This window comes from Caretta caretta, chromosome 9 (assembly GCF_965140235.1).
Source record: "Caretta caretta isolate rCarCar2 chromosome 9, rCarCar1.hap1, whole genome shotgun sequence".
NCBI classification, from domain to species: Eukaryota; Metazoa; Chordata; order Testudines; family Cheloniidae; genus Caretta; species Caretta caretta.
The window spans coordinates 29,630,858-29,775,036 of record NC_134214.1 but is presented as its reverse complement, the minus strand read 5'-3'; the positions used below and the strand labels follow the sequence as shown (position 1 = coordinate 29,775,036).

The following is a 144,179-nucleotide window of genomic DNA, read 5'->3' as shown; positions in this document are numbered from 1 at the left end:
TCTGACTGTAATGAAACAGGTGATCTTTCTACAATTGCTATTGTTTATCTCATTTAGAATTTCTTTGCTTTTTTTTTTTTTTTTTTTTACGCTAATGGATGACTACATGACTGCAGACTCCTTTTGTTAGGGCACAGTTTCCTCAACTTTTGAAAGCTGAGCCACTTTCAGGAAAATGTAACAAATCCTGGCCATTTTAACCATACTGTATGTTGGTAAAGATCTCTCTTAGTTTTGGTGTAGATCTTTATGGTATGATACTGCCTCCCTCTCCTTTCTGACATGACTTCAGGAGCAGTGAAATAGTTAACACTACTGACATTTAAAATAGCATCAGTGGCATTTGAGTTAGCACCCTTTGAAATGGATGGGAGATGTTCACACCTCAGACCTATTGTTTCAGGCTCTTAGCAGACTCAGGTGGACCTTGCTGCATCAGTTACAGTTGGATCAAGCTGGGTGTGGTAATATCTTTTATTGGACCAACTTCTGTTGGTGAAAGAGACAAGTTTCAGAGCTACAAAAAGCTCTTCTTCAGGTCACATCTTTCTGTTTTTCTTCACAATCATAAACTAATTTGTTTATGGAAGTTGAATTTCTCGAGCACAATTTTAAGAATATTCTGTATGTCTTTACTGCAGAGTTAACCTGGGTTCCTTAACCTGTCTCTCATCCATACACAATAACTTCTGACTCTAGTTTGGTGGTACTTTCACCTGAGCTAGCTGGCTCATTTGGGGCTAATGGCTAAAGTCCAAGTGCTGCTTTCCTTCTGGCTGGTGAACCCACCCACTTTGCAGTTGGGATTCAAGCAAAACCACTCAAGTGCTGATAGTCCTCCAATGCTTTCCCACAATTCTCACATTTGTCCTTCTAGGCATACAAGTTCTCCCATAATTCACTGGAAAAAAATCAGTGAGCAGCTCTGATTTCAGAAGTCCAGAAGTCCTAGCACCCAACCATACCATACCATGCCATCCTTGAGACCTCCTCCCCCACAACTCCTTTTTGGGTAAGGGCCCCTACAATTACAACACTGTGAAATTTCAGATTTAAATATCTGAAATCATGAAGTTTATGATTTTTAAATCCTATGACCATGAAATTGACCAAAATTGACCCTGAATTTGGTAGGACCCTACTCATTGGCTAGTAGTTCTTCATGCCTCCCTTTTCCCGCACATCCTATAAGGGCATGCTCCCATTTTGAGGAAATGCTGAGTTAAGGAGACCTAATAATGGAGATGTGCTTGTGTTTTCTCCACATATGACAGGGAAGCCTGTCATTTTAGAAAGCCCCAATCCAAAAACATTAAGTGAGTATCTAATGACTGACCATTCCCTCTAGAGGTTTATAACAGAGACTGTATCTTTATATTTGAGGCCCTGGTATGGAAAATTAGTGTCAATTTGCTAGAAAAGAGACTAAGAGCAAAGGAATAACATTCTGACCGGCAACACAAAACTGGAGGGATGCTCAGTACTGCAGCTAGTGTTGAAGGGACTAACTATCTCCACCAAAAACTTCCTCACGTTTGAGAAAAATGTCTTTCTGCAGAGATAATTAGTATGTGGAACAGAAAACTAAGAGCACCAAAGGCATATTCTTTCTAAAGAGTTAGACAAATACTAGAGAAAAGGTCTGTTGACCCAAATTCAGTCCTAACATACACCTTGTGCAGCCTCATTGACTTCCCTGAGCTTAGTAGTGGGGTTGGACTGGGGAGTTATGGTTAATTACTAGAGCTTATGGCCTGTTGTGTTTGAAAACTAACCTCACCAGTTTGAGGCCTGCATGTTCTGCCTATAATTAAATCTGAATACCATAAATATGTGTAATGTTGGGAAATAATAACAAACTTTTTTAAAAAGGAAAATATCTACAAGGTGCTTTCCTCTTGTGATGCCAAATTTCTAAAAAAAAAAAAAAAAAAAACCTACCCTGTTCTTAACACACATAAATAAACAAACATGCAAAAGGCCAAAGGAATATTTTTGTCTATGATTTAGAAAAAAAACAAATTTTTACTTATAAAACCGTGAGCGAGCTATTAAAAATAAAGAATAAACCTAAGCAAACTGTGATAAAGACTATCCACATATCTTGGGGGGGTTGTAACATATCAAACCTACTAAAGGTATGCAAAGGAGAATCAGCACAGCAGGATGAGCATGGGAGCAGCAGCATCCCACTGAACAACAAAGTTAGTATGAGTAAGCTGGGGGATCCCTACAATTTTTATTTAAGTAAAACAAATTATGGGAAGGCTGGGACCCTGCACTCCTTACAGAGCTCAAGAATTGTCCTAGTTTTCTCACATCTCTGTAATCCTGGGAAAGGGAAAGGAAGTGGACATATTCTGATATCATTTATACTGGTGTAAATCAGGTAGAACTCCACTAAAGACAATGGAGTTGCACCAGAATAAGACCAGTGAAAGGAGATCAGCATCATGTCCAGATGGCCTGATTCTTCTCTCGGTGACACAAGTGTAAATCAAAAGTTCACTGAAGCCAGTGGGGTTCCACCAGTATAAAAGTGATGTGAGAGGAGAGGGAGCGCAAAAGAGAAAGAGAAAGAGAAATGAAACATCTATTCAGTTTTAGGGGCCCGAGGAATTTCTAATTCTTTGGGCCTGGATATTTCTCCTAGTGCTCCTGTATGCAATCTTGTTCTGAAGGAAGGAAAGCACAGCAACAAGACGCATTGAATGTAATTACTGATATGCCAACTATGTTCCAGAACTGGATATGTAACATAAATGTATTTGTAATTGGAAACAAATACTAACCGTATCAAATCCACTGCCCAATTCTAGCAAAGAAATCTGACCTAAGGGTACATCAAATAATTATTACCCAGTGACCACAAAGCAGAAGGATCAATTTCTCCCCTGGAAGAAGAAACCAAGGCAGGGGCCAAAAAACAAACAGTTAAGAATGAGCCTCACAAAAATACAGTGAATGGGACATTCAGTGTACACGAAAGGAATTCCTGATGAAATTCCCTACAAGGGATTTCCTTATTTGGAAATGTCCTTTCACCTTGTGTTTACTGCACCCTGGAATAAGAAACGGACCTGCCGTGGTCAACCACAGCAGCCAGAAAGGGATACAAGGTAAGAGGCAATTGCTCAAGTACTTAAGTCCTAGATTATGAAGGTCTTCACTTTTTAACACTAAGATTTTGTATCCTTTGGTGTATTGGCAGCTAGTGCAAACCCTGGAGGAACTCACCAACTCCTCCAATCCTATCTGAATTAGCAGCAAACAGCCATTTTATCTTGGTACATATCATTTATTTTAAAATAAATGTTTGGTTTATCATCCTTATCTAAAGGACTTCACTGCCAGTGGAGTGCAACCCAAAGGTGAACTGCAAGAGGCACCTGCAGGGCATGTGTTAGTACCTAATTCTGCAGGAGTGAAAGCAGAGCAGAGCAGACAAGGAACAGCTCATGCTTTCCTGTTGCTGGTTCCTCTATTTTTCCCCTACCCACCCAGAGGATCTCTTCAGTGCCTCACTGTGCACAGAGCTCTCAGCTCAAGATGAAACAGCACCTGAATAAGCTGTGGAATTGGATACCTGTTGCACTTCCTCTAAGTCCAGCATCATGTGGGCAATAGCCCTACCCCAGCCCCATGACCAATATGAGCACTACCAATATGAACCCTTCATAATCAAGCATTATTGCCCCATCAGCATTTCAACCTAACCCTGATACCACCACCAAGTTCTCACACTACCTAGGACCCACCAGTACATATAAGCCACAGTTTTTTTCCCATTCTCAACAACCTCACTATCTCCCAGCACTTACACTACCCAGCACTCAAACATCCCAGTACCCAAAGAAAGAGTCACAGTTCCTTGCCATGACATGAGTCTAGTTCTGCATTCCTTCACAGCTGCAATCATGCTGCATACAGAGCTGAACAAATAATTCTCAGGAAATAAATTACTCAATTAATTTAGCCAGTCTTCCTGCTCACAGATTGTCTGAAAGTAGATCATGATATCCATGCATGTACTTTGTATTTGAAGGGTATTTGTAACTTTCTCTCTCTCTATGGCTTAACAGCAGAGAGTTCCCTATGAGTATTCAGTATTTGATAGTTGAAATTTATGCTATATTGACTAATATTGACTGGTCACCTAAGTTATTTGGTGTTCTTTCTTACCCCTGACTGGGTAACCCTTACAATCAGTAGGAGGGTCTAAAGAAGTCATTGGGTCTTTTAGTGTCCCCGGGAGAGGTAACAGATTAGCAGGATTGGGAAATTATTGATATTTTTATTTCTATTGTGGTTGTACCAAAGGGCCCCAGGGTGCAAACACAGAACAAAAAGATGGTCCCTGACCCCAAAGAGCTTACAACCTAGAAAATGTAAATCTTCCTCTTTCTGGGCTATGCATGCCTTGCCAAAACCATTTAAAAAAAATAGGCTTTCTTTAAAATTTGTGTGGAGTTTAAATTTAATTTTTCTCCTTTCACAGTCACATAAACTAAATTTGAAACATCCTAGCTGTGAAAAGTGTGGTCAGATAGTTTTCTAATTCAGTCAATTGCTTGTATGTCAGGGGTCTAGCCCAGAGTTTGGGGAGCACTTTCCTCTTGATATGAGGTGTTCCATATATACAAAAGCCATTTCCAGGGCTAATAATCACATATATTACTTTAACATTGGCTCTCCCTGAGTTGTACTTGAGCATGCCAGCTTAGCATCCACTTTCCATGATTATCTGTGCAAGTAAAATCCAATTCCAAGTATGTTGCACAGAAAGAAAGACAGGAGATTTCATGAATCACAAGAAACAATATTTTAATAAATTGGTGGGACATGAAAAGAAAACTGTCACCCCACATACTCCAGATCAGTGGTAATGATGTAAATGTGGTGAGCCTTAGCCATGAATTAGTTACATACCAATTAAATAAGTTTTCCATAAACTTTAGCCATCAAAGGAGCACATACGTTAAATATATATATACATATGAAGAGGAAACCTCAGAGTCTGCTAAAAGACTTTTCCCCCATATTCAAATAATTATGCTGTCATTGTGCCTCATGGGCTTCATATACCAAAGAGAATGAATGAGATGAAAAGCAGACATGCCCTACTCCTCCAAGCAAAATGTTCATTCAAGAAACACAAACCAAAACACATTTTTCAAGAATGTTAGTGCACCAAAGAGCAGCTGTAAGCTCTGCTCTAGCTGTTTACACTTGATTTAACTCAATTTTATATGACTTATTCAGTAAAAATGGGTGTCTGTCATGGTAATTGCTATATCACTCACATACCAGTATTTATCTTCTTTAAGCATATACAAGACAAGCCTTTAGAAGGGAGTTGCAGGTAAAAGTTTGTTCACAAGGCCCTGTGTACTCTGCAGCAGACAGTACCTACAATCTGCAGCAAGGTCCCTAGATCCTGCTGCATTCTGGTGGGACATCTGTGGCAGTTTCAGATAAAAACCTCAGTGTTTTTAGTTTTATTTCATTAAATCTGAAAATGGGCAACAGACAGACCAGTAGCCTGTCTGTTATTTATTTTGATAATAAATTTAAAGTACTTTGTTCTGTTCCCCCTCTTCTGGTTTTCAATAAGCTGTATATTGTCATCTGTAGGTTTCAGAGATAGACTCCATTAAGGTGCATGGGACAGTTCACACCTTCAGCTGTTGTTTCAGTCACATTACAAACTCAGGAAGGCATCAGTGCATCAGTTACACACAATTCATATTTTCCAAGTGACCTCAGTTACTCTGAGGGATAAAATTGTAATTTGTGTTTTAAATGAAAGCAGAAATGCTGAAGCAAAACTCTGCAACAAAAGAAGAGAGTAAGTCTATGGCAAATTCCACCAGCAACAACCCATAGAATATGTAGGGCTTTGTCCATATCCTGCTATTAGTTCCTAAGCAGAACCCCACAACTACTTCAACTGAGAATGCTGCTTAAAAACAAATGGCACTAGCTTTAAATTGTACAATATGTTAGCAAATTATTTCTATAAGCATGTCTAGAAAAGGAAGAATAAGCCCAAAACAAAGGAGAGAAGGAATAGGAGCCCCTCACCAAACAGCGTGCCCACCACTATAGATAGTGCCTTCAGAGTCATATGAGAAACAGAAAAGTTAGTATATGAATAAGGGCTTTATATTGTGGGGCAAATTTGTCTGATAATTTTTATTTTATGTGAGACAAAAGTTTTCTGTGACAACTAAATTCCAAGGACGAACACTGTATAGTTATGTTCTGGTTTCCGTTATAACCAGCTCTCCTTCCGGTCCTCATTTATAATTTCCTCCAATTACATTATTTTGTAGCTTAAATGTTCCATGTATGCTGGCTCCCAGCTCAAAGGTGAATAAACTGCTGTTCAGTCACTCTGAGTTTGTTACATAGGTGTTGAAGGGAGTTTTTAGATTTAATCATGTGCTTAAATGCTTTACTGCTTTGATTTCAATAGGGTAGGCACCCAAATACCTTTGAGTAGCTGGGCCCAAGTGCCTTGTACTATGAATATGGGGTGGGGGAAGAGACTCCTGTCTTAAGGAAATTGTTTCCATATTTTTAAAGTTTATGGAGGCTTAAAAGGAACATATTTTCACTGGCTGGTCAGAGCTTGTCTTGTGAGGTGTCCTCACCCTACAGTGATTTAGAAAAATGTGCAGAAAAAAATCGTCTGTAAAGGAAGTTGCTCCAGTTATGTCCCCCCACCTCCCTATTTAAAGTTGTTTGGGTTAAGAATGCCTTATCAAACATCTCCTGAACTAAGGACATATTTTTAAGGCATTCTTCGATCAGGGTTCGAGTTTAGGTTCTTTCTGCTGTTCTTAACTCTGCCACTATGGAACATACATAGTGTTTTCTATATAACTTGATTATGCTTGTCCTTTCCTATTTGTCACATTACATATTTATCAAAGTATATAGTATATCCAAATTGAGCAAATGTATTAGAATCCTTGAGCCTTGCCTACTCCCACCGAAATCAATAGGAGCTTTGACCTTGACTTAGATGCAGGACTGGGTCCCTTCACGTTTTGAACATACTGATTTTTGTGTGTTTGAATCACCGAACTTGAATTACATAAACACTACATTTAACACCTTTAATGTCTATATATCTGCATCCACAGCCTCATCCTGCAAGCCTTGAGCTCTCGAAAGTCCCATTTGATGCTACCAGTTTTTTGTATGTAGGATGAATACAGCCTAAATACATAGCTAGGGACCAGATCCTCAGCAGGTGTAAATTGGTAGAGCTCTATTTAAAAATCAAAGGTGCTAAATTGATTCACGCCATCCGAGATTCTAGATAGCCTTTTGTTATTTTGGGTTTCAGGGAAGCTGGGTGGTGTAGGGATGAGATGACACACGTCTAGTTGACCAGCTACCCAATAAGCAAATATTATCGGACCTCTGTTTCTGAAATGATAAATTTAAGGACCTTTAGAGATCTGTTTAATAATAATAATTCGCCTTCGTTTTCCATGTATTTGTAGATTCAAATGCCAGCCTATTTACATATAAATATCAAACAGGCTCATATAGGACTCCCTTTCTCCTCTGACAGTTTAGACTATGGGGGATTTCTTGAACTTGAAGTTTGGGAGAAAGGGGCCGGGGAATGACTCAGTTATGTCAGGGGACAAGCGCCTGCGTTCTTCAAAAGGTAGCATTTGTTGATCCATTTTAAAAGTAAAATCTTGTGTAAACTGCCTTTTAGCGGTTGATGCGCCACAGTTCCCTTAACTGATGAGAGCCGCGGCCCTTTTGGAGAAATGGATCGAATTCCAGGCGGGGAAACATATGGAAACCTTGTCTCTTTTATCTAGTCCCTCTTAATGCAAGTATTACCTTCCCTGTTACCCTCCACCACCACCATTGGAACTCGCATGCCCTAGATCTCTCGGAGTTCCAAAGGACATCAGCGGTGCAGTTCAAGCCGGTCTAATCAGCGCTATTAATGTCTGAGGGCGTCCTGCTCAGATAGGAAGCTTTAAAGGGCCTTAAATTGGCAAAGATGAATTCCAAGAAAAAGTGCGCCCCTCTCCTCCCTTACAAAAAAAAGTTGACATCAACTCAGCTGAAAAGTAGGTTAATTAAGAGCGTCTAGCAGAGCTCCCCAGCGGTGACTTACTTCAGGTGCTGTATATTAGCGCTACCCGGCTGAAAAAGGCTTTGTTTTCACCTAGCCCCATAGCCTGGAGTGTCTGAATATTGATTGGCTCTGGGTAGCTGATTTCTTTGAAATACACGTACATTGTTCCTGGAAGCGGCATCTTCTCTTCGGTTTGGTTGGTGGTGGTTGTTGTTTTTTTTCATTTGTAATTAAAATATTAACAACACTTGGGTATTGTAAATATTACCCTTGGAAATGAAGTGATTTCTTTGTATTACCGACACCTGTATTCCTCTAGGGCGGGGGGTGAGGGGAAGAATACTGAAGGTTGTTTGCAAAGCACTTTAAGGGGCGAGGTACTTGGCTTTCATCAAAATTAACTTCCAATAATTGAGCATCTGAATTTCTGACAGCTTGGAAAATATCACTCCAGCCCACATATTTCTGAGCATCTGCCTAAAGAGCGCAGAAAATCCTTCCACCTCACGATGAAATCTTCCTTCCACAAAGCTAGCTGAAGCTGCTCCTTGGCACTCTCTAAAAGCCCCAGACGTGTGCTAAAGAGTCCCCCCCTTATGACGCTGGACCTTGCCCTCAATGGCGCTGTCATTACTATATGTCCCTGACTGAGACTGGCTGGGAAGCTCTAGAGAAATAGCCTTGAAGGGGATAGACCCTCTTTCTCAGAAGCAGCGGCCACTGTAAGAGGATCACTCTGAAGCTGAGCTTGTCAGTCAGAAGTCAGGCTAGCAACAGAAAGCAAAAGTTCCTTCCTAATACAAACCCAGAGGCACGTTCAACTTTTAGAGAGCGTCTGGCACACTGTCTCTCTTTTTCTATTATTATTATTATTAATGGAATGAGGACACGCAGGGGAAAGGAGGCAGGGGTAATGATAATCATGGGATTAAGACTAGGAATAATAAAAAATGAATTGGTGTGCATTCATTCCTGCTGCTCAGGCGCTGCTGCACACAGCTATCCAAAACTAAAATGTCCTATGCAGCAACTTTCCCTCCACCCCTTTTTTTGAAAAATCTGCTGAAAACGAACCCTTCCTTTTGTGATAAACAATAATAAGAGGAACCCTGGCTCGGGATATCGCGTGTAATTTAATCTCCCATTCCTCCCCTAAAGGGCTTGGCAAAAGTGTTGGGTTCGGTTCGTTCTTGTAACAACACTTTGTAGCGCTCAGAACTGAGTTCATGTTGAAGTAGGAAATCTTGCCGCGAGATCTCTATATAGCAGATGGAATTACTATTTCATTGCAGCCAGACATTGACCAGAGCCTACGGAAATCCACAAAGAAAAGCAACCTTTGAAACTCCCCCGGTATGTAGGGTCCTGCTGTAGCTGAAGGATTAAATTTGGCTGGAACTCAGTGGCAATAATTATTCCTAGTTTGCCAAACAAATCAATATTCCTTAACTCGCTCGAATGCTGTCACACTGCAGAACAACTAAAATCAGAGATTAATTCTACCTGTATTTTCTACTTAGCGGACTTTACTTTTCTGGGGTTATTTTTAAAGAAGGGCGTGTCAAGAATCGCTTGCTGAATACATGCGCTTTCACCCTGACTCAGTTTCTTTTTCAAGTGTTCCTTATAAAGACGAGTAAAATCAAATCCGGTTGTTTATATCTGACCCAAAAATCAAACGACACAGAATTCAGCAGAAACGCCTTTGTTCCAATTTCCTCTTTAGTCTATTTCTTTTTCCTATAAGGCATGCAGCCGATCAGCCACCAGTTTAACGTTCTGGGTGAAGGAACACTAATGTCATCAGTGCTTTCATGTTCTCCAGGAAAGTTTTTTCTGAAAGTGTGTGAATGAGTCAGGTTTTAGCAATCTCACTCGTTTTAAAGGATTTGTAACGTATGCCAGGTCTGGTTAGTCCCACTATTTTGTAGAAGTTATTTAATAGAAAGTGATTTTAAAAATGAAAATATAACTTGAAGTGGCAGCGTTGTAAAAGTTATCCCTGAATGGGAAATTGCAAGTCTGAGATCGTATTATTGTTGAATGTGGGCACTCGCTTTATAGTGTTTCCTACCCGAAGCCATGCACTGTAATAATTCATGGAAGGAAAATGTTTTCTAATTTTCAGACAAACTTCTGGAACGTATTTGGTGAATGTACCTATTTGCTGTGACTCGCCATCAATTCATGAGAATAAAAGCAACATCATTCGTCTTAAAAAAAGTTAATTAAGTCGGTGCTTTAATGGGTATAGAATCTACAAACTGCCAGCATCAGTTCAGACACCAGCATCTGGTTTCATTGAAACTGCGTTGTTTATTTGCAGGCATGTCGGATTTGTAAACTATCCATGATTCCTTACATTTATCTATTAAAGATGAAGAATGGGTCAAAACTATCACCTTAAAGTTTAGCGTCACAGTTAAGAAAGCGTGTGCTCAAGGTGAAATGTGCATGGCACAAGAAAGCCCATTGGTCTTAAATGCAATCTAGATGCACTGTTAATGCACTTAAATTAAGCCCATGTTAATTCTGCTCAATAACAAAGGTACTGGTACTTTTGGGTCTGAATTCCATCACAGAAAACACAAGAAGTAAAGAAAGATTTGTTTTATGTTATTTAGGCAAAGGTGGAAGTAATAAAAGAAACTCCTGTACATATTTTCACGCTATCTAATTAACAACTGGAAAACAAAGCGCATTTACTGGATATCTGTATCCACCCTTGTAACAAGAAATAAGACTGTAAGGGATCATGTTGAAAACATTTGTCAAGGATTGTTTTTAAAACAGTTATAAACAGTCACGTGTTTTAAAAGACGTTTATGAAATAATGCGACAATACAACTCTATTAATCTTTTCTCAGATGATGAAATAATGTATTTAAAACAAATATTCTTCTTACATTATTACAGTGAGGAATTTGAAACGGAAAGCTGACAAAGAATTAACCAGCAAGATTAATTTTAGAAAAGGAAACATGAGTTAGATATCCTACATTTTATTTTCGATGGTGAAACAAGACAGTTCTAATAAGGCCACATGTGAGACGTAATTTTTCTATTATTATTTGCCCGATTTTTCAAGCTTAATCGCTCACTTGACTTCAACAGCATAAACAGATCAGAAAAGTTTATGCTTGGGGTCTACTTCAAAGGAAAAACAACAACTCCAATGACAGGCTATTTTGATTTCTCCCCTCTGATTTACAGATTGTTTAAGAGATTCTGTGTCAGTGTATTCGGAGATTCATATTCTATTGATAACAATAAAAATGACATTAACATGTTTCTCCCCAAAACCACAACTTTGATAAACAAGAGATGGGAGGCAAAACAGAGAGACAGACAGGCAGGAATCAGTCTCTCTTGAGACTAATCCACTGATTTAAAAGTTACACTGGAAATATTTTGACAATGTAAACAATATTACAGGACATTCGTTGTCTTTTAAAACGAAGCTTCATAATATATTGATGGTATGTTAGTGTCTTCCATTACATTTTCCTGTAAACTCGGAAATAACAAAAGTTGGAACCTAAGGAAGTTTCTCATTAAACTACAGCAGTGTGTTTTTAGGTGATATTCTTTATCTCTCTCGGTTGTTTGTTTTGTTTTTCCCCTCTGTCCCTCTTCCCTTCCCCCCCGCCCCCACCATAAACACACTTCATAAAGGGGCTGAATGGAAAAAGATAGGTGCAGAGCTGAACAGCAGTAAACGGTAACAGTGATGATGTATTGCATTAATAGTCAGCTGCATTTTAAATATAATAAAGGCTTGGTATTTAATTAGCTACCGCGATATAATGTAAAACCTGAGTTAATGATTGAACACAATTCGATAGATAGGTAGACAGGTTAGATAATAAGGAGAGGTTTACACAGTTCATTCTCTTAAGGTATGTAATTTTCCACCAACTTAACCCAATTTATATGCAAAGGATTCTTGATAGTTTTATTCCAAACATTTTTGGAGAGGAGTTTCCTTTCTTTTTGTGTTTGTACATTGGACACAATAGCTTGAACAGCAAGGCGTTTTTATTTATGTGCAGCTTTTTATTTATTTCACTGACGATCCGAACCTGCAACCCTTATGAAGGGGAAACTCACACAATGGGAGCTTTGACTGAGTAAGAAGTGCAGGATTCTTCTCGAAATTGGCATAACTTCCTTACGAATGAGGTGGGAAGGAGATAAGGGTTGTTTTTGATTAAGCAGTCCCTGATTCCCTGAAGACAAAGTTATAGGCTAATCCATATACAAATCGAGTGACTGTTTTCTCTAAATCTCAACCAAGCTGCTCTAATTCTAGGACTGATACCTAGCAAAGCGATCTTAGACCTAGGAATCCTGCCTAAAAAGATGTTTTCTTTTACTTAACACAGTGTTGCCGGCCTTGTTTCCTTCGCTTTAAGAAGGGGGGAGGTCTGAATTTTCCATCAAACCGCAACGAACAAAACATAGCATATCCCAAGTTTACTGTTGAGATACAAAGAAAGTCTGGTTAGCTCTTGGTACTTCTTTTGCCTGGAATTTTTGCCTTAAGACCAGAGAATTGTCCCCGCATTTGAAACCATTTACTAGGGGCTCTCGCTACCTTTTTCTTTATTTCTTTAAATGTGTGTAAGCTGCAGAATTTTCTGACCCATAAATAAGTCATCAAGGTTCTCGGAAGCTCATGAATCTTTGACTGAAGTATGTGTGGGGACTTACACACTTGCTCCGCGTCATGATACTTTAAAAACTTTCACAAAGACAACTCGGGACAAAAAGCACCTCTGTTTAACAAGATAATTCTTGCTTTCAGTTTTATTTCTATTTTCAACTTCCTATTCTTTTGTCCCGTGACATGGCTCTCCCCCCCCCCCCTTTGGGGACTCTTTTCTCCTCTTTCTCCCCCCTATTCTGAACTGTTTTACAGCCCTGCTTTGTTACTGGCAGGAAAAAATGTCTGGAGAGCCCGGTCTCTTAAAGAAGAAATAGAAAAGGGAAGACTGGGACTGCAATGTTGCCTATGCATGCAGAACATCCCAATCTGTTTTTGTGCATTGAGTTGGTGAGGGGGCAGCAGGGAGCTTGCACCCAGTCTTAGCTTGGACAATAGGAGGCTGGACAGCTGCACACCCTCAACAAAAGATTCACTCTTCTGTCAACTCTGTTTACTTAGGGTTGCTTCTGACCTCTGTGCTACACTTGTTGCTAATACATATGCTTATCAACCCATTTTAATTGGCTTTCTTCATAAACATTGGCCCCAGCACTTTTTCTGCATGTGTTTCCAAACAACTTAATTGACTTCAGTAATATTCATCTTCTTCGGTTCCACTGCCAAACAACGGGTTTATTTCAGCAGTCTGTGCACATGCCTCCTTGTCCCGTCAAGAACGGATTTGGCATGGAAAAGGAAGATTTCACCTTCGAAAATTGTTTGTCTTAATGTGATCGTTACCACACTGTGGGGCGGGGGAGGAGGGGATCCTGAAGGAATTAACAAGGGATCTGGATACATTGTGCAGATCGATTATCTATAGATACAGGCATAGATATAGAGAATATGCTATATATTGTGCCCGGGCAAATGTTTATGTGTGTGTGGGGGGGGGGGGTGTGACTGTTTACAGGTAAGGGGTGAGCATTTTAGTCCTGTTTTACGTGTGCTTTTCTTTGTTTGTTTATTAACTACCTAGGTTGGTGCCAACCAAGGAAGCCAGCCATCACCCTGTTGAGTCGATAAAGAGTGCATCTAATTTAGAAAAACAGATTGCGCAGCCACGCACAGCCACCATGGACTATCACAAACGGGGATCCATAGTTGCCAATCTCCAATGAAATGGAGAGTCGATGGTCCAAAAAGTCCAAAGAAGGGGATCCGAGTTCCTTCTCTTTCCCCCTCCCCCGGAAATGGTCAGATAGATCCAAGAAGGCTCATGCCAGATCTAAGGTTCCTCCAAAGGACCGTCTGAAAGCAGCGGAGTGCAACTCCCAATCCACCAGGGCGTTAGCCACCAGCGTCTGCCTAGGGACTGGCCTAGTAGGAAAGCCGCAGCCTACCTCCTCCCTGCCTCCCCCGGCTGCAGTCCCTCCCTTGCAGGCACAATAAAAAATGTATTGCCTAGTCCTAGCATGGTCCAGCCTTGGAAAGGCAGAGAAGGGCTGGATGTCCCCTGGCCTTCCTTGGTGTTAGCTATGGTTCCAAACATTCCTTACCACTGAGGGTCAGCCAGGCAATGCCAGCCCGTGGTTTGGATCAGAAGGGGAACCAGGCACTGCCAGCCCGTGGTTTGGATCAGAAGGGGAACCAGGCACTGCCAGCCCGTGGTTTGGATCAGAAGGGGAGCCAGGCAATGCCAGCCCGTGGTTTGGACCAGTGGGGCAGCTAGACACTGACAGCCCGTGGGTTAGATTCTAGGGGCTGCAAGGCAGTGCCAGCTTGTGGTTGGGAATAGAAGGCAACCCATGGAAAATTTACTGCGCTTAGCATGCATTTTATCAATTAATATTAATTATTCATATTAATAGGATTATTACTATTATTCTTCATTAATTATTGAAGTCAGGTTTGTGGGGGGAAAGCAGCCCTGGATTGTTGTTATGATTGTTTTCTCTGGCTTTTATCACCCTTTGCAGGCATTGTTCACGTTGATTGCCTCGCTTAGATATGATGTTGGGACAGCGCCTCCCTTGAAATGGAAACAGAGGCCCTGAATAAAGAAGGGTGGAAAAAAAAGTACTTTGTAGTCTGCATCGTCCATCTTTAATTCAGAGACGCATCTATACTCCTGGGAGCGCTGCCTTTGATCTCTTTGATTTTTACACCAGATCTGTTATGGACTAAAATTCCTAGGTTTTCCATAGAAACATCTCCATTCCTTCGGGATATTGATGTTTTCTTCTTCCTAGGGGTTATGATATGGTAAATCAGATTCAGAAAAGCATGGACAATGCCAGCATTCATGGGGCTGGGGCTGGGGGGCGGAAGGGGGGGGGCTGTAGCCTCTCTCTCTTCTCCCAATGAATCAAAATATTGTTTATTCTGTTGCTCTTTAAACCCAGTCACTTCAGCTGCCTTTCAGCGCCTTCAACTTTGGAAGAGGGGCAGCAGCTAGCAGCTAGCAGCAGCAGGTTGCGTTGCCATGGGGACCCTACTGTATGGCAGTAGCGCCAGGCCCAAAGACAATGCCTTGCAAGGGGCTTGAAAAGTGAGGTTTCTCCCTTTGCCACGCCGCCACTTCCGATGGAGCGAGCATTCTCCTGTCGGGACCCTCATCCTGTCACTAGGACAATGGCTGTTTTCGCCTGCCAATTTTTTTTCTCTCTCCTGCCTTTGATCTATTAAAAAATCAAAAGAACAAAGTCTGGGGAGAAAGGGGGCTTTTGTGTTGATGCACAAGAGAGGCTGTTATAGTGTTGGTCTATTTGTGAGTGTGTGTGTGTGTGTGTGTTGATGCACAAGAGAGACTGTTATAATGTTGGTCTCTGTGTTCGTGTATTGGGGTAAAGAGGTAGGGTAGTTCTCCTAGCGTGGGCTCTCCCAAGCCCCACCGACCCCGGGCGTGGCGTGTGCCAAACGTCCCCCTCCCTTTCTCCTCCTCCTCCTCCTCCCCAAGGCAGCCACGAATGAAGGGCAGCGTTGCCCAGCGTTTATCCTCTTTATTGTCCCATCACTCCCTTCATTGCCAAACTCACGTGGCCGGTGAGGCCAGCAGACGTGCAAGGCCGAGTCGGCCGCTAGATGGCGTTGAAGTGGACACCATCCAGCTCCAAGAGACAGGAAGGGGGGAGACGGGCTTATAAATTATTATTAATCATAATAATATAGCTGAACTGAACTAAATGTATATATCGGTAGAAATAATGGCATTCATGTGAGAGACATATTTTCTGGGTATTTGTAATGTGTGAGGCAGATTTATGAGCTTTTCTAATGATAAATCTGTGTAATCTTCACATGAATAACCATAAACAGAAGTTCCAGGAATCTAGTTTAGCTTTGAAAGCATGATGTTATGAGCTATATGAGCTCTTAAAATATAGATTTATTGGCTTTTGGGGTCTTTGAAGTGTGGTCAATAAAACAAAAAAAGTTGGAGTGTCAATAAAAAATGTGCACATAAATATTTTACATCTCTGTTCTTCTGAAGGGACAAGAGGCCATGCCAAATGAGGGACAGAGGTGAAGCAAACCCAGCTGGGGAACTGGGAGCTCTGGATCACTCTTGGTTTTCTCCAGAAACATGAAACCATTTAGGCCCTTTCCCTTTGCTTTATACACTGAAGAATAAGATCCTCTTGAAAATTAACAAGATCCTTGTTATTGTAATTACTAATTTCTTATATTGTAATTACTAATTTCAGCCAATTTACACCCTATTTAACCTTATGTATTGCTAGCATTGAAATGTATTATTTCCTTTTCATAAAAATGTCATAAACATCAAAGACGACTGGCAAACTCTTTATCCATTGATTAAAATGACTTTGGACCCTTAGCCATGTGGAAACGGATCCTAATTTGATCTCTCATTACTTTTGTCCTATGAAAACTGGTTTCTAACTTTCTGTGCTTATGAATACATTCCTGTGGGAAAAGAAATAATATACTGGGGACACCTCTGCAGAGGTGATGTACAAGAAATGTATATATATTACTGGTTTCAGAGTAGCAACCGTGTTAGTCTGTATCCGCAAAAAGAAAAGGAGTACTTGTGGCACCTTAGAGACTAACAAATGTATTGGAGCATAAGCTTTTGTGAGCTACAGCTCACTTCATTGGATATAGCTCAGGAAAGCTTATGCTCAAATACATCTGTTAGTCTCTAAGGTGCCACTAGTCCTCCTTTTCTTTTTATATATATTACTAAGTACGTTTATGTCTATGCTGTCTTTATGTTGCTGTGCAGTAAAATAAAGTATTTTAAAATGTCTTGTTAAAGCCCAAGCAGAATGTTAATAGGTGTGTTGGATCAATGAGCCAGGTTTGCTCTGCTTACTCTGGGTAAATGCCATTCGTTTGTGAACGGAGTTAAATACATTCTTCCTCTGTGTAGCTGCTGCAGGGGCCTCCTGCGCATGGTTTGTGCTGTTTGCGGGAGTCGCTGCAGCCGGCTCAGGACGCTCACAGCCCCAGCTCCTGACCCACATGAAGACCGCCTGAAAACTCCCCTCTTTGTGTGAGTGAAACGCCAAACGAGTATTTCACAATACCTGCGACATCAGGGCGATAGTCAGACCTTTTTCACAGCATATTCTCAAGCCAAAGGCCCAGGCGGTTTGACCAACATTAGAGGAAGCCAGCCTCGGCTTTGGCCAGACAAAGCGAGGGTCTGCACTCTGCAGCTATGAGCAGGTGAGCAATTGCAACCTGAAATGGCTTTATACTTAAGATCATAATAACCTGTTTAAACGATCAAAACACGAGAGAGGGCCCGAACCTTTGCGGTTCTGGGCACACAAGTACCCGGGGGAGGCCTGACTCTCTCTGAATGGATCTCTTTTGAGTATCCTTGTGCATCAATCTCAGTCTCCCTTCTACACGTGACCCAGCAAAATCCTCCCGTGGTGCCTCCCCTTCCCGGGATCCCACGCTCTGCGGTGTTGAGCTTTAGGTGCTGGGCTGCTTTGGACCCGATTCTGCCTGCCCCCTCCGCTCCTCACCCCGAAGCCATTGGGAGTTTTGCCACTGGCACCAAGGGGAGCAGGATCAGATCTTTTCTGAACGGCCTTGTGTTTGGGAGAGAAGCCTCGGGGTTGTGTGTGCCTCGCTGGCCCGGAGGACAGTGCCTCTCCGATCATCATCTTCCCGGTGGCCTGGGCTTGGCGGGCAGCAGAGGGAGCCCTGCGATAACCCTGGCAACATGCCCCGAGGGCGGGGGAGCCAGCAGATTTCCAGGGCACTGGCTACTGCACAGACTTCTCTCCTGCCCCCCAGCCCAGCCCCAGGAACCCTGGTCCCCCCTGCAAGCGCTCCCCAGTGGGATGAGGGCAGGGAAGCAGGACCAGTGCACAGGGTAAAGCCCCCTCCTCCTCCTTTTCCCCTCGGGCGGCTGGGCTTCCCCGCCCTGGGCTGCTGGATTTCCAAAAGTAATTGTTGGGCCGGGGTGGGGGGAGGGTTCGCCATTGTGGGAGGTTTCAAGTGTCAAACGCCCGCACAGGTCTGAGCGTGGGGCTGGGGGGTCTGGGGCTCGGGGCCTTTCAAGGCTCCCCTTACAGACACTCGGTCCCTATACGTAGTTTTAATGCCAGCGTTTGCAAAGCCGCAGCGGCTCGGTGCCTAGAGAAGCAGCAGCTCCTTGAGAACTTGGGGGGAGGGCTGCGCCCACTCCTCACCCCCAGTTATCCCCAGCTGAAGGTAAAATACGCCTCTCTCCTCCTCCTCCCCCACTCCCTCCCCCGCAGCAATCAGAAACAATGGTGCTAATCTCCTGGCATTTGCGATGGTACAGGGATTCCCACTAAAACAGACCTAGCAACAGAGGAAGAACCAATACAAGGCACGTGAGAGGCCAGGGACGTAATTAGAACTTCAGCTCTGCACCTTGTGAACAAACATGGCAGGGCGAGTAGCCCGGCCTGACCCGCCTTGCCGTTCCCCGGGGCCCAGAGCTGGTGGGGGGAATGAATGCTGCACCAGGACACAATCAGCAGCCTGCCACGGCACCAGCATGAACTGAAAACAGTGAGCTGAAATGTTCTTGGTGCATATTTTATCTGTATAATGAGGCTGACCAGAGGAAATCCATCTGGCTATAAATATAGCTTTAGATAACTTGTCATCAAAAGACATTTCATCTTCTCGCCAATGGTCAGGATACAGGTTGTATAGGTAGACGACATGACTACAGATGAGGAGTGGCCATAATAAAGACACCATGTTTTTTCACTCATCCAGGTGACATCATTACTTAATACTGTGTCCCATCATACCACTAAAATATAGGCAAATTGCATCAAATAGGGAATATTTCAAGATCACCAAAACATTTCCTGACGACCCTGAAACGTTTTCATCACATGGTATTGCTAAAGAAAATATTGCGGGGTGATGAGTCAGAGCTATTGTGTCCCATTGTGTGTGTTTCATACGCACACAGACCCAACAAACTGGAAGAAAGAAGAGCCATTGTAATTGGTGGATTCACTGACAGGTTATAGTAAAATATACCACAGATTTCTCTTTGCATTATTTTTAGAACACTTGCTTTGTTCTCATCCATGCTTCATTTATCCATCCATTTTGGCATTCAGTTTATTTCACCAGATGTAGTGTAAAGGGTGTTGAGAAGAAAACCTAAACACCTCCACATCTCAGTTTTTCTTGTCTAGACAGAGGGTGGGGGATCCCTATGTATCTAGTTTGCAAACTTCATTTATTACTTACAGACTGGACAAAGTATACTCAAGCTTCCATGACAACTTCTGGGACATAGCGACTGGACAATATTTCCCAAACATTACAAACTCTCTTTAACTACCAAAAAGAAATCAGCAGGTAATTATAGGCTCGGCTGTATAAGTAATAGGCGTGGAAAATCCTAGTTCAACTGTGTGATCAAAGAACCAAAAAGGAACCGTTCTAATGAAAACTTCCTGTACAATAACAACTAATTATAATTAGTGTCTTATTCTAATTAGAGTTACCTGCACATCATAACTTTGGTCTTTTCTGATACTAATGTGACCTGTGGACAGCAAATTCATTCTTTAAGAGATGAATAGCTAAAAACAAAAACATTTTGAACATTTATTTCATCCGCTAAAACTGGATAACACTAGGCACACTTCTCAAAAACACTTGTTTGTTAGGTAGAATGCACTATTTGGAAGAACTGACAAATTGTTTAGTGTTGCTGGCCAGGAAATAAACCTTACCTTTATCAAAATGGCTAGAAAATTATCTTTGATATTTAATTTTCTAGCCAAAAATGGTGGATTGTCTATCTTTATTACCTAATAAAGCAGTGTTTGTGAGAAGTATGCATGATGTAACTCAGTTTTATCAGGTGAAATGAATGGTTCAAGATAAAAAAAATTAATTCCGAAGATGATAAGACTACTATGAAATAAATACATGTCCTGTCCCATAAATATATGGCATAATATAAACGAATCTCCAGCTATCGCTAGACAAAACCGTCTATTATTTATGGGATAGGCCAGGTGTTTATTTCATACTAGTCTTATCTTCAGAATTCGTTTTCTTACCGTGTAAAAAAGTTGTAGTTATTTTTCTAGGCCCAAAAGAATATAAACATCTATTGCTGAAATAAACCTTTAGTTGATTCTTGGGTATCAAATGCAGTTATTTTAAAATAATAATTTGCCCCTAAGTTTACAGAACCATCCGTCTGTGCTTTAACCAGCAAATCCCTGTTCAGACTGATTCTAATATAAAATAAAATTCTTACATAACACTTTGCATAACTGTGTTGCTCGTAAATGACTTACCTTCCAATAAAAGGTTCACTCTAATGATTAAAGAAAAGGAGTACTTGTGGCACCTTAGAGACTAACCAATTTATTTGAGCATAAGCTTTCGTGAGCTACAGAAGTGAGCTGTAGCTCACGAAAGCTTATGCTCAAATAAATTGGTTAGTCTCTAAGGTGCCACAAATACTCCTTTTCTTTTTGAGAATACAGACTAACACGGCTGCTACTCTGAAACTCTAATGAATAGTTTTTCTTTCAGATACAATTCTACAAAAGAGCTAATCCGAAACAATTCTGGGTAGTTGCCCATCATGTAATTATATATGTTTTAACTCATTTCCTGGCTGATTTGTTTCTTAACCAAGACACTTTTCCTAATAACTGTTCTATTTTTATTATTAATTATTATTATTGTTATTATTTTGTTTATTTTGGTCTACTTGAATTCAGAGGATGAACGGTTTCCACTACAACATTGCTTTAAATATCAACTGGCTTTAAAATTCACTCTTTCCTCCTTTAGGGATACATGTTATGTTATTCTAGGTCACTACTGACCTATAAGCCTAAGTGAACATGTGTCCACATCAAAAACAGCCACATAAAAGCAAATAACCTAAGTACCATTTCAGCCTACAGGGAAGGTTGCTTCCTCCAGATGAAGTTGGAGTATTAGCAAGCAGAACATTCGACAGAAACTTAGTATTAGTCCTTATCTTCAAGATAAAGAGAGTCCTTAATAGTTATAGCCTTCAGTATTGAATGTAGGTACGCCTCAAGGGCAAAAATATCTTTCGGGATTGGAGCATGCACTCTAGAGACATCTGTGTGAATAGAACTGAGGTGATGCAATCTATCTAAATAGATTTTTTTTTTTATTTTTTTGCTTACAAATGACTGCTCCTGCACCCCGATGAATTATTTTTTTCAAATAGCATTACTACATTTCAGTAAAGGAGATCATACATACTTGTTGATAAAAAATAGTTACATACGAATTATAATACTGACAACCAGTAGCAGCTGAAAACTTCGTTCCTGTGTTTTGTAACCATACTTTTGCAAGTATGGCTTGTTTCAAAGTTATAATGCCCGCTTCTGCATCTCATTTTGTTTCAACTGCTAAATTAATGACAGATCAAAAATGGGGCTTACAGTATTTTTAATAAGCTGAACTTTTAAAAATGTTCCTAACTAACATGTAGCAGTAAAACAAACCATATTCACTATGCAGCATGTTCAAAAAGTTGAACATTCTTGAAAATCTATCAAAATGTTTGTAAATGCAGCTGGTAAGTGGCAAGTCAATGTACAGCAACTGTTTGCAATATGTTTTGTGCTGTTCATATTGGCCAGCACTGTATGTTATAGACTGGAAGTACAAGCAAGAATTCAGACATTAACGCACTTTGTAAAATGCAGCTGCGACAATACTCTAGTCCAGAGGACAGCTTTATCACACTCCTCCAAATAATAAGGCAGTCTTTCAGACAAAAGCGTACACCTCAGGTGGCACTTTATTAATGAATGACGCTCTGTCTGATAAATATCAACAATGAGTATTTTCTGCGGCTAGTCCCCCCTCCGCCCCAATTCCCACCCCCCGCCTCCGACCTAATCGTATTTACATCTGGTGGGGAGTTCTAAGGGTCTGGACATCACCTCGACAGTATTCTAATTTTAAAGAGTGTAACACGCACTCCTATAACTCTAGCCCAGATCCACAAGAAGTGTCATCTTTTTCAAACTTAAGGTCGATGCCTTGAACTTTGGCCTCCAATGATAAAATTCAAATAAAAAATGCCGGTTCTAACAGCAACATTTTTAGCTTTTATGTTGTTTCTTCCCTTTTAGGTAAAAAAAGGTTCAAAGCATGCAGAATTAACAGAAGTACATAGGTCGAAATAATTTTCAAATACATAGCACACAGCGTATGATCTGTGTTACCGATGTATTTCTCATGTGCACGATTGCATTCTCACATAATGTATTTGCAGTTTATTTATGCTTACAATCATCAATATTTGGAGCGTATTTTACCTCAGTCCTTTGAATATTTCTGTACGAAAAGTAAACTAATGTTGCAGTTAAAACAGTCACATTCTCTACACGATAGAGTAAGAATCTATTGATTGCCTTGACCACAAGATTTGTTTTCTGACCTTTTCGTAGATCTTTTTTTTTAAAAAAAAAAAACCCGTCTGTATTCTACATGTTAAACGGTCGTCTCTTTAACCAGCAACTAGCAATCATCAGACATTAATTTATACGGCTTTTACAAATACCTAAGCTATTTAAAATGCTGAACTGGGTTGTGTGTGGCAGGGAACATCTATCTATTGAATAGGCAGTGTCACACGGTAGCATGCTCTCTTGTCAAGGCTGATTGTGTTTTAGGCAAACATTTGAGCAAACATAAAGGCAAAGGTCAAGTACTGTTCAGTTGCAGTGTGTGCTAATTCACCTAGCTAACCAATGGGGCAAAAGTTGCATTTTATGCTCGTACCGCAGACCAAACCATTGAGAAGGGCATTATTACCGGTGAGGTCGCCTGTGATAAATTCCACGACGTTCGACCGAACTACAGTTTGCAACAAAAAGTTCCTCCAGGAGTGGAGTCCTGTGTTGAGGAGTTTAGATTGTCACGTGTACGCTACACTTTACTCTTTACTAGAAAGGACCTTGCAACATAATGGTATATTTCTTTTCTTTTCCTTTGCTTCTAAACCGGCCACTACCGGGTGTTAAATGCGTGGGGCACTAATATTACTTCGTCCGAATGAAATTATGCAGCCGCAGAATAGTAACAGGAATGTGCAATTTGACTCTGTATTGCACGTGTGTGTGTGTGAGCGTGAGCGTGAGCGAGAGAAACTGAGTGTCTTGCCTTTTGTACCCATTACTCTCCACGTTCTTTCAAGACTATAAATCGATATTTTAAATGTGGAATACTGACATGGTTATTTGAGGCTAATCTGCCTACATCATTTTCCAGCGACCCTCGTGATTTTGATATGGAAAATCAGACCCCCATGCAAGGAAATGCAGATGTATCCAAATATTGGTGATGGTTGTCAAACTAACAACACACAAGTCTCCCTCCCTCTCCCTCTCTCTCTTAAACCATTCCTGTCTCCTCAGTTCAGCCTCGAGGGCTCGCACTTTGAATCAATAGTCATTTGTTTGAACCAATGGCTGTGCTTCCATATAGGCAACACGTACAGTAGTTTTCATAATAAACCCGAGTTTCACAGTTGTGATCTTAAGCAGCGTCAGGTATGGTGTTTGCACGTGCAATAATCATCATCATCATCTTGGCAGTGAGTCTGCAAAAATTACTCCAGCTAAAATGATTATTAACCCTCCCGAAGGCTAGTGGTAGTCATTATTTGTTGCTTTGTGATATACAGTATATATCACACGACATTACAATCCCATCTTCTAGGGAGTCACTGATGCATTAATTTCGAGTGTAAATAATCTTGATTTTTTTAAATACAATTCCCAAACACAAGAGCAACAACAATTCGGTTAGAAACATAATTTTAAGCATGGAATTAGTTTGTTCTGTGTGAAACTAAATTAAAACTCCTTAGATATAATTTGTTTGCAGTGTAGACTTTCAACTAGCGCCCAGGCACACAACCATAAAACACGTTTAAAAAGTAAACTTACCTCAGCCTGCCAAAGCATTACATTTGGTGCGATTCTTCCTGAGTACTGTAAAAATTTGCTCCTTCAAGACGCTACAGTCAACACGGTGGATACAGTAACAAGAAAAAAGTAAAGAAAAAACAAAGGGCGAGAGATTTTCATATCTTTTAAAAAGTATAATCTGCCTCAAATGTCTCCTATTTCTTTACAACTCACTGACTACGGCCCTTTAAACACCACCTGGGCAGTTTCACAAGCTTTAAAGTTTTGTGTGTGTGCGTGTGTGTGCGTGTGTGTGTGTGTAAAAAGCATTCAGAGGTATAAAAGTGTTCCCCTGATCCTTGGTGTGGTGTTTTTTATATGCACCTCTCATTTCAGTTAACTTTTTAAAGATGAGAAAAGCTGGAAGCTTTCGTTTTCGAGAGACTGTTCTCGTTATTCATCTGTTTAGTCGCCTTAGCCGCACAAAAGCGTATCAGCTGCGTTATGAAAAATGGCCTAAGCCCAGAGAATGTCACAGTGGTCGACTTATTATTTTAGCCCGTCTTAAAAAAAACTCAGGGAAAGTTTGCTTTTGATGAATTCAATAAAAGCGGAGCTGCAACGGAAGAGATTTTAAGCTAAAATCATACAGCATGGGGGCAAAGCTTAAAACAGCCAGATGGCCAAAGGTAGATTGACGCTCCCCGTTTTCAAAACCAAGATGTAGAATTATGCCAGTTGAGCTTCTTAGCTGCATTAATCCCGATCTATCTTTATTTTTCCCCAGTTGAGGTGTTTTGCTTCTTTGTGGGGAGGGAGTTTAAGCTAGCAATATCAACTTATTTCCTACCAGACCCGGAGAATCTATGACTTTGTAAAAAGTCTCTTGGGTTTTGTGTGTTTGTTTGTTTGTTGCAAGGTGTTGCTTTTAATTTACCATCCATTCACCTTCACTTCGATAGAAAGAGCTTTCTTGATCATTAATAAAGATGAAAAGTTGAGAGAGCTGCACTAAGCGGAATCTGAGAACTTCCTTGTAACAACTTCTTATCCTTCTATAATTCTCTAGATACACAAGAAAAATGGCTCAGAGAATCTGTTATCACTCCTTGATTTATTTTTTTTAAATAAACACTCCTTCAGAATCAAAATGTAAAAATCAAATCCTGCCCTCCTTTACAGTGGAACCCCATTGATTTCAGTGGAACCGCAAGTTCATGATTAACTTCAAGAAAGTTGTACTGACTGTAAGTGATGGCGGAGTTTTGTCCCCTTGTATTTAAAATTGTGTCACCTGCTTTGATAACAGAATGAAGCTTTTGATGCCCTTCGTCTCCTGGAAATGCCTGCATCCAGGCGTTGTTTTTTGCAGAGATAGGAGAGTAATTGACTACACAACAAACAATGCAAGAATAAAACAAAGTTGTTCACAATTCTGTCTTTCTTTGTGATTTCTTTACCTCATGTCTATAATAAATGTATTCATGTTACTGAAAACAATTAATAGTGGTTCATAATAAGGGGAAACTAAGGAAACCTGCAGCAGGGTAACGTGGTAGGGAAGGCTAATGACCTTCACCTCTGCCCTCTTCTTCCAGTGACTCTACACTGAGTGAGTCTGCGAATCTCCACTCAATTGTTGCTGGTAATTTGGCGCAATCTGACACGTTTAGCCACCGGGAAGGACAGCTCAGAGCTAGGTGAAGATGTGAAACACTTCTCACCCAAGGTCAAGGACTCGGCATCGATAGGTCAGATTTAGCTAAGCCTGTGGCGAGGCACCTAACGCCCCTGAGGTTTCTGTTGAGAATACTCTGCCAATCACACTAAGTGCCACGTTGTAGTGTTTAGCTGAATAAATAGTTCACAAACGACACAAGTAAAACGGTGTCTAACATGCAACTATAATAACCCCAGCCTGTCTAGTAGGACATGTTACAACAAATGTTCCATTTCTTAACTACATTCAAGTTATAGTCACCTGTGTCTAGACGAATACAGTGTTTTCACCACCTCTAAACCAATTCCTGCAGATCCTGTTTGGCAGCATAAAGGACAGTGCAGTCATTTTAAATGATAACACAGAGGGTTTATGTTCCATAAAGAAAATCATGTGATTTGATTTCTTGTCAATATCTCCATCTACCCATTAATGCCACCTAAAGGATGCTTGCCCCACCCCGACAAAATTTGCAACACGTCTTTGCATTTTCGTTCAATCCATGTTTTGTTGGTTTGTTATCTTTTATCTGAGATGTCTGTTGGTATGTGTGTGTGTGATGCACACAATGTTTTCCTTTAAAAAAATAAAGCCTTTCAGTTTTATTAGTTATTCATTAAAGTGATCCATATCAGTCAGGTAGATATTATTGAAAAAGAAAAGTGAAGCTGGATAGTTTGACTGTTTCCATTAAATCGGATCTTCTCCTCTTCTAGTAATAGTTTTAATCTTACATTCACTTAACTTTGAAAACCATGAAACGAAAAAGAGTAAGAAATATCGGGGGTCGCGTTTGAAAGATTGGGATAAGTTAATGGGAAGGGGTGGGTGTCAGTTGCTCACTGTCACACAATCAATACGTGAGGAAGAAGGAACTCACTTTACGCTTTCCTAATGGCTAATACCCGGACTATGGGGGACTTGCTCCTTAATAGTTGTTCTAAATAATAATGAAAGTGATTATGATGGTCTGAAAGAGGAATCACTGTGCAATGATTATTCGTGAGGGTGTTTTACTAGAAAAAGTTTGGAACTCAGAGTGAATAAAAGTGTCTGGCGGGAAGGAACAAAATGTGAAAACTCATCTCCGGTGTAATCAGAACGTCCTGTCCCTTTGGAGCACACCTAGCCCAGCCCCCAGGTGAAATCCTGGAAACAAGTTGCCATTCGGAATAATAAGCATGCACGTTCGCTGTGATTAATGTTAAGTATATCTGGATGCTGCTACAAACACGTTTTCTTCCTTTACAGCCCGATGCTGAGTCTAATCATTGTTTTTCTTCATTCTGCAGCTGTACCTTATTTAATGATCTGTTGGTAAGAAATTCAGTGTAAACTTCGTTACCTATTGTACAGCCTAGTCCAGAAATGTTTGGGGAATCAGTATAACGAGAGACGCAACGATGCTGGGAATTCACTTTCCTTTGCTAATGGACTATGTTTTCCAAAAGCCGATTATATTTAACAAAAATTAATTGGAGTGAACAGAGAGGTCCATTTTCAGGTTCTCAGGAAACATCAGTTAGCTCAGATCGCGAGAAGTTTAGAAAACTTCGTAAGGTAGTTAAATAAATCCAAATGAATAGCTGTCTTCCCGAAAATAATATCTGTTTAATTCTGAATGGCATTCTAGAAAATGTGTATTTATAGAGAGCCCTCCAGGTGAATAAAGTCCTAACACACACACACATACACACAACTATTACAGACTCCCAGACATAGATACGTATGCACATTTATTAAGTAAAACTGCGACTTTCTTATGCAAACGATAAGTACAATAGTCTAGTAATGGAGTGGAAGTAAGGAGAGGAGGTTCCACCCCACACTCAGCCGCATATTACCTTGGTCAAGTCACCTAATTTCGCTGTGTCCCCATTTAATGATCTAGAACAGTGGGCTAATAATGCTACCAACTTGTGCATAGATCTTTGAGATCCTGTCTTGAGAGGTGCTGTAATAAAAGCAAAGTGCCAATACTGGATTGAAATCTGAATTGCTCGCTCAGTCCTTACTCAGTCGAAGTTCTCTTTATAGTCAGAAGGAGTCTTATCCAAGTAGCAACCAAAGGACTGCAGAATAATGAATTATTTTCATTGTGGTTCGAAGGGATTATTGATATCTTAAAGGCACAAGTTACTGATCCTTCTCAAAATCATGGTTTTGTATATAATTCCTTCATTTTCCCTGTTACTTTTAAAAAGAGTATCTTCTAACCGACAATATCAACAAGGCTTTTTCAACTTCTACAGTAAGTCAGACATATATGTTATTTTAGGGTTGCACATAATGCGTTATTTATATTTAAAGTCGTTTTCTTAGATGTCTTTAGGTACCTTAAGGTTCAGGAGTTACAGTATAGTTACAACTTCAGTATGGTTACTCTATCAAATTTGTTAATCTACACCTTTTTGGGGACGTCTGCTTACATGGGAACAAAGGCAAACAGAATTTGATCAAATTCACGCTTATGTAAAATAATAGAATGTAAAATAATAATCCTTGATCAATATTTGTCTTCTTTGTTTAAAAGTATGTTAAAAATATCCTCGCTCATTTAGCACGTCACCAACCTTAAAAGTGCTCAGATATCTTTTTTGTGATCTCTAGTGCTAAGGACTCACCATAATATTGGGCCCAATCCTATAATCTTTACGGAGTCAAAACTCCCTAGAGGAGTTTTTCTTTAGTCAGGACTGTAATAGTTAGTGTCCATTGTAATGATCTTTTCACCAAAGATTACATAGTGCCTGCGAGAGACTTATGGGGCTGGGGGGCGGCGGGGGATCCAAGCTCCGCTCCAGCTATGTGGAAGCTCTGACTTGTAGTTTTTATTCCCTATACTGCAAATGTCAGTAACATGCAACTTTAGTGCTCTGCAGTTAATATTTTTTGCCCGAGGTCTATTACTAGCATTAATTGTCCCAATAAATTGAGATATAGTGTGCATAATGCAATGTAACAATATGGTTATATTCCACGTGTATGACTTAATTAAGCTATCTGCAGCCTGATGCTGCAAGTCAACGGGTGTGCAAGTGGATTAACAATGTACTGTTCTTGTATCCTCAGGATGGTGCATAATTACTTTACTGACGGTACATATCAATTTTTGATGATTGCAGAACACATGCTCACTTTACCAACAAGCGCTTTAATAACTCTCCATTGTGTTTTTAAAAAGCGTTGTTTGGAAATATTTGGAAGTCTCTGCAAACAGTTTTATAGGTTCTTAGTGTGTACTTCAATGGGTCGAGGTTTATACCGGATGTACGTTTCATAAAGCGCAGTGACTAACACACAGTCCATGCCCCAGACTGAGAGTTTGGAGTTCCCTGATGCCATTAAACTCCCACCCCATCTTCGATCTGCAGAGCTGTCAACTCTGCTTGAGGGAGTGGATTTGATCCCGCTCACTATTTTTGACACAACGTATGTTCACGCAGGAAGATATGGGTCAGTTGAAGACCAATACGGAATTAATAATTGAATGGGGGAGGTGTTCACTGGATTTCAACCCAGTCAGTGAACTGAGATCTGGGCATCACACGAAGGAGAAGTGTCTGGGTCCAAGAAGGCCCCCTTGATCTCCCTGGTGGGTGGAATCCTGGAGTGGATATGGTGTCCAGACACATGCTCCTGAAATTTGCAAACTGAGTAATAGAAATTACAAAACTCGATTACGACAACTCTGACAGGACTCGTTGGCGAGTTCAATGTCTTTGTTAAAAGTAAGATGGCGCCAGAACCGACTCTCCCACCGTGCTGGCTCACAAAGTTTGCCTCTGTTAGGTATGATTTACTGTTTGCATCGGAAGCCAAAGGTAGACCCTGATGATCAAGTGACCTTTCTGCAGTGAACGTAATTTGTCATCCATAATTTTATTGGAAAGATAGGTAGTCATCCATCAGAATGTATTCAACTGCATTAAACGTTTACATAGGGAAGCTTGTTAAGGTCTTATGCTCAGAAGCTTCTGCAGTAATGCTAATGTTTTAGAGAATCAAAATCCATCTAGTTTAAAGAGCACCATTTTCTCATGCTAAGCCCATTAAATAAAATTATTCTAAATCTTTTCACCAGGTCCTTGGTTAGTATAGGAGCAGCAAGAGACTGAATAAGGTCAACTAAGTTTGGGTGAGTTCTACTTATTTGCCCGTCTCGGAGTCTATTAGAAGTGGAATCATTGTGGTTTCCGTAGTTCAGAAGGTTATTTAAAAACTTAGCTGAATAATGTTTTCTGGGAGTGGTTTTCCAAAACCCTCAACAAGTCGGATAGTTCTATTTATTAGAGTAGATTGTAGTTATAAATCACATTGCAATAACTGTAAATCATGCATGACAATGGCTGCCCAGGTAAAATGTTTTAAAGCCCTTTTAGGGTAGAGATCATGAAATAAATCAATAAAAAAATATGTCCCAGTCAGCTTTTCAACAGAACACTAAGTTCACTCTTAAAATGTAGAGATGATAGTGTTCCTGTTTAAAGTGTCCTGGAAAAAAAAGTCGATTTGTTCTTGTACCTGAAGCAGGTGATGTTTATGCAGAGACATCTGAATGACAGCAGGAGTGAAGGACAAATCTAATAAAGCCTAATAAACCGTGAGAGTCTAAATGTCATTAAACTTACAAAGATGAGACTCCAAATCACCAAAAAGGTAAATGTCTTCATTAGTCTGATCTCTGAAGACTGTCGAACATTTCATTAATTTATAATTTATGATTGTTTGACAAATATTGAAAAGTATGTAAATATGAGAGGGATAATGTCTTTTCTGCGGGAGATGAGGAAATGACCCAAACTGTACGTGCCTGCTAGATTACACACGAGGTTCCATCTATCTGTTATCAAACTGTGCTTTCCCTTAATACAACATATTGTGCAACTGACAAGTGAAATAGTGCAGATAAACCAATGGTTTAAAACGTAATAAAGACAACAGCCATTTGCATTTTTTACATTTTATTACAAAGGTAATTTACTATGACACATTTCTGAAAGTAATTTATGAAAACATTTTAAAGCAATTATATAATGTATACAGCACTTGGAGGCACAAAAAGTCAGATAAATAATAGCATTATGGATCTTCAGAGACTTTCTGTGGCTCGCACAGGAAAAAAATTATTTCGAAAAGAATATTTTACAGGGAAAAGGAGCAGCAGTAAAATATAAAAGCATAGAAATGAAATGCAGAATGATGTAATAAAGAGGAAATGTTACACTACTTCGGACTGGAAGTGCAGCATTATATATCCAAGGAAACAATTTCGTATTTTCCAGATGACTGAAATCAGCTAATAGCGGTTTTTCCTGAACGCTACAGGCAGGTTGGGTATTTTTTTAAGAGGAGAGGCTTTTTGTAATCAATTTTTAATATAAATCACATTTTGTGGGCCACAACTTACCCTGCATGACTTCAGCGGGACCACTGAAGTGAGTTAGGGAAGCAGGACTTGACCCAGTTAGTTCACTCCCTTTCTGTCCCTCTGAGGAAGACTGTAAACATAACTGTATTAATGGGGGAGGAGGAAGAATGTGGACCCCGTAATCCTTACTTGGGGATTATTCCCAGTAAAAATGTTCCCTCGTCTTGACAGGGCCTGTGTATGTGTATTAGGGATGAGAAGTGGAAATTTCAATGGGAATTGTGCTTGAGCAAGGACTGGATGATCCTACCACCACCATTTCACTCTTTCTATTACTTCATGAAAAATATTAGTGATATTTCCACATTCTACCCCTCCCCCTCTTCAATTAAAGGCTTATCCTGCCCCATTGAAGTCAATGGGAGTTTTGACATTGATTTCAAGAGGAGTAGAATTGGGCCTTCAGCCAGAATGCAGTAATATTCATTAATCGTGAAAGTAGTATATATTTTTTTCTGATTTGGCGTGTTAAATTATCTGTGTGATACTTTTATCATCGTTATTTTACAGTTTAGCAAACAATAGATTTTTGCTCGTTATCATTAAAAACAACAGAAGACACAGAAACATCGAAATATCGGGATCAAGGATTAATATTTTCTTCCAACAAACGTTATGGCTCCAGGCTTGGCTTTTTTCCCCAAAACCTTGAACAAGAAATTGTAACATTATCAGTAAAGATTTGAAAACATATCGCATGAAACTTTATGTCGTATATTCAAAGGCATCCAATAAACAATAATTTATGAAGCTAAATTTTGTAAAAGATTCCAGCATTCCACAGAACATCTTACGTGGGTTTTTTTCCCTTCTATTTGCATAAAGAGTGCCCTTTTGACAAATGCAGCTATAACAAGCTTGTAAAATAAAACAGAAATCTCAACTATTTCTCAGATCTATAAGGTTGTTTTATTCCAAAATCTTGCAAATATTTCAGTAGTGCGTGTTAGAAGTTTCACTGAAAGACCCCTGGCAGAGTTGATTACCAACTGTGAGACTCACTGCCACAAACCCTTTTCACCAGACATATTAAATCTCTTACCCTAAGAAAACAGGCACTTGTCACAATTGAAATCCGATTTATGGGATAGCAGTATGTAGCAGTTTAGGGAACCTTATATTTTACCTCTGAGTCCTTCTAACTGTAAATATCTAGCACGTCTTTCTCCCAGAGGTCTTATAAAAACTTTAATAACTGAAGTGATTTCAAAGTTTATAAGGGCTGCCTTCCAAAGAAGTATGTCTGCATGTTTGCACTGCTAAACTGCCATCCAACTTCAGAATTCCAGGAGGGGGGAAAAAAACTATTGACATTTCTTGTCCATTTTTCGTGAATTGATATTTCAAAGGAATAGTCAGCAGGTGATTCCACTTTTACCTCACTGTTGTACACTTTTCCTTATGGCAATATAAATATTAGAAATGAAGAAAGCTGGAATGGTCCCAATGCACATACACTCCGTTCCTCTGGGAAACTGGAGCATATCGGGGAAAAGATGAAGCTGGCATGTACTTTCAGTTATTTTAGCAACCCGACCCTAAACAAATTCCAGTTGAGGTTAGTTGTTTTTCTGTAGCCCAAAATTCGGAAGGGTCGATGCTGCTGTAGGAAGGCCAGGACTTGACCGTATTTATACAGAGGGACAGTTGTATCACTGACTGGTCCATCCTCTGAAAAATATATGGTTGCATTCAGACCAATATTTATTTATTTACTTTATTTGATGAACAACACCCCCACCGCCTTGAGGACCTCCTAGAAGAAACTTTACCTTAGGTTTCCTTAACATTTTGAAGTCATTTCAATAAACAAACAAACCTCACAAATCTCATCACAAAATTGGGTCGTTGTCTATAGCCTGATAAACAGTGCATTATTTTCAATCACAGCCTGGAGTGAGCCCTCACCTTTTCCTGTAATGGAATTCGTATGTAATGTTTATTCTCTCATATTACACACACATATTCTCATATTATCACCTAAAGGTCTTTTTGGGTGCAGTCCTTCAATGGCACATTTGTGAATTTGTGGGTTAACAGCTGTCAACAGTTGAAAAGTGGCAAAAAGTTGCATTTACTTTAAAGTCCTACGAAAGTGATGAAAGAAGAAAAGGGGAGGCAAGGAAGAAAAAATTCATTGTCATGACAATTGATAGTTTCTGAAATTCACAAGTTAGTAACGTCTAATTAAGGTTAAAAAAATGCTTCTGATGTGTCAACTCTAGTGGGCAAACCAATCGATTAGTAATAAATGGGGACAATGAAAGGGCTCCATTGTTTTCTGTTAAGCAATTCATAAGTGACCCCGTTTATATCTGAAGAGCCATGTTTTGATGACTTATAGTATATGCAAAAACAAACTTTCCCGCGGTGTTTTGGGGTTGGTGTGTGTGTGTGTGTGTGTGTGTGTGTGTGTGTGTGTGTGTGTGTGTGTGTGTGTGTGTGTGTGTGATGCTTTTCTTTCCAAATAGCCAGATGATTTTAAAAAGAAAAACACAGAGAAATGATAAATCGTGTCGCATAGCTAATGGCTGCAGGGCGCGTTTACCAATTCATAATCATTTATTCTTGGTGATGTATGACCCTTACTCTTAAATCTCAAAAGCTTCTATTTGAAGGTGTAAATAGCTTCCCCCCTCCTTGCAGTAAACCTTACTGCATTAGCAGTGATTGATCTGCTGTACAATTCGTCCCAGAGTGCTATTTTAGAGGGGGAACACTGGCTTTTGGAGATTAACTGGGGAGTCTGTTACATATTAATGAACCTAGGAGATATACTAACGTTTTGGTAATTTAGTTATTTGTGTCTATAGCTTTCGCCGTTATTTTCTCTTAGACCCCCGCGGTTGTTACACATCGAATTAAAAAGTGGTCCTTTAGCATCATTTTTTCAGTGGCAACTAAACGCCATTTAATGTGAAAAACAAATGTTGACTTGTCTCTTGAAGGAAGTGTGTTCTTGGCAAGACATCAAAGTGTTTTAAACTGTATTAGAAGATTTTGTTAGTTTGTTACCCGGAGCCCACGGTAATGTAATAAGATAACCTCTTGGTGTTTGAGAAAACCCATCGGAAAGGGGGGAAATGGTATTATGATGCGCTGGCTGCAAATATGCCTAAATTTACTTGGGATTATAGTTCTATCAGAAATGCGATGGCAGCTGTTGGCTAGGATTAAAAAGTTGATTAATGTGCTAATTAATAATAATCGATAGATGCACTAATACTCTCCCTGCAACTCATATGTTAGAATTAGGAGTGAAAAACTTCTAGCTCACCCTCTAAGGTATATCATACAAAGAAGTCAGTTTAATCTGAGTTCTGTTAAACCATTGCTTTTTATGAGGCACACAGATAAAATGCATCATCTTTCCTTGGGAATGTTTGACTGTGGTATATCAGATACAGAACACACTGCACGTGTTCAGGTTTAAATTGCACAAGGCTGAAGCTTTGGTTTGCTGTAGCAATATAGAAAGAACAAACGTGCAAGAAAAAATATTGTTAAGGTCCAGAAATTAACCCCGCCTATCCCTCAGGCCCCCTTCCCATTCTTAGTTCAATAGCAGAGCAATGTTCAACTCCTACGTGGAAAAATATGGGCTTCTAGAAAATTTGCTGGAATTTTAGAAATTACGAGGTTATGCTTCCCATCAACTTTTACAAAATAGAGTTAATTATATTCGAAGGCCATTAATAGAGACTGCTCCGATATTAATTAATTCCAACAAAAAACACCACTCTATAAAACAGGTTTTGCCCTGATGTGACTTATGAATACAAAAAAAGCCTGACGTTCCCGCAGTTATAACAGGTAGGTTAAAATACCGTGTATGCCTAATATGTACAAGATTGACACGTTTTATACCCCATTTATTGCTGATGCACAAATATTTAGACGCAGCTCCCCAGAGACGTCTGTTGAGAGCAGGGAACAGCTACAAAAGTCAAATACAAATGGCCTTATTTTTAATCGAAACAAATATGTTTATCTCCGAGTATTATGTCAAAAAGTTAAGCATTTGTTTAGAACAAACTCAAGAAGCAACAGTCTTCGCAAGAACATTTTCTGAAGAACAAGTGATCATGGGCTACTTGGCCAGTTGGCTAGGAAGGACCTTTTGTTTTCTTGGGCGATTTATGTTCTTTATAAATATGTGGTTTGGAAAATAAAAAGAGACTTGAAAACGTTGTTACAATGAAAAAGGACAAATTAGAAGACATTTTCCGTGATCAAAGGAGGAAGAGAAGCGAGTATGGGTATTCAAAAAGCTTGACTCATTCAGACAGCTCCTTTGGAACAGAAGGGCAACAAGCGTGTCTTACATTGAAAAGGCGCCTCCATTCAGAGTGCAGGTGCGAAGTGGTGTGGCACATTCTGCCACATTGTGTAAAGGGTGTCGGAGATTAGTGTTCAGACTTAATAACTAAAGCGCTTGGTTCACATTGGGGAAAAGCCTCCTCATCCGTGAAAGCAAAATAATTTAACGCGTGATCATTTCGAGTGCTGCTGATATCCTAATACTTGCATTGTTCTCTGCAAAGTACTAGAGGAGAGAGGGTTGGTTCTTTGGGAACCTGTCATTTACAGCCACTGAACTCTGCTCAGAACTGGAGGTCTGGAGGGAAGATAAAAGAGGGACATAAGAGGAAAGTTGCACATTTGAATAAAGAAAACACTATAAATGTGGCACACACACGCACACGCACGCACACACACACACAGACGCACACACACACTTTCTCCTTCTCCCTATCTGCACACAGTGTAATCTGTCAGGAAGGTTGGTGCTAGCAAGGATTTGGATTGAAATCCAGACTCTTAAGAAAAGAATCCTTCCACTCCAACTTAACAATTATTCATATTTATGTAAATGTCATTAGTTAATGCAACTTTCCATAAAAAGATAATCAGGCAAGAGCAGTGCATAGGTATTACCTTAAATGCATTGGCTGTTCGTTTCATTCATATGTTAATACACGTGATGCAGCAAACTCTGTGCCAGGGAGGGGGAGGGGGGAAGAAAATAAATTAAAAAAAACAAACAAACAAAAGAAAACCCCGAAAAACCACAAAGGTCTAAGTTTTTATTGTGACATCAAGTGTTGTTATACATATTGGTGGTTTGGATTTCCCTCTTAGTCTAGCAGCCAGTTAGCCTTGCTGGATTGTTATTCCACAAAGTTTTTCTTCTTGTAGGTATTAATTTTAAACATTAAAATCTTATGATCTGCCAAAAATTTCATGAATGTGACCCTTTGGTATACAAATATGCTGAACACCCATTTCAGAACTATCAGAGATAAAGTATCGTTTAATAGGGTACGTATCAATAATAATTGCAATACCTTCCCCGCCCCCCTTTAATATAAGCATTTTATGGGCATTTCCATAAATTCTATATAAGAATAAAGGCTATAATGGGAACAAGGTGAGAAAGCTGTTAACCATTGTTTCATGAAGAAAAGGTCGTAAGTCAGGCAATTGGTGTCTGACCTGTCAGGATAAGGTATAAAGGCTTTATTCATGCAGTCGCTCACAATTTTCTCAGCTCTCACAAAAGTGTTTTTATGATTCTGTTTTCTTACCTCGTTCCTTAATTAAAAAGCTGAATGATTAAAATAGCACCTGCATAATGTCTGGACGACTGCTGCATACTAATTCAAGAGTCTTTACATCTAGTAATTATAACATAAAATCAGAGATTGAATAAAACAGAAGGATTTTGCCCCCAAAGCCCTGCTAATCCCCTTTTAAAAGAGTCTGCTGAAATAATTCAGAACAGTTTCCGGAAGTTGGATTATCGACTCTTTTTTGACTATTTACAATGAAATGATATTTCACACTTAAAGGAGTCTCTGTATTTCTACAACATTTTTTTTAAGTTGTCCTGTTTTTTGGACAATAAAAATCAACTGACTCTTGGTTCTTTTCGTACCTAATGTTTTTTCAGCAATTTTTGCTAGTGAGCCTCAATTTTACCAACTATTTGAAAAAGACTGAAACAGCCTCAGATGTAGAGAACAAAAATTTCCTTTGTGAAACTCCAGATTTAACCATTTTATTTAACACTTCAGTACTCAAGCCTTCCCATAATTACATGATATAACACAATTCAAGTGGGTCACTCTATCTTTAAAAAATTAACAAAAAGCAACATTTGTGATAAAAGCTAACAAAAAACACGTTAAGAAGCTAGATGTTTTAATACAGAGAGTTTTCATTTCTTCTCTAATGCCTTTATAGTGAACATAGAAACATATAGTTCAAACAAATACTGAAACTGTATGACTGATCAAAAGTTGTAAAGTATTTTGACTTTCACAAACATTGTTTTTAACCTGTCAGAGCTGTCAGGTATATAAAATCGGATCTATAGGTTGTCATTTTATAAGGACTGGCACCTAGAAAGGCAGTCAAACGTCAGTGGAATGTTGGAATATAATCAGGATGTGTTGTTAACCACTAATTACTACATACACGGAAATTGTTGTTTAGAGATTGTGCTAAATTCTTACATGGCTTATTTTAGAAACAAATGTTTACCTAGCGAAGCATATATGATGGATTCAGTTTTTATATGTTACTAGACTGATCGCACTTTTTTTAGCTTTGCTAAGCCCATACTCCATAATTATAACTTTTAGAGTCAATGTACAGTGCACATTAGAAATAAAATGGTCCAAAACAATAATGTGACTTAATAATGGCATAATCTTGTTGGTAATAGTTGCATTAAAATAACCTGAAGTTGGTACATTTTTACTAAAAATGTTGCTTCATAAAAAGAGGAAATACACTAGAAATGTATTTTAATACAAGTAATGAGGATTGTCCCAATTAAAGTAAAACCTGTCTGAAGCTAATATTTACTTTTCCAATAGCTTACTCCAAATTTACAGTAGATAAATATTGCTGGCTAATACAAACAAGAGGTGCAAGATCACTTCCTGACACAGATTTAGCTTTAAACGTCTAAGAGATTGAAACAATTCAGTCATTCACCAAAACTGTTTCCATAAACTGTTGCCATAATGCATACACTCCTTAGGTAACGTGTTGTTATCACTGTGAATATTGTCTTTCTAGTTTAATTCCGCAAAGCTTTTAAACCATCCACAAGAAAAAACTACTAAAGTTTCATTCAACTATAGAAACTGGGACTTTTGACTAAAAGCTTTAATTGGTTAACAGGCCCCATTATCATCATGAGAACAATGTGCTTTTGTTGGGTCTTTAAATATGTTTAGACTTTAGAAACATATAGTCTTCTTTCTTGTTCATTTATTTTAATGCACTTTAATTTGTACCCCAGGTATACTATTCAGCGTGCAACATCCTAAAAAAGTTGTAGGGTGCAAATAAACCAACTTATGGCCCAGAGGTTCAGTAAAGCTGGTGCCTCTTCACAAGTCATGTGGGAGATATTGGGAACCCGACTCCCTTCCCACAGCAGCATAATAATAGATTTCTCATAATTTTTATTTTATGTTCTCACAACACTTCAGACTTCTGTCGTGATCCGCTTCGCAGCCTACCACGCGTTTTGCTGAACCATGTTGATTTTTTTTCAGCTTGCAAAATATAACGAGAACGGATTAGAGTGAAAGTGGGCTTCCGGCCATGTGGTATTCATAGCATTTGCTGCACTGACATACGTTCAAAGAATAACGTATGTGTAATGCATATAGATTTGATATGTTTCAGACACCTACTTCTGTATAATGTAGTGGACAATCATGCAACAGCGATCGCTTTACAAAATGCTGTCCAAAGATGATCCTGTGTCAGTAGGGAAAGTACTGACATATCTAAACTATTCTTCATAGGCTAGCAGCAATGAGAAACGATAGACACGTAAGAGGCAGGCATAAAGACTTCACTTAAATGCTTGACTGGATACCTGTGAGCTGAGGGTTAAGTAATTTGATGCGTAAACCTAACAGTTATACATACACTTAAAAACCATCTTTTTAATTGTAATACATTTAAGTGCGATGTTCCAAAGAAGCAAAATAATCAGCAAACCAATATTTATGGACAGCTCCGTGGGGTTAAATGAAGTGTATTTAACAGTATGCAGAGCCTAGTTTTCATGTCCCTTCATCTAAGTGATATAGGCGTGGAAACTGTGGTCTTAGTTTATTTAGTTTACTGATTCATATTTCTAATCTTCATTTCCTCGACATACAAACGTTCTTTTGTTAAATGAATGGTCTTTAATTAATGCACTTGCACAATGCAGGAGCTTGCATGGGGATCGATGATAGGAAGCAACAGGGGATGAATCCCTCCAAAATGGTTTGTCAGCACTGAGAAAGAAAAGGCAATGTCTATAAAAGGACCACTAATAATGCCCACACGTCTCTCACCATGTTGTCTAAGGGGACATTCCATCCCTTGTTGACTACAGTCAAGTGTAATAACTACATGTCTTCCCCCAATCATTATAGCCCACAGAATTGTATACTTTAATTAGCATGTACTGTTAGCCCTCTTTTTTCTTTTTGTGCCAATTTTGTCATCTTTTAAAATCAGTAAATTTTCTTTTTCTTTCTTTCTTTCTTTCTTTCTTTCTTTCTTTCTTTCTTTCTTTCTTTCTTTCTTTCTTTCTTTCTTTCTTTCTTTCTTTCTTTCTTTCTTTCTTTCTTTCTTTCTTTCTTTCTTCATATTCAAAGGTATTCTTTATTGGCAACATTCATACCACAAAAAGCCAACTGTATGTCATCTCTGTGTTAGGCAACTTTAAAGTTTTGGTTAAAAGATAAGCCAATGCGCATGCGCAACACTCAATAAGCGGCACGAGGACAGCTACAGTATGCGCATAGGAGTGATGCATCATTCATAACTGGAAGAATAGGATTTAAAATGTCAAGTTTAAAAAACTCCGAGAATCCTCAAGAGGTGCTAAACTCTGCAACGTACGAAATGCAGTTTATGGGATATGCATATCAAAACAACTTACCTTTACATTACTTTAAATGATTAACTAATTTCAACTCAGTAAAAAGTGATCCACGTACTCTTGAGGAAGCTTATAAAAAGTGCATGTGTAACAATGATTCCATGTTGTGCAGGGATTTCTCTGAATAAAAGAATGCATTCATCATCGATAGTTAGAAACAGCATTTTTTGTGGTAGGGCCCTAATTAGTAACTATTTGTTATTTTCAAGCATATTAATGAAATCCAAAATTAAGAAATCATTTTGAAGGAGTCTATGTGCAGTTGTAATGATAATCAGCGGAGATAAAGAAAAGAAGAGGAGTTTAATTATAAGGAACTCAATGACACAAGTTTTTGAATTTTCCCTCTGACCCTCTGTCAATATTTAAAGTACAATTTATTATAGCTAGTCTTGAAGTTTCAGGTGTAAAGAATACTATCTTGAGAGTCTAGTCAAAGAGTTTTTATAAAAACTAACCAGTATAATTTCCATTAAAACTAAAATAATTAGCATGAAGCTATATTAGAAACCAACAGAAACTAGGCGTCGCTGATCGATTATATACTAATTTAGTAGGATGTCTGCAATTACTATTTAACCCAAATTCATAATAGAAGGGAAAAAAGATGTATACATAGTGTCTTTTATAAATGACGCAGTATAACTGATACAAATATGTACTTAAAATGTTCTTTGTAAAAAAATGACAGAATTGATACTTTTATAAACATTGTAAAAATAATTCAATTACTTAACAAATTTAAAATAATATTTTCAAACACATAAAACAAAATTACTTCAGCACTAAACGTGTGCTGAAAGGCAAACATAGATGATAAAGAGTCTGGAAAGATATATAATATTCCAACATTTTAATTGTTTTGACGAGTTACATTTTACGATACATTTGTGATCATTATATTTTCCCTTAAACATATAAAAGAGAGGATCTTCACTGCAGTTTTACTCAGTCTTTACTTAGGCAAACTCCCATTGAAATCAGTGGGAATTATTAGAATTACAGGATTGGGCTCACAGCATTCTGTAGCAGCTAAAATAAAAGTACACTGTTGACTTACAACTTCAGGGGATTCTTTTTACAAAAAAAAAAGTATTTAATGATCTGAAAATTTAAAACTCCTAAATAAACCTTGATCAGGTCATTATATAATCGCACACTGTAATGTTTATAAAATGAAGATACAAAGAGATGCAGTTTGACTGTCTTTACACTTACTGACAATAAAACATGGAAACATATGGAAGCCATCGGTTTTAATGCGTAACAATTTCGGTACATTGCAGTATATACATGCTTAATAGGTATCCCGAATGTTAAAATTATCAAAGCCTTTACTCCTAAGTGTATGCTGTTGCATTCATTTTACTGGAAAGAAAACGCTTGCTGCTTACATACTAGTGTTAATGAAACACTGCATTTCTGCTTTTTCACAAGAATTGCATTCCGTGCAGCAAATGTGTAGGAATAATTTATTGGACAGAAAAGTTCAGGAGATAAAATGCAGAAATGGACATCGTTTAAAACTGAGAACTATAGAGCAGTCAGGACATACATACACCGATATATATATCTCTCTATATCTATACACAGATAGAGATACACATAGACACATACACATACATACGTCTGTATGCATATACATATGATGATATAGTTTGCCATTTTCTGTATCCTCCCTGCTCCTAGAGTTATCTTTAAAAGTTCGATTCTATCTCTTTAGAAACGGTTTAAAGCTAACGGGCAGGGTGAGTTTGACAGAAAGGAGAACAAATCGCTGACAAAGAACCTTTTACGTTTCATCAGCGTTGTTAGGACGACAAGCAGGAATTTCTCAGATAATAACTCCCACTTCAAAGATTTCTCAGCTCAATAGAAATTGGACCATCCTTTTTATTCAACCACAAGGGCTGGCACTAAAGACGACTCAACTGTTTGAATTTTTTCGTCGTGTTTATTTTTCCCCTATTCACTAGGGTACTTGGATAAAATAAACAACAAGACAATTACTGGAACAGGACTTCTAACTTTCCCGGGACCATAACCCATCGGCCATGGCCTCAGCCATGCGGATGTCAAGTTCTTCATCCCTTCAAGCACTTACCACTTTCCAAACCTGCCACTATCCGTGTCCCCTTGGGCTGGGACTTCCTCCACAACAGCTTCTAGTCAGGCCTTTTCCCTATTTATTTTTCAGGGAATATTGAGATGATCCAAAGGTTCTTATTTACCTTCCTAGATACACCTTACACCATTAGACTAAGAAACCCCAAGTGTCCCTTTACTTCCCCATCCTAACTTCACTGTCTGGGGACTGGAGAAGGGTGGGGAAGGAGGACACACAATGCATTTTTTTTACACTAGAGACATTTTTGAATGGGGATGTTTGATCGTTTGGATTCTGAAAAAAAATATGTCAGCTGGTTAAAAATGCTCATGTTCTGAAGAGAGTTAGCACTAACCCAGAATATGTACATGCCCTTTATTGGCAGTCCCTCCTTTTGGTATAATAACTTCAGTGCAAAAATGCCATACCAAACCCCACCTTAGGGTGAAAGCAAACAAAAACAGTCTGTTAAAGTGTATTAGGCGGAGGAAGTATATTTCTGACGAAGAGCAGATTGACTGTATTAAGCTAGCATGAAACCAAAGGTCAGTGCAAATGTATCTTAATAGACTGTCTCAAATGGAGTGTGCCTCCTTTGAAGGCCGCTTGCTATTGCTCTCCTCATTACCATAGCGATCCTAACGTGGCATGTTGATGCACCATAAAACTCACACTTTCAACCCCAAAATCAGACCCTTTGAACAACCCGAGCTTGATTAGACCTTTCTCCTTTTCTTTTCCCCCTTAAAAACCATTTCCTTGCCTTTAGAAACTCGCCATCAAATCCCAAACGCATTCTCTGACCAAGGCAGAAAGCAGAAACAAAAGTGAGCTGACGCGACGGTTCAAGCGGGCCTTTTCTTCCTGACATTCTTATCCATTTTTATTATGATCTGGAACAAGTGCCCATTCGCGTGGGTTTTGTTTACCGGAAATTAAATGAAAATGATTTAGTTCGCGTCAAACAAAAATATATACTTGTATACACAAGAAAAAGGGCCTGTTAGACGTAAATATTATGTCCTTAATGAAAAGTCTGGACGGGCTCCAGACTTTGCCTTTCACTATTTAAGTATGACTTGCCTATTGCCATAGAAATCCTAACTTACCATGAAGATTCACCCTTGCGAAGAAATACTTCTTTGTGCGAGCTTTCTTTGATGTCTAAGGCATAAGATTCAGGCTTTCAGCTGCGTCTGTCTAGATTACCTTGAGAGCAACGGGGTAGACATCTGTAACAAGCAAATGAAAAATTAAAGGTGATTAGCCTTCACATCCAAACACTTATGTAAATAAAGAAATAAAGAAATAAACAGATCTCAAGACAAGATGGAAACACCCTCTCCTTTCGCAGATGGCTTCCATACCTTTTAATTTCCACGGTATACGTTTCATGATTTGAATAGTCAGTTGGGAACAATCGTTTTATAGTTTATATTGTTGATAACTACAATAGTTTATTTTTTAATTTGCCTACCTAAATCATTAGGTATATGTGTATACGTATTCACGTATCGTGTTTCCATTGTTTGCAATGCTTGCTAAATTAACAAGCAGCATCCGAACAAAGTTGTGTAGGTTCAAATACGTAGACGTTAGTGGCTTTGGAAGAAAATAAAGACGCCCCAGAAGGATGATGATTAGGTTGATGATCCCTTTCAGAACTGTCCAGATTTTTTTTTCTCCGTGGGGCCACGTAACACTAACCCGTTACCTGACTCAACAGCTCGTAGGGGGGTTTGCGCAAAATTTGAAAAAGAATGATTAGATCCGCCACTCTGTCTGCATTGAGTACGTCATAGAAACCACTTTCGGGAAATCGTATTGTTTATTTGCCTAAGCTATGGGGTATTTTTAAACATAATGAATGAATGAATTAAAATTGTACCTGTAGGCAGTTTCAAGTTACTTTGTGCCAAAAAAATCAGTGTTGTTTTTATCCCTAGGAGTGACTCATGTAGGTTCGGGGAGATTATAGTTTTAGGTTCTTAGATACGATGAACATTCTAAAACCATTTTATTTTGTTTTTACAAAATTTATTATGATGATGATGATTATTACAAGACAAATGTTGTGCGTTCTAGACAAGACCAGCACTGATTTTACATGATTCATTCAGAGAAATTGACAACTCACAAGTCCTTTTGGACAGTCCCAGCTCCTCTGGATTCAGCACAATGACGTCACCCATAACAGTTCACCCCCACCCCCCGCGCAAGAACACGGATTTTGAAAACACAAAACCCCACAATTCAACAGGAATGACACTTTCAAGGGGTGGGGAGAGAGGGAAATATGTTTATGTATTAAAAGTCATGTCTAGTGTAAACTAAAATGGACAATTAATCATTAAGCCACCCTTGGCCCATTTTATTATTATTATTATAATTAGTGACAACTGGGAGTGGGAATATTTTCCTGCACCAGGAAAAAGTATTGAGATTCTTTACAGAAAAGTCCGCTGAATTGGTTACTTAATCAAAGAATTGAATTGATCGATTTCATACAATTCGGTAACAAATAATAGTGGTGTGTGTGTTTACACAGAGAGAGAGAGAGAGAATAGGGGGCTAACAAAACTGTCAGTAAACCTCTATCACAAGATACCATCGACAATAAAACCTGTACAGCTAGAAATCCGAATTAAAACACTTTGGTTCGTTAATACACAAGATGTTGAAAATCGATGAGTTTGTAAATATATTAGAACCAGACGACCAGAGGAGTGTGTAAAAGGATGCAAAAAGTAATGAGGACGAACTGAAGTTGCCTTCGCGTGTGCTTAGTACCATAAATACAGTTTGTAACAAAGACCTGTTTAATTTATTTTACAAGGTATCTTCTCTTCAGAGGCCATGTGCCAGGACAGCGCCTCTATCTCTTTTTATTCCCCATGTGTGGTGCGCACATTATCTATGATCCCCTCGCATAAGATTGTTCCCTCTACTGTGGCAGTCTTGTCTTGGTACAGTGTTTCTGCATCGCAAAGGTAGCAGAGTAACAAGAGGAGACCATTCGATGAGATCCAGACTGCAGACCGTGTGAGCGATCTGTTTATTGTTTTATTTCTAATAACTGGGCCTGGGCTCACAGTTCGTGTAAGAAGCCTCTCCTGGGTTAGGTGACGGAGAGTTACTGGGAGGAGTTGGGATGCCACTGCCCCCCGAGCTCTGACACACGTACCATTCGCTCAGGTTAGCTGCAGTTTGCGACGATGCTACTGGCTCTGCGTGAGAACAGGAAGCAGGAGGGTCCCGGCCGGAGTCCGAGGAGGGAGACACCAGGGAAGGTGTGGAGGACTCGTAGCCTGAACTCGGAGGAGGGGATTTGCAGTGCACTTTCATGTGTTTCCTCAAGGAACTGGGGTGGGTGTAGGACTTGTCGCAGCCTCTCACTTTGCAGTTGTAGGGTTTGTCACTGGTGTGCACGTGAGAGTGCTTCTTCCTGTCACTGCTGTTGGCAAATCGTCTGTCACAGCCTTCGAATTCACATTTGAATGGTTTTTCTCCTGAAAGAATGCAATTAACGAGTACATACATTAGTAAAATGGGTGGTAGTGTTGGGGGAGGAGAAAGGGGGTTCCTTAGGGTTTTAAAACATGAAATCCCTCAGCATGCTCCTGTGATTTAAACCTTCCAAATAGCCCCTCTACACTAATCTCCCATTTCATTGTACAGACAGATAAAGAGGTGTGCTTTAAAAAACGATCTGAGGACTATATTCGAATAGAATTTAGCATAGGTGCAAATATTTTTAAACCTGAACCTTACATTATTTTTTCAAGATTCCATTCTTTTTCGCACGCACACACACACACCATTTTCACTGAAACACCAATTCACAGTTCTCCTTTCCCCTTAGTCTAAATTGTTTGTTAAAGTGGGATTTGTGCAAACCACAAAGAAGTCGGGGAAGGTACAGCCCAAGTGCAGTTGCAGGCTACATGTAAACAATGTGTGCTCTGTCTGTCACAATTCAGTGTTGGGCACGGGAGTGGCCAGAAATTACATGAAGTTCATTTCTCACACTCCCAGAGGTGCATGTTGATATTTTGCTCATGGCCTTACTAAATCCCAGCTGCTACAGTATATTTTTATATTGACTACGATCATAGGTAGCGTTTATGACTGTAGATTGATTTTTTTTTTTACCGCATGTTATCTTGCCAGGTTTAAAGAACAGAGCCGTCTTAAAAGCAGGCTGACTGTGAGAGCCAATATGATGTAGCTTCAATGTTAAAGTGACTAGGCCAGTGCCAGTTGCTGTTGTTAGGGTAAAACTCTTTCACGGTACAAACATATGCAATAATGGAGGGAATTTAAATCAGGATTAAATCTGATGGCAATATCAGAAACATATACGTGTTTAGAAAAACAATCTTACTGGTTGAGTAGTGCCAGAGGTTAACTTAAGGTTTTCTATACAAAGTACAGTGTATGATATATGAGGCGTGCTTTCAAGGAAATGCGCCAAAGACAGTTTCAGCATTAAATTATATTACTTCCCCACAGATTATTCTACTTGATAATACACAACTGCAAAACATGTACGCAAAAGGAGCACGAACTTTCTATTATCAGAGGTATGGGAATATTGGTAGGTTTTTGAAAAAAATAACAGTAAATTATATTAGCTTGCAAAAGAAGCCCCAAAATATAACTCTGAATTTATTTGGATTGGATGCTCAAACAAAGCCACTGTGCACACCATCATGGCGTACTTGGTCAAGAGGATTTAGCATGTATCAATATTTTTGCACGTTGGAATTACTAATTTATGAGTGACGCAACCTTTATTATATTCCATTTTTGACACAAAATCGGCCTTTAATACATTAAATATCAGCATTGTAAATATTTAATGCAATTGCACTTTATAAGAGTGGGCGTAGGAAAGCTCCATATTTAAAGTAAGTCTCAGTGACTTTAAAAGCAATAATCAAGGACGATCTCTCACATACGTTAGCACTAATATTTGAATTGCAAACTAGTAAATATCTGGCATAATTACATACAAGTTCTAAAAAACATGATCACTGACGAAATGGTGCAACTCAGGCGCTGCAACAAAATATTTTCTCGCTCTACATATATGTATATATTCCAACTACAGTTTCACGTAAGGAAACAGTTTGACCTTCAGCATCTTGAGCTGCGACAACAAATCAAGGATATTAGTGTAGTACAAGCAAGCAGTAAGTTAGGAGACCCCAGGGAAAGCCATCCTCATAAACATCGTGAATGTGCAAAGTGAGTTACATTCAGGTAAAATTGGGCTGCTTCCTCATTTTTCAAGTGTTGAAAAATGTTTAACTTCGCTTAACCTCTCTGATATAGTAATTAAAAAGCCTTTTCATACAATCAGGTATCATCAACTCAGAGATTAAAAAGGGCAGCGTTTTCTCATCTGTCTGGTTTGCATTCTTTGAATGCCTCAGTAACTAGCAGCAATGCAAATATTTTTAAGTGTTCCTTTCTAAAGAGAAGATTTTTTCTGTGTGTAAACATTTATACTTCAGGAAAAGGCCATTTTTAAACGTCCTGCATTTGGAAGGCTACATGTAAAAAGTTCTAAAGGCTACCGAGAAGCCAAGAGTCTAGACCGCCATTTTAAAACCACACTTGTAGCTGTGCAAAACTGTTCAGTGACATTCAGCTTCTTGGAGATTTTGATATAATCCCCCAACTCTGAGAGTGGGTTAAGGTATTTACAAAATCCTCACGGGGGAGGGGAGTAGCATAAAATTGTGACTAGTAGCTCTATCAATTAAAAGTTAAAATGCATGTGTGCCGCTGGGAATAGAGTTTCCAACCTCCCACTTTTCACTAGTGTTCCTGGCCAGCTTAAAGGACAGGGAAATGAATTCCTCCCATCTCTACCTGTTCCCTGTTATTATAAATTAGATAATAAATATAATTTAATCGTGAAAATCCCCAAATCGCAAGAAATCCACCCAGTTTCCCAGACTCAGGGAAATGCAGTCATTAATATTTGAGAAGGCAATTATTTTCCTGTTGAATTCAGAACTGTCTTCATGAATAATTTGTACAAAGTTCTATTACGGTTTCAGAAACATTTTGTTTTTGACAACTTCTGGGTGTTGAATAGAAACGACTGAATCGTAAAGGCCCTGCAGGATTTTTCAGAATGCAGCAATTAGCCATTGGGAAAGTTAAAGTGAAAAGTATGTACGTACGAAATTACGTTTAATAAACCCAAATCTACGATTCCCTGAACCTAGGATACCCTGAACCTGCTTCTCTGATGTAGGTCAATTTCCCTAAGAATTTAACCATTTTCTGCTTCACAGACTTCAAACAGTGAGGCCGTTAAAGAGCAGTAAAAGTTTGTTTACTTAAGAAAAACACTGTCATTAAGGGATGAGCTATCCCATTTAATGGTTCTACCTGTTCTGAACTAACAAGAAGATGGCTCAGGGTATTATTTATATTATGTGGGGTCTTCTTTACTTAAAAAAATAAATTATCGAAAGACTATTAGACTAATAAAACGTTGGAATATAGATTTAAAATGAGCGGTGGAAAAATACTATGTTACTAGTGATGGCTACTGTAAAATTACTGCGCTATATTTAGAATACATTGATACAAAATTAGTATATTTCTCACGCATATTGTACCTTGTTGAGCTATAGCACAAAAATGCAACGGCACCAGGGTCAAGGCAAATACCGACCGTGGGGGAGGGGGAGTTTTATGAACTGGAGGGCGAAAAAAATCGTTTGGCTGTAAACAGATCTTACAATAGGATTATGTAGTTTCCCTACCAGTGCATAAGGCTGTACAGGAGGCGGTGGAAGATGGAAAACCCTATACTGGAACAGATTTAATTTTCCGAAAAGGGCTTATTTCTTATCTTCTTCTTCAGAAAAAAGCCAGCGCCAGAGACTACAAACACCGGCTGCTAAACTAATTAATACAACTTCACAGGCTGCTTCTGTAAGTGTGAAAACTTTCTACGTGCAATTTCATTAATTATAGATGCCTTTCTGGCCGGAAGAGTTCAAACGTCGCTTTGCAAAATCTTCCATCAAGTTACTTTCCTTTCTGTGAACTAGGACTAACAGATGTTTCTGACACATGTCCTAATTTCACTTAACAGTTCTGCGAATGACATTTCAAAATGTACAGGCCGAAATAATGCTATTTTTCCTCTCTAGAATAAAAATGTACAGCTCCCCACATTTGCAAATACACAGAGACGTTAGATGGTAATGGTCATTACAAATGTCACTGTTACTCAGATCAAACATTAAAAACTCCCTCTGACCAAAACAAAACTGTTGAACGAAAAGGTTGCAGCTGTGTTATTCTCACAATGTTAGAGGCAGCAGCATCTCACCGACATCAGTCAAAACTGACTAGACAAGCTGTAATTTCTATTGTTCACTTTTAATTTGTGAGCTTGCACAATTATTTCATTGCCCCCAACTACTTTAAACTGCCAGAGAAAAAAAATTCCCAGCCTGTGTTAATAGACGTGGAGTATTCATATCTCTCAGTATTTATAAAGATACAGATGAACAAACATTGTATCAGTCTATATAAGCTTTAGAATTTCTATACATAAATTCTGAGATTTATTCATTTTTGCAAATGGAGAAAAAAGCAAACAAATCTAAGAATGTAATTAAAATAATTATTTGGTGTGCATTCATTCTCCATAACGAAACACTACTTAAAGAGGACGCTGAACAAAATAAAGAAATTAATGATAGCTTTCAATACTGACCTGTGTGAGTTCTTTTGTGTATTTTGAGATTTTCTGATCTAGCAAACACTTTCCCACAGCCTGGGAAAGGGCAGGGGAAGGGTTTTTCACCTGTGTGGACTCTGATGTGATTTACAAGTTTATATTTGGCTTTGAAAGGTTTCCCCTCTCTTGGACACTCTTCCCAGAAACATATGTGATTGGATTGCTCGGGTCCTCCAACATGCTCCACTGTGACATGAGTCACCAGCTCGTGCATTGTGGTGAAAGTTTTCGAGCATAATTTTTTGGGAGTCTGGTTCAACTCAATCCATTTACAGATGAGTTCCTGTTTGATGGGCTGCCTCGTGTAACGAAAGAAAGCACCAGGGCCGTGGTGTGGAGCCAGATTCACGTTCAGATTCATGCCACCGTAGCTATGAAGCGAGGAAGCAGCAAAAGGATCGGTCCTGGAGGCTGGTACTTGAGTGAAATGTTCAGACCTGGCGTACATTTCTCCAGGTAACCCCAGTCTTATCTGTCCGTTTAGATGGCCACCTGGAGTTGCATGGGGAGGCTGCTCATGGAGTCCAGAGAACAGAGAATGATTCCCAGCTTCTGAGTGGTGGTGACCATGGTGTCCGGGGTAGCTACCTGTTGTTGAGACAAACATTCCGTGGTGAGAACTTGCAGCAGTGTGTTGCTCAGTTAGCCCTGGCATGACTGGAGCTGTCAGATCTCTGCGTATTAAGAAGTCCCTACCTGCTGGAATAGCCTGGGCTGTGCGAGACACTGGGTAAGGGACTGCTGTTGCCTGCGCCGGGCCAAACGTTCCTGTTTGACTAGAGACCACCTCAGCTTGGCCTGCCATATGGTGGTGGTGGTGGTGGTGGTGGTGGTGAGGATGAGGATGAGGATGAGGGGCAGGGCTGAGTTTAAGGGCCGCAGGGTGATGAGGAGGATGATGATGATGGTGGTGGTGGTGATGCCCCATGTGTTCAGGCCGGAATGGACTCGGCCCTAGGCGGGATTCCGCGGCGTACTCCCCAGGGTGCGTGGGAACCACTGAGTGGGGATGCCCGGCGAAGCCCGGGAAGCCTGTCATGCTCTGAGGGGGGTGGAGATGATGATGGTGGTGATGAGCCCCTGCCAAGTCTACTAATCTCAGCGCCGTGTTCCGTTTGGAGAGTGCAGCAGGGTCCATCACTGGGCTCCCCAAAGCATCCACGCTCATTAGCTTCTAATTCTAAAAAGTCACCTGACAGCGGGGAGGAGAGAGACAGAGACAGAGAGAGGCGAAACTTTTTTTTTTCTCCAAAGTTTTTTTTTTTTTTTTTTTTGAGGAGGAGGAAGGGGGCCGGGGCTGGTTTGGTTTTTGTTTTTGTTTTTTTGTTTTCCTGCTCTCTTCCCCCCCCCCCCCCCCCATCCCCTCTCCTCCCTCTTAATGCCTACGTGGAATCCTATACGCTTGAGAGGCAGCAGCAGGACGCTGGGAGGCTGCTGAATAGAAATTCATGGACCCGGCGCCAGCCCAGAGAGCGAAACAATCACCGCGTGCTCTCATTGGCCACAGCCTGCTCGCTGACGTCAGCGATGACGGGTCCTGCTTCAGACTGAAAAGCTTTATCTGGGGGTATGTGTAGGAAGGGGGGAGGGGCTGGAGGAAGCTACGCAGGCTCCAGCCTGGGGGCGCCCCCTTCTCCGCTAAAAGCCTCCCCCCGCCATGCGCCTCGCGAGCGAGCAATGCCCGGCGCTGGCTCCCCGCATTTTGTTTGCTAGCTGCGTTTCACGCAGAGCGCAGGGCAGGGCCGGCTGGCCAGGCAACCTCCCGGCCCAGCCCGGGCTCCTCGCTGGCGCTTAGCGGCAACGAGCGGCGGTAGCCGAAGGAGGAGCCAGTCCAAGGGGAAGCAGCTCCAGCCGCGCTGCCGCTCGCGCCCGGGGTGCCCGCTCCCTGCTTCCTCCTCCCCGCGCTCTGCCCTTCGCCCCGGGGAGGCCGACAGCGCCGCTCGGCCGCCGGAAGCCTCTGCACTCCGAAACCCGTCTGCTTCCTTGGCTAGCTCCGCCGCTCGCCCGGACCTTGCCTCCCCCCAAGCAGCCAAGCAGCCGCGCCCGCGCTCTCCCCGGAGCCCCGCCAGCCGCACGTAGCGCTGGCAAGCCGCGGCTGCCTTCGGAACAAGTCGCCTGATTGGCCGCTCGCGCGCCCGGTGCTTTGTTCAATCTCGGGGTGACTTAAAGTGCAGCTCGCAACTCTTCGCAGCAACAAAGACGGGCTGGGGCTTCCCCTAACTTCCGTGCTCCGGCCACACAAAAAGCCCGGGGAAATAGGGTGGGGGAGACAGGTCCTGAGCCTGCACCATCCACCCTCCCTCTCCCCCCCCCCCCCCCCCCCCCGCCACCCAACGCCAGGTCACTGTCTCGAGTTTTGAATAAAGAGCGGGGCTGCACTTTTGTCTTGGTTTGTGAAATCCTACTGAAGTCTCCATCTCCTGCCTGAAGGTCATTCCTGAAGGAAGAAGGGAAGCATGGGGCTGCTTCAGTCTCCCTCGAGTAGCATCCTTTGTGGGAGCAAGTTTTTATTGATGAAACTTAATGCTCAGATTCAGCTCTGATGCTTCGCTAGGATTCCCCCCCCCCCCCCCAATCATTTTGACTCCTGTTTATTTATAGCACACACAAATCTTTCCCATGTACGAGCATTTCAAGGGCCTTTTCTCAAACTGAAAGGAGGACAATGCGAGGGGACGAGTTCTGCATACAGAACACATCATGGGAAGCAGAGCTGGGCAACTCTTTAGGTTTCCGACACTTGTTGACAGCACAGATAACTGGTCTTTCTACTTGAGAAATAGTAGTTAAGCGACACTACAGTCTTACTTCCTAAGATTACACATTTTGGCTAGTTCTAGGAGTATTATATCTTTATACCAAATCTTAGAAAGGATTCTTGGAGGAATCCCACGCCACATATTTAAATGTCAACAGTTATTTTGTTAATGGCTGCTTCAGTAATATGATAAATCGTTACATTAAGAATGAAACAGTATTTAACCCAGAAAAGGGAATGATCTCCCTCTTTCTTTCTCTCTCTCTCTTTCCACTTACGGAATTGTGCAATCTAACCACCATACCTCGATTTTAACAAAAGTCCTTAAATACATATAAAAGTACTCTCCAATTTTTATACTCATTAGAAGAAAGAAAATACATTGCCTGTAGGATTTACATTGTTAGTGATGAAAGTATAGTCTAGGGTTTCTAGCTTTATGCACTGAGGCCTTATAGATTTAGTAAAGCTTAGAGCTTCAGCACAGGAGAAAGCCTCTACTTAATTTTTTAAAGAGCAGTATTGTGAGTTAAAAAAAAAATCCTGGAAAAAGATAGTGGAAACAGGGCGTCAGTTTTGGGAAAGAAAAACATAACAATAAATATCTTCCTATAAGGTCATCACAGAATTCAATAGTCATAAATGGTACTCGCTCAATAACAGAAAGACATTTTAAAAATAAAACAACAAATGAAAGTATATTTGCACATTGTTACAATTTTTATTTATTGACTTCCTATTACCTTGTCTATGGACACTTTATAATATTCACTCTACATCTGGAGTTAGAAACCCCCAATGCAATTTCCAAGTTAAGACGCATAATTTTGCATTTCCATACAAGTTTAACAATTGCTAACTACGTCTGTAAACGATCATCTTTATGTTAAGTAGTAAACCAAGATAACGGCTGGCATGTTAATACCTAAACCGCGCTATTCTCATAACACAGGCAACTCGCCAATGACTTGTAATCATAAGTTTAAAGTGTACGACATACGTAATTATATATAGGACATTTTTATTACTGCTTTGCATGGCGAGCGTTGGCTACGGTTACATATTTTTGGAATGAGCCTGGCTTTGACTCTTTTTTCTATAACACAAAGCTAGTATTTAGCTAGATAGTTGTATTTACATTATTGTGTACATATTTTTGACTTGAGATGATGAAAAATGACACATGATACAATTAGTTATCCATCCTTACATAACATGTTTACTCAGGCATTTTAAACCACACACCAGCAGTTAGTGCCACAACATCTTAACTTTCAAGTCTGTTTGCACTAAGTAATGCATTTGACATTCCTATTCCTGCCCATCTCAATACGAGTGCACAGAAGAGATAAAGGTTAGGAATTATTAATCTGCTACTTACAAATATACTGAGAGTGTGACTTCCAAATATAGCTGTTTCCTCATACCTCCTTAAAACACTTCATCTCTACATACTTGTTATCCATCAATTCTGACACTTCTCAGTCAAGGGAGAAAACATCTGGAACAGTTTATCAATTAAAAAATGTTATCACCAGTTTGCCTAGGCTATTTTAAAATATTGTGATGGTTTCCTGTCAGACACTATTGGCTCTGTTCGGCCCTTACTTAAATCCTGAAGTCTTTTTTTTTTTTCCTTCTTCTTCTTCTTCTTCTTCTTCTTCTTCATGAATCGAATGGAAAAAAAGTGCCACTCGGTGTCTCTCTCATTATATTAGGTGAAGTTAGTATTTTCACTCCTATAATTTGTTGTGTACCTTGGGAGTTCTACTAGTGTGTGTGGAGGAGAACGGGGGGGGAGGGGGGAGCCGCGCACATGACTAAGGGAAGGCGGAGAGATTAGAAAAGAGGAGGAGGACCTGGCCAAAATCGGCAAAATTACACATCTCTTGCAGAATGTTTTGAAAACTTGAGTGCTTGTTAATGCAGGTCTTTGGCAGCTTGACCTTGTCTGACCACCACTCACTCAACTGATTACTTAGGTGTCCTTAATCCCGTCTGCAATATGAGCCATGTTTTACCAGATAATCCATACTGTATGGGCTATGCCTCAAATATATGAAGCCTCCTATTTTCCTTTGCCACATTAGGTTTGCAGGGTTACTCCACCAATCTAGATTTTGAAACCAACATGGCAAATGCAGGGGAATTCCTCTTCTCTACTAATAGTGGAGTTCATGGACTCGGTACAAGGAGTCTTCAAGGATAACAATAATTGCACAGGTTTCAGAGTAGCAGCCGTGTTAGTCTGTATTCGCAAAAAGAAAAGGAGGACTTGTGGCACCTTAGAGACTAACAAATTTATTTGAGCATACGCTTTAAGTGAGCTGTAGCTCACGAAAGCTTATGCTCAAATAAACTTGTTAGTCTCTAAGGTGCCACAAGTCCTCCTTTTTTAAATAATTGCACAATACTGTTTTATGTCGTGGTACGGAGATATCGCAAGACGGCATACGGAACCCAAACATCAGGCAGTGTTATTGGAGGGTTGTTGTTGTTGTTATAGGGAACTGGCATGTGAAGAACTCCATTGTTCTTCTTGTCCCATCACCCGAGGGCCAATGCCACAAAGGGTGTTCAAGAGATAAAATTTGGAGCTTCAGACGTGGCAGCACCAGGAATCAGTGACTTGTAGACTGAGTAATCAGTTCCCCCCTATACATCTAAGCGGTTACTGTGTATCCCTTGGTGAATACTGCCTGGTTGTGGTAGAATGCTATATAAAGGGTACATGTTGACATAAGGTGTTCACGAATTCTTTCCCTAATAAAATCAGAGAATCAACATTTGATTTGCAGTACAGTAATTAAATGAATAAACTGTGAAACCAGGCCAGTAGGTCAGGAGACACAAGAAGCTAGGGGTGCTGGAACAATTTTTATAGTGGGGGTGGTGCTGAGAGCCATTGAACGAATGGGTAAATGCATATATATATGTATATATATGAAACCACTTTAAGCCAGGGCCGGGTGCGGCTGCAACCCCAGCACCCCTAGTTCTAGCACATATGTCAAAAGCTTCCCCTATCACAGAGTAGGCAGTAGGAATGATGCTTGGTTAACACAGATAAGAATCTAAATAAATAAACTGGAGCACAGCTTGGGGGAAAGACATCTATACTACATATTGAGTATAGTATATTGGGAATCAGCTGCAAAAGTTGAACAAAGCACTATTTTTTTCTTCTATAGCTGTACAAATATAAAAATAATTTCACACACATAAAAAGTGAATGTGTGGAGTATTTTGTGTGTTTCTCCCATCTGTGCCTGTCCCTCGCCACCTTTAGCAAAATCAGATATGGTGACGATTTCAAAGCCTAATTATCCCCCAGACTTTGGTTTACTGAATTTCTCTCTCAGGGTTTAGTTTAGCTTCCATGTTTCGTGCAATCAAGAGAATGAACAACCCCTTCCCCCCACACACACCCCATCCCCCCCCCACACACACACACACTAAATTGCTACAGTCCAACGGCTCTATTTTAGTTTTATTTCAGTATAAATATATACTCATAATAAGGCATTTTCTAGTAAATGTAGAGTTATTCATGATAAATGCCAAACACTCTTCTTGACGTGTATGTCAGCTTTACCACACACAAAGAGTGGACATTTGTAATATACTCTCTACCTTGGGGCCAAATTCTGCTCTCACATACACTAGTACTAACCGCGTTGGCTTTCTACTGTCCTCTTTAATGATGTTTGTACGGCCGTATCTGACCAGAGTCTGTCCTTTAGTTTTTTGTTAGGTCACCAAAACTTCTCTAGACAATCTACTGTTGAGGAACCTGAAACTTTTCAGTTAGTTCCATGGAATATATCTTACTGTCTGTTATATGGCAACCTTTCTGAAATGGGTACTATTAGCTAAAACTTCGATTTAACGTCATTAATTTTTTACCTTGAGATTTTAAAGCTCAGGCTTTATCTGTGAAAATAAGGATTAATCCCGATTTGAAAATCCTAATTGTAATATTTACTAAGGAAATAGAAAGGTCAAGAACAACTAGAAGAATTTATTGAAGAGTTATGTTAACTTATTCCTTGATTATTAAGATCGGATTTGAGGCTACAAATGTCATAAGTATGCTGAGTCTTAAGACGGAGTTGAAATAATAATCATTAAAACTAAGAGCTCATAGAAGGGATACACATAACTGCAGCAAAATAATATTTGGATACACTGTCAAAATGCTATCAAGAGATATTGTTTAGAGAGAAGTTGCTAAGGGAAATTTTCAAAGGGGAAAGAGAACATTTCATGAACTCCGAATATATTCCTCCTGTATTACTAATTCATTTTTCTTTTCTTTTAGTCAGATCAATTTGCTTCAGGATGTTCTAGAGTGTATGGAAAATCCAGAAGCCGAAGGGGTAAATGAAGGCACTTTGGTCGTACGTGTGTGTGTTTCCCACATTTTAGAAACTAGAGGTACCCAAGATAAACCAAATCATATGCTTAGTTTAAATAGAATATATCATTCAATACCTCAAGATTAAGGTATTCCTGTCAGATAAGATGTCAGTCACTAACTCCTGAAAGCTTGGTAGCCACCACATTGTGAAAGCCTGCTATCCCTAGTAAAGATGATACATATCATGTAAACCCCATCAGCAAGATCAAAGTCTTCTTCTTTAATAGGATCCAATACATGTCAAACCTCATTCCAATCAAATCGTCCGTAAATGAATTCAAGATGAATATGTCATAGAATAATGTGACAGTGCAATCACATAGGGTCAGGGGTTGTTGTTTCAATGAGAGAGTCGTCAAATATTAATTCTAGAACCTCCAAATGAATAGGCATTGAGCAGGATTAGGCAGCCGCTGGTGGGGCGTTGTGTCACTGATTTGTGTTTATGCTAGTACCTTAAACACTAAGCTGAAAAAAAATTGTCTCCTTTGAACTGCAAAAAAAGGCATATTTTGACTTACTTGACTTTTCCAGGATGTTTCTGTAAAGTCGTTTTCTTTTCCTCATTACCAGAGAAGTCTTGTGTCTCATTTCCGGACTTTGTTCCTGTTCGGTGAGAGGGGAGAAAAGTAACAAGTAAAAACATTTATATGTGTTATAAAATGACTATCTGGGTATATGATTCTAGAATCATGTAAAAAGAAACTTTTAAAAAGAAAAGGGCATCTAATACTCATGGAACTCAATCTTTCTTTGACCCTTCAGATATTCCAGAGGTAAAAATGGAGGCTTCCCCAAAATGCTCGCACGTTTTATAGAGTAATGAAGTTTCTATGGTTGATTTTTAAAAATCTATGAAAGGACATCTTTTCAACTCTGCTTTGATCTGGCATTCACCTTCTGACAGTGTATTTTTAAGGCGAGTTACTACCAACTTGAATATATTCTGTACTTTTCACTTCTGAAAATTTCGTCGTGTTTGCAAGACTCCTGCCCAAGTTGTTGTCTCCGTTTTTACTTGTGTCAATATACATTAATATTACAAAGTTGATACTTTTCACTGTATATAATTTTCGACTCCTCTCTGTGCAAAACAAACTACTGTCACTGCTCATGCCCTAACTTTTAGACAACTTTGTACCTATTTAATCTATCAGTGAGAAGTACGAATAATATGGAATGCTTACTTGATTTTTGGTGCAATATTTGAATCAGGATTTTAAACGTTTAAATGCAAGTTTGAATTTAAAGGTACTTTATGATGTTATCAACGAAGTAGGAAGCAGGAATCTGAAATCACTTCGATCATAAGAGCTTTCCTTTAGTATACCAGGATGGAAGTATAAAAAAAGCAATGCTAATAGAAATAACGGATCTCATTAATTACGGTTGCTCATGGGGCTATAATGGACATTCACAATCTTTTTAAAAATAATTTTACTTCCTCTTCAGCTTTTTTACCACTGGGATGAAAATTAGTGTGGGAATAAAGATAACCATAAAACCTATCCAGGAGCTTTAACATAAAACTTCCAAACTTTCACACAAGATTATTAAAATAGATCAATAAAGGCTGCTCTTTTACCGAGAGAACTTTTAAAACTTGTTCTTTACTGGTAAAGACATAGGATTGGAAATGTTGGGATAATTTAAAAGTCAAATAGGCAGGGGAAAAAAGAGTTTAACTTGTTGAAACCTGACCAAAAAAATGAAGTGTATGTATTTAGTATTTGAATGGTCTCCATATGACATTTTGTTTGAAAATAAATCTTAGTTAAAAACACTGGCTTCTATTTTTTCCCACCTTTCTCACGTGAGTAGTCCCTCTGTCTGAGTAAAGAGAGCAAGATTGTCCCATTATTTATGATGAATAATACTAACCTTTTTATAACTATAGATTCAAATGTATTCTTCCTAGTTAACAGTCATCAACAGGACATAAGTTAAGGCAAACTGTTAATCATGCCTATTCTATTAGATGCTCACCCTATGCCTTTTCTGCTTACAAAATTTTAACAATATTTATGTTCTTCTCTGAGGCTATTAATTTACTGAATAGCAATTGGTGCTTATATCTGTAGTGAAATGTGTAGTGTAGGTGTCTTATTTGACCGCTAGAAAACGTTGACTTCTGATACGGATCAAAGGTGCTGACCGGACACTTCCATATTAAAACTAATTAGTCTGTAAGCAAGTATTGTTTGAAACATGGCTCTGATTCAGCGGGCTACTACACCGGCAGTTTTATCAAAACTAGTAGGAGGCTCAGCGGCCCACAGCACACACAGCTCTGGAATTATTACAGTCTTAATACACACCCCGCAAATACTATCAGATGCAAAAATATGTCTTTCCATGCCCATTTACCATCCATGGAAATCTTTACTTACCCCACCTGTTAAGGAAATGGGATGAAGATTTAATGTTTGCCTTCAAGTTGTCAATGAAGCTTGTTCTTTTTTAATAAGTTAATATGAATGATTCTGGATAGCAACAAGCCTAAACTGTTCAAATAGAATCGCCCAAGGAGGAGAGATTCTCCTCTGGGGTTTGGCCCTGAACATATTTCATGGGTATTCAAGCTATTCTGGAAAACAAGGGGTGGAAAGAACAGTCAGGGCGGATAATTAAAAACAAAAGATGGAATTAAAGGCGGGGGAAGGGCGATCAGATATGATTAATCATTAAAATGAGAGGAAAGAGAAGAAACAGCAAACATTTGTCTATTTGTCCTGCCCCAGGTTAGACACTGAAACCACGCATTGTGCTGGATGCTCTGAGTTTGGCACATGTTGTTGGTCGCAGGTCAGAGGTCAAACTCTAGGGTATTTCCAAAGTCGGCGACTTCAAGAGCTTTAGCCTTCACCACTTAAGCAAACTGATTAACTACATTTCCAACACTAGGCAAGAAAATTAACGCCTAACGTCTATCGCGGTTTGGAGGCATTGTCAGACCTCAAGGGGGACTTATTTTACAGCTGAATGCGAGGGAGTTTGCAGGAACCACCTCTCCGCAAACTTGCCAGTTTCCTTTAATTCACGAAACCCCTAACGTTTCTCATCAATCAGTTACCAAACCACTCGCTTTGCGCGCGGGTGGGTAAGACGGGGAATCTGCAGGCGTTTCTTTTGATTTGAGTTGATTTGGAAGAGAAATGTTACTAGAAGGTTGCACTTTGTCAGTGCAAGCAAAACAAACGGGTCAATCAGCGAGGACCCGGGATGGGAGCCCTCCCCAAGGAAGGCTCTCAATTAGGGGTTTCTATTGTCAAAGCTCGGAAGTCTAGTAACTTGTCCACTAGACCTTTTCCAGGAGACAGTTAACCCTTTCACTGCTCAGAAAGGAAAGAAACTGCGACAGAAAAGCAGCACCATAGCAATGAATGTTCAACGGTCAAACCCAGGAGGAGAATCTGACTTCCTCTTGCCGTACCTCCCTCTGCTCTGTGGGAAAGGAGCAAATCCCCCCTCTGCACTCCATCCAGGGCTTACAATCCGGCAGCCCCCGAGTGCATCCGCCTGGAAATGTGTAGTCCCAGCCCTTCCAAGCAGCGAGTGTTCTGCTGTTTGTGGCTGCCCGGCGGCCACTGTCCTTAGCAAGCAGCCTTCCCCCTGGGGCTGATCTATCTATCCCTCTCCCCTAGGCTTGCCCGGCTCGGTCTCCTGCGCCTCAGCAGTGGGTGCAGAGAATCTCCTTTCCCTCCTGTCCAAGTGAGGGGGGAGAAATCCCTTCGCCATCCTCGTCGGGGGGGAGGGGAGGACAGGCGGGGGAAGCTACTTTCTCCTGTCCCGTTGGGTGCGTAGAATCCTTCCCCTCTCTGCCTCCTCGGAAGCTGGGTTTCTGTGGGGTCGGAGAATCACTTTCTTCTGTCCGAGCTGAAGCAGAGAAGTCCCCTTCCTCCTCTCCCAGTGGGTGCGAAAAAGCCCCTTTCCCGGTGCGTCTGGATCCCAGCTTATGGGGAGAAGAAGCCCCTTTGTACTGTGCAGAGAAGTCCCCTATCCAGCCCTGTGTGGGGGAAGAAGCCTCTTGCCCTTAGCCCAGTATCAAGCCCCCTTCCCAGTCCCAGTCGGTACCAGGCTATTTCCCCTTCCCGAGGTATGCCAAGCCTTTTCCCACGTGGGTGAGTAGATGCCAAGCCACTTCCTCAGTGGGTGAATGGGCGCCAGTCCCTTTTCTGAGTGGGTGCCAAACCACATCCCATGCGAGCGAGAGGTTGCCAAGCCCCTGTTGGTGAGTGGGTGTCTAGCCCGTTCCCTTGTGGGTGAGTGGGTGCCAAGAACTTTCCTTGCCCGCCCGTGCCTCCCCCCGAATTCACTTACCCCACTCCACCTGTTGAAGAGATTCCCTCATTTCTGCACATCATTTCTGGGCTGACAAAAAGGGGTGGGGGTGGAAAAGAGAGACAACAAAACAGCACCTCTTTGGCGGTTCCAGCGAGGCGGTCATCCTTCATTTCTTCTTTTCTTGCTTTCTGGAAGCAGTTAGGGAATGTATGATGAAACAGAAATGAGCCGTCAGGAGGATATTTTAATGGCTTATATGTCACGTTGGTGCATGTGGCTTTGAACTGGAGCAGCTTTCGTTTCCTGCAGAGAGCACGCCGCAAATCCCACTTGATAACTTCTACAACCCACAACTTTTTTTTTAAACATTCACTCTCACTCTGTATATTTAGACAAGGTTCCTAAAAATATCCCCTTGTCAGCCTTCCTGTTATATTTTATACGAACTTGAGATTATTTGGTTTTCTTTGCAATTTGGAGGTAGTCTAAAGAATGGACAATCTAGTTGATTGCTCTCCGAGTGTCACAGCCTTGTAGATTTCACATTATGGACTAAACCCAGCAGAGAACCTTGTAGTGTATGCAGGTGTTTTTAGCAGAAGACATACATGGTAATATCACATACATCTAAAGATATCAGAACACACACACACACACACACACAGTTGGTTTAGACCTGTTGCTATAAGTCATCGTAAATGTAATTTCTTCACATTTATTTCACAAAATAAGGGCAAAAACACAGCTCCAGCTAATAAAAGGAATTATTCAGACGTACTAGATCCAAAAGTAATTACCGGGTAAAAGTGCACTGAAAATCATCTTCATTGACTGAATCTCCGCAAACTACATATATTTCTAATGTAGAGCGAAGTATTTAGCACTGCGTTTCAAAGTTGCTTTTTAAAAAAACACTTCTCAGTTTTTATTGCTTTAAATGTGCAGCGCTGAGAAATATGAGAAATATGCATGTGATATCTATTTTTATCCGTTTCACCAGTACCTGCGGTGGTGATTGCTTCCTAACGCCTTTATATTTCAGCTGAAGAGTCAGAAGTTTCTTTGTTCAGGAATAAGAGTTTGAGGGGCTCAGATCTAGCTCCGAATAAGCCAAATGAAGTACTGAACAAAGGGTAAATTGAAGGATTCCGACTCTCAGCTAGCTTTTTGTGTTTTCGTTACTAGAAATAATTAGATCTAATGAATATGCAGGCGACTGAGTAAATAAATAATCTGCCATTTTAAAATATATATACGTTAAATATATATAATATATATATCTTCTCCGTAAAATGAAATCTGATATTCTATGCCCGAGCACCGTTTAAAATAATGTACAAATGTTGCTTAGCTTAATTGATTGAGTCACAAAGATTTTCTCCTTTTAAGTACCATACTTATACGTTTCAACAATCATTTTAATATATAGTCAATGACTCTTTGTAGCAAGAACAAAAAGGAACTATTCGCAGTTTTTCAATAGACTTTGCGCTGGGGAAAGACAGGTTAATCGAGGGTTGCATCTAGAAAACAACCAAGTGTTGTATGTTTGCACTGAATCCAAATGTCTGCATTTTCCTAACTAAATCAAAGGGAGTGTTATTTCTTTTTCTGCTCACTCATCTGAAGGTAAGTAAATTTTCTCTGGCGATCAAAAGCCTGGTCAGCAACAAAGACACCGCCTGCTTTTTCCACCGTCCTGGTGTGGCAAGTTGAGGAATTTCAATAACTATGACAAGGGTGACTGATTTGTGAACTAGAAAAGGTTTGAATGTCAGAAAATTTACATTGCTCCTATCTATCGAGGATTTTAAATAAATTAAAAAAAAAAAGTCTCCGAGAGCTTCATGCAGCACAGAAGAAACAATGTAGCTTTGGGAAATTTACAGTTTTACCTGAATGAAAGAGATCCCGCGGGGGGGGGGGGGGGGGGGGGGGAGGAAAGAATAACAAATAAGGGGGGGGGGGACAACAATAAAAAGTAGAAAGTTAAGCGTTCTCACCCACCTGCGTTCTGATGGGTGCAGAAAACAAGAGTTGTTTCAGAAAACTGATGGGCTTTTACCCAGAGAAATCACGCCTGTTGTTTAAAAACAAAATCGAATGCAATCGGCACAAACTCTGGAGAGCTTCAGTTACAAACAAGGAGAAAACACAACTTCAAAAGAAACAAGTCACAAAAGCGCTTCCCTTTTCAAACCCTAAAAAGTTGTTCAGTGCTGTTGAAAAAAAATCAGGAAATCATTGTGATCATCATTAGCGTTATTATGGAGGAGAGCAAGGGGAAAAAACAGCAGCAAGAAGAAGGACAATAATCAAGGCTAGGGTTATTTTAGCACCCATACACAAAGATCACGTTTGAAATATTTGTGTGCAAAAAATATTGGACTTGATAAAAAACAAAACAAAACAAAAACACACAAAAAGTTGCTACTCCTGGAAACCCTGTTTGTCAAAAGGGATGTCAAAGCGCTTCACAATACCTGGGATTGATGAGCCCGGCGAACCAATCAGGGAAGAGCAGAGGCTTTGCGCGCCCTTAGTTGGAGAAGAAGGGGGGAGTTGCAAGGGAAGGGGGGAGTCGCCAGGCACCAATGATCTCCCACGTCCGCCTTGACGTCGCTCCTCCCCTTCTCCCATTCATCAAGGGGGGGGACGGTGTCGTCTTTTCAATTCATTTATCTGCAGGAATGATTGCCGCTATCAGTCTCGCGTTCACCGCCCGGCTGAGGAGGTGAAAGTTTCTCCCCAGGAAGATAAACCGCAAAAGACAATATTGTGCATGATTTGCGCCTTTTTTTTTTGCAAAGCGGGAAAAAAAAAGGGGGCGAAAAAAAAGGAGAGAGAGAGAAAGAAAGAGGGAGAAGGAGAGAGTGTGGGGAGCTCGAAGAGAAGAGAAAAATCTCTCGGCCACTTTGCAACATTCCTATAGCTAAAAAATAACTGAAGGGAGTTGATTTTTTGTTTTGTTTTGTTTTTTTGTTTGTTTTTTGTTTGTTTTTTTTGCCGTGTGTGTTGGTCTCTCTCCATTACTGTTACTTGCAGCCAGTTTATTTTTTACCCCCTGGCCTCCCTCCCCACTTCAAACCTCCCCGAAAAGTCTCATCAGAGAGACAGTGGGGTTTTTTTGTGCATGTCTGTCTTATTCTAGCTTTCTTGCTTATTTGCAACTGCAAGATCGCCCCACTTTTTGTTTCCTTTCGGGGCGCTGATGCCGACGGGGGTGGTTTTGATGTGGTTGCGTTGGTGGTGATTGTCGCTGACTTTCCAGAGAGGGTGTTTTGCTGCTGCTGCTCCTCCGTGTTTTTGTTTTGTTTTTTTCCCCCTTTTTTTCTTTTTTTTTTCCTTTCCTTTCCCCGGGTTGCTGCACTGAGAGTGGGAAGATGCTTCTGGATGCTGGACCGCAGTATCCCGCTATAGGAGTCACTACCTTCGGATCGTCTCGCCACCACTCCACGGGCGATGTAACGGACAGAGAAGTGGGGCTGGGGATCAACCCCTTCGCCGACGGCATGGGCGCCTTTAAAATTAACCCCAGCACACACGAGCTGGCCTCGGCCGGCCAGACCGCCTTCACCTCGCAGGCACCCGGCTACGCGGCGGCGGCGCTGGGGCATCACCACCACCCGACCCATGTCAGCTCTTACTCCAGCGCAGCCTTCAACTCCACCCGGGACTTTCTCTTCCGCAACCGGGGCTTTGGCGAGGCGGCGGCGGCCAGCGCCCAGCACAGCCTCTTCGCTTCGGCCGCGGGCAGCTTCGCCGGACCCCACGGACACACTGATGCCGCAGGACACATACTTTTCCCGGGGCTTCACGAGCAAGCCGCGAGCCACGCTTCTCCCAACGTGGTGAACGGGCAGATGCGCCTGGGCTTCTCCGGAGACATGTACGGGAGGCCAGATCAGTACGGCCAGGTCACTAGCCCCCGGTCCGAGCACTATGCATCCACTCAGCTCCACGGCTACGGCCACATGAACATGAACATGGCAGCCCACCATGGGGCAGGGGCCTTCTTTCGCTACATGAGGCAGCCCATCAAGCAGGAACTCATCTGTAAGTGGATTGAGCCCGAGCAATTGTCAAACCCCAAAAAGTCCTGCAACAAAACTTTCAGCACAATGCATGAGCTGGTGACTCATGTCACAGTGGAGCACGTTGGAGGACCCGAGCAGTCCAATCATATATGTTTCTGGGAAGAGTGTCCAAGAGAGGGGAAACCTTTCAAGGCCAAATATAAACTTGTAAATCACATCAGAGTCCACACAGGTGAAAAACCCTTCCCCTGCCCTTTCCCAGGCTGTGGGAAAGTGTTTGCTAGATCAGAAAATCTCAAAATACACAAAAGAACTCACACAGGTACAGTACAGTAACCTTCTCTCTAGATTTCTTTCTGCAAATAAAAGAGTCAAGCTTTTCCAGTAAAATAAATGGTGGTGTGGATGGGGGAGGGAAGAGGAAAACATTGGACATGGTGACTTGTTTTCTGAAAAAATGTATGTAAAATGTACGATATTACTTTTTAAAAGAGGCAGCGTGAGAGGTTAATTTCAAAATCAGCTCATTAACAAAATTATTTCCTCCTAACCTTTATGAAAAAGAGAGAGAGAGAGCTCATTTGCTGCAGAAATACAGTAGTGAAAGAAAAATAGCAGCAACCTGACTTGTTAAATTTATAGGTTTTAATTAATTGGTAGTCGGCAGATTTGACTGTATTACAATGAGAAATTGTGCTAAACATACAGTCAGCCAATCCGTCTCCTCTTTGTAATTCATGTATTTGTAAATATTTAATTACATGGAGTAATATTAAGTAAACTGAACCTAAGGTGTTAATCTAGTATTGTAGTATTAGAAACCAGCTGGGATCAGTAAGAACGCCTCTAACCCCAATACATATATAAATAAATATATATGCACCTCTTCCTGCTTTTACTGTTGTACATTTTTTGAAATAATATGAAGCGTGATTTTAGTAAATTGTTCAAGACGATGTTGGTAGCCAATGTATAAGAATCACAAGCACCCGTCGTAATAATATCCAAGATTGTACGAAAATACAGGGGCTGGTTATGAGGTGGGTAGGTAAAATATCACGGGAATGAGCCGTAAAAGCAGAAACGAGGCACCAAGGCTTGTGTATAAGTGCTGTAACGACTGATGTGTTGCTGCCAGGATTACAACGAGCCAGATATGCCAGGAGCTGAGAAGTGAAAGTGAAGCTCTCGAGAAATAATTGAAATAGTTTGAAATGAAAACTCTTTAAAAATATGCCTTGTACAGCGAGTGAACGATTGTTTAAAAATGAAAGAGAACAGGGTTCTGAGATGCAGCATTTTTAAAGTTGGAAAGTTACAAGTCATTCAGTTTACCGCGATCCTTCGGTCTGGTAATTTAATAATAATAATAATAATTAATACTGATTAATCATAGAAAATACAGGGTCTCTAATCAGATCATTTTTTCTGTAATAGGTGAAAAACCATTTAAGTGTGAATTCGAGGGCTGTGACAGGCGCTTTGCAAATAGCAGCGACCGCAAAAAGCATATGCACGTGCATACTTCTGACAAACCCTATCTTTGCAAAATGTGCGATAAGTCCTACACTCACCCAAGTTCCCTCAGAAAACACATGAAGGTAAATTGATGTTGCATTATTTTACGTGATCTTACCTCGCCTGTATCTCTGACTTTTTATTGACGATTTACAACGCTTCTGCTTAAACAGGATGGGAGACTTAAAACGTGAAATGTGTTGACTATCTATGTGGCGGTGTTGTTGCGAAGAAGCATATTTTAAAGTGATCTGTGGACAGGAAATTGGAAAAGACAAGGGCAACCTGGCCAGTAATGTTTTTACTACAGAAAGGTTTAAACAACCACTGTTTATTTTGCTCAAGGGCAGATAGCGCTTCACTGCTGACTGTACATGATCTCAGTTATTTACGTTGTAAGCGTCTTACAGTGGAGTAACCCGGTTAGGGCTTTTCTGGGTGCATTGCTTTAGTGCAGACTTTCAGTAAAGGTCTCAGTGATGGGCAGATGGAAGGGACACAAGCAGGGGAAACTCATGGTTTCTTTTAAAGCCAGATCTAGCAGATCCCCTTCCTTTTGTGTACTAGGACCGCATTTGCCTTACAGGCTAGTGCCTGGCAAGATATTTGAACATGGACTGTTTAGGCATAGAGCTCGAGTCCTGCGTGTTTCTGTGATACCAGCAACCTGCGTTATGAGCAATGCAATGTTTCTCCTCAGACTTTGTCTTAAAAAACACGATCTGTAGCATTTCAAGGCTAACCTGTGAATTCAGCTCAGGGGTTCCCTGTGTGGAGGGAGGAGGGTCAGAGGGGCGAATGGGTTCTAGAGTTTGATATTATTATCGAACTAATAACTACACTTAAAAATCCCCTTTGTTATCTATTTATGTACGTATTTATTTTGCAGGTCCATGAGTCATCCTCCCAGGGGTCCCAGCCTTCTCCCGCCGCCAGCTCAGGCTATGAATCCTCAACGCCCCCAACAATCGTGTCTCCATCTACAGAAAACCAGACCACAAGCTCCTTATCCCCCTCCTCTTCAGCAGTCCATCACACGTCCAGCCACAGCACGCTTACATCAAATTTTAACGAATGGTACGTTTAAAACAAAAACAAACAACAAACAAACAAAAACCCTATTTAAAAGACTCCAAAATTAATGAACACTTCGAAAGCAAAATAAATACATAAATAAATCAAAAGCTGCCAGTAGACCCAGGACCGAATAAAATGAAGAATCATTTTCTGTTTTGTTTTGTTCAAAGGCTTGGTAGGCAAAGGGGTTAGTAGAATGCATGAGAGGACAAGGTTACCAGGCCAAATGCCAAATGTGTAGGGCTGGACTGGAACCACTGATTAGAGGTCTCAAACTGCATGTCTCCTTGGGCAGCGGCTTTTTTTTAAAATGTAAATACAGAATTATTAGCTTAAAATGTACTGTTTGATTTTGTAAATAGTCATATCGCAAGTTGAATAAGGGGATATGTGGAACTGTGGTCTTTGCATATATGTGAGGGGGGGCGAGGGTGGGTGAGACGGAGGGTGGGGGAGGTGGGGGGGGAAGAGGGAGGAGGTAGAAATTCAACTATTTGTACTGAATGGCAAGAATGTTCTAGTAAATGTGTACCAAAATGTGAATTACTTTGTATTATTACAGTCTAAACGTCGATCTAACAGAATATTATTGGTATTAATGTGCTTTTTTGTATAAAGTGCAAACATTTCGTCCCAAAGTCCAGTCTAAGTAGTGCAGTAAAATGTTGTTACAATGTCCTGTCAAGAAATTCGTATAGTGAAAGCCTGGATCTACGTGTCAAACTGTTACATTTGTTTATGTAAAGTGATATTAAAAAGATATAAACTATATCTGTCCGTTGCTTTTGGCAAAATACAGTAACATAATGTATATAAATCCTAATTTCCATATTTATCCGCATGTAAAGGTCCGGTTATACATGTTACAGATATTCAATATTTATGGCTAGAAGAATTGGTATGTAAAATTTAGTTTACAGAACTGTTTGGTAACATTTCGTACCTTATTAAAGATTCTTAAATCCCATGAATTGTGGTAGGAATTCTTATTCACTCAGTCAATCTGCTGCAACTTCAGCTAGCTTTAATATATTAGAATAAAACTATACCAGTTTTTTTCACTGCTTTCCATTATGTCATCAGTAAAGCAGCGACGGTGATATAAATGTGATAAATGAAAGGATCCCTGCTGGCATTAGTATAGTGTGTAATTAGTATTTATATCAAAATTTATGAAACAAATTTTCGGCCGCAGTATAATTTAAATGACCTTTGCAGACATAGAATAACAACCATAAAAATAACAGAAATAGATTGCATATGCTACATACATATTAATGTGGATGAATTGTACAAGGAAGTTCCTTTCCATACTACAACATTACAAATGAATCTGGATGTACTATGTCCCTAAATTAAATTAATTCGTATAACACATATTAGGAGATTTAAAAGAGGATTATTTTAGTTGCTATTTTAATTTCAAGCATTTGTGACCATAACTAATTCTCATGGTGTAGATTCATGGCTTTCCAAGGGCCTTTCCCCTACTAGAAATGTAACACTAGGTTCATAAAGACATTTTTACTGATATTTCTTAAAACGTGATGCTAATTTAAATCAATTACTTCTTATGCTCTGTTATTATTATTACTATAATTTTGCCAGTGTTAATAGCTTTCTAAAAAAATAAATCTAGGGGGTAAGAATTATTTTATGTAATTTGATTATCTTTCTATCTCTTTTATTTATTTCTCATTTACTTAAGAAATTCGTTCCATTGGCTGGCGTTGATACAGTAAATTTGTAAATGAGAAGACAATATAAAAAATCTAAATTACTTGTGCTTAATGACTGTAGCAGAACGCCTTTTCTCTAAATCAGATTGTCTTTCTTGCAGTTTAGTTTGATAGATTTGCAAGCTGTACTGCTTCCACTAACTTAGCTACGGTTGTTGGAACTGTTGGGCTTTGTTCCTTGTTGTAGCTTGCATGATCGCCCCATTAAGCAGACAACATATCAACAGACAACACAAATCATGAGCTTGGCTAAAGCTGCGAGTGCTTGTGATAAGTCATAGAGTGAATTGCACAAACTGACCTTCCAGTAGACCAAGATGACACTTTAACAGCTTCTTTAAAGAAATATTATGTGTATAGTAAGTCAATAGGCATATTAACTGCTAGAAGTGGGGGGGAGGGGAGATGGAAGTATGTGTTCATATTAAAGCATTCACATTTCTTTTATTGTATCCGTAAACTATCCATAGCATATTACTGATAGATTTTTAAAGTATTTTCATGTCCCCTTAATATTTTTATATCGCTATTTGTGACTTATCACAAAAATAACCCTTAATCGGTCAAAAGAAAGAAAGAAATCTTCGGCTAGTTCTGCATAGACTCATTTCCTCTAAAGGAACTGTGGGAAATGTTATAGTTTAACTTTACTTTGTCCAAAATGTTATTCTTATTATAAGTCTAATATCAGCTTTAAATGAAAAGAGCGCCACCTTGCAGGGGTATGCGAGATTTAAAGAAGTTCGAGACCACTTGGACCTAAATAGAAACTGTAGCAACTTGAAGACCTGTATTTAATAAGACAAAATAACGGGAAAAATGTTTAATGTGTCTAAAATATTATATCCTGGGAATGTTTGAAGTTTAATTTTTCCATCCGTGTAATGGGGAATGAGTTTTAAAATAATACAGGTGGGTTTAGAAATATATGGGGAAATGCAAATCCCTACCCTCACAAATTGGAGAAGAAACATAATTCAGGTAGGGATATTTAGTCTAAAAGATGAATATTGCAAGTTTGTTTGAGCTTGCATATTTAGTCCCTAGTGGTCACTTAATACAGACGTATTACTTACATATATCTGAACACATGGTTAATGATTATTCTTTTACGCTTTCTTACTGAGATCGCAAAACATCGAGATTTAATTTTGTTATTGTATATTTGTAATGCTTTTTTAAACACAGTGACATGAAATAATGAATGATCGCTATACCATATATGGTTTGAATTAGGGAATATTCCTAAACATAAAATTGTTAATACTGAATTCAAATCTACTTCATAATTGCAACGTTCTCCTTGGCTATCGAGACAAGGAATAGCGTTTTGAAATCACATGGTACAGAGATATATGTTGCAAAGATAGTGATTATTGTATCGGATGTTTAACTTGAGTTAGCTAGCAACGAAAACAACTTCAGAGTAGAAATTAACAGCTTGCCACGATCATTGAAAAGAGTAATGTTAAGGACAGAGGTTGCATACAATAGCTTTTCAAACTTAAATGTACTCTATTATTTTGTTCGTACCTTTAATGTCTGCTTCTTGAGATGTATTTTTCAAACTTTTCTTCATGGGCTATTAGGCTTCGAAATACATGAATGTTAGTAGCGAAATATATTGTTAGACTCTATTTAGCAGAAACGGAAGACTTTGCTGAAAATGACTTATTTCGTGTATAGTTGTGTATTTTGATTTAGCCAGTATGCTGTAGCTCAGACGATCACCGCTGCTTTACCCTGTTAGAGCATTTAGCATGCGACAAGTTATCGAAAAGTTCTATCGCGTCAATATGAAACATTTGAAGATATCCCACAACCCAACAATATTTGTCAAAGGTGAATGTGTGTGTGTGTGTACACACACGATTCTGTTTTTGTGATATATCTATGTGTACATATATACACACACACACACACCAGATATGTATGTGTGTGTTACATGCACACACATATGTAATTACATAACAATAATCAGTAGTTTCCATCTTTCTTAAAGATTCGTCTTTCCAATCGCTTTAATCGCTTGTGAATGATCATTTGCATTTTTAAAAAGCCGAGGCCAGCATTAAGAAGAGGTAAATAAATACGTATCCGAAAAAAATATACAAGCTTTGAATTGGCCTTGTCTGCTTATCGTTTTTTGCTTTAACTGTAAGTCAAATTAGTAGTCACACTACTGATGGATATGCAATTGGACTTCTTTTATTTGTTGATTTGCTGATCAGATTAGCAAATTGTCAGAACTTGGTAAGTTTTTGCCTCTAAAAATTACCTGTTCATTAAAAAGAACACTTCTTAACAGTTCAAAAAACCCTTCTTAAAATGAACGTATATATTCGTTGTGTAGAACAGTCCCTATAAAAATAATGAGAAGGAATATAGGCCGCCAGTCTGATCAGTCCAATTGCTATTAAACTAGTAAAATAACTATAATACAGGTTAAATATAAAATTTTCAAGAGGCAGCATTGAAAAAATTAAAATCCCTGTATAACAGATTGCTGATAGTAATGCAAGTGCATCTGGTCTACGTGGCTCGACGTGTATTTCACTGGTGGCTACTCGTGAGTAAACAATCAGAGAAACATATATGTATATATAATTATATCATATGCGTGTATACACATATAAGCACACGTCTAGATATAACACTTTTGCATATGTACGGGTTTATGTGTGCGTGACACGGACGCGTTTGCAGTATACTTAATCTTTAGAATACGTTATCGATCCTGCTGTATTAATTAACCAATCTCAAATAGTTTAACAAGGTATTTAGAGAGGACATTGTAACATTTGTATTAAAAAGCAGGAAAATATTGTTGTGAAATACTGATGAATAAATGAAACAAGTATTAAAATGCCCGGAAAACTTTCCAGATGTAGTTGCATACAAAACGTATACTTAGAAATATTGACATTTACAAAGATTTTTAAATAGGCAGAGAAAAGTCTTATTTAGAAAACGTGACTGAAGATTGATCAGTTCTGATTCCACGCAGACATTGGATGCACTATTTTATATAGCTAGATTTATCTATATTTTGTGTATGTGTCTGTGTACACACATATACATACAAAATTGTATATGTGACTAAAATTACAGTAGTTCTATACTGTGGGTGTGTGTATGTATACACACATTATATATGTTCTCTGTCTCTGTCCACACACACAGTTATATATACATATAGGCTCACTACAATTAGCACTTCCATTAGTAGTTTTATTTTTATTTTTTTAAAATATTTAGTTGTGTCTAGATTAGGATACCTGCACACGTGTGTTTAGGTAGGGCTCTTTTTCTCTAGAGGCAAATTATGTGTGTGTGTGTGTGTACACATATATAGAATGAAATTATCTAATGAGCTACTTAATTGTGGACAAGAAATAGTAAAGAGGATACACTAGTGTGTATTCTATTTTATCCCAGGTGTATTGTAACCGTAGTATGTACTATATACAAAATACAGCCAACGGTTTTTGTTTTGTTTTGTTTTTTCCCCTGCTAAACTCTATTAAGAAGATTTGATTCATCGTCGATAACAAGAAACACTATCATTTGAAACCAGGGGGCTATTTTTTCCATGCAGCTGGAAGCTGTCATCAATTCCTAACATTTATTTCGGCTTTAGAATGATAGTATAAAATAGCATGAAGTTTCCAGATGACGCCCGTACTGGAGACAGGATTTTTAAGAATAATAAATCAAATTAACTACCTTTGAGATATATACGACCATACTGCCTCTCGTCTTGTGTGTGTGTGTGTGCGTGTATAATATATATACACACACAATTTTCCGTATATGCATATGCGAGTGTATTTGGGTACCTCACATTACACACACACACACACACACACACACACACACACACACACACACACACTTATCTTCATAGCGATCAAAACAGACCACATTATCAGAAATACACATATACACATATGCATTTCGGTGTGTGTGTGTGTGTGTGTGTGTGTAGGGATTTTCATACAAATTTTTTAGCAAAACCTGGAAGTCCCGTTTTATCACATGTTAAGACTTGAAGCCAATTTTTGGATCTTTCTCCTATTCCAAGTCCTATTTAAAACTCAGAAGGCAGAGAGTGAAATAACAAACATTTTTTTTTTCCTAACTGCAAGAACATGTGTTTCCTTTTCGATATAGCCTCTTTCAGGAGGAAGGCTCTGGGAATTTGGAGATAGGTAATGGATATTACTTCACTAAGGATGTTTCCTAGAAAACAAGAAACTCTCCTATTTAGATTACTCTGTGTATTTGCCTGCTGCATCAGGCTGCCAATGTTTCTGAAAGAGTTGCTAATGCCACACATGAAACAGGCTGCTCTCTTTTTAAGTACACACAGTGCTTGGCTTTAGATGTGGACTCCTGCGCATGCGCTCTCTCAGGGCTTGCTTGGGCACTCTGGCTCCACGTGCTGTTGAATATTTATGACTCTCACCACCTCCTAACTGTCTAGAGAAGGTAACCACACAGAGCCTAAATCATCTGAAACCGCTGGCTTTGCTCCCAAAATAGTTTGATAGGGAATATGCACGTGTTTGTTTTCAGGCAGCGATGGTTTAAGTAAGATCATAATATAAGGCATAGTAGGATCATAAACCTTGACTATTAGACACAGGGATAAACAGACAATGTAGCAAGCCCAATCATTTTGTGCAGCAACAGAGTTTCTAATAAGCACTGTCTGGCTGCAGCAGCACTGCTGTAACTGCGGCTGAACAATAATTTGATTAGTTACTTATAATTATTTATGTAAAAGTCCTTCTTTCTCTAACCGAAAAGGCTTGGATATTATTCTAGTTTTATTTCTCATCGAGCATACTGGGTATTATTTTTTATTCAGAAACCAACTGAAAATCCCATTCACTTTCTTCCATATTTAATGGCATTTGATTTCCTTTTCTTGGAGACTCCACCTCTGTGCTCCATGCATCTGTCTGTCTGCTCACGAGGGTATTCTCTCCTCTTCCCCTAAGGCATGTTGGACTAATGCAACATATTTGATTTAACAGCTACTTTAGCAAGTCACCGGATCCTTCAATAATAATAATAATAATTAATAATAATTTTCAGATCAGATGTGTGCTGGATAAGTTGCTTTTCATGGTACTATGTGGCAAAATGTAACTGGTGGATCGACTAGAAATGTATATTCTTGTGGGAAGATAGGAGGGTTATTGTACTGGATTCCTGAATCTCTTCTGTTTGTAAAATCTCATTACTCGGTATGATCCATCAAATTGTATTGCTGATATATCGACATCACGTTATATATTACAGGAACAAACGTAAGCTAAATAGCTTTACTATTTATTCCATTTGCAGGGTTTTTTGTTTTATTTATGACAATTCCTTGTTCATGTACACAAAGTGATTTTAAGCCTTTTGTGTGATAGCAAAGTTACATACCAGGTTAACATAAATATGCTAGTTTAACATTACTAATGAGATTTTTCGAAATGCTCTGTGTCTGTAAGAAATGATTTCTGTAGGAAACAACCCACAAATATCATACAGTAGAACCTTCAGGTACACCTGTGCCTTGACACAGATTTCTCATTAAACGACTGTTTTCAGTCTTCAAGTGCGAAGAGGCAAATCCAGCTAGTGGCATCCAATGTCAAAGTTAGCAAAATGGCTATTATGGGTGGAGCAAGATTGTGTTGAAATTATCCAGTGACAATCCACTGCCTGAAGACTCTGTCTCTCTCGCTCTGTTTCCCCCACCACATATTCCAAGATATATTCTGAGACTCAGCCATTCAAACCAGACACCTACAAGGTGCTAAATAAGGCGGAAGAACTTAATTAATTGTATTAATTTTAATGCACATTAAGGGCCAAATCCCGTCCTCAGGTTACACCCATGCAATAGCATTGATTTCGGTGGGGATCTCACCGAGGGCAGAATTTAGCTCGAAGATAATTTTCAAATCAGGCTTCTTGCAGCCAAACCTAGCTACCACTGGTATTTTTAGTGGCACGAAGGGCTGTAATGACGTTTAAGAGGAAATACACGAATGAACGCCCACACACCTGAGTCACATGATTGTTAGATGTCTAGGAAAACACTTTGGGTTAATTTAACTCTGAAGAAAACTGTTGAGGTCCTCTTAATCTTGGGTCTCCATGTTTGTGCTTTGTAAAGACTATTGCAGTTTTGTCTCTTTCCTCATTCACATCTCGAGTTGATTTAGAATGGGTATTTCCTGTTAATCCCAAACTCCGCCTGGTCTCAGACAGTCACGTTTTTCAGAAACAGACTTGCCAAGTCGGGAAGAGTAAAATATTCGCCCGATTTTAGGGCAGAAGCAGGGAGAAAGTGGCTTCCACATGCAGACAAGTGGAACGATATTTTTATTAATGACTATTATTTTGCATGCTAAATTCCACTTTCAATCATTCGCCCCTTCGCTATTTGCAAGGCGCCCGAACCTTTACCTTCAGGCGTATTTGTTTACAAAATAACTTTGGCAGGGGCTAGCCTGACCCGCGGGAGAGTTAACCCTTTCCGCTAGCTGGAGTGAGTGAGCCGCTGCGGTTTGGCCCTCCGTTGATCTGTGTGTGTAGATCTGGCAGAGCCTTGCTCCCGGATCTTTGTTTTGGTGGCGGCCAGGGAGAGCAAGGAGCGCCGTGCTCGCGCTTCCCCCTGACTCTACTCACCGTGTCTCCCCCCCCCCCCCTCCGCAACCCGCCCGAAATCCCCTCTTCCAACTTTCGGCCTTTTGCGTTTCCTTTCAGTTTTTCACTTCTCATCCCTCCTGGCAGCGTTTGCCGAGCCCTAGAATCCAGCCCTGGTAAGTGATGCTTTTCTCCATTGCAAACTCGCACAGCTCGGCTCGCTGTTCCGTGTGTGTGTGTGTGGACGTTTTATTTGTTTTGAGCAGAATTGCCCGGCCCCAGTGGTTTCACGTCAAGCAGCACAGAGTAAAACTATTGTCGTGTATTAACTCTGAATGGGAGCAAACAGACCAAATAATCATCGCTGGCGTAGGCAGTAGCCATGGCACTAATACCATTCCCTGCCGTCTGCAAAGCAACTTTTTGTTATGGGGAGAGCCAGGCTGTGTTTTGAGTCTGATCTTTAAATTTTCAGTACACATCAGACCATAACAAGCGACACAAAGTATGCAGCTGCCACACGGGGACTTTTGAACATCCAATAATGATTCGGGGTTGATTTGTTCAATGAACGCTCCCAAGTGTTACACACACCCTGATGCCACTCTGTCCAGGTATCCGAGGAATCAAAACCATTTTTGCAAAAAAAGAAAAACCTGCGCTTTTAAAAAAAATCTGTCCTTTAAAATCATTCAGATACAGCAAAAATGCCACCTATACATTCATTTGTCAATTCTTTTTAAAAGCACAGCGCACAGCCCTGACCTAATACAATTCACCATTACTCAGATGAGGTTGGATTTGAATTACTCCCTCTCTCTTTAAATTAAGAAAATGAACATTAAGAGGATAGCTGCCCTTTGGCTGACATACCTTAGTAGGAAACGGGTTGTAAATGGGGATTGGATAAATTAGATCCTATCGTTATCTGAGTAAACTGATACCCAGCCTCGTGATTCCACTGACAGAGAAACAGTTATCCCTGTAGGTCTGAAAGTTTTACAAAGTTCAGGAGAGAAGAGCAGCAGGAGGAAAGGGGACTGAGAATCACAATGGAGAAGCCGATCTTTGTAGTTGTTTAGCACCCTCAAGTTCATGGCACTTTACGGTTCTCGAAAAGTTTTCACATTATCACTTCGTGCTGGTTATAAATACGTGCAATAATTGCATTCTAATGAATTCCGTTCTTAGAAGCCCTTGCACCGAATAAGTGTGTGAAACTAGTGTCCCAGTTACGCTAACAAGTGGTGTTATTTTCTTACTCTCTAGCAATGCTGGAAGTGTTACGCGCTGTGTACATCAAATGCAAAGCTCCAAAGACTTACAAGGGGTAACAAATAGGGTTACACTTTTAAAAATACAGATGGAATTTGCACATGGTTTAAGATAAGAGCAGAATGGGAGTGATGTGCTTTTACTTTCTCTACGCAAAATCCAACTGTGTATCTTTGATGTGGTTTCTTCTTATTTTAACATTTCCATAATTGCAAAATGTGTAACTCCCTTAATAAACGAGCCATCAGAAAGGCGCTGCACCATCAGGAGAAAATATCCAAACGCTATTCAAGACGTATCCTGCGCCTGGATTTTTTTGTGGGGGTGTCAATCTATTTATTACTAAATATTTGATATAGACATACATACATGAATTATGTATGCGTGTCTATATACATACCAACATTGGTATTACTTAAAGGGGTTTAACTGAAATTCTTTGACATGCTATAGTAATCTAAATCTCCCAACTGTCTGGGGGATGAAGCATACATTACAGCCAAGTTAAAGTCCTGCGTTAAAAGGAGAACGAAACTCCACACGGCTTTATGAGCTTGTCAAAGTTTATCTTGTGAAGTTGTGCAGGACTTTACTCAGATGACAAGGCACGGGCAACTTTTGAGACTTTTTTTGTTGTTTGTTGTTTTTAATTTGCTGTCAGAAGGAAGGGAAAACAACAGTTCATTTTTTAATAAATCATTTGTTGAACATGTGCTACCCAGCTCATAGAGAGCGGTGCATTTGTCAAGGTGCGCCATCCTGTAGTACACTGACTAAACAAATATAAGCAGACAATCCCTCTTCGCGGTATGGAGGAAAGGTGTGCAGAGCAGGTTGAGAAATGGGCCCAATTCTGCACTCGTCACTGGGGCAAAACGTCTATAGCTAGTCTGTCTCTGCTGAAGCCAAGGAGAGTTTGGCCACAGAGTTAAATGGGAACAGAATTTGACCTCTTATTTAAATATAGTTATTCCATTTGGAGTTGTAGCCAAATTTGCTTTAAGATCATAACTTTGTTAGTAAATTATTGGTCCTGAATGAATAATATTAACTTTGAAAAATGTGCACATTAGCAAAATATAGGCACGCCCACACACCCCTTTCCTTATTTACATGTATTTTACAAACAAGATTCCAGCTATACATTTAATAAATCTAAATCATCTGACCATTAATTTGAAGGGTAGCTGGCTGCTTTTCCCAAGCTGGATATAATTCCAAATAAAACTGACAGAAATGCAAAACCATGCCTTGCTGTCAGCTTTTTTTCCTCATCAGTTCAGTATTGAGCTATACCTTCAAAAGTCACTACCTAAATGCAAGACCAGGGTTCAGAAACTATGGGAATAGTTCATTTTATTCATAAAGTTCTTCAAGTTTGTGCAGAAGTGAACATGTATTCAAATCTGCACTTTCTAGGGCAAATGAATGATGTTTCAGAGGTTTAACATCCAGTCAGAAAATTTAAACTATGATGGTGTAAGGCCGAGATTTCCAACAACAGCAGAAGCATATGGATATTCACTTCTGATTTGAGAAAAAACACACAAACATTTCGGTATATCTCCTCCTTCATCTTATTTCAAGTAGATTTTGGGAACATTCACTGTTCACAGAAGCAAATGGAATGAGCCTGGTGACTGAACCCCCTCAGAGATTGTTGTCCAGTGGTAATCTCAAACTGGTCACATATTAGAAATACACTTGATTCATAATTCATATTTACAAGCCAGGGAAGTAGAACATGTGTCTGGACAGAGGTTTTCTGTGTAACAAGAAGTATTCTGCTTTAAAATACCATGTTTTGTTTGACATTTGAATGGCCTAAGTACAAGGATCAGGCACTAAGCTGCGTAAGGAAGGGTGGGCTTTTAGAGGAAAAAAATATTGCACATTTTGGAACAGTCTTAACAGAGCAGGTGTAGTTCCATTTATTATTTAAAATAATTATCATTTAATAAATATGTTAAAGCCAATCATACATGATATAAGGATTGCATATCAATATGTTTCCACCAACTTTACTGTACCAGTCAGATATAGGCATCACATACAAAACGTTATACCAGTAATTTATAAACACTCCATATTATGTACATCATATAATTTAAGATGCTATTTATATCTATATAATATTTATTTAATTAATCATGCTAAATTGTGTATCCTTGTCTTGAACTTACAGTTTGTGGAAAACTAAAGTATTCAAAAGACTGAAGGTTTTAGACTGGCATTTTGGTTTTAGCGCAGAGAGTTACAATACAAACTATTACCTATATCATTCTAGTGTCTCAATTTAAACAAAAGGGATCACCTTTTGTGTGAGTAAAGTATTGTTATATACTTAAAATGCTTTTACTGGCAGTCATAAAATCAGTCTGGATTTGTTTATTTATTTTTATTCACAACAGTCTGCTTGTAAAACTTTTACTATGCTGAATATCACTGGTATTATAATTCAGAACCTATCCAATTAATTTGCTTGCAATGCTTAGTTTAAATTTTGAAACAAAAATAAATCTGTCTTTCCAGAGTTGGACTATATTTTTTTCAAATATTTGTGGTAGTCACAAGGGTATATTTAATGTTTATGTAATGTGGTTTGTGCTTTCTCACATAATTATTCTTCTCAGCAAATTGTTGAATGCCTCCATGAGCAGCAATGGAAAAAAGATTTGCAAAGCATGTAACTGTATTAAGCTGGTAAAATGCATGAACTCTGAAATAAGAGCTTGATCCAGCTCCCATTGGAATCATCGGGGAGACTTCTGTTGACTTCAGTGGGAGTTGGATCAAGCCCTACATGAGTAGTAAATTACAGACCCAGTACAATTAACTGCACAGATACAGCATTTTTGTCTGTTTTTTTTTTTACTTACATAACATTATTTACATGCTACTTAAAATAGGTTAATTTCTTGTAATGGTTTTAAGTTTATTGATTCATCTTGCAAAAAATATATATCTTTGGCTCACAAAAGGTGTCTTTGAATATATACTAAATAAAAAGTGGCAGCCAACTAACAGTCATTTCCAGTATGATGCCCCGGTCAGCCATATGACTACAAGTTGAAAATTGACCAGATTTCCACACCTTTCATATTTGCCAAGGATTAGCACATGTGAGAAAAACATTCCTTTACGTATGTCTTTTACAAATAGAATGAAATAATTCCCTGATAATATTGGGAACCGTTTGTGCAGTTGGTGCTTTGTGTTATGAGATGTCACATTCAATAAAACTTTTATAGTAATTTGAATATTTCTATTGGGGTGTGCTGGGTATGGAGCTGATCCTGTTCCCATTGGAGTCACTGGAAGATTTCAGTGAGAGCAGGATCAGACTCTGTTTTTCCATGATAGTTCTCATACTGATGATATTTACTATCTGCAGTACATTAGTGCCCATTTTGGTTCATTTTTGTTTTAACAGAAGAACTTCACTATATGTAGAAGTTCACCATAACTGAAATTTTAATTTTCATATGCAGTGTATATTGAAAGTATTTAAGACTTTTAACCTACTCCTCTATAAATGGAGATTCATTATTTAGGTATTCGGTACAATTAGGTTCCACTATATATTTAAGAAGTCCAGTAGAACATTGAATTTTAAAACCATAACAACACAATATTGTACAGTGTTTTTAGTAGTCACATGGTGAGGGCCATATCCCTCATTCCAAACTCTGGCAAAACTTCCACTGACTCTTTAGAAAGCTTGGACACATATTAAAAAAAAGTCACACCAATTATAAGGAAAGTGTTTCACTGTTAGCCCAGTATTTGGATTCTAACTTATAACAACAGTCATAAGTATACATGCTCTTTGTGTTCCTGGTAGTACACTACAAAATATTGAGAGGCAAACACAACTGTACTAAAAGGTTGTAAACAACTCATTTCTGGTATGAAAGCTATTCAATGACAATTTGACTGGTTCACTGTCTTTTCTAAATATAACTTTTAGATATATTATCTATAGGCAAACTTCTGAAGTCCTTCCTCAGACCTTCATTGTTGTACTCTGATACTAGATTTCAATAATATTTTTACCTGTATAAGGGCAGAGCAAGGATTTCATAATTCAGTCCTGTATACATTCCTGAAATTCTAGTAAAGAAACATAATTTCATATCTGCCATCCCCAAACACCGATCTAGTTCCAAGTTCCACATGATAAGTGTGCTAAATGTAAAAGTATTTTGAGTAAATGCCATACAGCTGTTTGTAGCTTGCAATTACTGTTTTGTACTGTGCCTGCTTGTGTTTTGTGTCCTACTATAAATCCTGCAAGTGGACTCTGTATTCCTGACATATCGTGCTGGATTTTATATAAGTCTATAGATTTTATTCCAAGTAGTCCAAAATAATGAAACATTATAAATATTAGCTAGTTTTGCTCCAACACATGGTGATGTAGATTTGTAAAGATTTATGAAAGGCAATGACCAAATGAATACAATTATACATGACGCCATCTTATTAGTTAATTCTATAAATTAGTATCTCAGCATCGCATTGACAATCAATAATTTTACTCAGCAACTGTTTGAATGTCCCATAATACATGTATTATTTCTTCACCCCAAAATAAATTTCCACACCTAAAGGATTACATAAAGGCCAGATGCTGTTTCCTTTACACTGGAAAAACTCCCCTTGTCTTCAAGGGGAGTTTTGCCTGAGTAAGGAATGCAGGATAGGCCCATTTATGTCATGCGTCTGACTAAAATCCTCATAATTAAGGGGAATGGTGATATATTGTATATAACATACTCTACAGCGCCTGGGCATTGTTGCTTACATGGGGACTATAAAGCCTTTCCACAGACTTTAATGGGGGTTGGATCAAGCCCGCGAGTGCACATACACTATTCTAGAGTTGATGAAAAAGAAGCAATTCCTCTTTGGTACCTTAGCTCAACTGGTGACTTAAAGGTGAACTTTTCATTCTTTGTTGGGTAGAGATCAATCCTCAGTGTGGGTCTAAGCTGTTATTTGTAAGTATTTGCTTGTATCATATTAATTAAAAAGATAAGATCTACAAAACAAAACTCTATTTCAAGAGACAGAGAATTTGCAGAGTTGTTGACAGAAACTTTGGACTTGGCAGCTGTTATAGTCTATCATAAATATTTTAGGATTTAAAAAAATGTAAATATATTTAATAAATGACTCAAATGAGTATTTTTTAGACATGATATTTTGTTTAGCAGTGTTCTTTGTCTTTCATGTAAGTGAATCATTCGCAATCTCCTGATCTTAACCCAAGAGGACGTGACAACTATTTAATGATAACCCTTACATCTGTTCCAGTTTACTATGATTGCATATACACAGTAGCCAAGATTTTCAAAAATGGGAGCCAAAGTTTAGGCTCTTAGATACTCACCTAGGTACCTAAATAAATAGCCTGGTTTTTTTCTTTTTTTAAATACTCCCACTGACTTTAATGCAAGATACTAAAATATAAAATAGCTGCTAAAAATCCTTCAGTGATCTGGGCCTGTTTCTCATTTATAGTAAGGCCCATTTATGGGATCTCAGGAGTGCAAAGGCCATTTTACACCAACTTTGAGCCCCTTTGAACGGCAAGAATGGTGTAAATGGGTCTTGGTGCAAATGAGAATCAGGCCCTTTATTTATTTTTTCTGATTTTTTTTAAAGGGGTACTTATTGCTGGTGGAACACATGAGTTTGTCAGCACTGGAGACTACAGTATAGTATGATTTCACTAATAACTGGGATGCCTATTACAGATTACCACATTTTGCAAATTAGTGAGTAATCAAGTGAACACCATAAAAATCTGCATAACAAAATGTACTTTAATTTATTTTTACAACCATATGTTAGTTTTAATTATTTGTGTTAATAATTCATAGTGTGCTAGCAAATATACTGTAGAATATTTTTTTAAAGTAATTACATTTTAGTAACATGAGACCTTCATTGTAGTACTCTGATATTAAATCCTTTGTGAGAAGAGAGTGAGACTGCAGGTTTTGTTTGTTTTTTTTGGGAAAGTTATTGAGTTTGTGGATGAATACAGTGACACTTATCAGGTTTCTTGTGCACTCTGTAAGTGTCTTATTCAAAGCCCATTGAGGACACTGGGTCTTCGGATTGACTTTGTATCAGGCCTTATATACATAACAGCTCAGACAGTGAGAGCTTCTCCACTCTGCTAGTCTTAGCCCTGAACTGGAAGTCCTCTTTTAGGGATGGTAGTTCAATTCACATGCTCAGGTCACTGGTTTCTCTGTTAACGCTTCCAACCAAGCTACCAACTAGTGCTCATTGTTTTGATGGAGTTGGTGAGGTCTACTTTTCCACAGGTGATGTCTACTTGTCCACTTGGACAGGACCCACCATGCATTTCAAGCATGCCAACAAAGAGCCATCAGATGATAACTTTTTGTCACCTCTAACCTGGATTTGATCTTGTGATATAGAGGAAAACAGCCTTCTGGTTACTCACCCCTCCCCATCACTCCCCAAGGATTTAGTTAAAAGTTCACTGAAAATATATATAATCAGTGTGCAATGCTCACCTTTATGTCTTTCCCTCTTCCCCCACTTATTACTACATAGTCTGATGGCTTGTAAAGTTTACATTTTATAAAAAAATTACTCCACCACAATAAACATGTGTCATTTAGCTAGTCTAGAGCATATTAAATGCATGAGACACATGCAGTACTTATTAATATTTTCTATGGTCTTTTCTATGGCCTATTTTCTAGGATCTTAGAGTTTATCATGTTTACATCAGTCCTGGAAAACTGCCAATAAAACTGATCAGGATTTGTTGTATCTACAGATCTGGGAGGATACGCCGAAGGACTTTCTGGAAAAAAAAAATATATGTGGCTCTGGAGGACATTCACTGAGCTCATTATTATAAAAGATAATGGAGGGGTTGGATTATCCTGTCAGGAGCAGGAGTCAGAAGATCTAAATTCTACACTCTGTTCTGTTATAGACTTCCTCTCTGAGCTTGAGCAAGGCATTTTGGCCTCATTCTGCTAGCTGCTGAGCACCTTCTGAGATGTTGTGAGCATCCTCAACTGTCAATTGAGGGTGCTCAACCTCATACAGATTTTGGCCCCTAATTTTTCTGTTTCTTAGTTTCCTTATGTGGATGATGGGGATAATAACCAATTTGGCAAAGATGTGAGGACATGGAGCAGGTCCTCAAAGAATCAATCCTGAAGCACTTGCATGAGAGGAAAGTGATCAGGAACAGCCAGCATGGATTCACCAAGGGAAGGTCATGCCTGACTAATCTAATCGCCTTTTATGATGAGATTACTGGTTCTGTGGATGAAGGGAAAGCAGTGGATGTATTGTTTCTTGACTTTAGCAAAGCTTTTGACACGGTCTCCCACAGTATTCTTGTCAGCAAGTTAAGGAAGTATGGGCTGGAAGAATGCACTATAAGGTGGGTAGAAAGCTGGCTAGATTGTTGGGCTCAATGGGTAGTTATCAATGGCTCCATGTCTAGTTGGCAGCCGGTATCAAGTGGAGTGCCCCAAGGGTCGGTCCTGGGGCCGGTTTTGTTCAATATCTTCATAAATGATCTGGAGGATGGTGTGGATTGCACTCTCAGCAAATTTGCGGATGATACTAAACTGGGAGGAGTGGTAGATACGCTGGAGGGGAGGGATAGGATACAGAAGGACCTAGACAAATTGGAGGATTGGGCCAAAAGAAATCTGATGAGGTTCAATAAGGATAAGTGCAGGGTCCTGCACTTAGGACGGAAGAACCCAATGCACAGCTACAGACTAGGGACCGAATGGCTAGGCAGCAGTTCTGCGGAAAAGGACCTAGGGGTGACAGTGGACGAGAAGCTGGATATGAGTCAGCAGTGTGCCCTTGCTGCCAAGAAGGCCAATGGCATTTTGGGATGTATAAGTAGGGGCATAGCGAGCAGATCGAGGGACGTGATCGTTCCCCTCTATTCGACATTGGTGAGGCCTCATCTGGAGTACTGTGTCCAGTTTTGGGCCCCACACTTCAAGAAGGATGTGGATAAATTGGAGAGAGTCCAGCGAAGGGCAACAAAAATGATTAGGGGTCTGGAACACATGAGTTATGAGGAGAGGCTGAGGGAGCTGGGATTGTTTAGCCTGCAGAAGAGAAGAATGAGGGGGGATTTGATAGCTGCTTTCAACTACCTGAAAGGGGGTTCCAAAGAGGATGGCTCTAGACTGTTCTCAATGGTAGCAGATGACAGAACAAGGAGTAATGGTCTCAAGCTGCAGTGGGGGAGGTTTAGATTGGATATTAGGAAAAACTTTTTCACTAAGAGGGTGGTGAAACACTGGAATGCGTTACCTAGGGAGGTGGTAGAATCTCCTTCCTTAGAGGTTTTTAAGGTCAGGCTTGACAAAGCCCTGGCTGGGATGATTTAACTGGGAATTGGTCCTGCTTTGAGCAGGGGGTTGGACTAGATGACCTTCTGGGGTCCCTTCCAACCCTTATATTCTATGATTCTATGATTCTATGACAAACTAATGTGTGGAAAGCACATTGAAATCCTTAGTTCATCGGTGCAAAGTATTCTAATAGTATTTAATATATTATAATATAAAATGAACAGACAACCTTTATAATGTTCTCCTACCTTAATTCACAATGTAAGGCCACAGTGCATAATTCTTTACAAAGTTGTGTCCTTTAAAATATGCAGTAAACCAGATTTTCCTTTTTATTGGACTAATCCTGATAATATGAGATGTACTGGCAACTTGAGATAATGGATTATAATTAAGGTAATTATAGGTTTCTTAATGACATAGTGGCCACAATTTAGAGTAGACAGGAAAATGAGGTTTAGAAATGGACTTTGAATTTTTGATTCTCAGGTTGGTGTAGATTGAAGTTATCACACACAAATGCAAGAAGCCTGGGAAACAAGCAGGGAGAACTGGAAGTCCTGGCACAGTCAAGGAATTATGATGTGATTGGAATAACAGAGACTTGGTGGGATAACTCACATGACTGGAGTACTGTCATGGACGGATATAAACTCTTCCGGAAGGACAGGCAGGGCAGAAAAGGTAAGGGAGTTGCATTGTATGTAAGAGAGCAGTATGATTGCTCAGAGCTCCGGTATGAAACTGCAGAAAAACCTGAGAGTCTCTGGATTAAGTTTAGAAGTGTGAGCAACAAGGATGATGTTGTGGTGGGAGTCTGCTATAGACCACCGGACCAGGGGGATGAGGTGAATGAGGCTTTCTTCTGGCAACTAATGGAAGTTACTAGATCTCAGGCCCTAGTTCTCATGGGAGACTTCAATCACCCTGATATCTGCTGGGAGAGCAATACAGTGGTGCACAGACAATCCAGGAAGTTTTTGGAAAGTGTAGGGGACAATTTCCTGGTGCAAGTGCTGGAGCAACCAACTAGGGGCAGAGCTCTTCTTGAACTGTTGCTCACAAACCGGGAAGAATTAGTAGGGGAAGCAAAAGTGGATGGGAACCTGGGAGGCAGTGACCATGAGATGGTCGAGTTCAGGATCCTGACACAAGAAAGAAAGGAGAGCAGCAGAATACAGACCCTGGGCTTCAGAAAAGCAGACTTTGAGTCCCTCAGGGAACTGATGGGCAGGATCCCCTGGGAGAATAACATGAGGGGGAAAGGAGTCCAGGAGAGCTGGTTGTATTTTAAAGAATCCTTATTGAGGTGCGTAGAAAGAATAATAAATATGTCAGGCGACCAGCTTGGCTTAACAGTGAAATCCTTGGTGATCTTAAACACAAAAAAGAAGCTTACAAGAAGTGGAAGATTGGACAAATGACCAGGAAGAGTATAAAAATATTGCTCGGGCATGCAGGAGTGAAATCAGGAAGGCCAAATCACACCTGGAGTTGCAGCAAGCAAGAGATGTTAAGAGTAACAAGAAGGGTTTCTTCAGGTATGTTAGCAACAAGAAGAAAGTCAAGGAAAGTGTGGGCACCTTACTGAATGAGGGAGGCAACCTAGTGACAGAGGATGTGGAAAAAGCTAATGTACTCAATGCTTTTTTTGCCTCTGTCTTCACGAAAAAGGTCAGCTCCCAGACTACTGCACTGGGCAGGACAGCTTGGGGAGGAGGTGACCAGCCCTCTGTGGAGAAAGAAGTGGTTCTGGTCTATTTAGAAAAGCTGGATGAGCACAAGTCCATGGGGACAGATGCGCTGCATCTGAGAGTGCTAAAGGAGTTAGCGGATGTGATTGCAGAGCCATTGGCCATTATCTTTGAAAACTCATGGAGATCGGGGGAGGTCCCGGATGACTGGAAAAAGGCTAATGTAGTGCCCATTTTTAAAAAAGGGAAGAAGTAGGATCCTGGGAACTACAGGCCAGTCAGCCTCACCTCAATCCCTGGAAAAATCATGGAGCAGGTCCTCAAGGAATCAATTCTGAAGCACTAAGAGGAGAGGAAAGTGATCAGGAACAGTCAGCATGGATTCACCAATGGCAAGTCATGCCTGACTAATATAATTGCCTTCTATGACGAGATAACTGGCTCTATGGATGAGGGGAAAGCAGTGGATGTGTTGTTCCTTGACTTTAGCAAAGCTTTTGACACAGTTTCCCACAATATTCTTGCCAGCAAGTTAAAGAAATATGGGCTGGATGAATGGACTATAAGGTGGATAGAAAGTTGGCTAGATTGTCGGGCTCAATGGGTGGTGATCAATGGCTTCATGTCTAGTTGGCAGCCGGTATCAAGTGGAGCGCACCAGGGGTCGGTCCTGGGGCCGTTTTTATTCAATATCTTAATTAATGATCTGGATGATGGCGTGGATTGCACCCTCAGCAAGTTTCCAGATGACACTAAACTGGGAAGAGAGGTAGATATGCTGGAGGGTAGGGATAGGATACGGAGGGACCTAGACAAATTAGAAGATTGGGCCAAAAGAAATCTGATGAGGTTCAACAAGGACAAGTGCAGAGTCCTGCACTTAGGAAGGAAGAATCCCATGCACCGTTACAGACTAGGGATTGAATGGCTAGGAAGCAGTTCTTCAGAAAAGGACCTAGGGGTTACAGTGGATGAGAAGCTGGATATGAGTCAACAGTGTGCCCTTGTTGCCAAGAAGGCCAATGGCATTTTGGGCTGTATAAGTAGGGGTATTGCCAGCAGATCGAGGGACATGATCGTTCCCCTCTATTCGACATTGGTGAGGCCTCATCTGGAGTACTGTGTCCAGTTTTGGGCCCCACACTTCAAGAAAGATGTGGAAAAATTGGAAAACATCCAGTGGAGGGCAACAAAAATGATTAGGGGACTGGAACACATGACTTATGAGGAGAGGCTGAGGGAAATGGGATTGTTTAGTCTGCAGAAGAGAAGAATGAGGGGGGATTTGATAGCTGCTTTCAGCTACCTGAAAGGGGGTTCCAAAGAGGATGGATCTAGACTGTTCTCAGTGGTAGCAGATGACAGAACGAGGAGTAATGGTCTCAAGTTGCAGTGGGGAAGGTTTAGGTTGGATATTAGGAAAAACTTTTTCACTAGAAGGGTGGTGAAGCACTGGAATGCGTTACCTAGGGAGGCGGTGGAATCTCCTTCCTTAGAATTTTTTAAGGTCAGGCTTGGGATGATTTAGTTGGGGATTGGTCCTTCCTTGAGCAGGGGGTTGGACTAGATGACCTCCTGAGGTCCCTTCCAACCCTGATATTCTATGATTCTATGATCATAGAACTAATATGTCTCTGCTAACATTGGAGGAAGAAGTGAGGGGTAACTCACCCTCTCCTAGTTTATTGACTTGATCCTTGTTTAAAGGGAAGCAGCCTACTGGTCCTGGTGGAATGTAAAAAATAGAAAAGGAAAAAGTAATTGTGGGGAGAGAAACAGCAATATTTAGCGTAGTAGTTGTTGCTATCAAGCATTGCAATAAACAGTTACAGAGATTTCTTTAAACATGGTGTTAAACACGACTTTGCTGTCAGCATAGGTAGGGACAAGTTGGGTGAGCTGATTGAGGTTAACTGTATGGTTCAAATGTGATTTAGCCATTACATGATAAGTCCTAACTTGAGCTCTAATGGGGGGCTTAGACATTACATAGGCCTTGTGCTGGGCCTGTGAAGAGGAATGAATTACACCTTTTTGTACCTAACTGTTGGTCATAAATTTTTCCAGGCCATGAGTACATGTAAGAAGTTGACCATATTTTCAAATTAAGAAAACACTTATGTGCAACAACTTTCAGGGTCATAAAATATTTGAATAGTTTTTTGTAATGTGTGCTAGAGCTGCTACCTTCTGCTTCCAGCTCTACAGTGACACATGAATATTTCTCAAAATGGAAGATTTTCTCTTTGACACATGAATATTTCTCAAAGTGGAAGATAATGCTCTGATTTAGTATATCATGAAACACTGAACAATTGTTACTAATATTCATTTTAAGCAAAAGAACTATATTGATAGTGCCTATGTTTATTGAACTTTTTTTCTCTTTACTTGCAACACTTTTCATGAGACTGACCAATGTTCCACTGTGCTATTTGTTCTTGTTAAACACAAAGGAAATTTGTCTACCATCCCATATTATAAAAAGCCCAATGTTTAGACTGATGAAATGAAAAAGCAGATGTCCAGAGTTCCAGAAGAAATTCTTGGGAAACTGAGACCTCATATAAAAAACTGTGATTCTCCAAGTAAAATTGGAATATATAGTCTCTTTTAACATGAAAATCTGATTTGGTCACAATTTAAGGACGCATGTCTTCTCCTCATGAAGTCAATGGGAGCTTTGAGTGCACAGTGATGGCACAACCAATGGACAAAAAAAACAATGGCTCTCATTAAAGCTGCCACCATTTTATCATCTACATACTTTTTTAGTAATTTACATAATTTGGTAACCAATTCTTCTTGCACGATAGAGCATATATCATGTGGAAGACGTTTTTACAAGGTAGCATAGAACAGGGCTAATAACTTCACCATGTTTCAGGTTCTGACCTTATCATTTTTGTGCACTGAGGCTAAAAATTGGACATTTGCAACCATATCACATGAAAATATATTGGAAATGACATTTTATTCAATTAGAGTCTTAAGTGTGTTTCATTTATTGAAAATAAAGGACATTTGGCTTTTTATTTACTGTTCTTGTAAAACTGTAATTAAATAACAGCTGCATTGATATGGCACATTCTGTAAAAATAGAATGTCTTTGCTTGCCATGTAGGGTCTGATTCATGATTCTACAGCTGTTTCACACGTAGACCTCTTAGTGAAATCAATGGAAATTCAATCTGCAAAGCAATGGAAGAATATATCCTTAGTGTGTTGTCACTCCATTTAAAATGATAAATGACCTTTTGGCCTTTTAAAGGGACATACTTTCTTTTGAATCCTTTAATGTTATGCTCCCTTAAAAAAAGCCTAGAAGTACTGACCTTTTGCATGCAGCAATTTTAATGGCACAGTTCAGTCAAGAATGTTTTTAATAAAAAAGTGCCTAACAAGAAGAATGAAAACTAGAAATAAGCATCTAATAAAGTTTAGTAATGATACTAGAAAAGGAAACATTTAGTTAATGGAACCACTGTTATTTTTTAAGGGATATCTGTAGTATGTAGTGACCTAGTCTTTAATAATCTTTACTTGGGGATCTCCCGTTTCATTGATGTACTAAACCCCTCATTTCCTGCATAGATTGATGCCTACTAGTGTAGTAGCAAGAAAGTATACGCAAAAGAGACAAGCTCTTGTAGTTCTAATAACGGATCTTTCTTAAAGGAAAGTAGAAATGGTCCTTGAAAATTCAGAAAAGACAGAAAAGAAATTGGAAAAGAACATCTACTTGCAAAATGTTAGGCTGCAGATATAGATAAAGATGTGGTCTGAAGGGCAAATTGTCTATAACTCCTATTGCAAAATCATTTACACCAAACTTAACATCAGGCAGCCAAAAGCGATCCATACATGTTGGTAGCATGCAACATTATGGGAAGTCAGCAAGTTGTGTTTAGTTGAGCTCCATGGGCCCTAGTCTGTTGGGTATGCTATGCATTAGGGCCCCTGCTCCTGCACCACTGATGTCTATGGAAGTTTTGCCACTGAATACAATGTGGGTGGGATCAGGGCTTAGGGCTGATTGTTGCTGGTGGCCCACTCTTAAATCTGGCTAATCATGCTCTGATTATGGTTCAACAAGCTAATTTGGACCCTGACATGCGTATGACCCAACATCCTCAGGTAAAATGGCTAGGACTTACTAAGTGGATGTTACTTATTTTAACTCTTAATGCACCAAATAATTCTCTTCCCACAACTTCTGGGGCTCATCTTCCTGAATCCAAACCTGACTTCTGCCCATGGGCTGATTCCTTCCAATTTCCTACTTGTCTGCCAACTGCCAATGGCCTGATTTCACACTACTGCCCACTCTGACTCTGCAGTCAGATGGTCCAGGTGGTTGACCCACCACTTCCTTGCTCATTCATAGCCCAAGAGTTGGCTGGAGAACCAGAAGCAGAGATGAAAGTCATGTGGGGAGTTCAGGGTAAGGCATGAGGCTGATTTCCAGCAGTGGAGAAATGAAAAGGGTAAGAGTTGCTTTGGAAATAAATAAATGCCCAGTGTGTCCCCCTGCTGCTGGGAACCCTCCCCAAATTCTCACACCACTGCTTCTATCTTTCCCCTCAATATGCTTAGAAACAAGCAGGTCCCTGATGCTACTCACTTGAGAATTATCTTATTTGCACAGGACAAAGCTTCCCACAGCTCATACACAGCTGAGTAGGTTGGTCACCTAATACAGCTCCCCTTCAGATCACACTTGATCAGCTAGGAATATCTGCCACATAAGGGCCACAGTCTAGATTTTTTAAAAAGACATATATGTGACATTTATATGCATGGAATATATATGTAGTACATCGTAAAAGAGAATAACAGATATACAACACTGCAACCATTGAGTGAGACCAAGCTTTGCTTGCACTTCACTGTCGATGTTTTGACAGTGGTACTCATTACACCAAACATAATTATTTCACTTGTACCTTGTCCACCCATTTGTCTGCTTTGTCCACCCACGTGTCTCTCTCCACATGCAAAGACTGTAAGGTCTTTGGGGCAGGGACTGTTTTGTTTTTTATGTGCATGTACATGTCAAGTACAATGGGGCCGTGACTGGAGCCACAAGGTGCTACTATAATACATATAATTATAAAAAAAGTTTGGGTGGATATTGAACAAAGTTTTTTTCCCTCCCAGAACTTTCATTTTACTGTCCCTAATGCAACAAAATGGTGACCTGTAGGGCATGGTTCAGATCTCACTTACCTAGGTTTTACACTGGTTTAATTTCATTGGCTTCTCCTGATTCACACCAGTGCAAATGGGATGAGAATCAGGCACTTTGTTTTCAGCTGGACAAGCCTGACAATGCAACCAGTCCTCAAAAGAATAAAAGAAAAAAGAAAAGAAAAAGAAAAAGAAAAAAAAGAGGAGAGGTGTTTTTTCAAGCCCATGCTCTATTTCCATGCTTCAGTCCCTCTTTGTTTTAACTCTGCCCACATGCTGGTATGTGATGGTGTTAATTGGACATTTTGCCTTTTGAATCAGATACAGAATGTGAACCCAACTCATTTACAACAAAATAAAAAAGAAATTGGAGAGAGTGAATATATCCATTAAAGTTGTTGTGAATAATTTGCCTTAAATGAAAATATACTGAGAAAACAGAAAAACTGCTATACCTTGCCCTCTGCAGTAGAACACAAGACAGATTTGCAATGTTAATTATTTCCACCAGCTTTAAGCTTGAAATATGAATATGTCAGGTATTTAAATAGTAATTTACTTTAAAAAATCTCTACTTTATTAAAATATCATTATGCATATTTGAAAGTTAAAAGTCAAAGCTATGTAGCTGCAGAGGTAAAATTCACATTTATTGTCCACTGAATGTGATGGAAATTGAATTTGTCAGGAAGCTGATTGATATCTAGAAGTGTTTTGTTTTCAGTGACTGGCACTGCCGAGTTACAACCATCTATCATCTAACAGGTAATTAGTCAGATTTCTCATCATGAGCCTTCAGTCCTGCTGTTTTATTATTGAAATACCACAAACCAGTAGCATCTGAATGCAGATAATATTCTCTGTCATGGTCTTAAGGACAAAGACAACATTTTGCATCTCAACCATAGTAAGTCTGATTAAAAGTCACTGAAATGTAAGTCAGGACATTAATATTGAAGAAATGGGCATCCTGAAAAACTCTGTATTGCTCCAGTTTCCTGTTGTAAAGTAAAAGGTAATATTAAAGGCCTCAATCATGCAGTCCCCATTCAAACAATCGGTGTCAATTGGTTTGGGCAGAGGATGAATATGAAGGTCTTAGGAGTGTATGGGCCAAATTGTGGTCATGCAATCCCCTCACCTCTCCTCATGCTGTCTGTAGATTTAACCCTGAAGAGTTGTTGGACTTCAGCTTAATGGCTCCCATTGGGCCCAGTTTTGCTCCCTCTTAAGTTAGTGGTAATTTTCTAATGTATTTTAAGAGAAGCTAGATCTCATCCATTGTGCTTGGGCCCTGTACAGGGTGAACAAGCATAGGGTAGAGGATCCATGCCCTCTCTCACTCCCTTGTGCAACCATCAGTTGGCTGGCTCCATGTGCTTGTCTGTAAACCAAGACAATAATAACTTGGGGTGCAAATGTGGGTTTGCAGCATTATCATGTTTAATATCATTTAAAGTGCAACATTTTAAAAATTGCTAATACATAAGCTACCTGTCATGATTTTAATACAACTACAATTATTTTAACGTTACAAAATATCTGTCATCCTCCCCTATTCCACCACAGCTCTATGAAGTGTTGGTTGTATATGATATAACTGAAGTTAAACAAATCATAACTAGGAAAGGATATGAGAAAGGAAAAATAAACTGTTAATAGAGCTTCAGGAAAATGAGCAGGATGAACTGGTTACACTATTAAATGTTTTACGCTTCAAATTCCAGCTTCAGACTCAATATCTACAAGGAAATTGAAAATGTGTTGCTGTTTGCCCTTCGAATATTTATTTTGTAACAGAATTCAACTGTGTGAACTAATATTAGCAAAATCTTGTTTAATGTTCTGTTTGTGGGCTAATTGATCTAATCCAGCTGTAGGACTCATAACATTGGAATGCCAACAATGCTGGTAGCTTCATAAAGTCAAAAGCTATTTTGTTCAGTTAATTCTAAAATAAAATCATTTATGAACTTTCAAAGGAAGCTTGGGATCATAATATCCCAGTTTTCCATAAAATCTCAGGACGTAACAGTCATTAACTCTTAATGAGTTGTAAATGTAATGCCTATTCCTGGAAATTTCATTGTTGAACATGCATAATTTTACATGCTTTCATAATCCTGAGTTAAAATGATAATTCGCCATAGCTGATAAGGTATTATTCGTTTATACAGCATACCAGAAATCATATTAAAAACTCTAATTATACAAAGGAATGTTTCATGCAAGTGGTACTAATAATTTCCAAAGCAACTATGTTGTCCAAATGGATATATTTAATGATTTAAATAATTTAACAGAAGAAGGATTTAAATTGCAATATAAATTATTGGACAATATATATGTGACTATCGTGTTACCCTATTTAATTTCCATTTGTTTCTTAACATTGTTTAATATTATGAAACCAGATGATTTTCAGTTTCAAGGTTTCTGCATATGCCTGAAGTGACATTGTCACATGGAGAATGAGAGGTTGAGACATGACTAATAGTAAAAGAAATGCTGGAATAATAAGAGACAGTTAGCAAATACAGGAAGATGGTTCTTGCTCCATGAACTAAACTAAATTAGAAATGGACTTAACTCAAAACCCCAGACCAGAATACCCTCAAACTTTGTGAAAGTGTAGAACTGTATTCAAACTCTGTGGATCTGGCCTATCTATAAACTAAATGGTCCCTACACAGATGCTCAAATGCCCCCCTTGATGAATAATATTTGATGAAGCACCTTGGTGACACTGGAAATACAAACCCAACCAAGGGGCATGGCTTTTCTGTGCCCTCTCTAAAATTAAGAGGTCTATTTTACATGAAATCAGGCCAGCCTAGGTCCATGATCAAGTTTACGTTGTCCGGCTTTTTGTAAACAAGTGCCTTACCTCTTGAGCAACTGGGAAACAATTATTCTACACTCCATTTTTAGTCATATAACCCATATAACCCAGGAAGGGCTATCCACTATCCCAAGATAAATTTGTCAGCAAATTAAGTTCATGGGTCAAACCACAGTTATTAACAGGGATACTTGAGGAACATAATGTGGCTGTCTAGTCAGGACATGAGATATAAGCAGTAACAAACAACCCTGAAATCTCACTATATGGAAATAAACCAATGCAAGCATGGAAGACAGCCAAAAATGAACTCTAATTAGATACAAATGCATTTTCAGAATGATTTAATAGATCAGAAAAGTGGCAGATGTGTCAGTCTATTCCTGGTCGTGCAAAACTGACCATGTGAGTGTGAGTGAGGAGCCAGAAAAGTGGGGGAATGGGGAGAAAGAAAGCTCCTTCTTATGAACACCACACCCTCATGACCTGAGGCAGGAGACGGCCACAGGAATCCAAAGGATGTTTTCCCCGAACAGCAAACCATGTCAGATCTAAAGAATATTCTGTAGTCAGTAAAAATTCCAGCGTCCTGACACTTCATGTTAAAACAATGGTTCTCTAGCTTTTTTATAAAAGCGGCAAAGAGTCCTGTGGCACTGTATAGACTAACAGACGTATATGCTCCGATACGTCTGTTAGTCTATAAGGTGCCACAGGACTCTTTGCCACTTTTACAGATCCAGACTAACATGGCTACCCCTCTGATCCTTAGCTTTTTTATGTTATGGTAACATAAGATCAAAGTCCTTTCATGGGCCGTTTCCCCTCCTGACTCCCCAGTCAAGATTCCACACCTCTCCCATGACTGCTATAGTGCTTGGTTATGTGAAAATGTAATATGAGGAGCATATTAAAGAGACAAAATGAAAACAAACTCACTTTTCTGTAAAGGGTATGACTATGTTGGTTGCACACCCCCATTTTGTGTTTCTGTTGTCCTGGGTATTTGCTCTCTTTGTTTGTAGAACTCAACATTTATTAGTATTGTTTCTTTTCCTATTGATAGTATTTCCCAGCTCTCTGATCCCTCTGGGTCACTTTGATTCTTCCCTTCCATGAGATAACTGTTTCTCCAATGTTGGAGTTGTCCACAGAATTGAGCACAGATGAATTTACACCCACAAAACACTGGACAAAGAAAGACACGAAGCAGTAACATAGGCTGTAGAGAGGTAGAGATAATTGAATGTAGCTAGTCAAAAAGCTTCTCGAAGAAGAGTCCTGGGAAACAACCAACAAGAAGTTCCAGGCTTGATCTAACACCTGTAATAGAAGTCCCTCCACAGGACCATTGTCCTGAAGACACCAGTTTAAAAAACACTGTTCTAGAAGACGTAACTCAGTGGGGAATTCTAAACAATCATTAGAATAAATGTCTACATTTGTGTCTGGGGCAAATATCAGATATATGTTACAGAATTGCCCATTAAACAATGATCCCTAGGGTTAGAGCCTGTTAACCTGGATTTTCATCTATCCACGGATTAATCGTTGGAAACTACTATTCAAATTTGGTTGTACGAGGACTAATTTTTGTCTTCTGATTCCCCAGTGGAGGGCTGTTTGTGTTACATGATGCTGGCATGGACAGAGGCAAGGAAGGGGTCAATAAAGGGTGAAGAGAAGTGAGGCTGGGGTAATGGCCAAAGGGAGATGTGTAACACTCTGCCCTCTCTAGCACAGTGGGAAATTTCCTCAGCATTGCCTTTTGTCATATTTCTTGCATATTTCTTGTCATATTTGTCACATTTGTAAACTGATGACTTATCTGTGAACTGATCCAAGTTCCTAGACATTTGCTTCTATTGAAAAGATACAAATAACTGCCTGTGAAGTAACAGAAGAGATACTGTATGTATCAAGAGAACAGATATTGCAAACATCTCTTTCATACACTGGTTTTTTTTTGTTGTTCTTCTATCTATTGTCTTCAAGAGCATATCCAGAAAATAAAAAGTGCCCCTCGTTTCAAGAAGCAAGAGAATGTCCAAGGGGTTTTGAATGCCCAGATTCTAATAATAGTTTTAATTTGTAACGTTCCCAGTCACTGCTGAGAGGATGTCTATAGATTGGAGTTACAATCAGTGTAAATGTGGTAGGCTAGAGCCATATAGGGTGCGAGTCATCAGAAAGGGTTTTACTTTTCAGTGTTTACCTTTGTCATTTCAAACTATGCAAGCTAGTTGATGTGATTGCTGATTCTGACATGGCACATTATAATTTCAAATAATTGAAATTGCCTCTGGCCATGGCAGTTGCTTCCAGGAATAATTAGTAGTTGAAGGTTTAAGAGATCCAACATGTCACTATTTTGTAAGAGGTGTTGAAGGAGACCAGAAGCCAATGCAAAATCTCAAGGGGAAGGGAAGACACCTGATTTGTCTCACCTTTGCACATTCCCACCATGCCTAGGTTTGTCAGGAACTGGAAGCATGGGAAGGAAGCCATTAGGAAGGTAATTCAGGAAAGATGGGGGACTGAAAGAAAGGAGATCAGTTCAGGACTAGTTCTTCCCAAGAGTTCCAATTGGCTTCTTCCCTCTCTGTCAGAAACCCTCCATTATCCCTTGCACAGCACTTCCTACCCTCCCGTCACATGACTGAAATCCTAGAAAAATGGCAAGTGTTAAGGTGTTAAATACCTGGGGATTAGCTAATATTATCAGGGATAATAATAATTGGTGTTTTAGAAGAAGAGAATTCTTAAGTGTTCAACGGTTACCAAATAAATAATTTAAAATTTCAATATATTTACTAAATATTTAACAGTGTAAAAATCTAGAAAACAATTCTAGTATTTCCATTTTTTTGCATAGTTACAATTTTACACTACTACAAAACAGTGACATGTGTTACCGAAGATTTCCTAATGCATCCAAAAGCAATATATGTGTGTGATATATGACATCCTTCCATAAATCCTAAATTTACACAGTATGCTAATGCTTGATTCCATAATTTCTTTTAAAAATGATTATACCCTGCTGCTAAGAGCAAAGGCATACGAAAATCAGTTTTCTATGCTTTTCCAACAATGAAATGCAAGCCAGCACACCACATAACCAACACTTACCATATGTTAGAAGATAATCCAGTAGGCTTCAGACACTGACATGATTTGCTTAAATAAAAATCCCCCTTTCTAAAGCAGTAACAACAATCTACCATTTTATTATTCCTCCAGCAACCTACTATAGAAATACTAATATTAAATATAAATGATTTTTAACTGTAAACCAGGCTGATCTATTTTTACTGCATTTAACATGCTATGGTTCTAGTTAGTTATGTTAGAAGAAAAAAAGCCTAATTTAAATCATTGAGGTATTCCAGGAAATTCACAAAACACAGAAAATATTCACCAGATCGAAAGAAAATCTATGGCATAGCTACGCTTTCCCAGGTATACTGCAGATGACATAAAGCAGTTCATTTTAGCATTAAAAAAATTAAATGTATACTAGAAAAATAGCTATAAAATCATTTTCCCACAGCAGTGATGTCCCTTAAATATATGTCATTTCTGTACTGAATAATGCCCCAGTCCACAAACTTTCAAGGGACCAGTCATGCTTAATGTTAAGCACATGCATAAGTATTCAGAGGACTGAGACATAAGTTAGTACATGTGAAATGCTATTTTTTGTTGATGAAAGGAATAGAAGGGATACATCGGACATGCTAATATTAACAGTGCAGGCACTACTATTGTCTCTTTATAGTTATAAAAAAGATAAGAACAATAGAAAAATGCATGTAAAAATAGCTAATATAGTGATTTCCCATAATTTCATATTCGCTGAGGAGTGCTTTTGGGATATCAAGTACTACTCATGGGTTGAAAATAAAATATTCTAAAACATAGTTACTCTGAATTTTCTGACATGTTTCAGAGCAGCAGCCGTGTTAGTCTGTATTCGCAAAAGGAACAGGAGTACTTGTGGTACCTCAGAGACTAACAAATTTATTTGAGTATAAGCTTTCGTGAGCTACAGCTCACTTCATCGGATGCATTCAGTGGAAAATACAGTGGGGAGATTTATATACACAGAGAACATGAAACAATGGGTGTTACCGTACACACTGTAACGAGAGTGATCAGGTAAGGTGAGCTATTACCAGTTCTATTATACCTCTTTTCTCAACTCTAGAAGGGAAGTTGCATACATTTGGCATAGGGGAGGGGGTCTTCAAACTTTTTCAGACATTGGAGGCAGGTCAAATTCTCCTGTTAAATTCAGCAACTTCATCCCTTTTATTCCCACAACATGGGTCTTGTGCATGCCCTTACTAGGTAAAACTAGCTGATAGTCCAGGAGGAACTCTTGGGCAACGAAATAGGACATCAGGCAATGTTGAGCACACCTGGTTGAAGAGACTGGGTTGCTAATAAATCTAATATGCAAAGGTTTGATATATAGATTTTAGCATTATAATAAAATATAAAGTTGAGTCTCACATGTACAAATGTACATGACTAAAGAGCTTGCCATTACTTGAAACAATCATAGTATTGAAGAGTGAAGATGTGATAGACATGACAATATTAAACTGGAAACTACAAATGGAAAATTATATTTAAATATTCATCATTGATGCAAACAGTATGCATGGATACAAACTGATTATTGGACCATGTTATGTGGAAATAAAATATGATTCCTTTTATCTACTGCTGAGGTCTTTCTATGTAAAATATTTGAAATAATTGACTCAAATAAGCCAGGATATAATTCCATTGGATTTACACAAATAAACATAAGTAATGGTCATCCTGTTAACCATTGATTAGCCAATCAATATGTTTTCCTGGACATTTGGAAAATGTCACAGGTTATCTGAACACTACTGAATCATGCATAGCTCATGCATCCATTATGAGATAATGTATTTTACTAATAAAACATAGAAAGACAGTTTATCCTTCTTGATGATGGCTTAAAATTAAATAGAATTAACTGTTTTATAACCTCTCAATTTACAGACTCACATAGTGGGGAAAAATGGCCAGTTAAGGGCATAGAAAATGATGTTGGTTACAGAGTGTGAAATGTCTATATTCAAGTAAAATACAAATAACCTGAACAAAATGCATCCAAAATAAATGAAGTACATTGTTTGATGCCATAGTCACAACATTTTAAAAATGTAATTCCAAATATAGCTGTATCCCAAATTCTTGGATGCACATGTATGACTTAAATGGAGAGCTAGGCATATACATTAAGGGGCTGATTTGTCCAATATTCTTTTGTTTCTTCTTTAGAAGTGAGTGCTTAGTACTGAGGGACTAATAATATTGCCGTACACCAGCACTCTTAGCCAATGTTATTGAAGTTAATGTGACTACTCACATGTGTAGCATTAAAGGTGTATGTAACTGTTAAGCATGTGTATATGTGTTTGCAGGATCTTGGTGGACATTGTCATTGCCAACAATTATCACCTCTAACACCCTTCTCTTCTAGTCCTGGATCTCTTTCCATAGTTGTCCACTTGGTCTGATGATTATTCAGTGAGGATAATGGGGACGTTAATGAAATCAAATTTATTTTCACTTATTAACTAAGCCAGGGATTTTAGCCTTTAGTGATAATAGGATAGTGCACCAAAATAGTGTACCAAGTGAAAGCAGGGAGTTCTACCCCATAAAGGATGTTCCTTAAGTGGGCTTGGGGTACAGGAATCACTGGCTTAAAAGTTACCATAGCCTCCGACTTTTCACATGACCCCTCCCACCTCCAGTTGCTCACTTTCTCTGCATGTGGAGATCCTCAGCTCTCTTGAGGGCCATCCACAGGGCCTGAAGACAGTTATGGTGCTGAGGCAATGGGCTGTGGCTGACATCCCTCTCCACATGGGCTGGGTGAGGTGTGTCTGCAGAGGGTCCCTTATGTGTATAGATTCTTAGGCAATAATCTGGGCTGATATTATAGTGCTGTTTTTGAAAACAGTAAGCATAGGTTTATGGCTTAAAACACCACAACAAATTAAAACACCTCATACATCCTGGTTAAACATATCAGGCTATCATACATTAGACCAGCTAGTAAAAAAGACTGCAAGGAAAGGCAACTGGTCAACACTTATCTCTAGCTTTTCAGAGTCACACAGGTTTTAGCCTCACAGCTGCTCTTGGTTTTAATGAGAGCTGCATGGCTGAATCCTGCACTACTCTGAGATTTTTGTGTGAAACCAATAAGAATGTTCACTACTAAAACAACGTTTAGTTCATAGCATCGTGGTAGAGGTGGACAAGGTCTACTAGGTCATTGTGGGCCTTTCTACTTCATAAGTAGATATAGTCCTCTGATACTGGATGCATGAAACATTAAGGTAGTACTAAGCATAGCCTTAGCCAAAAGAGCAAAAATGTTTAATTAATTGATTCAATGAAATAAAATCCTGCCAAGTTCTAAAAATACTTAAAACTGAGTATATCTTCTGTGTTTTACGTCCCCTCTTCAATAGCTTTCTATTTTGACAGTGGTATTTATAAGTATATATTCTTTAGAAATAGTACAACACTGAAATAGCTGGCACAAACTTGAAAATGCATTTATGTAAATGCAGATTTCCTGAGATATCTTAAGCCCCAATCCTGCAATTCCTTGCACACGAGCCGACTGCTGAGCCCACGTGGAGTTTCACTTAGCCCTGGCCTACACTACAGGGTTAGATTGAATTTAGCCATGTTAGGTTGATTTAAAAAAGACTGTGTCCACACAACCAACCCCATTCCATCGACCAAAAGGGCTCTGAAAATCGACTTCTGTACTCCTCCCCGATGAGGGGAGTAGTGCTAAAATCAACCTTGCTGGGTTGAATTTGGGGTGGTGCAGACGCAAATCGACAGTATTGGCCTCCGGAGCTATCCCAGAGTGCTCCATTGTGACCGCTCTGGACAGCACTTTGAACTCCGATCCACTAGCCAGGTACACAGGAAAAGCCCTGGGAACATTTGAATTTCATTTCCTGTTTGGTCAGCGTGGCAAACTCAGCAGCACTCAGCAGCACAGGTGACCATGCAGTCCCCCCAGAATCGTAGAGCATAGAATGTTTCTACGCTCCCCCATCATCTCTGTCCCTGAGGTTATCGCAGATTAGAAGGCGCAAAAAATGCACTTGCGATGACATGTTTTCTGAGCTCATGCAGTCCTCCAGCACTGATAGGGCACAGCTTAATGCATGGAGGCATTCAGTGACAGAGGCCAGGAAAGAATTAAGTGAGCACAAAGAGCGGAGGCAGGACACGATGCTGAGGCGAATGGGGGAGCAAACGGACATAATGAAGCATCTGTTGGAGCTGCAGGAAAGCCAACAAGAGCACCGACCCCCGCTGCATCCACTGTATAACCGCCTCCCCTCCTCCCCATGTTCCACTGCCTCCTCACCCAGACGCCCAAGAACACTGCTGAGGAGGCTCCGGGCACCCAGCTACTCCACTCCAGAGGATGGCCCAAGCAACAGAAGGCTGTCATTCAAACAGTTTGATTTTTAGTGTGGCTACGATAAGCAATGGGGCCTTGTCCTTCCCTCCTCCCCCACCCCACCCGGGCTACCTTGTCCATTATCTCATTTTTTTTAATTAATAAAGAAAGAATGCATGGTTTCAAAACAATAGTTACTTTATTTCGAAGGGGGGAGGGTGGTTGGTTTACAGGGAATTAAAATCAACAAAGGGGGCGGGTTTGAATCAAGGAGAAACACACACAACTGTCACACTGAAGCCTGGCCAGTCATGAAACTGGTTTTCAAAGCCTGTCTGATGCACAGTGAGCCTTGCTGTGCTCTTCTAATCGCCCTGGTGTCTGGCTGCTCAAAATTGGACACCAGACTATTTGCCTTAACCTCCCACTCCTCCATAAACGTCTCCCCCTTACTCTCACAGATACTATGGAGCACACAGCAAGCAGCAATAACAATGGGAATGTTGGTTGTGCTGAGGTCTGACCAACAGCACCAGCGAGCTTTTAAATATCCAAACGCACATTCTACCACCATTCTGCACTTGCTCAGCCTATAGTTGAACTGCTCCTTACTACTGTCCAGGCTTCATGAGCCATGGGAGCGAGAGGTAGGCAGGGGTAGGTGCAACTGCGTGGTGCTGCTGGCTGGGAGAGCAGCCTGAGGGAGAAGTCTCCAGCTCGCATGATATGCCAGGCAGGACTGACTCTCCATGAGATGAAACTTAAAGAAGACAATGACCTGGAGTCTTTGGCTCCCATTCGGTGCTCTAAGAGGAGGATGGCCATGTCTGTCCAGGTACCCCTGATCGACCTCACTGAGGAGGATTCCAGGGAGTCCTCCCACAGCAGCAGTACCACATCTGCCAGCAGCACTCAGGAGGACCAGAACTTGTCCCCCGAGCTCGTCACTGGGGAGCAGGAGAGCAGAGTTGAAGGGGAAGTGGTGGAATACCAGGATGGGAAAGATTTTGGAATTGGGGAGCTTGTATGGGGGAAGATCAAGGGCTTCTCCTGGTGGCCTGCAATCATCGTCTCCTACAGAGTCATGTCCAAACATCAGGCAATCTCCAGAATGTGCAGGGTGCAATGGTCTGGGGACGGGAATTTCTCTGAGGTTTCAGCAGACAAGCTGGTGGGTCTGATGGCTTTTAGGCAGCATTTCAAACATTCCACATCTAATAAGCTGGTCTCCTATCGATGAGCCATACACCATCCCCTGGAGGTTGCTAGGAGCCGGGCAGGGAAGACGTTCCCAGAACCCCTGGCCAAGTGGCTAAAAACTAACTTCTGCAACAACAGCAAGGAGTGGGTGTAGGAGGACCAGAGCAGAGAGCAAATGGTTTCTGAAGTCACAAACAGCAACAGGAGCCTTGAAGACAGTTGTTTATCATGCGAGAGAAAAAACCCAGCCACATTCCACCCACAGTTTGAGGGGGGCCTTTGGCAGACTTGCCGAGATCGATTCCTTGAGCTCTTCTACATGTACAACAAGGACGGGTACCAGTCCTACCTCACCCTCTGCTGCGAAGGCAAGGACTGCTGCTGTGTAGCAATGCCAACAGCAGCTGGTGCTTCTGTGTCGAATGCTTGGCGGTCCTGGTAGGCCAAGGCGAAAGAGCAAGAGCCCTGGAGCTATTATATGTGTCAACCACAGAAGTGCTATGTGGTGTTACAGCGCCAACCGGACTGGAATGTATGGCTGCAAGACTTCTTCACCAGTGACAAAGGACAGGAATATGATGCACATAAAATCTAAAAGGGCCTGCACATTTCCCAGAGTCACTACCCTTGATAACAGAACGTCAATGATTGCATTGGCTACGTGGATCACAGCAGCCCCCACAGTAGATTTGCCCACAACAGCAGTGGTGACAGTGAACTGAGTGGGCTCCATGCTTGCCGTGATATGGCGTCTGCCTGGGTAACCCAGGAAAAAAGGCGCGAAATGATTGTCTGCCATTGCTTTCATGGAGGGAGGGGAGACTGACGACACGTACCCCAAACCACCCACAACAATGTTTTTGCCCCATCAGGCCCTGGGAGCTTAACCCAGAATTCCAATGGGCAGCAGAGACTGAGGGAACTGTGGGATAGCTGTGCACCACTCTGTAAGTCGATGCTAGCCACAGTAGTGAGGACGCACTCCACCAACTAAATGCGCTTAGTGGGGACATACGCAATTGACTGTATAAAATCGATTTCTAAACATCAACTTCTATAGAATCAACCTAATTTTGTAGTGTAGACATACCTTTATTGCAACAGGACTCTGTGTGGGTGTAGCAGCTCCCTCCATGCAACAATCTGTAGGGTTTTAGAATATATGCTGTTTGGGGCAGGGGCTGTGTTTTACATACGTGGAGATACTACTGTACTCTAAAACAGAGTTTAGGCAAACAAATTTCAACCTAATGGTCACAGAAGTCACACGGTATTGGTTCTGCTACTTGATCGGATGATAGAATAGACTGTCCATAGGAGAATTATTCTAGAATAGTTATTCCAGAATAAACATTCTGGAACAATACCAAAAATTATTCTGGAACAGCTATTTTGATAAATATCCAAGTATAGACTAGCCCTCAGAAAAACTGTCTCTATGTGTTCAGAAGTAGATGAATTTTTCCAATCATCTTTGGTCATCCTCTACCAATTATCTTCATCTTTTCAAATATGCAGCTATAAAGCATTTAATTTCTTCAACTGATGGTTTTTGAAGTTGCCATGAAAAGGTTATTTTCTATATTTAAAAATACTATCACATAACAAACTGAAACAGTAAGTACGGTAGCCACACTTGAGTTGTCATGCTTTGAACATATGATTGCCATCATTTCACTTAAAGTATGGCAGCCAGTAGCAGATCTAATCATTATTACATGGTTTGTTTTCACACCACTTTTCCAGCATTGCCTTTTATGGGAATTCATAGTGCTAAATGGGTCAATTTAAGATCAAATTAGCCAACATTATGGTAATCAAGACATTGTACTGTCCTTTGAAGGAGAAACTTCATTCTGTAACTGTGAAAATTTAGTAGGGGGAGAGGAAACAAGCGTTCATCATAAAAAATTATTCGAACATTGAGAAAAAGACTGGAGTTTAAAAGAAGTAAAAGACAAGGTTTAATTTTTTTAAAAAAGGTCAAGACTATATAATTTAAAAGGGTTTAACACAAAAAACGAGGGCAAAGTTTTAAAATAGTTTAAAAGTGAAAATGGTTAGAGTTAAACACATATTTTTTTAAAATAAAAAGGCGAAGGTTAAATAAAAATAGGTAGTGTTAAGTTATAAACAAAAATAGAAAATGGCTAGGTTAAATATAAAGGTATATAAAGGAACAAAGTGAAAGTAGTAAAAAGGAAGCAAGAACTAAATAAAAATAAATAAATAAAACACCTAAAAAAAGGAATCAGCAGGCCCTGATCCTGCAACAAGGCCATCAGGGCAGACCTTGATGTTTGTGCAGAGCCACACTGAAGTCTACCTAGGTGCAGGTGTCAATTTGCAATCTCTTGGCAGAGGTGTGCGCCTATCATCACCTGAACTTCCTTGCATGTATGTTGTATCTTATTCCCCCTTATGACAGCCATTTTTAAAAATCATTTTATACCCACAATCTTGTTGGGGCAAGAACTGCCTCTTCTTTGTGTGTAGAGCACCTGACACAATGGGGCTGTGATCCTGACTGCACCTTAGGGTGCTACAATAATAATCATATCATCATTATCACTTGGAGAATGTCTCTGTCTTTCTTTCATTATCTCTCTCAAACACGAAAATCAAAGCCCACTGGATCCTCCTTATTTCCCTTTTCCTTAGCAGAACAAGTGAAAACCATCCCCCTGTGGCACAAGAAGAGTGCAAGGAAAGGAGGGAGAACTATTGGTATTAGTGGTATAGAAACCACACATAGTTATGGCTCCTATTGGTGGCAGAAACATCAGTGCAGATGTCAAATGACAATTCATTCTAGCCTGGGATACGTAGACACCAGAACTGCTGTAAATAAGTGAGATATACTATGAAAATGCCTATAGAGGGTGGCACAGCATGGAAAAACATAGAAAACACAAAAATAGACAGGATTACACAGTTTCCTCAAAGCTGTCTGTTGGCAATTTGAATGAACTTTTCCCAGCCCTAATAGTACATCACAAGAGCAGCACTTGGGCATATAACATGTATTATTAGTAAGTCCTATTGATCTTGTTTGCTGATAGTAACCTGACGCTGAGTTATATCTATTCCTACAGTTGCTGCTCCCTCTGATTGGCCAGTAGTCACTGTCACTATGCCATGCTGCTACACTCATTCTGCGTGCTCCTTTTGGACCTCTTGACAACATTGCTCATGGAAGAAGGCATGGGTTAGAGCTGCTTTGAGTAGTAAATCATTAATAAATGAAGGCCAGTTTTTAAGGTACTTCACAATACATAGTTGCTCAAAAAAGTATAAGTTCTGAGATCATGATATTTCTGTTATTCAAGACTTGGTTCATCTATAATTCTAGAAAGCTGAAGGTTGAGACAAAACACATGTGTAGTTTTTGAAACTGTTTGTTATTAACAGGAGAAACACAGTAAGCCATTGGGGAGACCCATCTGAATTTACATCTTTAGAGGACTGTGAAATACATGTGTCTGAATACAATGAAGCATCACCATCTATGAATAGCTATTGTCATCAATTAAATATATATACTAAAATGTTCAAACCTGTTTGTCTAAAGTCAGAACCCTACATTGATAATTAGTCTCTTAAATAGAATGGCTTGATTTTTATAAGTGCTGACCACCCACAAATCCCATGGACATCAGTGGGGGAGCTGTAGGAGATTGGCACCTTTGAAAGTCGGGCTGCTTTTATTGGGGTCCTCAATATGGACTTAGGCGTCTAACAGTAGGAGTTTTTTTAACATTTTGGTTATTGTCATTATAGTGTGTCAAGGTTCCTCCCCCACTCTGAACGCTAGGGTACAGATGTGGGGACCTGCATGAAAACCTCCTAAGCTTATCTTTACCAGCTTAGGTCAAAACTTCCCCAAGGTACAAAATATTCCACCCTTTGTCCTTGCATTGGCCACTACCACCACCAAACAAATACTGGTAACTGGGGAAGAGCTGTTTGGAAACGTCTTTCCCCCCAAATACTTCCCAAAACCTTGCACCCCACTTCCTGGGCAAGGTTTGGTAAAAAGCCTCACCAATTTGCCTAGGTGACTACAGACCCAGACCCTTGGATCTTAAGAACAATGAACAATCCTCCCAACACTTGCACCCACCCCTTTCCTGGAAAATGTTGGATAAAAAGCCTCACCAATTTGCATAGGTGACCACAGACCCAAACCCTTGGATCTGAGAACAATGAAAAAGCAGTCAGTTTTCTTACAAGAAGACTTTTAATAGAAATAGGAGTAAATAGAAGTAAAGAAATCCCCTCTGTAAAATCAGGATGGTAGATACCTTACAGGGTAATTTGATTCAAAACATAGAGAATCCCTCTAGGCAAAACCTTAAGTTACAAAAAGATACACAGACAGAAATAGTTATTCTATTCAGCACAATTCTTTTCTCAGCCATTTAAAGAAATCATAATCTAACACATACCTAGCTAGATTACTTACTAAAAATTCTAAGACTCCATTCCTGGTCTATCCCCGGCAAAAACAGCATATAGACAGACAGAGACCCTTTGTTTCTCTCCCTCCTCCCAGCTTTTGAAAGTATCTTGTCTCCTCATTGGTCATTTTGGTCAGGTGCCAGCGAGGTTCTTTAGCTTCTTAACCCTTTACAGGTCAGAGGAGTTTTCTTCTGGCCAGGAGGGATTTTAAAGGGGTTTATCCTTCCCTTTATATTTATGACATAGTGTTACTCAAGTTGCTACCTGAAAGACATATTTGTACTTTGATTTTGTTTCTGTTCAACCCATACAATTGGGTGTCTGTATGGAAGTATAAAACTATGACCAAACCTTGGGGTCTTTACTCAGCTTTTACGTATCGATTTCTGTGGGTGTTTGGCCTGACTAAGGAATGCAGTACTGGGTCCAGTGGGCCACATTTTATTCTGTCACATATGTTTGAATACAAAGGAATTATCTTAACTTCATGGAAGCTAGTCCAGATTTATTGTGGTGCAAATAAGAGCAGAAGCTGGGAGTTGCTGCAGTGACTGAGAAGAGAATCAGCCATAAGAAACTACTAACGGAGGCCAAGTAATAGCACAGGCTGAAGCACTCACATTGCCAGTCCCGAATATCTGCAATATTGCAAAGACCTGCCTGCCAGTCCGCGGACTGAAAATCCCAGGATCACTCTCTGAACACAGAGCTTTCAGACCACCATTACAGTGTTTGAGGGTTTTATACCTGTATGTGGAAGATGCTAGTTAACACATTTTATCAGCATTGTGTAACATCAAAGGGCATGTAGGCAAGTGTGAGTTACTCCCATGACATTAAGCAGGTGCTTGTGCTGTCTATCACCATGGACAGTAACATTAATAATAATTGTCCTAAAGCAGGTACATAATGGATGGGGGAGGTATAAAATAGACAGAGCCATGGCTCTAACTCCCACAAGGTACTAGCTAGCAGAACTGGCTGGCTGGCTGCATGATGGAAAATAAGGTGCACACCAGAAAGGAATACACTAGCAAACTTGCCACTTCTGTGTACCTAGGAGCTCCAGAGGCATTGTAGCTCCTTCACAACAGAATGCATCCTAGTACTCTCTGTGCCCTGCTAGCATTCCATGTTGAATGCAGTGCAGGGATATGTTCAAGCTGCATGATTTAGAGTTGTTCAGTATAATTATTTGCATGAGTAGGAGTCTGGAGGACTGGGTCATTACTAGAATACCCGTTGTTAAAGCCAGATTCTAGTATAGGGAGCCAAAACCCCATCTTCCCTCAGAAACAAAATAGGTGTATTGCAACTTTAAGAGTGCTGGAATTTCATAACGTGTTCTCCAGGCTAATTTTCTGATTCATAATACTGAGGAACATCTTTTCCTGTAGGTATAAACGCTCATTTAGATTTATATTAGGAGCATTACAAAAAGGGTAAAATAGGTATTAAAGATTATACTGACATGCTTAAGATACGAGACAACACCACATGGGGAAAAAAGATATATGGCTAGCTTGAAGCATTGCAAGCAAACTCTTTACTATCTTGCCACATGTGTACATCACATAAGCAGATGAAAATATGTTATAGTGAAGGCTTGCACATCTACAGTGCATTCTGTCTAAGGGGAATCTATACATCTGGTACAGATTTAAGTATTATTTTCCTTTCCTGTTAGTGACACTGAAGAAACTGTGCACCTACATGTAAGAAGTCATATATTAAAGAGAGGATGTGAGGAGGCATAATGTAGATATTAAGGTGAGATGAGCAGAAGAATAGAAGGAGAAGTGCTGAGCTTTCTAGAAAGTACAGATGGATTGGTACCATAGTGAACAGTTAAGGCAGTCTCTGTCTCTCTGATTTCCTTTATGTAAATAGTTATTTTGAGTGGTAGCCCAAAGGTAGCCCAAATTTTACTACACAGGTATCAAATCAAATCAACTTTAAGTCGTAAGAGGAGCCATAAATTATAACCTATATATCAAATAAAACAGAGGGTTTGTCTGCCCAGTTCTAAAAAAAGGGTAGTTAAACAGTGACTTTTGTTATTTATAATAAGAAAAGGAGTACTTGTGGCACCTTAGAGTCTAACAAATTTATTTGAGCATAAATTGGTTAGTCTCTAAGGTGCCACAAGTCCTCCTTTTGTTTTTGCGAATACAGACTAACACGGCTGCTACTCTGAAACCTGTCATTTATAATGCCTCCAATGTCACCAAAGCTGTCTGCTATAGTCACTTCATTATCCTTACAATATAGAATCTAATTTATTTGTATAAATCATCCTTCATAAAAAGTAGCACAAAATGCTTTGCAGGGAGAGAGAAAGAAAAGAGAGAATGTTTTACACATATTGCCGCAGTGACTGTCAAAGAAGCAAAAAGGGAAAACAATCTATGAAGATGGAGTAACATAAAACTAAACAAATCAGAAATACACAAGAAGCATAGATACAATTATTCCTGAAACCTAGTTCCTATGTGTGGGGCTGGGGTTGGGGGATGAAGGGGAAGAATGGAAAGGAGATGAGTCATATAACAATGAGAAAATGGAAAGGGAATAGAGAGATTTTAAGATGAGATTTGAAGAAAGGAAGTGGTTCAGAGGGAAGCAGAGAATTCCAGTAGGGTAGAACAATGAAAGAGTGACTATGAACTATAGAGATCATGAAAGAAAAATGGTCCCTTGATTAGGGCACAAGCTTGGGACTTGGGAAACCTAGGTCCAATTCCCTCCTCCACCACAGACTGCCTACGTGACCTTGGGTAAGTCACTTACAATTTTGGGGCCTCAGTTTCCCGCCTGTAAAAAGGAGATAATAACACTTCCCTAACTCATAGGGATATTGTGAGGATAAACGCCTTATAGAGTATGAGGTGGTCAGATACTATGTTAAAAGGGGCCATATCAGATGGACTGATAGAGAGGGAACTAAGTAAACTTAGGGACATTTCATAATGACAGTGACCAGCGGAAGATATGAACACTTCCTTGAAATGAAAAGAGGAGCAGATAGAGAGGTAAAATTCAAACCAGGAAAAAGGAGTGCTAAAGACTTTGAGCAAGATCTATCTAGCTTTCCCATCTTAACCTAGACTACAGGTTCCAAAAGGAAGTAAATCCTCCTGGAAAGGGATGTAGTGAAGCAGGGGCATGCAACCCTCTCTCTGTAGGAGGCACTCACAGCTAGCCCAAAAAGTAAATGATGCTGGCCAGGGAAGATTATGGATAGGGCAGACCAGAGATGATTTCTCACATCTCCTAGGCAGAGTCACTAATAAGACGCCTGTGGAACTCCATATACAATTTAAAGTTGCCCTCCCATAGTGGAACACCCAGAGGAAGGCAGCAATGCAAACACCGCAAGCTCTCCCACAGCGGTCACTCCCCACCTCAGGTTCAGCACGTCTCAGTGGACCATTTCTGGTTAGGAGGGTAGCAATGCAATTTAAACCCTCCATACACCAGATGGGATGAAACAAGTCCAATGGCCTTTTGCCTGAGGATCTTAGGAAGTACAGACAGTGATGTTACCTAAACCAGCAAGGAGATCAGCTAGAAGGAAAATAGAAAGACAGAGAAGATTCCATGGTCAGATAAGGAGATATCATCAATCATTCAGAGAAGAGCCAAGCCTATTCATTACAATTTGACTGGACTGAACTGTCATTCAAACTCTATCTGAAAGGCTAAAATTTGAGGAACAATGATAACTGCACTGTAATTCTCACTGCTTTGGTTCTTTAGGGGGCATTTCAAACCTGCAATGCTTAAGAGCATTTAAAATCCATTAATCTTCACTCTACGAGTCTTTGCTCCTACTTTAATTCTCTTAAAATTGATCTTTCCCATTTTTCCCATTTTACAAATTAAAAAGATAAGATGGAGTACAGGAAGCGGAGGTACTCTGGTTATGTGTGTATGTGGGAGAGAGAAAAAAATATGACAGTTGTCTTCTGTGTCATCACTCTGTTCCTACTCTTTGAAATAAGTCCACACAATGACACTTAAAGCTTGAGTAAATTCTAGATAGATAACTAGTATCTAGTAGATAACTGCATGGAACAAATGTGGACCAAAGGGGCTATGTTACACTGTTTATATGTCAGAAGAATGAACATGTTGACGCTTGATCAGTTTCTTGTTCTTCAGTAGTACTGTAGTTCCTTCTGTCACTGAAAGAGCATGAAATATTGCAGTTCAGAGCTGTGTTCATTTTCCTGATCCCTGACATTTTTTGTTAACAGATTTAATGGAGTCTATACGGGAAGCAGTTTTTGTCTTGTTTTGGCTTCTAAGTACTGGACCCTATTTATTTCTCATTGATTGTGTCTCCATTATTTGTTTATAAAAATCACAGTAACATGATTAATTCATCCTTTACATCACATGGATTACACAAAAGATGAACTTGGCCAAATTTACAAAATAATTCTTACAGGGCAAAAGGAATTCTTTCTAGTGTAGTGTGAAAGGTATATGCTGCATACATGATTTTGGATTTCACTTCAGAGCAGGTTTGCCAAGGGTCACAAATTTTCATTTGAATCTGGGCCCAGTGTTTAGAAAACTCTGGCCCAATTTCAGAGAAAATGAACAGATATATTAGCTATAAAATTTGCTATAAAGTTTCATCTGGTTTCATAATGACACCACATGAGATTCATTTGGACATGATATTCATAGTGAAACAAAAGGTAGGGGGAATCCTCACTGGTCAGAACTTCAGGGAATATTCAGAGGAAGCCCTCCAAAGTGAAGTTTTCTATTCTGTTCTATTCTATTCTATTTCTATAGGTTCTTATACCATGCTCATCACCATAGTGTCTGAGCGCCTTCCAGTAGAACACTAAGTGACATGATTCACACCTGTCATGCTCTGTTTGTTATCGCATCCTCACCCCAGGAGAAGGAATGTATGTAGACGAGTGCCTTGTTTTAGAAGGGGTATTGTTTGTTTTGTTTTAAATATACATGTTACTATATGCTTATGACATGTTGGGGAATTATAGGCAAGTGAATGGTTTCTTAAGTTCAAGCCTATCTGTGGCCAACATATATGTGTAAATGTGTTCTGTTTCATTTATACAGTGTCTTGATTACATATTCAGTGCTCAAAGAACAATCAAATAGCTTGACAGAGAGGCAGTGTGATGCAGTGGCTAGGACAATTGACTGGAGATGTGGGATCAAATCCGAACTCTACTATTGACCTGTTGTATGTGTTTGGATAGCCTCTTTTTCTCTCCCACCATTCTTCTATCTTGTCTGTTTAGACTAAACTCTTTGGGGCAGAAACTCTCTCTTGCCATGTGTTTGTACATCTGTAGCATCAGGGCCATCTGCAAAATATGGCTAGGATTTTCAAAATCAATCTAAGGGATTTAGGCACCTAAATATCATTAGGGAAATTCACTGGGATCTGTGCCCAAATCCCTCAGGCTTCTTTGAAAATCTTGGAAGAGATAATAATAATAGACATATTCAAATATATGCAATGAATGCAATTCAGCTATGGCCCAGTTCCTGCAAGTTCCATGTTATCCAGTAATGAATGACCTTAGCTCCAATGGGAGTTGAAGATGTGGAGGTGAAGGGGGACTAAGAACTTCCCAGGAGACACTTAGGCCCATATTCTCAAAGGTATTTAGGCACCTAACTTCCATTGATTTCAATGGGAATCAGGTGCCTAAATACCTTTGAGGATTTGGGCCTTAGCACTTCACAGGATGGGACCCAAGGATACCAAGTAGTATATATTTTATGAATAGGACTGAAAACCCGAAATAGCTGACTGCCTCTTTTAGTGTAGACTTTGATGCATGATGGTAGGATACCACCAAATCCATGAATCCATAGTGACATCTGTACACTTAGAATCATGATGCTGCAGGCCCAAAGGATATATTTAGTCTACATCTACAAACCTTGCAGAAAAGCATTAAATCAGCAAAATGAAAAAACAAACAAACAACCAAAAATGAGACATAAAAATGAGCTGGCTACTCTAAAACACAGATACAGTAATTATTTCAGTCTTTTGCTTAGGGGTGTACCAACTGTTTACAATTTACTGTTTGGCAAGCTGGGTGTTCTCATTTCCCTCATGGTTCAGGAGTCAAAAACATATGCTACCTTTAGTAATGAACTCTTCTAAGATTTGAAACTATCCATATTCATGTCACAAGAAATGTTTACACAAGAGCAAAATGCTCCAACATCAAAATAAATCAGTAACATCTCCGAGTTTATATTTCCATATGCTTCCTTGGCATAATAAAGCAGGGGAAAGGCTGCTGCTGTAAAAAAGTAGTTTAATTAAAAACAACAAAAAACTTTTCCAGAAATCATGGCCATCCAAAAGTAATGTAGACTAATGCATAGTTTCACCGTATTCTAAAGATTTATCATCTATCAATAGAAACAAGGAAATGTAATATAATCACATACTGTACACACCTTGCATATTTTCCATCTTCTGTGCATAAATTATATATTCATTTTCATAATTATGGTAACATTTCTAGTTTTAACATAAACTGCTATTAACTCCTGGATACCAGTGAGTCTGTGTCTATCAAGGCTACACACTAATTGCATTTTCTTTTTATAACGTTATCTATTTATCAAACTTAGAAACTTCCACTTAGTGGAAATCAATAGAATAGAATAGAATCTTCACAGCAGAATATTTCAGACATAGCACAGTGCAATTTTTATCCTGATATTTTACTCAGATGTTAAGCTCTTGGTTTAATGATGATGGTGCATGTGATGGGTAGTATAAAAAGTATGTCCAGTATATGGCAGGGACAGGACTAAGCCTATCCTTCTTGCATGGAAAAGGACTGCAGTTGCTTGCGCTGAGCGCAGGGATTTCCAGGGTAGCCAGCTGCGGGGCTTTAATTGATTCATCCAACATTCTATAAAGGGAGGTGCTGTGGGGCAGGTTTAGATGTGGTAGTGATTCAGGGAGGAGGGCTGTTTAGAACGCTGTAGTTGAAAGAACCACAAAGCAGACAAGTTTGGAGAGAGTGAGCTTCACTTTAAATCCTTGTTTTAGGCTTGACTGAAGCAAGCCATGTATTATACCATTACTCTGAGTTTTGGTGGAGGGAAACCCTGCTGTATTTGTTTGGGCCTTACAGACACAGAACATCTTTTACATTTCTGTATTATTATTTGCAATGAAATAAGGCAAATAATTTGCAACTGTGTCCTGTCTTGTGCCAACAGTCCTTTCAGACTGCAGTAGGCAAGCCCACTGTTCTGCTATAAAAGGGAAACTGATGAGCTGAAAGATATTCTTTAGTCAAACACAAGTTATTGGGCTCAATGCAGGGGTCTATAGATACAATTCTAAGGCCTGTGTTATACAAGACATCAGACTAGATTTTCTACTTTGTCTCCTTCTTGGCTTTAAAATCTATGAAATTACGATATACTTAATATCTGCTTTTTGTACCACACCTTCCATCCCAATACACTCCAGAAATTTGGAAGATGAATTCCTTCCCTTGAGGCTGAAAGGCAGCGTATTAATTCATTTTCCAAACCATTACAGGCACAACTGGTCCCTGAGCCTTCTCACCGTTACCAAATCAGAGCTACCAACTTAAAAGCATGATCTAGACCTATGTTGAGGCTTTTGGGTAAAACTGTTATAAACAGGGTCTTGAGCTGCATGGACATTAAAGACATGTTAGCAACTTTTGTAAGAATAAGGATGTGCTTCGGTGCCTTGAGACCTCCACTGCTGATGAACAGTTGGCTGTTGTTTTCTGCCAGACCGCTGCCTACGTCTCAGTGGTGCTGCGCCATATGGGACTAGATTGTGAGATATGGGGTTTGTCAGGATGAAAGGTCCTGTGTTAATATAAAATAAGATAAAGCAGAATCTTGTTTTGAATGATCAGGTGAGATGGAATCTACCCTTCATTATTGCTGAGTACTAGCATTGCTGCGAATGGATTTTAGAAATGGTTTCCAAATATCACCAAGCACAGCATTCATGACTTGCAGTCTATATGTTAGGCTATTGTCCATCCCCATTTGGATTATTAATGCGACTCATTCTTCCTTTGCTGGTTCTGTATTACTCTGTTAATGTTTCAATATTATCCAGTAGTTTACCATACTCCATTCACAGAGCGGATGTCTTAGGTTTCAGTGAGTGCCCTTCAAGAAGCATGCTGCTTCTGAGGATGGGATGCTTATGGTTAGAGCAACAACAATCTTGCCTAGCACCTTATTCCGGAAATTATGCATTGCTCCATATTCCCAGAGCATCGAGGACAATAGAAGTCACTCCCATATTTCACACATCTCTAGCAAAGGATCCTTAGGTCATAAACCTCATCTATGCATTTTGTAGGGCATCCAATGTATTTTGTGCAATACTTTACATTTACTACAGCTTTCATTTAATATCCTTGATAGTTGTGTTCCCCATTGCACTGCAGCCCTGAATGTGTTCACCCCCCACCCAGCTATAGCTTTCCAAGCTGCTTTTAAATGTGGATGGGATCACTGTCAAGTAAGAAAGTATACATATTTGATTCCTGGGAGTGTGTTTGAATCTTATTTTGTCTAAAGTTATGGTCAGATCAGTCAGAGGATTTTTGTAACAAGTTATGCTACTAACACAGACCACTTATTGACTCAAATTATTGCCATAGTTTAAATCTGACCAGTCCTGTTTTTTTTTCCTGAGATCTGTAAAGATCATATATCTGCTACTTTCATAAAGGTCAGCTATTGCTTATCATATGCCCTGTCTATTCAGGATGCTAAGTGAAGTGTTAATCATTGACACAGGAGTTGTTCCAAGCGTGTGCTGTTTGCTGCATGCTAGCCAAAATCCCATCGTTTTATAAAATCTGTTCCCAATTTTTCAGCTTTAATTTATCACGGGATTTTATTGTTTATTTGTATTTATTGATCACTGTGAATGTGCTGTCTGAGGTACAAAACCAGACAGAGATGGTATTTGCCCCTCTGATACGTAAAACACAGAGGAAAGACATGATCACTGATGATAACCTATTTTCTGAATTAGGTTAGACAGACTCTAAATAAGTACAGTAAATAAAGGAAACGCCAGAAGGTGGAAATTCCTAGAGGGGCAGATTTTTGTAAAATGTAATTTTCACCTTGTCCCAAAGGCTGATCTATCATCTGTGGCTTTGGGCTCTTGTATTTTGGGTTAACTGCAGCCAGAGGGCTGGCAGCAGCTTGTTGCTTGAGAACTCCCTGTGTGTGCCTTTGAATGATAACCTCAGAGCCTCCTGCTTCAGTTCAGCTTGTCCTCAGAAGTTAAAGGATCATCTACCTCGACCCCATATGAACTACAATGAATGATCCTAAACACAGACTATTAGAAAATCAAGAGAATCACTAAAATTAGAGTGTAAAATTTTATCTGATCTAACTCTGGATAACTGTTTAGCTGAATAAGGTACAATCTTGTAGGTACATTTAAGTCAATTTAATGAATAATCTTACAAGCTGTGATTCTCTTTATGCTGTTACAATCTTACATTTGCCTTAACATCACAGTATCTCAGCAACCCCATGCTGTATCTGTCACCCCTTCTCTCTCAACACCCCCAATAATATTAGAAGTTTTTGAAGCCACTTAAAAATTTAAGGTGTGTACATGCATTCCTATATTAGCCATGAAGTCACATAGCTAATGCAAATGATGTTCTGCAACAGGACCATAATGTATGTTGAGATAGAATGTCTTGGGAGCATGTTAATCTTTGTCCCATTCCTGGGACAACCACCATTTTACAGTTTATTATGTGTAATTAAATTTCCTCACCTCTACAGATCTACAGTCTTAATATTTTCACTTTCCTCTCAACATTTCATAAGCTTCTTTGGACTAGTATTCATATTAACTTTTCTTTGTATACATCTTTGATAATAGCCCACTTTAATTGAATTGTCTCTTTAGAATTGGTATGCCAACTCCCATCTTTTTATGTACTATGTATATGTATCTTCCTACTGCATTTTCCACTCCATGCATCTGATGAAGTGCATTTTAGCCCACGAAAGCTTATGCCCAAATAAATTTGTTAGGCTCTAAAGTGCCACAAGTATTCCTCGTTGTTTTTGTTCATTTATGTTAACAGCCCCCTCTCCAGAGGCAGTCAGTGGTTGTCTTTATCTGAAGGTCAACCAAAAGGTCAGAAAATTCAACCCTAGTTTTAATTGTAAAGTGCTGGGTATTTTTTACCATCGTTTCCTGTTTCTCATTCATAATAACATGTATTAAGTATGATTGACCAATGGGTGGTATCCTCCTCTTTATCCATTATACACTTTGTGTTTAGTTGAATAAGCATGGATAGACTTCAAAGATTAAATATGTTTTATAGAGAGAAATCAGTGAAAAAAAGCTGCTTAGTGCTGAAGAGTTGAAAGAGATTTTTCCCAGTATAAGTGGCAGCATTAAAAAATAGCACAAGAGTATGAAAAATGGACTGGGGAGGGCAGTCTGAGAGCACAGCCAGTGGGGATGCAGATTATGAGGTTATGAATGTTGAGACATAGGCAGGACTTGTGTAGTGCAGAGCCTTGAAGGTGAGGATGATACGATATAAAAGGTGATGTGGAAGACACTGAAGAGACTCAAAGAGGGATGACGTGTGGGAACAGTGTAAGAAGATGATGTAGTGTCTGGGGTGGGGGAAGAGTAAGCATATGTTGTATTTAGGGGAAATTTTAAAGGAACTTTCCAACTCTTTCCAAAGCACTGATGAAGAATTTTTACAGGGCCTCCTAAAATGGCGTATCCAGCCCTTTGTGGGGTCCTTAAATTTTACCACAATAATAATCTAAATTTTCAAAGGTCTGACGCTTAAGTTTGATTATGGAAATTTAGAGAGCTCCACATGATATTGCCTCTTCAAAACCCTCTCTGCTCCAGGTGGCCAAATTTCCTATAACCTGATGACTTTTGATCAACACTAGATGGGGCCGCGGCAGTGTGGAACACTCCTCCTACCTTGCAATATTTTTAGGCGAGACTTAGCAGGCTCTCCCCTACATCCCTGTCTTTCTTCATCCTTTCAGGGATGGCTCAGAGGACTCCTCGTCACACTTCTTAAAGGAGCAGCCTGGAAAGTCTGTTTCTGGTCTTCATTTTTCCCCAGGAGTGGATAACATATCCTCTTCCCTCTCATTCCTTTTGTAGCACTCTTTGGCTAGTTTGCCCTGTCCGAATCATGTTTTTTAGGCAGCCTGTCATCAGTGGGGTCACACCAATTCAAAATCTCTCCCTGAGCATTTGGACATTCCAGAATCTTTTAGTTAATTTATAAAAATGGACAAAGATTTAGATGGTGAAGAGTGAAGGAAAGAGGAGTTTGTCTTCTAAGCCTGTTTGGTCATCCCTTGTTAGGAATATGATGCTCAGAGAATTGGTCCTGTTAGCAAACAGTAACTGGGGAGAAATCATGTTTTCATCAGACGCATATGAAGAAACCCCAACGGATTGCTAAGCAAATGTTAGAAAAAAGGTAACTTGCAATGGTGGATGTGTATTTACAGGATCCTACCTTGCCTTTTCAGAAATCTGCCTTCAGGTCAGTAGTGTATTGTGCCACCTGCATCTCCAATTAATTTTATTAAGAGAGCTTCAGTTCACTAAGACTCCATTCCAATCAGGCCATTGGCCAGTAGATATTACAAATTGTCTCAGTAATGCACCACAAAACTGGTATCTCTGAAGGGGCAAGATGGGGCTCCAGAAGTGTTCAAGACCCCTATGCTACTATATTTTTTATAATATACTTTGCATCCAAGCTTTGGGCAGACTTTCTACGTGGAAAAATATGTATTATTTCACTTAGAAAAAAGTATTACACTTTTATGATAGGTGGGTCAGAAAGAGCAAAAGTACCCTGTTTTTATTTTTGTAACTGTAATGGTAACAAATGTATTTTCATCATTTTTGCCAGCAATACCAATCTGTTCACTATACTCAGATATTATGTACTGCACCCCAGCTGGTCCTTTACGAAGAGAGAATGATACTTCAGTAGAAGTGGTACAAAAAAAAAAAAGCATCCTAGCTAACCATTGGAAGAAAATTCTGAAAGGGGGAAAAAGAAAGTCAATGAAGATTTTGTGACTAAAAATGTTGAAATTCACATATCTCAAGTTATGGAATCCTCTCATGTACTCTACTGCTGAGTTACAGTATACCTATTAGTATTTGTATCTCGATTAGGCATAGCATACCAAGGTAATTGTGTCCTGACTATGGTTAGAATGCATTTGTGTTATTAGGTCTGAACCTTATCATGGTTATTTTAATGAGGTTTGTATGTTAAATTAAACCATATATCATAATAGAATTTTGACTGCTGTCAGAGAGCTCAAAAACTGAGCTGAAGTTATTTCAAAAGCTAAGAATTTGTCTAGTCTGTCATGTTTAGTCAATATGATCCATTCAAGTGTGGAGATGTCAGAAAGGACACCCGCGGATGGTACTTAATCTGTTCAGTTGTGAAGGAGAACTGGAGATGGATTCTTAGATCAAAAATTATTACTTCATATTATTTTGGTTACAGTTAAGTAGCCAATCTATGGATTTGTTAAGGACATTAAGGAGGTCACAGTGGTCTACAAAGCAGCATGTACCGTACTGTGGTACATTCTCTAGTCAGATAGCCTTGTGGCACCTATTTTTACTGCATAGGAAACACTAACTATAGTTCATTCACTCAATGATATCTCATAGAGCTGGGTAAATACTTTAGAAACATGTAGGTGAACATCGGTGAAAATGAATCTTACATATCCACTTTTGTGGTATTTGTGCCTCTTTTGTTTTCCATGCACATTTGTACAAGTCAAGGCAACTCTGTATATCCCCTTCTCTCTGTTGGCATGGTTCTTCCTGACTACCCTTAGTGGAAGATATTTTCTTTTAGAAACAATACAAAATTTCAGATAAAACACCTCTATAGTCTATTTTAGATTCCCACCCACTTCTGGGCAAACATTTTTAGGGTCAGATTGTGAGCTGGTGTATGTATGTGTAACTCCATTGACATCAATGGAACTAGGCTATTTACACCAGCAGAAGATCTGGCTCATAGTGTAACTGTGAATGCATCCATAAAATAAGCAGATGATTCAGGGTGTCTCTTTGTGAGAAACAAAGTTTAAAGAGAAAAATGTGTCCATTAATAACAAGAAGTCTTTATCTTCTTGTTATGTTTCATTGGAGTTTTTTTCTTTTTGCACTACAGAACATAGTCTGGCAAAAAGTATGTGTGATCTTAATTGTTCGACTTGTTTATTCCAGAGAGAAACCAATAGAGCACTTACAGTAATTAACATATTTTCTCTGGTCTTCTTATTTTGTTAATGATATCTTATTGAAGGCTGTGCAGTAATTATTGCCCACTGAGGTACATACTCTGAAGCAAATTAATGGCCAATGACCAATAATGATTACACTAGTAATTATCTATTGTGAAATATAAGAAAAAATCAGAAATTAAAAAGTGTGTTTGAAGCTAAAATTAAATTGTATTGTTAAACAATAATAAAATCATTTTAGCAATTCATCAGAAAAACATACTGTAAGCTCTTTCCCCAACTATATGCTAATAGTGCAGTCATATTTCACTTTTATTTCCAGAACATTTCTTCAAGAGGCTGCCAAAGAACGAGTGTATAACCAATTTATTCTGTTTATTCATGAAGAGATCTGAAGTTATTTTTAATCACAGTATCACAGATATGTAGGACTGGAAGGGACCTTGAGAAACGGTCAAGTCAATCTCCCTGTGCTATGGCAAGACCAAGTGACCCTAGACCATCCCTGACAGGTGTTTGTCCAATTTGTTTATAAAAACTTTCAAGGATGGGGATCCACTTTGTCCCTTGGAAGCTTATTCCAGTACTTAAATACACTTACAGCTGGAAAGTTTTTCTTAATATCTACCTTAAATCTCCCTTGCTGTAGATTAAGCCCATTACTTGTCCTACCTTCAGTGGCCATGGAGAACAATTGATCACCATCCTCTTTACAGCAGCCCTTAACATATTTGAAGACTGCTATCAGGTCCCCGCCTCCGTCATCTTTTCTCATGACTTAGCATGCCCAGTTTTTTTTAACGTTTCCTCATAAGTCAGGGTTTCTAAACCTTTGATCATTTTGTTGCTCTCCTCTGGACCCTCTCCAGTTTGTCCACATCTTTCCTAAAATGTGGTGCCTAGAATTGGAGAGTGTACTTTTTAATGTTTTAATGTTTCTCTTTATTGCTGACTGTTCTTATTTTAAAGGGACACTGTGAGGCAAAATTTGACCCAAAATTTAGATTTTGTAAAAATAAGCCTCAAGTTTCCATGATTTTTCTTTTTTTTTTCCTATGCAAGTGAAGACAGTTCAGTTTAAAACCAAAAAACACTGGTGTTAGTACATAAGAATCAGAAAGCACAGTGAAGCAGAATCTAATTATAGACAAAACTGAAATTGAATAGACAATGAAATTGATTAACCTGATTTTGTTGTCCACAATAAGTGAAGTCCAAGTTGGACATTAGATTTTTTTTTTAAAATGCTTTGACTTTTAATAATCCAATGTGCTACCTTGAAATATAGGTAGGACAATTTTTTTAAATAAATCATTTTTAACTTGACAATATGCCTTTTACTTATTTTTCCATTTCACTCCACTGTGGGTTTGATGATTCCACTGAAAATATGAGGGGTAGAATCCCAGTCATGTGGAAGGATTTCACTCTTGGAGTTTTGTCATTAATTTCACTGGAAGCAGAGCAGGTCCCTGAGCCGATCACTAATGTTTAGGAATTATTATCAAATTACATTCTAATGGTCTGATCCAAAACCCACTTAAATTGATGAGTCTTTCAATATGGACTTGGCTCAGTCCCTAAGGACCAAATTCTGGCCTTATTTATACTCATAGAGCCCCAATGAATGTAATAACATGGATATCAGTGGTATAACTGCAGGCCCAATCCCATACTTCTTAGGGAAGCAAAACTCTCACGACTTCAATGGGAGATTTGCCTGTTAAGAAATTACACCCCAGAGGTAGATTTTCACTTCTGCCTGGCAAACCTTAAAAGGTTTGGTGATTTGCATAGGCATCCACAAAATTCATATGCTTCTGCAATGAAGAGAGAAATCAAGCTGGCAGTCTTGGGAAAATATGTACTCTAGAAGGATTTCTCCAGATTTCTGGCTTCAGTAGTGCTGGTAATAGCTTGATTATAGCTCTTTCCATGATTCTTTGGTGGTACTTCTCCCCAACAAACCCAAGAATTTCAGAGGAATGTGAAAAATGAACTGTGTGAAATGACTACCAAATATTTTCAAATTCAAAATTATGGCTTGTATTTTATTTGAGTTTTGAGCTAAGGCCTAGATTGGTTCTCAGTTTATCTGAACTGATTGATCCATTCCTAGCTTTCATCCCGTAGCATGTGTTACACAACTAACATCTCACTCACTGAGCCAAACACTGATCTTATTTAAACTGGTGTAACTCTCCAGGAATCCAATGAATTCAATTCAGCAATAGGTATGAAACTGAGAGAAAAATCTGAGACTAGAAAAGTAAAATTCAAACCTGGTGTAAGCTTCCATAAATCCATTTACGCTAATGGAATTATACTTTCTAAAGCAGCAGTGAATTTGGCCCTCTGTGTTTAATTCCTAAAACTCACCGTAAACGAGAAATTCAAAGATTCAGATGAATAAGCTATGCCTCTGTAAAGTATATTTTAAATTAAGAGCTAGTGAAAAAACCCTGCTATTGCTTCCTGAATAAGAGTAATGAAATGTATATCCATTTAGAAAATGTTTCCATTGGCAGCTGCCTGCCCTTTTCCCTTCTCCCCTCCCTTCCCCTCCCCACCAATCAAGAAACCAGTATCCAGTGAACATAGGAGTCAATACGCTGAACAGAAATAAAACCTCTTTCTAGTTCATCTTCCTTACTTTGTTCTGGTGCAGAGAGGCGGTTTAAAAAGGCAACGTGCGTTAGGCAAAAATATTTCTTGAGGGTGGGGATGGTATTCTGTTTAAAGAAAACCAAGACTTCCAACTGGTTTTAATTTTATTTTTAATGTTCATGGGAACCAGCCTTACATGCCTGGGTGAACTCAGAGTTTGGATTTTTGGCAGGTTTTTATTTGAGCCCAGCTTGGCTGTTTTTCAAAATGTCCAGATTGCTCACATTAAATCTGAATAAGCACTACCCGCTAGTTTAATCCGAGTCATCTGGTACACCTCTAATTAGTGTTAGTTAAAGATGAAATTCATCATAACACAAAATGTTGCTGTTTGGGATCTATTTAGCAAACTCTTGATTGTAAAACTAGAAAAAAAATCATCTACAGTGCTGTTTTGTTTAGTCATTCTAATATAGAATTACATTGGCAATAATACAATGCAATAAAATTATCCAAAAGTCCCTAGTATAAAATATAACAAAAACAAATCTTTGAGTTATCTGTCTATGCAGATAATATGTATGTATATCTGCCTCTGTAGTCACAAACACACATATGAACTCATATATAAATTAGCTATTGGCCTCGCTAATCTAATTAACTATAAATTATGCCCAAATCAGTAAAATATATGCACATCTGTTAGTATTTCAGCAATTTTCAAATTATACACCTCTTATCCCAACATTTAGATATAGATTTAAAAAAAATTAGTTCTAATTCATCTGTAATAACTGAATGCAAATAATGTGTTCTTGAAGAATCTGGCCAGATTCTTCAATCTTTACTCAGGCAAGACTTCCCAGCGAAAGTTTTGCCATAGTAAGGACTGTAGAACTGCATCCTTAGTATGCCTGTAGCACTTCTGCATGTCTGAGAAACACAGCTTGAAAATTGTTGTACTTGTAACTTGTAAGTTGTATTTTTTTTGTTTGTTTTTTGGTTCTTTTAAAACTAATAAGTCTAAACTTTTCATGTTAAATCAATATTTAGATCAAGCTTGTTAGTTCTGAATTCTTGCCTTCAGAAATATTACCTTATTTTGCTAAGTTGTATTATATAGAGTGATAAAATATAGCAACAATTTGCTCTCCATCCTTATTGAAATGTCCCAAGAATGAAGAATACATTGTTCATTGGTTTGATTTGATTTTTACACTGTTATTAAAAAAAATCCTAGAGATTTATTTTAACATATCCAAATATTTTGCGGCATTGACCTACAGTTTTTACATATATGCTTTGAATAGGAAATAATACAAAGGAATAGTGAAGTGTTTTTACTTAGATTTTAGATTTACTTTTTACTTCCAGTGCTCTTATTTCTTATTCATGCTTGAATTGATATGCTGGACGTAAGAATATCACTTTTCCTCCCCTGGAAACATTTCAACTTCATTATTCAAGGACTGAATGGATCATGTTTACAGAGTCTTTTCAAGGGCATCTGTTCTTAGCTACAGTTTGAGGATGGGGCCCACAGAGCAGACTAGAAGGATCCACCTAGAATTTGTTGAATTAAGTCCTTGCACCTGGATATAATTGTCATGCTGCTGTGCTGGGGTTTTCTTAAGCTACTGGTAAAACAAATTAGCTCAATTTAAACTGGCATCCAGTAGGGAAGCAACAACTCACCTCATATAATGTTTTTCAAATAATTATTTTTCTATTGCCAATTTTGCCTCATGAATATTTTCTTAAAGGCTGGGTGAGAATTTTTTTAAAGCTAAACCAAAAGTGATACAAATTCTATTCTGGGTATCTGCTTTTTAGTACTGCACTATATACAATGAAGATTTGATTAATATTCTCTTACAAAATGTACATGCCATATTTTTTTAATAAATGTAAGATAAGATATAACATAACATAACATAACAAAAAAACACAAATCTCAGTGTGTACATTTCATGTACCTTTTTGCCAGATTGTCTACTGTTCGGCAAACAACTTTCATGAGTCTTTCCCAAATGCAAAAGTGGTTATGTCATTACTGTGGCCAAAGTTATACATTTATGTTTAACATGGGAATTTATATAAATACCATGGGATCTCATTTCCTTATGTATTTTAGAGTTGTTTGAACTTGGCAACAAAACTCACAGGCTTCCTGGAAGGGCCACAAAGGTTCATCCCCCCTCAGCTGGAGTTGCAAAGGCAGAACTTGTCTGAATCCCTGGAATGCATGCATGTGTGTTAGTTTCAGCTTTTTATAATATTCTCCAAAGGGCAGACTTTGCCCTTTAAACTGAACATTTCATGATGGCTTCCCTGGAAAAAATAGTGCTGTGTATTAATGCCTTAAATATTAAAATGATGGTGTATTGCTAGATGGGAGAATTCAGGGAAGAGAAATGTTACGTTCACTAATTTTTCAATGTGTCTTTAGAATCCTTATTACGTAATTAGTTCAGTGTTGGGCCAAGTATGATAGGCTTAGAAAGTTTGTCATTGTGAGCACCAGCTGAATGTCCTACCTTCAGACATTGTTCAACTGAAACAAAAATTGAATTTACATAAAAAGTAGGTATTCAGCTTTCTTACTGACTACACTTCTAAGAAGGTTCAAGAGCATCAATTCTAGCTAAGGTCCAGAGTAACTTGTATGTTAATACATTGACTCTGAGTCTGCCTGTTTCCGAAGATGGCATTAAAATAATTTACGTGTTATGGTAAATCCTCTCCTAATTTTGGACAAGCCACACCTCTTTTTGAAATGTGAAATCTCAAATGCAGCAGGAAAGTGAATCAGAAATAATTGCAATTTCTTAGATGTTAGCAGAAAATTCACAGGTCAAAAGTTAAACAGAGAAGCTGCTGTCAGCTCCTCAACTGTATAGTGTACTCCAAATTTTGAAGGTGTTTTAGTGCAAATCTCTGGTAGCTTTAGGCTACAATCTGACCTGCATGCACAAATGACAAATCAGGGCAAATCTCTGTGTATTGTGAATACTATGGATCTATTCCTTACATTATACCTACTCTCTACCCCACATTAAAGGCACTGAAAGGGTTTTGGTGGAAGTGATTACTCAAGGCACATTAGTCAAATACATGGTGTTTTTCAACCAGGAGCTAGCTCCTGATATAGTCTTTTAAAATAGCGTGGGCTTGTTTTTAATAAATTACAATTTTATAAATGAAGCTTTTTCTTTTTTTATAAACTAGGGGCCAGCTCAGCTCCTGTGAAGGAAAAATCCAGGGGCCTAATTTTCATTTCACAAAGGTCCATTTCCACTACCATGACAGTATAACTAGATCTTAGTATGGGTTTAAATAAGTCCTTGCACCAGAGTGGTGTAAAGGGGCCTTAGTGTAAATGAGAATCAGAGCCTCAAGTTCAGGCTCAGAGTTTTCACCACTTCACTGCCTCATAGGGTTCAGATAGGCCTGCCCTGATGACTCCCTCTGCCCAGAACATGGGCAGAGGTTTCACATCCTGAGATTTGCAAATTGCCCAAGATCCACATAGATTTCAGTCAACCTATGAAGGCTTTAAACCTACAGAGTGCCTCCTTGTCCCTGAAGCCCTTCCTAGATATCGTGACTGCCTGGCTTGTACATGAGGGATGCTCTAGCTAGCTCCTCCCCTGTCCCTAACATGACTCGTGGGGTGCAGAAGGTTTATACAGCACAACAGAACAGCAAGTAGAATATTGCTGAGTGATATCATTATCTTGACTTCTGTGGGGGACAATGCCACAGAGAGTTACTTTTCTCTCCATTCCAATCATCCCTAATTCTTTGTACCAACATCCATTCAGAGTTACTGTTGATTTCAATAGATTTACACACTGTAACTAAGAACAGAATTTGGCCCCTTTGTTTTGCATTTTAATTTGTGTGAGAATGGGAGAGCAAATTGTGCTGTTGCTTTCTCTTAGGTTTTATGATATTTTTTGCTTATATTTATTTCAAAAACTTCAGCTTCTCTCAAAGTAACTAACAGTTGAATCTAATTTAATATCTGCAGTGTCTCTTTTCTATGTGTTTGGGTATCATGTGTGAAGGTTCCAATCCTGCTTCTGAAGGCAAAATGGGAAAACACAATAACAAACCTCGCTTAAGAGTTTTATCATACATGATAATAACCTAGGCCTATATTTATGAAGAGTAAGTTTTCAGTGCAAAATTAAACTAAGCTGTACAGCACAGTAAAACCCAAATCACCTATACTGAGAGAATTCCTCCAGTGTTTCTTGTTCTTAAATGGTAATTAATAGAGACAATACTAAAACCAAAAGGAAGCTAGTGATATCCTGTTCTTTTTCATTGCAGCAAGGAGTCTGGTTTGGTAAACTCCATCTCAGATCATGTAATTTAATTAGTGAGCACAGAATCTGAATAAACATAAAGACATGACGAATAGCTTTCTCTTATAATTCCATTACTGAGTAACAGACGGGTGTGGCTGTTAAAACTGAAATATTTGTTTTCTTCTGTTACAGAGTGTTAAAAATATAAATGAACTCTTTTATCCTGCCTCCTTTTTCTTACCCTGTCTTTTAATTTCTTTCTAGATCTAAATCATAGAAAAATCAAAGCGATGCGTGCCACTGGTTTGGATCATCTGTACACAATTCAAAAAGAAAAAGGTGACTTTTTAAAATTTCCCACCAGCAAGTGGGAGAGGTGTAGGCAAGTGTGAATTTATGCACAAAATGCTAAATCCAAGCACAATAAAAGACCTCTTAACATCATATAAAGACTTCCATGTGCAATAATTACTGATCAGACCATCCACACGCTACATTACTTAATGACATCCAAAGATTGCTGCACTTTCTGAACCAATAGCAGCTATACAGTGACCAGCATCGTTCCTGAATGGAAAAATTGGCCCAACCACTGATGAATGGCACGCAGTAGGTTTCCCATTGAACTACGCAGCTCAACAATGATCCACATTGGTAAATCATTCTGTGTGCTTTTCAATTCTTTTGCATATCAGCTTCCATTCATTCTGGCACCCAAGGCAAACAAATGTAAGAGATGAAAGTGAAAGTGCATATGTTAAATCCAAATGGAAGCAGATGAGTGTGATATATACCTAGAGTTGCTTAGCAACAAACATGTTTTGGCCACAGGAATTGTGGCATAAGTCAGAGACGGGAAAGAGACGCAATTCTGCACTACTTGTCTGTCTCCCTAGAAGCTTCATAAGGCTCCTTCTTTAGTTATTTTAAGGCAGAAAATAAAAGACTATTGTGGACATTTGTTTATGCTATTAATACAACAGACTCTATGACAATAATCTTTTCCTTGAGTGGAAAAATGTTTTCATTCAAGATATCTATTGTAAAGATGTCTGCCTCCATCTATCCACACTCATCATGAACACCTCCTACATGGTTCAACTTAACATTCTTGATCTCTAGAGTTCATTGAAAAATTTCAATTTTTTTTAAATAAAAACAAAGGGTACCTTTTTTTAGCATAAAAATCCCATTTTAGCTCTGGTAGAAGAAACATTTGTTTTATTAACATTTCACATTCAAAGCACTGTGTGTTTTCAGAAGGCAAAATAAAATATAAATAGTTAACATTTATGTGGCTGTTAGTTATGTATTATTCTCATTTTACAGACAGTGAGGCATAAACACCCTCATAAAAATACAACAGTGTTCCACAGCATTGGCCTCCAGCACTGCAGTGTCACTCCTGTAAGCAACAGTGTTTCAGACCCTTAAGGCACTGTGGTGCTAATAGGGGAGAGTCAGCCAGCAGCAGAGCCAGCAGCAGAGGTGTGATGAGAAGTCCTAGGACCCAGTAACGCAAGAGCACATGTAATTCCTTTTCAAGCAAATGAGTGCTATGCATGTAAAGCTATCAGATAATCAAGTGCCCCTGGCTTCCAGCAACATCCTCATCCCATAAGATCATGGCACCTTTCACGTATAGAAAGACATAACATTTATTTTGGGGGCGGGGTGTCAAGCAAATTGTCACATTATTGCTACACAAGCCACACTGGAAACATTTTTCAGTGTTTCCTTTAATTTAAGGTAATGAATGAATTAATTTTATTGGGCAGGAAGAGAAATCTGATCCTGAGTGAGGGGAACAGAACATATGAAGCATGCACTTTGAGTTCCTTGCAAAAAAAAGGACTTTCCCACAAGATTAGGAAATGGAGAGGAGCATAAAGTATGTGTGAGAACTCAAATGCTCTTAGATTTAGGAAGTAAAGTGTGTGCAGCTTGAGAAAGCTAAGAGAGTTGATGGCTACACCAGAAGAACATAACATATGAATGGCCATACTGCGTCAGACCAATGGTCCATCTAGCCAAGTATCCTGTCTTCTACAACAGTAGCTAGTGCCAGAAGCTTCAAAAGGAATGAATAGAACTGAGCAACTTTCAAATGATCCATCTGTCATCCAGTCCCCAGTTTCTGGCAGTCAGAGGTTTAGGGACACCCAGAGCATGGATTTGCATCCCTGACCACCTTGGCTAATAGCCATTAATGGACCTATCCTCCATGAAGTATGCATGATTAGAGAAGAATGTCTAGAAATGAATCAGGATCTTCTAGGAATATTTGCTGGAGCAAATCCAACATTCCAATGTTCTGTTGCTATACAAGGGTCTTTGGTGGAGAATTACACAAAATGTGCCATGTTGTCCACCTTCAATTATCACATTGGACATAAAATAACAGGAATCTGGAGCACAGGGAAAATAAAGATTGAAGTGGAAGAAGGAGGAAATGAGAGAGTCAGTATTGGAATGAGTGTAGGCTGAGGAGAAAACCTGTCTTTATTTCCTATCTTCACTCCTTTCCGTTTCTCTTCCTTTCCCCAGCTCCCACCAACTGTGCCCTGATTGATAGATACTCAAGGAAGATGCAGAAGGGTTGCAGGGCTATGTTATCTTGTGTGGATAGCACAGTGGGACAGGGCAGAAGGGTTGCAGTGGGGAAAATATAATCATTTCATAATGGGTTCTATGTTATCTCTTCAAGAATCAGTGGGCAAAAGGGAACTCATATTAGTCACAAGTCAGCTGTCCTTTATCATCCCCTTTGTTCAATAGTGTGATACTTCCATTCAAAATGTTAACAAAAATGTACCTTTTTGGTAATTTTCTATATTTGTGAAGGGAACTAATAAAATGGAGCCATAAATGTCATTTACGTTTTGTGTGTGTGTGTATGCATGCGTGCCTGCCTGTGTTCATTTTGGAATGAATGGCCCTGGGCCTCATTTGGCAGTAGAGCTGGCAGTCGTTAATTGCTCTTGATTATGAGCTATCATTCTATTGGGATTAATCTACTAAAGAACCAAATTCAGATTTGATGTAACTTTTCAAAAAGTAATGTAACAGTGCCATGGAATGGGAGCAGCAGATCATGGATTGAACAAGATTAAAGGAGAATTGAGGTAGAGCATAGAGATGATTGTCACAAAGCAGGATTTTCTTCCATTTTCAACTGCTTCCAGATTCCTCCGTTTCCATGCTACCTGTCAATACTGAACTGAGAAAGAATAGTGGACAAGGGTACAAAGGGAGCAGAGGCTAGGAGTAGCATAAAATATATTAATTACTATGATTATTTATTATGTTACCAGAAAACAATTTCCCAGGAAGGGCATTATGAGAATATGGGTTGGCATGGCAAAAGGTATGAAGATGTCTGTGACAGAGAAGGAGATTACTGGGGGCATCGAGGATGGCTGCAAAGGCAGAAGGAGGAGGAGGGCAGGGGGGAACACCCCAAAGAAGACCAGGCCCGAGATGTAGGTAAGAGATTGCATGATATAAGGTCTGAAGGCAAGGATCAGAAGTTTGATGTTGATCACCATTGCAGTGGAGACGCAATGAAGTGACGCAAGAGGGATAGAAAGGTGACATAGTGGACATGATGGATGATAAGATGTTAATTGTCTGCTTAAACCAACATCTAGAAATGCAAGATCTGCAGCTGAAACTTATGGCTGGCTTCTGCCATTATAATGGTCAAACTAGGATCCTAGGTCTGAACAGCGTGAACTGGTGAGCTTGGAAATTTGACCTTTTGACTCCTATCTGATGGCTTGGAAGCCCATCTCTAGTAACTTCCAGAAATTCCCCGGCAGTTTTCTTTTCCAGCAAACTTTTGACAGTTTCTTAAACCAATAACTATGTAAGCTCAAGAAATAATGAACTTGCCTGCAAAATAGATGTTAATAAGGCCTGTCAGATTGCCATCTTTTTAAATGCCAATAATCAAAATTTGTAATGGTAATTGCACAAAATATTGTACATGTCACATTAATTACTGTACTGCAATTTATTTCCAAATAAATACATTTCAGTTTATATCTCTGTGGATCTATCCGTTCCTTAAATGTAGGACCCATGGCTACGTTAAGTTTTTGCTTTCTGAATTTTTTTTCTTAATTCTTTTCTTTATGAAATCTGCTTCTCTAATTAGCAACCACACAGATGGATAGGTGATTTCAAAAAGAAAGTCAGAGCTTTGTTTGACTACAAGGTTATGAATACATTTATATTTTCATTAATTATGCTATGAAGTTCAAATGAAATGCAAAATGTATCCCTCCAAAAAATCTTAGTTGATGCTAATTAACGCCTTTGGCCTACATTCCACTTTCCCACCAGTTACTCTAAAAGAGGGGTCGGAAAATGGTCAGAAAACTCTGCAGCCTTATGCCAGAAAATCCCTGACAGGATCTCCCAACATGGGGAGGAGTTTGAACAGGCTGAACAGTAGGGCAAAGGGTGTCATATGCTCCCATATCTCTTGCCTCTGTTACTTCTCTTCACAGCCCATGTATTATGAACTCCATTAGCTATCATGCTTTCTTCCTGCACAGTTTCTTCCACAAGAGAGTCTGTGCTTTCTCCCATGCTGCCCCTATGGCAGCAATAAGCTCCCTGAACACATGTGTCTTGCAAGCTCTCTCATCTCCTCCACATCCTTCTCCTAAACCTGTTTCTTTCAGGCAGAATTCAAACACTGAATGCTCAGCACCAGTCTGTGAAGAGAATTACATTTTTAAAAGAAAAGAATCAATAGTATCTATTTCTAAGTAAAGTAACAATATAGAAATGAGAGCCAAAAATATGTGCACATTGGGTATCCGATGTTGTGTGATCCATGACCTTCTGTCACCCTTCTTTTCTGGTTGATACCATCTTTCCCAGATCAGGTTGCACATAGTTTGTCATAATGTTTAAGGCCAGAAGGGGCAACCAGATCATCTCATCTGACCTCCTCACAAGCCACCACCACCACCACCCTGCACCTGCACACAAAATCCAGCACCCGAAATTATAACCCACAGGAGACTGGACTGTTATGTGCCACAGGGAGAAAATAGAAGGGACCGAGGTGCACCAGTTTCTGAGGCCCCCCACAGTGGTAGGGACACAATGAAGTGAGCTATATCCAGATAATCCAAGCAAGTGACCTGCAGCCACGTGCTGCAGAAGAAGGCAACTTCACATCCCCCGCTTCCCACAAGGTCACTGGCAATCTGACCCAGGGGGAAATTTTCTTCCTGATCCACATATGTCAGTCAGTTAGACCCTGAACACGTGAGCAAGAACCAGCAGCAGCCAAGCATCCAAGAGAGAATGCTCAGTGCCACCTCAGAGCTCTGGTGCACCGCATCCTCTGGAGCCCCGAGACCTCCCTCCCCGCAGGGCTGAAGCCCACGAGCCCGAGCAGGCACCTTCTACAGGGCAGAAGCCCTGAGCCCTAGCAGACATGCCCTGGCTCTCAAACTTCTGAAGATTGTTGTATGCGGCTTGGAAGGTCAGTAAGTTTGGCCACCCTGCTCATACACCATCATAAGGGTCCATCTCGATTGATCCCTTTGCAGGATAGGAATTATAAAATCCTTGGGACAGCGATGCTATTTGTCATTTGTCTCCAAAGCATCATATATCCCTATGGTGCTGTGTAAATACATAAACTAATAAACACTGTCACTGAGACTGCACAGAGCCTCCGGATTCAAAGGAAAATCAAATCCCATACATCTAGATCCTATGGAGTCATTGAGATGAGCTGTATCCATACCAGTGCATCCTGGCTCCTATCCTTATTGGCACCGTGCTATCATTAGCCTCTCCACAGTGGCTATCCACTATCCCACTGTCTGAGAGCTTTGGGAACCCACAGAGAACGCATAAATACACCGAGAGTAGCATTATTATCCATGTGGACTTTTGGCTTGTAAATCCATTGGCTGCTAAGAAAATCATACTACCTGTTTCCAGGCTTCTACAAATGTAGCCCACATCCATGACCACCAAAGCATTCAGATCCTCAATTGCATGGCAGTCATTCAGAGGAGTTTTGGCTGGCTCACAGAGAAGGGAGCATAGCATTTGCCCATGCTCCTCTGCCTGCTCTCTCCTGTGCACTTCTTTGCTCTCTCGCAGCAGATGGGAGCATTTGGCATTTGTGCTGCCGCAGAGGAAGGGGTCAACCTTCCACAGGACCAGGGTTTGGGGGGATAGGTAGCATGCCCACTCTGTAGTTCCCAAACACAAAACACCTGAGGGGATGTTTGGTAATTCTTGCCCCTCTAATACAGCCAAAGGGTTTTTTCCGTGAGACGGTGTGCTTTTCACCAATAGTTTTGTCAAACTACATCAGAGACAGGGTGGAGGGTAAAATTTTCAAAAGTATCCAAGAAACTTAGAATTAGAGTTGGTCAAAACTCAGAATTTCCATTCTGTGGGAAATGCTGACATTTTCAAAATCTGTTTTTGTTCCAAATCAGAATGAAAACACAACAAATTCAGAAACTGTGGCAATAAAAGTGTGGCAATAAAACACGGCTGCTACTCTGAAACCTGTGGCAATAAAATGTTCCATTTTGATAACATTTTGAAATGGAAAATTGAAACTTTTTTTTCCCAGTTGTTTGCAGATATGTTTCCACAGAAAGATTCAATTTCGATTGCATGGAATTTTCCAATGGAAAAACATTGTCTGAAAATTTTTGACCAGCTGTACTTAGGAGCCTAAGTCCGATTGACTTTCAATGGGATTTAAGCTCCTAAATCACCTGATGCTTTAAAAAAATGATCAATCTTATCTCATTTAAGCTTTAAATATTTTTTTCAATCTATCTGCAATAAACTCCATGTGTTATAATAGGCTTTTTCTGGCCAAACTGAGGATTTCTCTGAAGAAAAGTTTTGAGGCCTCACTCCTCAATGCTTTGCACCAGGTTCACACTAGCACTGCACTGATTTCACTGGTGTAAAATAGGAGCAATGATGGCTTTTCATTTAGCTTCTTAAAGCTGGCCTGTAAATATGTATATTGAGTTCAATTAAAGAGGATCTCTAAATCTGGATACCTAAATCACTCATATGCCCACAATATGAAACCCAGAGAGACAGGAGCACGTATCCAAAGAGAACAGAGGTCTGACAGATGAAAAGAATTAATGGTTCAAGCTTATATTTTATTGAATTACTGAAATAATACTGAAGTAATTAATGGACTGCTTGCATGTCATTACACTTTTGAAAACCATGTCCCTCAGATCCAGTAATGCTCTGAAACAAGGATGCTGATTATGTGACCAATTGTTTAGCATGTGTTTCTAAACTGGTTTATAATTACCAAATTAATCTCTCAAAGGTATTAAAAGCCTATTTGCACAATATGCATAAAATGAAAAGGGAAGCAAAGCACTTTACCTGCCTTAACACCAAACACCGCAATAGCAACTATTTGTCTGTGTAGCCGTTGTGGCTTTTGGGAGCAAGTAAATATAAACAGCAGGAAACACAAATACAGAGGAAGTGCAATTGGAGGTTGTCAGGCAGCAGTATGGTGGCTTCAGGAGCTGAATTCTGCTTGAAATAAGCTTTGTCTCAGTGTGCGTAAGAGGCTTTGGCACTGTATCAGACCTCTGGGGAAGCCACTCAGCAGGGTGGGGATTACTATAGTTTGTGCTTTCCAATTCACAGCAAACTTGCTTCCCCTTCATACCCTTGCATTAACTCTCTGTGCACCTCCTCTGCTTTTTTCTGTGTGGTTTTCTTTCAGCAAATAGACTGACACATGCTTGTTTGAGTTTAGATAAAATCCTTAAGATACGTGACTGAGTGACTACAGAACACTTGAAATCTATGGCTAAAGACAAAAGCACAAAGATGGGTAATTTTGCCAGGATGTATAATTCTCCGCTGGAATTGATATACTCTCCAGTAGTTGCTTTGACAATACACCTAAAATGCAAATGAATTGTATCTGAATATAATTGCAGCTAGAGTTGTCTAGTCACTCCAGTAATATAAACTTACTCCTAATAAATTTTCTGTTCAGACATATGGACTACAGTCTCTTTTAAGGCTTGTCAAGGGTTAATTTTTCTTTGCTGTGGGAATAATATGCATTGGGAGAAACTCCATGGTTATTCCTAACACATGACTATCAAAGTGTCAGATTAGTGGAAGGGGAGAGGGAAGGAAACTGCCTGTGCACTTCCTGTCTGTTAATGAAGCTGAGATTCCATAAGTATTTAATATCTATTGTGATTACATAGGAAATTGCCTGAACACTCTTAGCAAGTAACTGAATATATGGTTGCTATATTGAATACCATTTTTCCAAGATCACTTTTCTTTCAATTATGACAGATATCTAGAAAATGTTGTAAAAGCAGTATCCTCTTACAGAGAACAGCTAAGTGAGCACCTATAAAAAATACAGCTTTTAAAATTCACATCCCTAAAATGTATTGAGAAATGTGAAGTGCACCAGTGTGAAAGAAACAACAGCAATTGCTTTATAAGCACTGCTAAGGCAATAAAATGTGGATTCCTTACGTAGGTCCAAATGTAGCAGCTGGATTTGGCTTTATGAACCATGAAAAATAGTTCCCATCTGGAAGCTGATGTTGAATAAAGATGCAACAGTAAGACTGCATCTTGCATGTAACATTTATACATTTCCAGATCTGTGCTACAATAATATGGGAGGAGGGAGGAATGTGCAAATCAGAAACTGCTGGCTAGTATTTCTGTGTTCTCTAATTGTGGGACATCAGTTTTTGGATGCTCAGCTTCAGATAGTGGGGATGAAATCCTGGCTAACCTAAAATCAACTGTAAAGCTCCCATTGTTTCAAGTCTCACTGCTGAAAGTTGAACATTGAAAATTTAAGGCTCCCACAATTAAGAGAGCAATTTTGAACATTTCACTTTGGTTGTTTGAGATTGAAGATGATAGTTTTCATAGGCTTGTCAGGGCGGTAACAAGATGATGATGATGTTTTCTTGAAGCATTAAAAAAAAGCCCTCAATAACCCAAACCTTAGCTGTTAGAAATTTATGTACAGGGCCTGCAAATCCATTGTGATTAGGGATTACAATTTCAAAGTGACTTCAGCCAGGTCTTTAAATTTGCACCTCCTGTTTTGCATGTTCTCTGAGCATGCAAAACCCACATTTGAATGCACAAATAAGATTGCTTCGTGGCTGACTATTCAACTTGCATGTAGACATAAATAAATTTGACCACATATTACAATTCATTAATTTACAAGAGGTTTTGTTAAATTCACAATGCCCCAGGAATCATTGTTATTACTAGAATAATGTACATGCACAGTTCCTGATAAAATCGTAATTAAGTTGTAAATATATAACAACAATTTAGCAGAATAAAATCTTAAGGACCCAAACCCCATTATAATATTGGAAAGCAGACATTTTTAAGTTAAGATAAAACTTAAAAAATAGAATTTGGAAGTTATAGAAACACACAGAGTTAAGGTACTGCAAATGTGCCCCCACTCTACAAATACCCTGCATTCAAAATCAGGACACATGTTACTTGCACACTGTATATATTTAACATAGGAAATATAAAGCACATATATGTTAATTGCACTGTGCCATACTACATATGCAATACCACTCACTATATATGGGACCTCTATATGATTATAGGCTTTCTTCAAATTAGCCCTGCATTAATAAGACAGCAATACCAACTTCTCACTTCTTATACTTTTATATATATATATATACCAAAAACCTACACAGCCTCCATACCACTTCTCCAGTATAGTTGGATTTGCACGTATTGAAAAAGTGATTGGTGCACCAGATGCAGAAAGAAAGGGAGAATCATCTTAGATTTGGGAGAGTGAATGCTTAAAACAGGGGAACCCTGAGTACAGCAGAGAGATTATATTATGTCTGTATTTGGCACTGGTGTCACCGCTATTGGAATACTCTGTTCAGTTCTGGTGTCCATAATTTAAGAAAGATGTTGATAAATTGGAGGGGGCTCAGGAAAGAGCCCCAAGATAAAAGGACTGGAAAACTTGCCTGACAGTGGTAGGCTCAAAGAACTCAATATATTTAGCTTAACACGGAGAAGGTTAAGGGATGACTTGATCAGTCTGAGTACCAACATGAGGAACAAATATTTGCTAATAGGATCTTTCATCTAGCAGGCAAAGGAATAAAAGTTCCAACAGCTGGAAGCTGAAACTAGACAAATTCAGTCTGGAAATAAGGCATACATTTTAAACAGAAAAGGTAATTAATAATTGGAGCAATTTACTGAGTGTTGTGATGGATATTTTTTTCTAAAGGATATACTCTAGTTCAACCAGGAATTATTTTGGGGGAGTTCTATGGCCTATGTCAGAGGTTCCCAAACTGTGGTCTGTGGATCACCAGTGGTCCAAGAGCTCCAGTCAGGTGGTCTGTGGATAGTTCCCTCTAAGATGCTCATCTGGGCGGCTGCACACGAGAAAATGAAGGGCCACCCACCTAATTAATGGAGCCGGGCAGGCGTGGCTTCACTAATTAGGTGCCTGGACCCTGGAGAAGATGCATATGCAAGGTGAGGTGGTGGCCTTGGGGGGAATAGGGAGTAGGTGGGAGGGGGCAGTGGGATGAGAAAAGGGGATGGGGGAATTTGGGATGTTCAAGCCTGCAGTGGCCAGAGAAAGAGGCAACTTTCCCCAGCTCCAGGGCTGTGGCTGCCGGGGAGAGATGGCCATCCTTCCCAGACTCAGCGCTGTGGCAGGGGAGAGACCCCCCTCCTTCCCAGCCCCAGCTCGGGGGCTGCTGTGGCGGGGAAGAAAGGGCACATCCATTGCATTAGAAATGTAAGACTACTGATATTAAAATATGAGTTGTGTGCTTTTATTTGTAGAACAAAAAATGTTAACTATTATTAAGGGTTTTTTTAATATAGTGCTTTTATCCAAAGTGCTTTACAATAGTTAGCTAATGGTACAAACAACATTTGGAAAGATCATTAAGTGGTCGGCCAAGATCCTCTGCAATTTTCAAGTGGTCTGCGAAAAAATAAATTTGAGAACCACTGGCTTATGTTATCTGCAGTCGCTTCCATAACTGATAGTATAGACCAGGACATAGAATCATAGAGTTTAAGGCCAGAAGGGATCATCAGATTATCTAGTCTGACCTCCTGTATATCACAGGCTACAAACACCACCCAGCACCCACACACTAACCCCAACAACTGAAATTAGAGCAAAGTATATTACAACCCACAAGAAGGCAACAGGGCTATTACATGCCACAGGCGGAGAACAGGAGGGAACGAGGCGCACCAGTACCTGAAGATTAGGGAGAATTTGTGCAGGAACACTAGGAAGTATAGGCTGTGTTCAGTTAGTCTGGGAGCTGGAGATGAAAAGAGAACTACAGTCTTGTCTGTGTCCAGTGGCTTTAATAAAGAATCCCATTTCTATTTATTACTGCATCAAGTCCTATCTCCTTCTCTGTTGTGAGGGACATTACAGATACATTCGCAAAAAGAAAAGGAGTACTTGTGGCACCTTAGAGACTAACCAATTTATTTGAGCATAAGCTTTCGTGAGCTACAGCTCGAGCTGTAGCTCACGAAAGCTTATGCTCAAATAAATTGGTTAGTCTCTAAGGCTGTAGCTCACGAAAGCTTATGCTCAAATAAATTGGTTAGTCTCTAAGGTGCCACAAGTCCTCCTTTTCTTTTTTTGCAAATACAGACTAACATGGCTGTTACTCTGAAACCTGTCATTACAGATACATTGTTTCTTTGTAGTCTTAAGATGTTCAGATGGTTTTTAACCTGCATTAAATCTAGAATCTTTAAATATGTTTCTATAGTCAAATGTCTTGCAATTAGCTTCTCAAAAAGTGTGGGAATTTACAGAGGAGAGGTATAGTGACACAGTGATCAAAGTGATGCTTCCTTCAGAATATCACATGGCAAAATTAGAGGAAACTCCCTTGGTTCAGTTGGATGAGGAGTTAATATCTATGGAAAGTTAATAATATTGGGCCTGTTTTTGGCATCACGAACATTTACTGTGCTTGTACACCTAATAGTAGGCATTCCAAGAAGCCTAGGGATCAGAGTGTTAATCTACTTAGATGATATTCTAATTGCTGCTTCTTCTCAGGAAGCAATAAAACTTCATTTGAATTAGACAATCCACCTGTCAACATCCTTAGGGTTTCAGATACACTAAGTGGGAAAAAAATCCATCCTCATTGCACAGAGATTGTATCTACATTTTATACTGAAAGCAGAAGTCCTAACATTTTTAAAAATTAAATGCCCCATTGCACACACCAATGTGTGCATGCAGCTGTATGGCTGTGCTGATGGTACAATTATTATAAGTGCATAAACAAATCAGGTAACTGCACAAGCTAATAACCACAGGTCACAATTTGGATGTTTAAAATGTGCACGTATGGTTGTGGTAATTCCATAGTGTTAGTTACAAGTGGAAAAGGTGGGCATATTGATGTTCTTGATTTAAAACAAAATCAGGCCCTTGAAGTCAGATTGTCAAGATTATTGCCACAAAGAGGGGGGAAAATTTTAATTAAAGGAAGAATTATAACAAAAATTGAGGCAACTAACAATATGATAACTTCCTTAGCATTTGTTTTTTGCCACATTATCTAGCAGCAACAGCTCCCTTCAGTATCTGTTACTGTTACAAAGAAAGACCTATGAACTAGAACAGGGATGTAAAACTGAGGTTAGTGGCTCTTCTAGAATTTGAACGTTATGGCAATTTCACCAGCTGGTAAAAATTATGGTCATACAACCACTTACTTATTTTCTTCCTCCCACATTTTGCAGACAAGTGTTTCCACTCAATGCCAGGCAACTTCCTTTGAGAGCTAAGTGTTTTTGAGCTTAGTTTTGGATAGCTACTAGTTGGAAAATAATAAACAGGCTAGAACTGATAGTTGACCAAAAACCTTCTATAGTATCTCAGCACCTTGGGCACTATAGGGTCAATATGAACAAGTTCTGTCTGACAACATAGTATTAGAAGCTGATTTATACCAAAAGAAAATGTAAGGAATTACCTTTCAAATCTAGCCCCACAAATGCTAGTGTTCTTATATCAGAACCAGTGGTTCCTGGCAACATTTCACATTCCAGGAAAGGAAAAATTAGGTAGTCCCTCTCCAGGACTTGTATCCTATGGGAGGATATATATATTCTGGGCATGTGGCTGAACACAGTGACAAAAAAGTGGGACTCCCCACTTGTGGATTTGTTCATACCAGACACAGCAGGCAGGAAAAATTGTCTGTCTTGAGACAGCTTGATAGAAAACATAGGAGAGAGCTGCATTTTCCCTAGATGGAGAAAGTGCAGTGGATGAATGTTTTCTCCATTTCCCCTGTTTCAGTTAGTGTCCAAAATGATCAGGGATCATCTGAAAAAGGACCTATTAAGTATTCTTCCATACCTATCCCAAATAGATTCCTAAATAGCTTCTCCCTTTGTTTTGTAGAAAGTGTCTCATAACAATGTAATACTATATATAAAATTCAGAGTTTCATCTCTCTTCAGTGACATCATCTGCACTGATCTCATTTCTATCTCAGGAAATCCCAGTGACAAAGGTCTTCCAGAAGACACCATTGACTTGTTATGCGAATCCAGGAAAGTTTCAATGAATTCTTTTACAAAAAAGAATATAGAGAGACTTTGCTGTTAGGTCCAAAAAATAATCTTGGAAGTGCTTTTCAATTTTTAAGCTCTAAATTTGATTGTATCTGTTATTAAATTCAGTTCTGGCCTACAGGCTTTTAGTTTAGAATTATCTCCATCTTCAGTGAGGTCTGTATTTCCTGAGATAGAATCCTATCCTAAATATCTGTTGCTTTTCAGGGCAATAGACATCACCCCTGAATTGAAGTCATTTTGGGTTGTTGATGTTCCATCAAATACTTTAAGAAAAATGTTTGTGTCCTATTCCATGACATTGGTATCTCCAAAACTGCACCCATTGACATATATGTAAATGGTAAATGACTTCATGAGATGAAAAGTAGCAGAGAATCAGGCTGCAGGTTCGATTTCAGGTTATATTCCAAATGCATGACTCAAATTTATGGCAATCCTACTTTATTAGACTTGGTTAGAGAATAATTAGGGAAATCATAGGCGCCAACTCTGTGGGTGCTCCGGGGCTGGAGCACCCATGGGGAAAAATTAGTGGGTGCTCTGCGCCCACTGGCAGCCAAGCTCCCTGCCCCACTCTGCCCCACCTCACCTTCTCCTCCGCCTCCTCCCCGAGCACACTGCCTCCCTCTGCCTACGTCCCAGCGCTTGCCGCAGCCAAACAGTTGTAGCAAACTCTGGGAGGGAGGGGGAGGAGCGGGAACATGGCGTGCTCGGGGAGGAGGCGGGGAAGAGGCGGGGCCGGGGCAGGGATTTGGGGAAGGAGTCAGAATAGGGGCAGGGAGGGGGCGGAGTTGGGAGGGGACTTTGGGGAAGGGGTTGGAATGGGGGCGGGAAGGGATTGATGGGATGGGAATTGTGCGTATTTTGTGCTGCCACAGACTACCTTAGAACAAACTTTCTGTCACCAGGGATTGTCTGCTGCCTTAACCCAGGCATAAAGCAAGCCCCATATTCATTCCTGTACAGAAACTTTGAGGAAAAAGCTGAAATATTTCAGAGTAAATTCTGCCA

The 144,179-nt window shown here is 39.5% G+C and overlaps 2 protein-coding genes, 3 long non-coding RNA genes and 1 pseudogene across 14 annotated transcripts in view; 4 read left to right on the top strand and 2 right to left on the bottom strand.

Annotated features, from left to right (window-relative positions):
• LOC125642923 (uncharacterized) overlaps positions 1 to 24,848 on the bottom strand; it is a 214,721-nt gene extending 189,873 nt beyond the window's left edge. Inside the window, exon 1 of the long non-coding RNA XR_007358529.2 lies at positions 24,218 to 24,848. This is a non-coding gene — a long non-coding RNA (uncharacterized LOC125642923). The remainder of the gene's footprint in view (positions 1 to 24,217) is intronic.
• On the top strand, positions 9,331 to 16,829 carry LOC125642924 (uncharacterized). The gene is made up of 3 exons (XR_007358530.2): positions 9,331 to 9,469; positions 13,804 to 15,029; positions 16,258 to 16,829. It is a non-coding gene; the product is annotated as an uncharacterized LOC125642924 (long non-coding RNA).
• A 6,023-nt stretch (positions 24,849 to 30,871) lies between the features above and the next one.
• On the bottom strand, positions 30,872 to 64,107 carry ZIC4 (Zic family zinc finger 4). Of its 10 annotated transcripts, XM_048863814.2 has the most exons (5): positions 63,648 to 64,107; positions 61,775 to 61,828; positions 57,878 to 57,962; positions 50,155 to 50,766; positions 44,427 to 45,910 (listed from the first exon to the last, which is right to left on the bottom strand). In XM_048863814.2, the coding sequence occupies exons 2-5, from the start codon at positions 61,808 to 61,810 to the stop codon at positions 45,471 to 45,473; spliced, it is 1,173 nt and encodes a 390-aa protein (XP_048719771.2). In that variant the 5' UTR covers positions 61,811 to 61,828; positions 63,648 to 64,107; the 3' UTR covers positions 44,427 to 45,470. The 10 variants fall into 10 exon arrangements, 8 of the variants coding, with proteins under 8 accessions (XP_048719769.2, XP_048719767.2, XP_048719768.2 ...); XR_007358401.2 differs by lacking the exons at positions 57,878 to 57,962; positions 61,775 to 61,828; positions 63,648 to 64,107 and adding exons at positions 30,872 to 31,976; positions 43,511 to 43,633 and having other exon boundaries at positions 45,586 to 45,910; positions 50,155 to 51,463; XR_012669885.1 differs by lacking the exons at positions 57,878 to 57,962; positions 61,775 to 61,828; positions 63,648 to 64,107 and adding exons at positions 37,375 to 39,641; positions 43,511 to 43,633 and having other exon boundaries at positions 45,586 to 45,910; positions 50,155 to 51,463.
• Positions 64,108 to 64,319: 212 nt separating this feature from the next.
• On the top strand, positions 64,320 to 68,343 carry ZIC1 (Zic family zinc finger 1). Its single transcript, XM_048863818.2, has 3 exons — positions 64,320 to 65,999; positions 67,115 to 67,278; positions 68,085 to 68,343. Exons 1-3 carry the CDS (start codon positions 65,024 to 65,026, stop codon positions 68,280 to 68,282), a joined length of 1,338 nt encoding a protein of 445 aa, XP_048719775.1. The 5' UTR covers positions 64,320 to 65,023; the 3' UTR covers positions 68,283 to 68,343.
• Positions 68,344 to 76,353: 8,010 nt separating this feature from the next.
• On the top strand, positions 76,354 to 130,768 carry LOC142073177 (uncharacterized). Its single transcript, XR_012669884.1, has 2 exons — positions 76,354 to 76,838; positions 129,744 to 130,768. It is a non-coding gene; the product is annotated as an uncharacterized LOC142073177 (long non-coding RNA).
• On the top strand, positions 104,204 to 105,334 carry LOC125642784 (DNA (cytosine-5)-methyltransferase 3B pseudogene; annotated as a pseudogene).
• Positions 130,769 to 144,179: the final 13,411 nt, after the last annotated feature.

Bases quoted from the DNA above. Each gene is read 5' to 3' on its own strand.
- ZIC4 (XM_048863810.2), bottom strand. From the start codon at position 51,346: ATGAGCGTGGATGCTTTGGGGAGCCCAGTGATGGACCCTGCTGCACTC. The intron at 45,911-50,154 runs GTCAGTATTGAA...GCATTCTTTCAG, and splicing joins ACACAAAAGAACTCACACAG to GAGAAAAACCATTCAAATGT.
- ZIC1 (XM_048863818.2), top strand. From the start codon at position 65,024: ATGCTTCTGGATGCTGGACCGCAGTATCCCGCTATAGGAGTCACTACC. The intron at 66,000-67,114 runs GTACAGTACAGT...TTTCTGTAATAG, and splicing joins ACACAAAAGAACTCACACAG to GTGAAAAACCATTTAAGTGT. The intron at 67,279-68,084 runs GTAAATTGATGT...TTTATTTTGCAG, and splicing joins CCCTCAGAAAACACATGAAG to GTCCATGAGTCATCCTCCCA.